General features: G+C 35.4%; 5 protein-coding genes across 5 annotated transcripts; 4 read left to right on the top strand and 1 right to left on the bottom strand.

Annotated features, from left to right (window-relative positions):
- Positions 1 to 20,406: 20,406 nt before the first annotated feature.
- On the top strand, positions 20,407 to 22,078 carry LOC142353534 (U2 small nuclear ribonucleoprotein A'-like). The gene is made up of 2 exons (XM_075405793.1): positions 20,407 to 20,661; positions 21,277 to 22,078. The coding sequence occupies exons 1-2, from the start codon at positions 20,412 to 20,414 to the stop codon at positions 21,780 to 21,782; spliced, it is 756 nt and encodes a 251-aa protein (XP_075261908.1). The 5' UTR covers positions 20,407 to 20,411; the 3' UTR covers positions 21,783 to 22,078.
- A 194-nt stretch (positions 22,079 to 22,272) lies between these two features.
- LOC142353533 (uncharacterized) lies at positions 22,273 to 62,799 on the top strand. The gene is made up of 4 exons (XM_075405792.1): positions 22,273 to 22,916; positions 44,273 to 44,754; positions 45,285 to 45,763; positions 61,722 to 62,799. The coding sequence occupies exons 1-4, from the start codon at positions 22,357 to 22,359 to the stop codon at positions 62,457 to 62,459; spliced, it is 2,259 nt and encodes a 752-aa protein (XP_075261907.1). The 5' UTR covers positions 22,273 to 22,356; the 3' UTR covers positions 62,460 to 62,799.
- Positions 62,800 to 69,042: 6,243 nt separating this feature from the next.
- Positions 69,043 to 69,785, top strand: LOC142353548 (histone H4). Its single transcript, XM_075405809.1, has one exon. The coding sequence runs from the start codon at positions 69,097 to 69,099 to the stop codon at positions 69,406 to 69,408; it is 312 nt and encodes a 103-aa protein (XP_075261924.1). The 5' UTR covers positions 69,043 to 69,096; the 3' UTR covers positions 69,409 to 69,785.
- Positions 69,786 to 86,938: 17,153 nt separating this feature from the next.
- On the top strand, positions 86,939 to 122,981 carry LOC142352864 (uncharacterized). The gene is made up of 6 exons (XM_075405019.1): positions 86,939 to 87,224; positions 103,963 to 104,158; positions 114,191 to 114,344; positions 118,593 to 118,681; positions 121,168 to 121,338; positions 122,390 to 122,981. Exons 1-6 carry the CDS (start codon positions 86,988 to 86,990, stop codon positions 122,752 to 122,754), a joined length of 1,212 nt encoding a protein of 403 aa, XP_075261134.1. The 5' UTR covers positions 86,939 to 86,987; the 3' UTR covers positions 122,755 to 122,981.
- Positions 122,982 to 128,939: 5,958 nt separating this feature from the next.
- LOC142353045 (uncharacterized) lies at positions 128,940 to 134,238 on the bottom strand. The gene is made up of 2 exons (XM_075405233.1): positions 133,095 to 134,238; positions 128,940 to 129,748 (listed from the first exon to the last, which is right to left on the bottom strand). Exons 1-2 carry the CDS (start codon positions 133,933 to 133,935, stop codon positions 129,390 to 129,392), a joined length of 1,200 nt encoding a protein of 399 aa, XP_075261348.1. The 5' UTR covers positions 133,936 to 134,238; the 3' UTR covers positions 128,940 to 129,389.
- Between the last annotated feature and the right edge of the window lie 4,106 nt (positions 134,239 to 138,344).

Genomic DNA, 138,344 nt, shown 5'->3' with positions numbered 1-138,344 from the left:
TTACGACTCGAAGAGGAGTATTGGAGAAGTCCTTTTTTTTTAATCAATTTTATTGGAGTGATTTTTAAAGCGGGAAATGAAACGCGTGAAAAAATTTGGAGTGATTTTTGTGCTGAACAAAATTGAAGAGTGGAGCGAAAAGAGAGTGGTTTTTGTTCATACCGCTGTTTTTGAGAGAGCGATAAATTGATGTGTGAAAAAATTTTCTCTAAGCGAGCGAAATTTTTTTGTTCACATGCGGCTTTTTAAAACCGTTTTTTTTTGTTATTTTTTTGGTTTAGAGGTCTGATTATGATATTGTGTGATGCTTAGGGTTGTTTTAATAGTGGTTCGCAAGTTTTTGGTCATTCATAAGATTTTTATACCATTTTGCTGGTTTTTCAGCTATTTTGCTGAATTTTAGGCGAATTTTAGCAATTTTTTGCGTTTTGTTTTGTTATAATGCTTTGTAATGGCTTTGAATAGACGCATGTTAGTAACTGAGTTTTTAGATACCAAGTGATTACATTCTCTTATGTTGGAAACGATTTTTTTGTTAAGAAAAATGACAATAAACTGAAAAATTTTGAATTATTTTTCTTAATTTTTTGCTGTTTTTCGTTTTTTTTTCTAAACTTAGAAAAAGTTTTCAGCCTATTCGACTTTCCTATTGTTTTCGAAGTCTTCCAGTACCAATTCGTTCCAATTAACGTTTTTTGGGTCTATGCGCTCCCGTGAAATTAAAAAAAAAAGCTCAATTTTTTCTATGATTTTTTCAATTTTTTTTAAATGCTCTTTGTGTTCTTCAATTTTTTATAGCATTTGGGGATGCCGATAGTCCAAATTAGTTGTCCTTGATGCGTGTTGATGATTTTGATTTCAGTTTTGAATCATTTTGTTTAAGATAATTGAGTAACTTTTATGAAGAGTTCCGCAAATTTTCGTGTTTTTTTTTGGAATTTTTGCTGAGTTCTTCTGATTGTCTGCTTTTTGCTAGTTTTTAGTGGTCTAGCTTTTGATAGGAGCTCTTTTAGAGGTTTTGTTGAAATATATTTAGTGCACTTTTCAATGACAAATATCACTAACTTTTCTTAACCCCTAACTTTTTTTCTACTTTTTTTCGTTTTTCGTTTTTACTCATATAAATAAACAATGATTTGGATTGGTGGACACTTGACCAGATGTAGTATTAAAAGTTTTTTGAAATGATGATTTGATTTCAGCATAATGGTATTTGATTCATTATTTGTGGCCCATTTTTTTGTTTTTTTTACAGAAAATATTTTTGGTTTTTTTTTTTCATTTTCTTTCTTTTACCTTCGTTTATTCTACTTGAAATTTTTGTTTGGTTTTTGTCTCAAGTAGCAGTGATTCACCAAAATTAAACTAAACCTATTTCACGGGTTTTCGCCAAAAGTTGTTTTTAAACTTGCAACTCAATGTAAATTTTTTATCACGTGCTTTATCGTCTTTTCTGGTCAGTTATTTTTTCATTGTTCTTTTTCTTTTTTTGTTTTAAAGTGACAAGTGTTATTCAGTAGGATAAGCATTATGTTAGTTATTGTGGCCAATCAGTAGAATAAGTTTTATGTATGTTAGGGGCGTTCGTTTTTTGCTTCGAGTCGTTTCCGGAATTCTTCCGGCTATGTTTTTTTTTTAAGATCTGTTCACACATTTTCATGATTTTTGAAGTCAAAATTGGAGTAGTGATTTTGGTCACGCCGAAACAGGAAATGGAGCGAAAAAGCGAGTAGTTTTGCGGCGTGAATTTTTTTCGCTCTAATTTTAAAGTAGAGTGAGAATTGGTGTTTGAACAAAAATTCGCTTTCTCGCTAGTGGTTTTTTGTTCACATGCGGCATTTTTACTTTGGTTTTTACTGTTTTTTTTTCAATTTTTTGGATCGGATTTTTTTCTAAATGGTTTTCCCAACCCATTCAAAGTTCATTCAAGGTCTAGTTTTTTGTTTAGTCAATGAAAATTTTTTGAATTGTACGTCAGGACTTGTCCTGCTATGTTTTTTTATTTCGTCGTCATGATTTTTGTTACGACCACATGACGTCACAGCCATTTTTTGTTCATTCATTCATGCAATTTCAATTGAATTGCATGTGTGACGTCATTTTTCGGTCTTAGTGGAGCGAGTTTTTTGTTCATGCGCGTGATTAAATTTTTGGTCACACTTGACTTACCTCACTCTCAAAAGTGACTTCCTCACTTTGAAATTGACTTTTATTTACTTTAATTCAAAGAGATAAGGTCAAATGGGTGTGTATCACTCTAAATGAAGGTTATTTGAGATCAGATAATAGAGGCAGCAATAACCTATACAGATTTTTAATCAAAATATAACAGATCAGCCTTCAATGAAAAGATAAATTTTTTTGGTCTGTCTTTTTTACTGTTTTTTTAGACTGCCGATCTACGAATCTATTGCGGTTATTTTCTGGCAATCTGCCAGCTATGTTATTATAGCTGTAAGCTGAGCGTAGCTATATTGCGGTGCTCTTGGTTTTAACAATTCAAAGAATTTGAATTGTATTGGGGCGCTGTCTTTTTTTTTTAAGATCTGTTCACACATTTTCATGATTTTTGAAGTCAAATTGGAGTAGTGATTTTGGTCACGCCGAAACAGGAAATGGAGCGAAAAAGCGAGTAGTTTTGCGGCGTGAATTTTTTTCGCTCTAATTTTAAAGTAGAGTGAGAATTGGTGTTTGAACAAAAATTCGCTTTCTCGCTAGTGGTTTTTTGTTCACATGCGGCATCTTTACTTTGGTTTTTACTGTTTTTTTTTTCAATTTTTTGGATCGGATTTTTTTCTAAATGGTTTTCCCATTCCATTCAAAGTTCATTCAAGGTCTAGTTTTTTGTTTAGTCAATGAAAATTCTTTGAATTGTACGTCAGGACTTGTCCTGCTATGTTTTTTTATTTCGTCGTCATGATTTTTGTTACGACCACATGACGTCACAGCCATTTTTTGTTCATTCATTCATGCAATTTCAATTGAATTGCATGTGTGACGTCATTTTTCGGTCTTAGTGGAGCGAGTTTTTTCATGCGCGTGATTAAATTTTTGGTCACACTTGACTTACCTCACTCTCAAAAGTGACTTCCTCACTTTGAAATTGACTTTTATTTACTTTAATTCAAAGAGATAAGGTCAAATGGGTGTGTATCACTCTAAATGAAGGTTATTTGAGATCAGCTAATAGAGGCAGCAATAACCTATACAGATTTTTAATCAAAATATAACAGATCAGCCTTCAATGAAAAGATAAATTTTTTTGGTCTGTCTTTTTTACTGCTTTTTTAGACTGCCGATCTACGAATCTATTGCGGCTATTTTCTGGCAATCTGCCAGCTATGTTATTATAGCTGTAAGCTGAGCGTAGCTATATTGCGGTGCTCTTGGTTTTAACAATTCAAAGAACTTGAATTGTATTGGGGCGCTGTCTTTTTTTTTTAAGATCTATTCACACATTTTCATGATTTTTGAAGTCAAATTGGAGTAGTGATTTTGGTCACGCCGAAACAGGAAGTGGAGCGAAAAAGCGAGTGGTTTTGCGGCGTGAATTTTTTTCGCTCCAAATTTAAAGTAGATTGAGAAAACGGTGTTTGAACAAAAATTCACTTTGATTTTTACTGTTTTTTCGATTTTTTGGATCGGTTTTTTTTTCTAAATGGTTTTCCCAATCCATTCATAGTCCGTTATAGGCCTGTCTTTTTTGTTTGAATTAAATTTTAATTTCTCGCTAGTGGTTTTTGTGTTCACATGCTGCATTTTGACATTGATTTTCTGCTTTTTCTTATTTTTTATCTGATTTTTTAAAAAATTATTTTCTCAATTAATTCTTAGTCCATTCTAGGTCTAGTTTTTCTGTTTGGTCAATGAAAATTCTTTGAATTGTACGTCAGGACTTGTCCTGCTATGTTTTTGTTTTGTCGTCTGACGCTCTTTTTTCGTTTTACATTTGTTCACACAGCAAAGCTGAAAAAGTCAAATTTTCTGAATGACTTCTTCCTCTCACCAACGGCATTCGCGTGGCGTCATTTCTCACTCGCTTTAGCGAAAGTTTTTAGTTTATTTGCGTGATTAGATTTTGATCATACGTGACTTACCTCACTCAATAAAATGACTTTTGCACTTTAAAACTTAAGTTTAATTTGAATTTGTTTAAGGTTAAATGAACTCATATGTGCAGTAAAGGTCCCTAATAAGAGGTTTCTGTGGAATGAATTTTAACAAGCTTTATTAATTTATCGGTGAATGTTTTTTAATCTGTATCTGTTTATCTCTATTATATGGCATGCAGGTCTATTCTTTCGCAGCTATTCCGGCAATGTGCCGGCTATTTTGATCAATTGACCTGTTTTCCTCACGTGTCTTTCATATGGCAAAGTGGTCTCCGGGGGTCTGAGTTTCAAGAAGAGCTAAATCGATGAAGTTTCGAACCCGATAAACTGCAAAATTGTCCGTTGTCCATATTTTTGCCTATTTTCTGCTTAGTGCCTATTTTCTACTTTTACCACAATTTGTTTTTAATAAAACAGCGTTGAGAAAATTTTCTGTAGTTTCAAACATTTACTCCGTAAAATCTTGGGGAACATTCTCGCAGAGGTTTTGATCTGTTTTCACAGTTTGTAGTTTTTCTGACTGGTGTATTTTTATTTTTCGCTTGTTTAAGGATCTCAATGCTATGTTTTTCTTATCAAAACATGCAAGTTTTAAATTTCAAGTTTTTAAATTAGCAATGGCAAGAAAAGGGCTAATCCAGATCCAAAATATCGTTTATTTTTGGTGCTCAAATTCAGCTCTTGGTCTATGATTTTGTTCAATTAGATTTGTTCATCTAGTTAATTAATATTTTAATGAAGTTGATGCTCAATTATTATTCGTCCTCACATTTTCCTGCATGCGATTCTCCTGCACGCGAGGTAGGCAGGGGGTTTGATAATAGGCGCAGGGGTTTGTAGAATAAAAATTCTTAAAAAGTCCTTTCACCTTGGATATTTACTTGCAGATCCTAATTACTATACAATAGAAACTATACTTCTGTAAAAGTCCAGTGTTCGAAAAATTCAAAAACAGAGGAAAAATTTCGAGAAAAAAGAAGTCAACATTCAAAACATGAATGAAGAACCTGTGCAAAACCAATAATTCTGTTTGAGTCTAAAAAACAAAATGAAAAAAGCAAGGAAATAACCTAATTGTTTAAATAATTGCCTTAACTACGTACTACCAAAAAGAGAAAGGCTTGCCTGAGTTTAAATAGACTTTTTTCTTTCTCTAACTCCTAGCTATGAGAAAAAAGTAGCGTATGTCACTCAAAATGAGGGTGTTTGGAGAGCCGCTAATGGTATCAGCAACATATTAATCGGAATTTTAATGAAGAAAATCATCTCAGCAATCAAAAGAGGAATTCTCCTTATCTACTGTTTTGTTTTTTTTGAGACTGCGGATCTACAAAGCTATTGTAGCTATTTTTGGCTGTCTGGCAGCTATGTTTGTAATGCTTGTAAAATGTCCCGACCTCACTTAAAAATCACAATAGTTTTTGGTTGTCAAAAAAGGCAAGTTTCTGTGACAAAAGTAACTTCGCTGCTACGTGGCGGCTTGGTATTTTACGTGGAAAAGGAGGTCAACATGCGCAATTGGCTTTATTTACCAATTCAGTGACAGTTCCTATGTTAACACTTTTGGCTTTAGAAGATTCAGATTTTTTGAGGTTCGATTTCAGTGGAATTCCCTTTTTTTTCGTGTTGACGTCTAACAAAATGATAACGCTCAAAATTTATTTAATATTTTTTTAAAATTATACACCAATTGAGTGCCATACTCTTTGGTTCTCATTTTGTCGTTTTGGTCTTGAACACTCTCACTGTGAAAGATATGGACTTCAACTTCAAGAATCAAGTATGATAAGGCAACTGCTTTTTGATGAAAAAATTTTCAATGGTTGTTTTCACAAAGAGTTACTTGTGCTGGACTTTTTGACATCTGTTTCTCGTATGCATTTTTAGATGGGGATTTCGATTTTCTATTTGTCCTTTAATAGCTGCCTTGGAGTTTTCAATCTCTACATGTAGACGGATCCTCCGAGTGTCAATTCAAGAACTTGATGAGTTTATCTTGCGGCTGCTCAAAAAGTTCTGCGGAACCTACTCTTCACAGCCTGGTTCTCATACTTTCTGCTGGTTTTTTACTAAATCCATTTGACCAATAATATCGCCGACACTGTTACGGCCATTTATTTGACTTCAACTCTAAGATTGTTTGAAGTTCAGAATATCCTTAGTAACAAATTTTTTTTCAGTCTCATGCGGAAGTAAGTAAGGCTTCAGTCAAACAATAAGATACATCGTGAGAAAACTCAACTAACTTAAAACATTGCCGACATTACGATATAGCAAAAATTTGAGACTGAAGACCAAAGTTGATTTAGAATCAAATTATTGTCAAACAGAGCCAACTGCCTTTTGTAAAAGTTTTCTTTGGTTCTAAATAGAATACGTTTGCACTATGTAAACAAATCGCATAAAGCAAATAGTAAGATAATTACCGTCATTAACATTATTTTTACTCGTTCTTGATTGTTTAATAGAATAAAGTACTGATTTAGATTAATATTTAAACAGTAAATATCAAGTAATTGCGCAATATACTTTTTACATAAGTAATGGAGGTAATTAAGTAGTATTGGATGCCTTTAACTTATTGCACTTAACCATAAATGAACAACTAAAAGTTCATATAATGCAATATAAAGAATTCTAGCAACAAGTGGAAGATATAAGGAAAATGCTTTTTTGCACAATATTATTTTTGATAGCCACACCACTAGGTATGATGCAATAGCGTTTGTTTGGTCCATTGATAATATGAAGGTTACCCTAATAACATGTAATAGTTTCACTCAGGGTCCCCGTTCCCAAAATTTTTGATTTCAGAAATCAAAAGAATTGACAGCAAAACTTTGTGTAACACTATTAACTCGGCAGAGTCACACAATTAAAGGGCTTTCAAAGGGCCATTGACATGAAATTTTGCCCCGTTTAGTTGTAAAAATTGATAGTTTTTTGAAAAAAGTTTGTTGAAAGAATCTGTGGCAACTGGTTGAACAATATATGAACATGCTCGCTCATTTTAATACATAATTGTTGAAGTTGGCAAAATTTATTAACTTTTTTTAAAGTCATTTAAGGTTCTGTAACATTTAAGCCTCAATTAAAACTCAAACTTGATCGATCACAAGGGTTCTCAATCGTAAAAGAATAAATAGTTCTTAAGCGTGAAGATCCTTTAAACTGATTTCAAAGCCAGAGAAATATTTTTGTTTGGACAAGTTTTTGTATTTTTGATTTAATTGATTTCAAAGAGCGTCAATCTGATTGTTCTGGCTGTTTCTCTTAATTTTCAGCAGACGCTTTTAAAACTGATGCAAATGCTCTAAAGTTGAATGTATTCAATAGTTTGAATCAATCAACGGACAACGAATGATTCTTAGAGTTTTGAATCTATATATTTTCAAAAAAAAACTGTAGTTTTACCCGTATTCGTATTTTTGGGATGGGTGGTTATTTTTCTTTCTAATTTGGATTCTTCATTGACTTTCTTGGTCGATTCTTCTATTTCAGCTGGCGAGACAAGAAATACAAAAGTGACTAAACAATAGTAGCAAGAATAGTACTAGATTGAGGAAGGGTTCACATGTTTTCACCACTTTGTTTTTCATGGAAAAGTCCATTTGTTCAAAGTACAAGGCTAATAATAAAAATCAAATATTGTTCTCCAGTTTCAAGCTTTTAACCAGGTTATCTGATTACAAAGGTAAAAGGTCTGATCCAATTGGTCATCGATTGATCTAAATCTTGAATTCAAATTTTGATAGTTGGATATGCACTCGAGCCCAGGGGGCATGAGATATTTAAAAAAGAACAAATTAAGGAGACTCGGTAATGTGCGATCGCACATAAGGCTCCGACCCCGCTCGTCCACAATTTTGGCATAATTCTCTACCAAATGAGGAACAGATAGAAAAACCAAAAAATTCAATTAATTTTCAAAGAAGATTTGTATATGAACAAAAAGATAGCCTCCAAAAGCAAATAACTCAGTGGAGTATAAGAATGATGCATTAGATTGATCATAAATGCCAATATAAAGAAAGCGGGTCAAGACGAACAGCAAAATTAAACAATAACAACAACAACAACGACAACAACAACAAACATTAATTACATCAAAAACTTCATGTCCGTTTTAAAAACAAAACTTAATATCAAAGTCAAAATAGTGTCAAATGAAACTGTAACTAAACAAAATAACTTGTAGAAGATATGGGACCAGTCAATAATAATGTTGGGTAACAATTAGACAATAAAGAACAAAAGCTGTTAAAACAGTTGAAAACAAGTTGAAAAATTCGCTCATTTTTTTAAAAAAACAATCTATTTCAAAGTAATTAAAACAATTGGAAATCAAGTAAAAGGTCGCGTAGGTTTAAAACTCCCAATGCTTCTGCATACGGAAATTAAGAACTGTCGGTATTCAGTCTCTAATGCGGTTACAAAAAAAAAACAAATACAGAACAAACAAAAAATCAGTTAAAACTTGCCAGAAAACGCTTTCGAAGCCGTAAAGCCATACTTTGGCCCTCAATAGATGTTTGATTGAAGCCTCGGCAAACACCGATAAAGTATTATGTGACCTCTAATTAAAGAGCTAGGTAACAAGTAGACAAAATGAAAAAAGTCAAAATTAAGTAAAACTAGTTTTTTTCGAAAAAAATTGTTTCCAAAAAGATTATATATTCTTCCAAGGGAAACCCTTAAGACCTGCAATTATCTAAAATATGTCTTACGTCTACAAAAAGAACGTCAAACACTTATTAGATCAAAAATCAATATAATTTTTTTTTGTGGAAAAACCGTGTCGAAGCCAGTAAAGTCAGAACGATTTTTTTTAAAACCTAAGATTTTTTGACACCAATCCCTTTTGACACCTTAACTTGACAACAAAAATGTCATATTTCGCCTGTATTTAACCAGACTACTTATCAAACAGAAAAAGAAATGAACAATAATTGTGAAGTTAAAACGTGTTTTTTTTGGAAAACAACTGTTTTCAGAGTCAAGAAAGCCATCAGTTATCTACTAAAATCCAAATATCTGCTCATCTATTCTTTCATGAATACAAATGAAACCGTGGTATTGTACAGGAAAATAACCATAACCGTATTATTGTGCGACTAAAAGACAAAATAAAAAATAGAAAAAATTTGAAATTCTTCAAGAAAGTAGTGTCGAAGCCGTTAAAACCATAATCTACATCTTCAAGGATCATAATATTATCAATTGTGTTTCATTTTAAAAGCCAGTAATGTGATTTATGAACTGTCAATAGCGTGATAGTGTCCCAAATTAAGAAAATGTGGCAAATACCTAAAAATAAAATTTTAAATCTAGTAGTATCAAAGCAAGAAAACCATAACTTAAGGCGTAAAACCGCAAAAATGATCGGATTTATATTCAGTTGGAAGGAGAAGTATTCTTTCATTGCTGACACTAATCTACAAGTTGACCAAATTAAGTGAAAAATGGAGGCAAAGTTCAATAAGCCATTATTTATTTAAAAACCAAATTTTTATAAAAGTCAAAACGTCCATAAGCTGTCAAGTAATTATTTTCAGCAGACGCTTTTAAAACTGATGCAAATGCTCTAAAGTTGAATGTATGCAATAGTTTGAATCAATCAACGGACAACGAATGATTCTTAGAGCTTTGATTTTGTATAATTTCAAAAAAAATGTAGTTTTACCCGTATTCGTGTTTTTGGGATGGGTGATTATTTTTCTTTCTTATTTGGATTTTTCATTGACTTTCTTGGTCAATTCTGCTATTTCAGCTAGCGAGAAAGGAAATATAAATCTGACTAAACAATAGTAGCAAGAATAGTACTAGATTGAAGAAGGGTTCACATGTTTTCACCACTTTGTTTTTCATGGAAAAGTCCATTTGTTCAAAGTACAAGGCTTATAAAAAAAATCAAGTATTGTTCTCCAGTTTCAAGCTTTTAACCAGGTGTATCTGATTACAAAGGTAAAAGGTCTGATCCAATTGGTCATCGCTTGATCTAAATCTTGAATTCAAATTTTGATAGTTTGATATGAACTCAGTCTGAACACTCGCGAGGAACCCAGGGGGCATGAGACATTTGAAAAAGAACAAAACAAGGAGACTCGGTAATGTGCAATCGCACATAACGTTCCGACCCCAATCATCCACAATTTTGGAATAATTCTCTACCAAATGAGGAACAGATAGAAAAACCCAAAAATTCAATTAATTTTCAAAAAAGATTTGTATATGAACGAAAAGATAGCCTTCAAAAGCAAATAAATCTGTAGAGTAAATAAATGATGCATTAGATTGATGATATATGCCAATATAGAGAAAGCGGGTCAAGACGAACAGCAAAATTAAACAATAACAACAACAACAACAACAACGACAACAACAACAACAACAACAAACATTAATTACATCAAAAATTTCATGTCCGTTTTAAAAACAAAACTTAATACCAAAGTCAAAATAGTGTCAAATGAAACTGAAACTAAACAAAATAACTTGTAGAAGATATGGGACCAGTCAGTAATAACGCTTGGTAACAATTAGACAATAAAGAACAAATGCTGTTAAAACAGTTGAAAACAAGTTGAAAAATTCGCTCGTTTTTTAAAAAACAATTAATTTCAAAGTAAGGAAAACAATTGGAAATCAAGTAAAAGGTCCCTTGGGTTTAAAATTCCCAATGCTTCTGCATAGGGGAATTAAGAACTGTCGGTATTCAGTTTCTAATGCGGTTACAAAATAACAACAAATAGAGAACATACCAAAAAATCAGTTAAAACTTGCCAGAAAACGCTTTCGAAGCCGTAAAGCCATACTTTGGCCCTCAATAGATGTTTGATTGCAGCCTCGGCAAACACCGATAAAGTTTTATGTGACCTCTAATTAATGAGCTAGGTAACAAGTAGACAAAATGAAAAAGTCAAAATTAAGTAAAACTAGTTTTTTTCGAAAAAAATTGTTTCCAAAGAGATCAAAGCCATTAATTACAAAACGGAATAATTAAATAGTTTCGTTTATTCTTCCAAGGGAAACCCTTAAGACCTGCAATTATCTAAAATATGTCTTACGTCTACAAAAAGAACGTCAAACACGAATTAGATCAAAAATTAATTTAAATTTTTTTTGTAGAAAAACCGTGTCGAAGCCAGTAAAGTCAGAACGAATTTTTATAAAACCTTAGATTTTTTGACACCAATCCCTTTTGACACCTTAACTTGACAACAAAAATATCATATTTCGCCTGTTTTTAACGAGACTACTTATCAAACAGAAAAAGAAATGAACAAAAATTGTGAAAGTTCAAACGTGTTTTTTTTTGGTAAACAACTGTTTTCAGAGTCAAGAAAGCCATCAGTTATCTACTAAAAACCAAGTATCTGCTTATCTATTTTTTCATGAATACCAATGAGACCGTGGTATTGTACAGGAAATCAACCATAACTGTGTTTTTGTACGACTAAAAGACAAAGTAAAAAAATGAAAAATAGTTGAAATTCTTCGAGAAAGTAGTGTCGAAGCCGTTAAAACCATACTCTACATCATCAAGAATCATAATGTTATCAATTCTGTTTTATTTTAAACGCCAGTAATGTGATATATGAACTGTCAATAGCGTGATAATGTGACAAATTAAGAAATTGTTGCAAATACATAAAAATAAAATAAAATTTTAAATCTAGTAGTATCAAAGCAAGAAAACCATAACTTAAGGCGTAAAACCGCAATAATGATTGAATTTATATTCAGTTGAAAGAGGAAGTATTCTTTCATTGCTGACACTAATCTTGAACTTGACGAAATTAAGTGAAAAATGGAGGCAAAGTTCAATAAGCCATTATTTATTTAAAAACCAAATTTTTATAAAAATCAAAATGACCATAAGCTGTCAAGTAATAAACTAGACAAACTACTTTGGAGCTAATTAGGAAATCAAATGGACCTATCAATAGTGAACTTGATTTAAAATTGTCTTTTATTTAAATAATATAAAAAAGATCGAAGTTTTTTTTAATAAAAAGAAAAGACCGACTGATTAACATCCGAATTAATTTTGGATTGTAACAGTCCACGATTAGTCCAAAACTAGCCCTTCTAATGCTGTTTATCAATTAAGAACACCTAATTTTTTGAGTGTTATAGATATAGATCTTTTGTTGGTTACAAAATCAAAAACAAATGCCGCGTTTTTGATAATCAACGAGTAAAGTTAGCAAAAAACGGCAAAGTTTTAATTACGGAGCACTCCCAACCGAAGTTGAAGTAGAAATGGCCCCCTTTTGAGTCTACAAAAAAAGTGTTGGTGGTGTTTGGGTGTGTACTTCCAGCAAGTTTAATCAAAGTGGACTAAAGAAACCTATTTCGTGCCTATTTCGAATTTTTGACAAAAAAAAGAAATTGACTAAAATATTTTTTTTTGTCTTTGGGAATAAAATCAATAAACGTTTTTTTAAAAAGATTTAACAAATTTTAGCAAAATTGGAGAAATTCTCCTCGAAAATTGGCGAAAAATCCGGAAAATGTTAATAAAATCAACGGAATTCACTCTATTTTCTCAAAAGTTTAAACTTCCTTAAGTCCCTGTAAAAAACGAAAATAGAAAAAACCTTTTTAATTCCATATTCTACGCTAGACAAGCTTTCTAATGATACCAGTTTCAACTCTCTACCGTGAATATATCGATCGGCCTAAATTGACTGAACAAAAAAACCCATTTCAGTATATAGTTCCTCCCCCTCAAGAGGGTCGGAACAATAAATTCATATTACAAAAGAATACAAGACAATAGCCGGTGTCAAAATTCATATATGTGAGCACATTTCGAATAACCACAGAATAGTTTGAAACCAAAATTATCAATGCTTCAATTCTATTAATCAAACGAAAACAATTTTCAAAAGTTTTCCATTTAGAGAACAACGTGCCTAGTATTCAAAACGCAAAAAATTTGTATTGTTTTCAATGAGATGTAATTAGACAATGACTATCAACAAAATTCTTGGAAAATCTATTTAGTTTGGTGACAAATTCAATTTAAAACATGAACGTAACCTGAATTTTTGGATAGAAATTTCCAAACCAAGAGGATGTGTGCGATCAAGTCAGCTCTGATCAGACCAACCAGACTAGAAATCGCCTTGGACGGCTTGAGTCTCGGAGTTCGCGTGCCAAACCAACTTCAGTCGCGCATTGGGTTGCCAGACCCACTTTGGTCGTGCACTGGGTGTACCACAAATGACACTTTTATATCTTGAAGTAGCAGTAATCATTGCATCATGTATTATTTTCGGGAAATGTTATGAAAAAATAACGTTTTTTGAGTTTTTCAGTGAAAGTTATTGTTCCCAAACAAAAAAAATTTCATTCAACGACAATTATCAAAATTTAGTCTGTACCGTGGTTATCGAAGTTAATCAGGTAATATGGGGAAGTGCTTATCAGAAAACAGTCCATTCGGGGTTTAATGATCTTTTCCTTTTTCTCGGGGGACTGGCCTCTTGTCGGGGGGACCTCTTAATTCTGGGCAGGCTTTCCAGACTGGAGAAAATTTTGATCAGACTCTCATGGCTCTCCATGTAGTGCCCCGATCAGAGCATGCAGACTCGAAGTGGGCTCCTGGCAACAATATTCAGACCGTAGGTAGTGCAGTGATCAGATCGTGCAGACTGATTGAAACCAAAAAAGCTGCCAGACACTGTGGATTGGTCGCGGTTTACCCCCGTTAAGGACCAAATCTGATCAGGGCTAGATTCACGCACGTCCTAAGAAGGCTTCAAAGTGAATTCAAACTGCATATGAATGTATGAAATCGGATAGTAATTCATAAATTTCTTTTTTAAACTAGAATAGTCTGCGTTCTGAACAGATTTATCCAAATAGTTTGTTTGTTCTTTATCAACCAACTAAAATTGCCATCTTTAAACTAAAAGTTTGATTTGGAAGATTTGGATTTTTCGAGATAGAAATCCTAGCTCGGGAGTAGGAGAATGCCGAGGAAGATATTAGAAAGCTAAGGAGTAGGGTAAAAACAGAGCAGACCTCAAAGAAGGTCATCCAGAGGAGGCTGGAGGCAATCAACGCGCAGAGCCCGTTCAGTCAACCTCCAAATTTTTATGAGTTTCTATTCCTGCCACAGGGGCCACAACCATCACTATCCAAAAACATTTGAAAGTGTTATTGCTCCTGTGTCATCCGGACAAGGGTAGTTGGGAGGACCTTTTCAAAATTATTTGTCCAGCGCAGAAAATCATGGAAGAAGAGGAGGCCCGTAATATTTATGACAAGTTTGGGTTTGAAAAAGAAGAACAATATATGAGCTCGAAAAAGGACATTTGAAACTCTTGCTTGTGAGTGACTGGAACTCTCAAATTTTCTAGGAGGGAGGCAGTGTAGTAACCCATAGAACCTACTGTGTGACATGCTGACTGAATACATAATGAACGATCTATTCGAAATTTTCACAACAAATGGGAGAACCAAAAGAGATTGTAACTAAGAGTAAACCAGGTTTTAACAATATAAAGAACGCATCATAAATAATGATGGGAGTCATCGCGGAATTTCATCTTGACGGGAGACATCATAGAATGTTTAATTCTAGACGGGATTCCTCAGGCAGGTAAACATGTTATCTGTCAGTTGAAATAACAGGGACCCGTTGCGGTAGAAAATAACCATGAGAAAATCCCAAAGAGATTAAAGAAAATGGGTAAAAATAACCTAAGGTTAATCAACCATTGATAGGATCGAAACCAAAGACCATAATTGAAAGTAAACCTCATAAAATTGAGCTGCCTTTCTCTAAATAGCTTTTAATCTTCTCATCATTTGAAACTCCTTGTATTTTTAATCAATAATTCTAACTCAGAATATTTACATATTTTCAATTAAATTAAAAGCTTAGACTTAGAAAATTTTTATCAGTAATCTCGAGGTTTAAAGGGCTAAAGAAGAACCTCAAACCAAACCGTAAACGAACACAGTGCACGGGTAATACTTTTAGTTCGGGACGAGAGTCGCCTCAACATAATGTAAACTCAAATTATTATTTTTTTGCGCTTATTTTGGAATTGTAATTGATTGGAGTTCTGAAAGTTCTTTTAATATCTGAATTTCTTTATTGAAAAGTTTAAACACTACTGATTTTTGTAAATTTTGTGGAATTTTCTTTAAAAAAATTGCAGGCTTAACAGAACCCAAATTTTGGAAGTGGAATAAACTTTTAAACTGGGAAATTCAAACAGCGCAGACAATTACAAAGTTGAAGGGAATATAACAACAGAATCTGCTCCGCCTATTCAAACTTGCCGCAACGCCTATTCGAACTTCTGGCGTTTATCGCGAACCGCCAAGCCAATCGAGATATTAAGTCAGAATTTTGAAGTGACTTCTGCAGAGTCACGTAACCATGATTAAAACCCGTCATGTGCAAGTTTTTAACAAAAGTCAATGAAAATCATTTTCTGGCTATGTATGCTGCAACTTTTGGCATTTTGACTGCTGGCACTGCTGAGTTTTTTAAAATCTGCACGCGCGCCTTTTTATACTGGATCTTTTCCGTTTGTGCCCCCCGTACGTTATGCATCTTCAGTTACAGAGCTCATATCATAGCATAGTAAATCTTTATGTCATAGTATGGCACCTGGGGGGGGGGGGGTTTGCAAATTGTATGCACCACCTAAGCTGGGGTGAGGCACAACCGGAAACGATTCCAATTTCGAAAAGATGTCGCCAAATTTTCTTGAAAATTAAAAGTGATGTGTTCATTCTGCTAATTGAATAACTATTCATAATAGCATGCGTCTACACTTGTATTGTATTTATTCGGGTGTGGATTGTTTATTGTTACAGAGTCCTTTTAAATGTGTCAAAATTGAAATGCACAAAATTATAATTGAGAATCAAATTTTCAAAACTAATATTTGATAATTATTATGAAAGATGAACCAGATAAGCTTGGGGGGGGGGGGGGTTAAAGGGCACAAGCAGAAAAGATGCAAAAGAATTTTAATCGACTTCAAAAGACTTTAATCAGCTTGTTTATCAAAGTAATTTTGCGTTTGTCCACCCGCGTCCACGGCAATACGTTATGCACGTACGTTATACATAATTTTTTTTAAAAAAAATTATAAAAAGGACCGCGTACACCATACGGCAACGATGGATGTAAGTCAAAACATAAGGGATGATGAGTAGCACTTAGCCGGATGCTGCACTCCAAGCTGTTCCCCTCCAGACAGTGTAATGGAAGACGCCCAGTCATACCAACAACTAAGAAGTGGAGAGGAAAGCACCTTTATATATATATATATATATATATATATATATATTTATATATTTACATATATATATATATATATATATATATATATATATATTATATATATATATATATATATATATATATATATAGAGAGAGAGAGAGAGAGAGAGAGAAAGAGAGAGAGAGAGCACATATAGGGAACTGTTAAGGAAGGATTGAAATAAAAATAGGATATAAAGGAATCAGCAGAGGAATAAAATTAAGCAGCCAAACACTCAGTGCAGCCTTCCCTCCTCCGCGATGGCGCTAATCGAAGTCTCACTCAGATTACGAGACTTGAGTTCGCGACATCCCCTCAACCAGAGAACACAGCTCCTCAGAAGTGCCAATCTGATTTTCGTTCGGATATAGCTTATAGTGTCGGCGTACGGCTCTCCGCGGTGTTCGCTGATCTTGGTTGCGAATTGTTTTATGACGCGCGATGTTGATAGCCCAGCACTGCCCAAGCAAGCCAAAGCCAGTGCTTTGAAATTGCTGTGTTGGGTTTCGCAGATTCACTCATCGTACTTATTTCGCTTGATGCTCTCTTGATATTTGTATGCATCTTTTATGGTCTTAGGGCAGCATTTCGCGTGAGGGTTGAAAATATTCACATCGAAGAAAATGCGACTAAAGCGGTTTGCCTTGATGTACAGACCGTTTGCCTTGATGTCCAGTCGAGCGTCATCATCAGTAGTGGTGGAATTACTCGAGAAAATTTCTCCATCGAGCGACTGAAGTTTTGGCTTTATCTGGAAATCCTGGCAAACGTCCTCCATCAGGATTGCAAACACGTCTTTATTTTCGTTGTGTTGTATGTGCGCATACACGCCTTTGACCCAATCTAGGGCATGGGTGAGGCTAAATTTTTTCCCGCATGGTCATATAGCTGGCCGAATGTAGCGCTTCCCGAATGTGTTCTTCGCTTCCCGAATGTAGCGAAGTGCTAACCCATCACGGAACTTAGTCTTCGTGAAGTCAAAACCTTGTTTTGATAACGGAAGCGCGTTAAGCCAGCTAGATGATCTTTTCGCCGAGGCCAGCTGGATGGTATACTTCACTTCTGGTAGATTGTTTTCGATTCTGGACTTTTTCGAGATGAGTTCGCGTTGCATGTCTGCTTTCTCTCTGAGACCGATCTTGGTTTGTTCTAATTTACATTGTTGAATTTCGAATGAATCATTATTGAATGACGCCAATGGACTTGAGAGTTCATTTGATTGCTCAAGATTTTTATGAAAATCATGTGGCAGGGCGGTGTTAAGTCCACCCATTCTGAAAGGGAGAGAAAAAAGTTCTCTTTCCTCTTGGATTATTTCTTTTCCGACGATGTTTGGTATGACTCGGCCAAGCCTCTCCTCCACCTTGTTCAGAACCCCGTCCATGGAAGGTGTAGTACGCGAGAGGAAGCTCAACTTCTGTAGAACCCCCTTCGTCAAACATGCATATGCATTCTGGGGAGAGGTGAGATCAAATTGACAAAGTCTGTCCAAACTTTTTGTTTATTTAATTTTGGCATCTTTCAGGAAATTTTTACTGGCCTCGGAGCTACCAATAACTGATCCCAGGACTCGAGCGCCCTGCGTGTTTCCCACGTTTGTGCCTGCAAACTCATTTGGCGCTTGGCGCTTGCCTCCTGGCTTAATTATCAAATGACACTTCGGAGGATTGACAAGATATCCGTACTTGAGACCAAGCTGAGTGAGCTTATCGAAGAGTGCCCTGATATCTTTCAACTTACCGACAACAATACCATCATCAGCAAATCATTTTTGTGTCAAGGAGTTGTTTTGAAGTCTTGAAATTAGTGGTAGGATTGCGATTCCTTACATTGATCGCCTTGTGTCGTACTTTCCTGAGACAGAATGGTCGACTTACCGATGAGACGGATGGCTATAGAGGTGAGACGGATGGCTAGAGGAATTCTGTAAGGCAACATGCAATGATGATTATAAGGCTTTCACGTTCTCTAATGCTGTTCGTCGGAATGCATTAGAGAACGTGAAAGCCAATGTATACATAGTAAATCATTGTCAAAGTAGGCCCGCGTCGGGGGGTTGCAAATAATATGCTCCCACTAAGCAGGGAGGGGTATGTACAAATGGAAATACTTTAGTAGTAATTCTCTTGCAATTAATATGAACCAGTTTACTGCTATGTAATAGTAGTAGTAGATAAGGATTTTGGGTCTTTCCCATTATAGCCCCCCCCCCCCCAGCTTAGTGGTCAGATAACCTATAGCCCCCCCAATCATGGTAATTATACCATAATGGGGGGCTATCACTTCATGGGGGGCTAAAATGGGAAAGACCCGGATTTTGAGCAATTAGCTGAAGGGTTTGCACCCATTTACAAGATGCAATTTAATTTAGTTTTAGTTTATCGAGTGCATTGCAGTGTCCACATCTGCACATGATTTTCCATGTGCACTTGTCTACGTTGAAGATTTTTTCAAAGAAACGATGGTAGATTCTTTTCAGTGTAGTTTTGTTCAGGATCGTTCCGCAGTCCCTGTGGTCCCGAACAGTATTTTGGTTCGTCGAAATTGTCATCAGTTTTACGGAGTCGGCTTTTCGGAACTTTGAATTCCCCTCTCTGTGCTTGTCGCGTCGTTTCAGCAGATTCATGTTAAGTTCTTACGTGATACTAGTTTCTGAGGAGTGCCAGTAGGAAAAGTAAGTCGTGCATTCCGATGTAAAGACAGAGGGGGAGTAAATTAAGCTCTAAGAGTCGCTTTGTATGCTGCAATTGTTGCCAAAATCCATTTGGTTGCCATTTTTTGGATATGTTCAATTTACTGAAGGTTTTTTTTTTTACTAACAGAGCAATTTACAGCAAGGTTTCTCTTAATTTGGAAGAGGGGACTCTTGGCTTTTGCTGATCTTCGATGACAGTTGGAATTCCAGGTTAGGTTGCAACTTACCATCAAAACAAGGTCTCTTTGCAAGGTTCAGTGCAATTATCGAGAAGACGGGCACTTAATTCGCTTTAGATGTTGAGCAAGTGTGTTTTCTTGATGTTAGGTTTCATTTGATTTTCATTAAGCCATTTTCCCCTTTCTGCTGTTACGAAGTTGAGTTTATTTTGACTCTAAGTTGAGAAGACTGAACCTTCAGTATAATTTCTATCGAATGGATAGCCTTTCGTTGAAAATTTAATTATAATCAAAACCTTTCTCTCATGAAGAAACTTGGGGTCTTTCCCATTATAGCCCCCCCCCCCCCCCCCAGCTTAGTGGGCATGTAACCAATAGCCCCCCCCCCCCCCCCCAATAATTTCATGGGGGGGGGGGGCTATAATGGGAAAGACCCGAAACTTGAATGTCGAATAATTCTTCAGATTTTGTGCGAATAAAAAGGCAATGGGCTCTGGTGTAAAATCGAGCCGACGTGAGAAAAGAGATCAGCTTGTACGAGTAGTGAAAAAGAGAAAAGATCGCATTGCGCGTGAATACGGAAATTTGCGAAGACCAGGAATAACGGCTTTGGACATAGCAATACAGTTGAGAATGATATCAATCAACGCTAACAACAAATTTAGAGCTTTATTTGATTCTGAAATCCATTCTTCCTATGACTGTCTCTTAAGCATGCTCGATTATCTTAGTTGCTCCCTTTCTTTGTTACTCCCTCTCATTAATAGACTGCCGGTTTTTAAGCAATTGGAAAAAGATATGCCGATAGACAAAAGTATATTGCAAGAAGGACTTGATGACATCGCTTTCATCCTACCAGATGAACCGTCTTGGAGCAACGAAAGGAGTGATGTTTGATATGTTCAATAGTCTCATAAAATTTATGTCGATCAAGCTTTCAGATGTTTTTTTGTATAGTTTTGATTAGTAATTTTGAAATTATTAAGTTAGTAACAACATTAGTGTCTTCATTTCGTTTTGAAAGTGACTATATATTTTTTAGACCGTTGTTGCAGTTTTATCAGCTCAATTATCTCTTAGATTTTAGTGAAAGGTTAGCTATTTTTGTCCAATTTTAGAATTTATCATGGTTCGTTTGTCCGTTGACTTGGTGGAATCTGCAACAGAATGCATCAATCCTTGCAAAGAGCGAGAACTGAACCTTCGTGGATACAAAATACCCCTGATAGAGAATCTTGGCGCTTCGAACGACCTGTACGATACGTTTGAAATGTCTGACAATGAAATCAGAAAGCTAGATGGTTTTCCTTTCTTAAAGCGTCTCAAATGCATTATTCTCAACAATAACAAAATTGTGAAGATCGGACTCAACTTAGGTGAGTACACAATGGGTGGTGCATCATTACTACATTGCTAAACATCAACACTCAATATAATGAGCGCTTATCATTAGACTTTACAGTGATTGTTAAATTTGTGTACGTTTTAAACTACGAATTTGCCTTCACTCAATTTTCTTGGGCTCAATCCTTTGTTTGTCTCTTCTATCAAAATCAAGGTTTTTAGTAAAATTAAGCGTTCTTTTTAAAAGGGTTGTCGGATCTATTGTTTCCCCCCAGTGTTTTTCTATGACCCACAGTTACAAATTATATGTTACATAGCACGTTACTATGTGAGAAAATAGCACATGCGCCTGGGGTCATAAAAGATTTAAGCTCACTAAACGGGGGGGGGGGGGGGGGGGGGGGCAGAATAGATCCGGGTTGTCTGTTAATGTTGAAGTCAAGCTTATTAAATAGATTGACACTGTTACGAATATGATCTTGACTATTGAACTCTCACCAAAATGTGATAGTAATAAAGCTTTAATTCAATAGCTACGATTTAGTTAAACCATACATTAGTTGCTTATTTTTTGCAAACCGACTGCTAGCTTTTAGTTGCCCAGTATTGAAAAAATCCAAATGTCTTCAGAGTTCCTTGTATTTTAGAGGCTGCTTTGCCTGCACTTGAAGACCTCATTCTCACAAATAACAACATTCAAGAACTATCAGATCTGGATCCATTATTTTCTATCAAAACCCTCCAGAGGCTATCACTGCTACGCAACCCAGTAGTATATAAGAAACACTACAGATTGTACTGTATTTTCAAATTACCCAGTCTGCGTTTCTTGGATTTCAAAAGAATTAGAGAAGCTGAAAAAGAGATGGCCAAAAAAATGTTTGCTACTGACGAAGGAAAAGCTCTTGCAGAACAAGTAAAACAAAAGGCAACTACGAGCGCTTCAAAAGAGTTTGTTCCTGGTCAGCCTTTAGGACCAAGTCCAGCAGAGTTGCAAGCAATAAAAGACAGAATAACGAAAGCTACCAGCCTGGAGGAGGTTGAAAGGTTAAAGGTTATGCTGCAATCTGGCCAAGGTGTACCTGGTTTGTCATTGATTGGATCTCAAGGGCCTTCTAAAAGTGTACCAAGGCAGGAACCAATGGAGACATGAAAATCTAGACTGTAGAACTAGTTTGGAAAAGCTGGAACTGTTCATCGTAAACTGAATAAAACCTGTTTTTTGTTCTTGATGTTTCGGCACCATTTCAATGTTCTAAATGTATTCAAAAATGGTGCTGGTGAATTTTCAAAAACTTCCGGTTAGTTTTTGAGTTTGTTAGTAGACGCAGAAAAATTGCTAGGCTAAATGAAAAAATGTAATTTGTTGGTTTACTGAAAAATGCAATGTATTTGATTTTGATTTGTTCTCTTGTCCTTTTCTGTTAAATAAATATTTTGAAAATTCTATTTTTTTTAAAGGAGATAGCGATCATTTTCCATAATAACCACCACTATTATGATGCTAGATTAAACTTCAAGTTGCTGTAATATGCGATCCATAAACACAGATAGCATTTATTCTAGTAATTGTCACCAGTCTAGTGAACATAGCTTCAATTAGCTTTCAAATAGCAACCTATTTTCTTATCTTTTTCAGGCTGAGCCAATGTGTGGTAGTGTGTGTGATTGCAAAAATATCAGAAACTAATTGAATTAATATAATTTGACTGGCGGATTGATCTGACATGTACTACGTGCACGATCTTCTATCATACCGAACTGGGACTTTCGGTAAGCTGTGGTTTGTGGCCCACAACCCGAGTAAAATGAAGAATCGAAGAGACTTTGCAGCTGTAGTTGTTTCGGAGAAATGTAAAGAATTGCTGCAGCATTTCCCATTCTCAACTGCTTGCTTACCAGTGACTGGAAGTTACCCTCTAAACGGAGTGCCACTGTCCATTAGAACCTGTTCACATATAATGTTTGGAATTGTCTTCGTTTTCCATAAGCAATGTGACTTTCTCTACCAGGACTCGCAACGTTTGTTAGCTAATCTGAAACCAATGCGACTGAACGTGAGGGATCCAAAAAAGACCAAGGATCTGCCCCCGAGTGAGTTCATCATGAATGTGCCACCGTTACCAGATAACTGGGAATGGGATCTTATTTCGCCCACGGAGCAGGCAAGGTTTTTGGAGAACATGAATTTGGAGGCACAGGAACAGATTCTGATTGTGAATACAGACCACAGGGTGGAGAATATGAACGATATTACGCTTCGCGAAGATGACACTGATCCAAGGCTGTAAGTAGTATTATTAATTGCTTTCGAAAGAAGTTTGAAGCAATGATTGTAAGCGTGTCTTTTCAAATGAAAAATCCTCGCTTGACCGTTTTTGCGCGCTTGTTATGAAACATTATTCGCCTTCAAGTAACTTTTTCATGCTTGACTTCTCATTTTTTTCGTGATTAATTGCTCTCAAACGAAGTTTGGCAATTATATTAGTCCCAATTACGATTTTTCATCTGACCCAATTGACTTTTGGTCCTCAGAGACGGGATAAACAGGTAGCGCTCGGAGGGCATTAAGTGGCTGAGTAGCTCTCTTAGAGCCAAACGCATTACTAGTCTCTTATATGCGATTCACCGATTCTTGCACAACCCTACCCGCCGTCGATCCCCCCCCCCCCCCCCCCCAACCACTCTGCTCACCCACCCCACAATGCTAGCATCCCTAAGCCTAAGCCTGAAATAAAGTTTGCTGCTAAAGTAAAAGCGATTGTAAGTGATGCAGTCGCAAAGCCGGAATATCTTAGTGGTTAAGATGGGAGACTGCCATCCTGGAGGTATGTGGTTTGAACACGTCTGGGGTTGGTTTTTTGCACCCATAATAAATTTTTTAGGCTACACCCCCTCTAAATTAAATTGCCCACCGTCTGTTGTTCGAGAGCAGTTTATACGACGTTAGTGGGTCTATGTTCTCTAATGTCACTTCCAGTTGCAACGCAAGTGGATGTTAGAACAGCTGAATACGGAAAAATTGTTGCGTATCTAATTTGAATAGTCAACCCCATAGTGTTTGAGTTAATGGATAGTGTTTGAGAGAAATGGATAGTGGCATCTAATAAGATGAATTCCATTCTTATTTCCCACCAGCTTGTTAACCATGAGTCGACTAGTTAACGGAGATCTGCTCGCAATTACTATACTCCGACTAACTGCTGCAGATTGACAATATTTTTCACATTTTCAAAAATGTATGAGAATTTTATGTCAGCCCTTTTTTCATTCAGAGAAGTTTGACGGTTTTAGTGCATCCCAGGCTAACCTATGATATGAAATTGCAGCTTTCTGCGTCTAGAAACTCACATCTGAACAAAAATTCTTTTTTGGAAAAGGTTTTGAAATAATTTTGCGGCGTTTCAAGTCAATAATTCGTCAATTTTGGCTAAATTTGTCGAAGTTTTTTTTTCGATGATTAAAGACCAGGTATTGCTTTTTTGATGGTGTGTCCGAGCAAGCACTACACTGCTTCCCAAAATGTTTTGTATCTAGATGTTCGGATAAATCAAAAAGCTGCAAAAGTGAATTTTGTCTGCATTTCATGTCAGTTTAGCAGAAATTTTGACCAAATTTGAAAAATTTCTTTTTCCAATCATTTCAGTGAAGTAGCGACCCTTTAGTACTTACCTTTAGTACCACTGTTGAATTTTTAAACTGTCACTATGTACAGTTTTTAAAATATTAATAAGATTAGTTTTTAGTCCATTCGATCAACTTTTACCATTGATTTTACCTTTTTTCTCTGTTCATATTTTTTATCTTAAGAAACCGGGCGAAGAAAAATATGATGAGATCTGTCCAAATTTGTTAATTGTTCATGAGTTTTTCAGAAATTTATGAACATAACACGAAATTAAAACAAATATAAGAACAGTTATATGTTTTAGACGTAACTTGCTCAGAGTTATTATAAATTGGACAGAGAGAAAGTTAACTGGAATAAAAAATAAAACTTTAAGTACTGAGTTTCTTGACCTTGAGATTTATGAAATTTGTGATGCCAAAACTTTTTTGACAATTTTAAGCTTGATTTTATTTCCAACATGGGACTTGTTTTTCACTTTTTTAAAATTTTCATGCGGACAAAAATTTTGCGTTTAGAAGCATTATATGAAAACCAGTTATTTAGCCTGCTACTATTCAGCTCCGAAATTTCAAATTCATAGATATTGGATCTTGGTAGTTCTTTTTCTTATTTTGGTAGTAATTTAGAGCTCATGTTACGGGATTTTTGTCGGGCAGAATGAACAGCTTTCAAAAACGAGCAGATTTAAGGTGTGAAGTGCTCCTTGAGATGTGAAAGTTGAAAGTTTTGTACAAGAAACTCAGTACAACGGGGGTATTAGGCTACTGTTTTTACTATGTCTGCTTCACCGGTTGATTTTTGGCAGATCTTCTATTTTTGCCGATTCTGATTGAGCTAATCAGTGGATAACATATTTTTTTTTACCTTGGTGACATTTATTTTTAGGATATGTTGTTATTCACTTTTTCATTTCTGCCGCTGTTTCAGATGATTTTAGCTATTTATCCGAAAAGCAATAATTGCAGGTCTTGTATGCATTGAAATAAAGTGAAGCTTCATCTATTTATAGCTTTGATTTTAGTTCATTCCTTCAAATAGACAAAGCTTTTTTGAAAAACCAAATTTTGTCCGTAACAGTTGTTCTTTTTTCTACTGTTCCTTGGTCGGAATGTTCAAAGCTGCGTGTCTTGTTTACTGTTATTATTAAACTCAAATCAAATATCTTTGTGCCTCTTTTTGAATTGCTGTTTTTGTGTGTGTGCGTGCGTGCGTGCGTGTGTGTGTGTGTGTGTGTGTGTGTGTGTGTGCGTGTGTTGTGCGTGTCTCCCGATGCAGATGTTCCAGAGCTTAAGCGCTATATTTGGTTTTTTCTAGGTATCGTTCCAGTCTGATTGTTTTTGTCTGACGTCGTCTAGGACAGGGCAGTTTAGCAGGATATGTTCAAAGGTTTCTGGCCCTTCTCGCATCCTCTGCTCTGTCATGTCTCGCATTTTCCTGTCTTGTGTCTCCAGTATCGTAGCTCCGGATGGTGGCTAGAACGGAGCCTACTGGTTTCCACTTGTTCCGTTCGGCTGAGATTGTCGTCCATGCCTCTTCTTTTGGTTTGCCTCATCCTTCAGGTGCCTGTTAATGGTTTTCTTTGCGGTGTCATGGGGGTGTTCAGCCTTTTCGTTTTCGTGTACCCCCACATGACTTGGGAACCAGATCAGGAGCGGAGTTATCCTTCTATCGTTGTATTTCTTGAGTAACTTTGTTTGCTCTTGCAGGTAGCTCTTAGGAGAATTTGAGTCGCAGAGTTGTTCCATTCGGTTTACTACGGAGAGCGTGTCATTGATGACTATTTCTCTAGGCAGATCTTTAGAGCTGTGTCGAGAGCCCTTAACTCGGCCTGAAATGACGAAGTAAAGACCCCGGCTGGTCTTGCAACTTCAAGTCTGTCGTCACCAGCTGCGATGAAGGCTCCTGCACCACCGTTTCTGTTGCTTTCAACTGCTGATCCATCTGTGTATGCTTTTACTTCAGTTGACTCTTGAGTTTAAGATCTTGGCGAGGGCTTGGCGTCTCTGGGACATCCGGTGGATCGCTCTTCTTCGTGTCCGTTCGTTCTGTCTTGCACGTTGCTCTGTCCCAGGGTTTCCTAGGTCCAGGAGAAGGTGCTGTCTCAATCTTTGCTGTTATTGTCCGCCTTTATTCACAGACTAAACTGTTTTTTCAGGTTTTTAAGGTTCTTAGCTGTTATTTTTTGTATTTGTCTTGAAGCTAAATTATTAAAAGAACCCATGTGTGCTCTGTTGGAATGTATCTTCTTCTCGTATTTGTCATTCTGTCTCAAGTTAGTTTCAACATGTAATTTTTTAATTCTTTGTGGTTTGTCATGCTTGTTCTGTTGAACGAGTGAAATCTTGTGTTCGATAAACTTCGATGCCCTTTGTTTACAGACGCTTAGTTTGATATTCTTCCTCAATTATTGTGTTACGCACTGATTTTTAATGGTGTTCCTCGTGGTGTTATTGAGGTTTATATTGGATGTAATTGACTTGAATAATTGGCATTTTACAAGGACTTATTTTGGTGTTTCACAGTGCGATTTTTAGCGGATATAATTTAAATAAAATTAGCTAGTAATAGCCTTTTATTGAGCGGTTCAGATGCGTGATATATCCACTAGTTTGCCTTGCATTTCAGTGTTAAGTTAGTCGCTATTTCTTCTGTAACTTAGTTTATCAAACTTGGAGGTTTTCAAGAGAATTTCCAGTTCAATCTTTAATTATTTTAGCAAGAATTGTTTAATAATTTTAACAAGAAGTTTCTCAAGTTTTATCAAGTTTTATGAGATGATAGGCAACTGATTTTCAGGCTGGTTCTCCGGTGTTCTGCTGATAGTGGGTTCCGCAGGACTGTGCCTTGAGTTGTATTGGTCCTTCGTAAATATTTACTGATCTACAAGTTGGGCAATTTCCGGCTTTTGTACGTCTCTTGGTGTTTGTTCAGTACATATACAATTCCGTATTAGCACCTACTTTATCAGAATAATTACTTCACCAAGTACATAATCTCTCATGAAGTTATTTACTGATTATGTGAATTTATCATCAAGAAACTCAAAAAAGTAAATATTGAGGCTTTTAGGCACTTGATATGTTTGCTGATAAACTGTTACTCTGCGGTTGTTTTTTGTAAACATTAACAAATTAGAGGTTACAGGCCTAGATGGAAATGTTAGCTATAAATGGCCTTGAAACTAAATGAATATTGATTAATTTATATCACTTATTTATGGATATTTTAAGGAATATCATCACGTAACTATGAGGGACGAAATAGGGGCGTGACACTACCCGACTTTATGAAAATTTTCCATGAAAATTTTAGTGAAAGAACTGGGGTTTTACAATTTTTCTATAAAACATATAATCTGCACAAGTATGAGGGTATACATATGTTTTTGTTGGAGCCACCCAATTTATGTTTTCTTAGAAAAGAGTTTTGGAACGAAAGCATTTAAGTTAAAGACAATTAAAGAAGTTAAAAGAAATAAAGTTTAAGCTAAGACAAATGGAGATAAAGGTTAAAGTGAGGAAAGTTAAGACAAGATTAAGAGCTTTGAAGGAACATTAAAGGTGTGAAGGTGCGCTAATTTCAAAGTAAAGAGGGGGAACATAAATTAAAGTTAAGGTTAAGAGAAGACATTGAATTAGCACTGAAAATAATCACGATTATTTCGTTAAATAATGGCTCTAAACTTTGAGAAGGAGTAGGAGAAGGATACTGGTTGAATGATTAATTTAAAGCACTGGCTAATTTCTGGAAGTGAACAGTTATTTCGAGTATATAAAGCACTGATTAATTTGACTTAGTGAGTGAATGGGTACTTAATTTGTTATAAGAATAATACTTGTCGAACTTATATAAGACTTTCAAGAGCTTAAAGCATACTCTCCTCTCGGGTTAAAGCGTTGTTGTCTTTTTCGTCTTCTGTGGTAGTTTGTTCGTCTTCTATATCAAGTTTGTCTGTTTCAAATGGAAGATGCGCTTTTTGTTGGACAGTTAGACAGTTAAAGGAAAACTTGAAGATTGCTCTTCCTATGAACAAAACTCATGTTTCTTGCGGAGAAGTCTAAAGTTTTTCTCTTCTGGTCGTCAATTGCTTTGTCCAGGTGGTTGTCAATCGTAATGCTGTCGTCGGGAGTAGGAACTACAGTGATGCATGTTACTCGTGCAATACTTTTCCGCCTTTTGGCTTTCCTTTAAGCCTTTATGGATTAGTGCATTGTATCGATGCATGGTAGTTACTTCACTCTATTTTTGCTGGATGATATGTTTTATGTCAGGCTGCTCACTCTGAGCAAGATCAAGAGCTTTTTTCCTTTATTATCCTTCACTTGGACTCGTGAGGTCCTGTTCGGGGAGAAAGGAAAAATATCTAAGAAAACAATTTTCATCACTTTGTGCACGAGCTCTTCAGTTTCCCTTTTCATTGTGTTTCACTAGCTTTGGCAATTTGTCTGCCTTTCGAGCATAAAATGAACGGAAAGCTGTGGTGCTGTATGTGCAGTTCATTGACAGCAATATGTTCATTCTCTGAAAGTTTGACTAAAAGTCAACTTTTCTCTCAGTGGTTAGATACTCAAATGGAACTCGACATTGTGAAACTTTTGCAATATTTTTGGTTTTGTGACCAGCTATTGCCGTTATCACATGTTATGGTGGTTCCTTTTGTTGGTTTGTCTGCTGGATTCAGGCTTCTAGGTCTGTGATATTTATTTGTTTCAGGTGTACTTTACTTTTGGATCATGTGTGTTGATGTGTGTGTTTATTAATATTACTACTAAATATGGTGTTTAAACATGTTGAAGTCTGGTTATTTGGTTTAATGATGGGTGTGTGGTGATGGGGATAGTGGTTGGGGGGGGGGTCGAATTATGCAGTCTTTACATGTTTTTTCGAGTTTTTCAGATTATTTGATATCAATATGTGTTTCAATATTACTGCCGGGCCGAATAATATCACTCTGGGGTGCTGCGGCAACGGGACCAGGTTTGTGTCAAGGAACCGGGTTCACTGGTCTCGTTTGCGGCACCCAGGGTGTAATATCAATAATAGTTCAACTGTAGATATTAGCTTAGAAGACAGAGGAAGTAGTTGGAATTGGGACTCAATATTATTAATAGTATTCATATTATTATTCATATTATTCGGGATTGTTGGGATGTGGAGAAGGAGAAGGAGAGGAAGATGTGTGGGAAGAAGGGGGGAGAGGGAAGAGAGTGAAGATCAGGAAGATGAGGGAGGAGTTGAGATGGAGGAGACGGCAGTATAACTAGTTATTTATATTTATTTATTTAACTTATTAACTGACTTTTAGCTGTATATGTTTAGTTGTAGTTTGGTGTAATATAGCCTAATATACTGACTAATATACTTGGTGCTACTAATATTTAATAAGGTGCTTATTAATATCATAGTAATTAATATATCAAGACTTGTTTTGTGGGGGGGTTGAGGATATAAGTAGGGGACAAAAGGAAGAATTAGAGAGGCGTAGTAAATAAGTGAATGCTAGTGAAGGGTGTAATTGTATTTTCAGAGCGTTGTTGTGTGTTTTACGGCATGTGTTATTTAACTAGTAGCGGTCGTTATAGCATGGCATTTAAACTGTTGTTGTGCCGAATTAATCGAATTTTAGTGCTACTTTGAGGCAGTTTCTTTATTTTGATAACATTTATTCAGTTTGGATGATGCTGAGCGGTACTTGACTCGTTCTACTAGGACAAGGGGTCAGTCCGGTCAGTGTACTAGTGGTGGTGGTACCGTAGCTGAGGATAGCGCCGATGAGAATTGACTAGTGTCGGTGCAATTATATTCATCATGTAGTTTAGTTTCATCTATAGGTGAGTTTTTACTTATTGTTTGTCAATTGTAGCTTTGATAGTTGGATTTGACTGTTGGGACTAGCAGCTGTGAAGTGTGTGAACGTGTGGTAACATTTTAATTGCAGTGTGTGACTTTATAATGACATATTTGTGAAAGTGAAATTTTGGTGACATAACGACTTTTTTGATTTTTGGGCATTAACTTTAATTTACTTGTCAATTATTAATCATAGACCGGTTCTAATGGTTCTAGATACTTAATCTGGTTGTTAGCAGCACTTGTGTGTAATTTGAACTGGTTTGGAAGAGTATTTGGTACTAATTTTCACATGTAATTTTTTCGTAATTTTGGTGATTTTTCCGCATCAGGGCTGGTGTGGTAAATATGTGAATTTTTCAATTTTTATTGAACTTTGGGCAACTTTTTTGGCTTGGCCCACTCAGTAGACATTGGTGGGGAATAACTATGCAATAAATTCAGGTTTTTGGACACTTTTTGGTCAACTTTTTTTACTGATGTCTGAAAAAACGAAAAATGCGAAAAATTGAGGGCTCCAGCGTCACTCAGTTTTTAAATTGCTCCAATCGGGCTCAAAATTGACAGATCGCTTCAGTGGCTTAAGAAACCCTGCAGCGCAAAAATTTGGCGCAATTTAAGCATTTTTCGCAAAGTTATGACTATTTTCGTGATCTGAACCTGGCTATTTTTGAATCATGAAATTTCGGTCTGAATAAGTCTTCACTGTTCATACATTTTCAGTATTGAATGGTTAAAATGGTACTGTCTGTGCTTGGTACTAATGTATGTTACTGAATTATAGGGTTTGAAGCTATTTATCGGGTCTTAACGTTGATTTTTGGGTCCAAAATGCAAATTTTCAAGCATGATTTTTCCACTAATTGAGCTTCTTCGACACATGTGTCAGTCTGGTGATTCTCTAGTGGCCTAAATCAGGTGCTAACTGTTGTTAGTGATATCTGTGGCTATCAGAGGTAGCATTTTGGTAGGTTTGGAGTTGAGTAACTTAGGTTTTATACCAGTTTTTCTGTGAAATGTACTGAATTTTTACTTGTGAAGCGTCATGTTTGGTGCATAAGTTGACATAGATTGAAGATAATAGATTTTTGACAGTAATTGTGGGTCATACTAGTGAGTACTATGTTGGTAGCAGCTATTGGTGTGGTTTAATGCATTATTTGACTATAATATATTGAGTTTTTCACTTTAGAATTTCGGACCAAATTTTGTGAAATATCTGCAATTTTCGATTTTTTCACTTTTTTCAACATTTATAAATTTCTGTGCGATTGTATGGGTTTATTGGGCTTGGGTAACTACTAGGGAGACTGAATATTGGATATGGGCTCATAATTCGGCTATTTGATACTACTTTTATGTTCTAAATTTGGCTCTGTTTTGACGAATTTGAGAAGAGTTTGGTAGGCTTCAGTTTTTTGCTATTATTTCAACATTTTACTTAACAATTGTCAATATTTTTAATATGGGCGTGTAGAGCTTGAGCATGCGGATGTTTTAAGCTGATAATATCAGGTTTTCGATCAGTATTTTGGATTTTATGAACATGTTCGTGAATTTTCAAAAAGTCTCCAAAATTGAGGGGCCCAGCGTCACTCAATTTTTAAAATGCTTCGATTGAGCTCAAAATTGGTGAATCGCTTTATCGGCTCAAAAAACCCCGCAGCGCAAAAATTTGGGCGGTTTCAACTATTTTTTTAGGAGTTATAACGTTTTTGCTGCAGTGAACCTGGGTTTTTTGGAAAGGCTCAGATAGGGGATAGGTTATTGGCTATGAGGCTATGAAAAACTTGTTCAAAATGATTGATATTTTTATGGTTGGACTGCTCATGAGTAGGGCTAACTGAATTAACAATAAAAGTGGGCATATTCGGGTATTAAGATGCATGTTTGATCACTTTTTTCGGAAATTTCACTCGATTTTTTGTGACTTTCGTTACTTTGGCAGTCTTTTCTCAGCTTGTATTGGCGCTAGGGGGATGGGAGTGCATATTCTGAGAGCTATAGATGTGGGAGTGCTGATGGTGTGGTTAATTTTTGTCAGAAGTTAATATTTTTGACTCTAGTGGGAAATAACTGAATTTCCTGACAAAATTGTGGCGATTTCAGAGCTTATTTGGGTTTAAGTCTTCACGGTTGATACTGGGACGAGCTGGGACTGGTTTTTATGGTACTACAAAGCTAGTGGGGGGTTGCACTAGGGTTGTAGGGGGTATAGGTGGCTTTTATCGGGTCAGGTGGAGAATAAAATGACAAAATTTTTGAAGCGGAGGATTGAAGCAGAAGCGCAATTTTCGTTTTTTCGTCATTTTTCAACATATACTTGGAAATATTGGGTTTTAACGGTTGTTTGAGGTTGTACCATGTGGGTGGCAGCTGGGAGTAGCTGCTGGAGGCATTTGGGACAGTTTTTGGCATGTTTTTGGGGTATAATTTACACTACATTTTAATCAATTTTAGCACACTTTGGTAGGGTTCGGTGTTTTTGTCATAACTCAACTTTTATTGATTTTTGACGGGATTTTTGGGTACTGGGGTGTCAAGCGTGAGCAGTAGGATGATCTAGGGCTATAAAATGGATCAATTGGGTTTTTTTGTGGGAGTTATCATTGAATTCGAGCGGATTCGAAAAGTGTCAAAAATTGAGGGCTCCAGCGTCACTCAATTTTTAAAGTTCTCCAAATCGATTCAAAATTTGCATGTCGGTTCCTCAGCTTGAAAAATGCTGCAGCGCAAAAGTTTGGGGTGATCGGGGCATTTTTCACAATTTTATGACTGTTTTTCTGAGTTGAACCTAGGATTTTCGGAAGGGTCAATTTTAGACTAAGTTTTTGGTACTTAGAACGGGTCTAATGGGGTCAATAATGGCTGGAATCGCTTCTACTGGATGAGGGCTTTTCAGAACAATAGATTAATCCAGGTTCGGACAAGTAGTTTTGGAGATATATCAAAATAACTGGATTTTGAGGTCAAAAATTTTCGGTTTTTTGGCGATTTTTGGGCTTTAGGGCTAAGTTGCTCAGGCTTGTTGGGTTTTTGGGGCGGATGAAGGGTACTGCTGGACTGTACTGGGTCTGTACATACTAATGGATATAGATGGTTATGGGTAGAGGGTCGAAGACTTGACATATAAGCTCAAAAATGATGTTAAAATCTAATTTATCATAGCCACTGGCGAGTTTTGGAAGACTTAAGTGTGTAATTCCTGCATCTATTACTATTTCTCTCAGTTCATAGAGACTTGCTAATACTGATTCGTAAGTGGGTTTGTGGTAGTATCTGAATTTGGTAACTAAACTGAAGATATAACGTTCAGAAATGGGGTCGAAGTAGATTAAAACTGAGCCAATATCAGGTGGATATCTAAGTCTAATTGCACTTGGGGCTGCTGGGTACCAGCTTTTGACTTGTCGGGCTAATCCCTTTGCCATTGCAAGGTCTGCTGATATACAGTGTGCAAAAGAGTGTGGTGAATATAAGATATCTGTTGGAGAACTTAGATATGTTGCATTTATTTCTTGACTAAAATGGTTTAAATTTTGATTAGATGAGCCTGGTGAAGATTTTTTCGATTGAGATCTAGTAACTGGTTTATTTGCTGAACTGCTGGGCGTTCTCCCTGAATATTTTGCTATACTTGCTCGAACTTGATCTAGTTTTGTCTCTCTGCTTGGTGTATTTGACTGTTGTGCTGCTTGTGCTGATGCTTTTATTGCTTCACGTTTTTCTTCTTGTTCCAGTCTGGCACGTGCATTTTTTGGTCTAGGACTGCCTGATCTTCTAACTCGGTTGGTTAGGTAAGGGTTTGTTCTATCTTCTTTATGCAACATTATTTCTCTATCAAATTTAAATCCGCGTACATTTTTTCGCCGTTGGTAGTCTAGTGGTTTGAATGCACTTTTCTCTGGTTTTCGTTTAGGATTATAAGGTCGCGCTCTTATTTTTCTATCAGTTAGAGCATATTGTTCTTCGTGTGTTTCTGGAGGCGATTCAATATCAAGTGGTACTATTGACGGCTGTGGCTGTTGAGCTGGTAAAAACATTTCATCGTCTGATGAGGATGATACAAGAGGAACGCGAACTTCTGGTTCTTGAGGTCTAATTTCGTCAGCAATTAACGGATTAACTGGTATTCGGGCAATTTGTTCTGCGTCCAGGTTTAGGTCAGCTAAATTTTCATCTGAACTGCTATTTTCATCAAATAATTTTGGGATTGCTTCGTCTGAACTTGAGGAATCAAATACTGGAAGATGGACTGGGGCAGTTCGTGGTCTAACTGCTGGTGCTACTACCCTTGGTGGGGCCGGTGGGGCTGCTGGAGGTGCTGCTACTGCTGGTCCTGCTAATGGTCCACCTAGGGGAACATTTATGGTCACTCTGACTGGATCTTGTTTCACTTTTGTAGCTTGTTGTATCTCTGTTTCTTGCTCATTGATTAATTCTGGGATATGTTTATCAAATAGGTCAGGTTCCATGTGTTGTCTTCTCGACGGATCAGGTTGAAAGTTTACAGGATTGATGACTTTGAGATCTTCAGGAGTTTCACTTGGTTTAATTGGCTTCAATCTGATGCGATGAACACATTGGGTGTAGTTCGTATTTACTTTTCGAATGATGTAATTAGAATCAGTAAGGACTTTTTCTACTTTATATAGCGGTAGCCATTTCTGAACTTGGGAAGCTATTACTGTTGATTGTTCTAGTAGCTTAGGATTCAAAAGTAAACAGAATGATTTCTCCAGAATCGGTTTAGCTGATGCTTTTTGATCATAATACTTTTTGTACTTCAGGTAAGCAGTCGTTAATTTTTCTTTGTTTTCTCCATACTTTTGCATCATGGCGTCTTGCAGTTCATTAACGAAATCAGAATTTACTGCTACTGCATCCATTACTTTTCTGGAGAACCGTATGTCAAGGGGTTTTATGGGTTCTCTGCCATGGAATAAAGTTGAAGGACAACAATTTGTCGCTGAATGATATGAAGTATTATGAATAAAGGTTGCAAGAGGAACATATTTATGCCAGTCTTTCCATTGTTCTTCTGTATTAAGTTTCAGAATTCGCTTCAGTGGTCCGTGAGATCGTTCTACTGCTCCAATAGTTTGAGGGTGCTTTAGTGAGGCATGTTTTAACTTTACTTCTAGTAAACTTGCTAATTCTGACATTAATTCGGAAGTAAAGTTGGTTCCTAAGTCACTAAGTATTGTTTGAGGAATGTAGCTGTGTTGGAAGAACACCTTTACTAGTTCTCGGGCTACTGTGTCTGCATATCCATTTGTTAATGGAACTGCGAATAGGTACTTTGTGAAGACATCTATTGCACTCAAAACATACTTATACTGCGATGACTTTAGGGGGCCTACTAAATCAATTTGGCGCATATCTCCTGGATATGATTGTAGTGAACTGACTGGTTGTAACTTGGGTGTGATGTGGCTTTTTGGTACTCTGTTAAGTTGAAGACAAGAGGCAGTTTTTGATGAAGCTAATGAAATGTTCGGTGAAGCCTGGATAATAAAATCGCTTTCTAAATTCCTGAATTGTTGCTTTGATGCCTAAGTGACCTGCTGTTTGTGAATTATGGAGCCTATATATAGTCTCTTTCCACAAATGCTTAGGTACACAGAATTGTTTATGAAGTACTTTTCCAGTATCATCATAAAAATTCCGGTATAAGACATTCTCTTCAAGAATTAATCTGTTTAGGTGCTTGTGATACTTCTTTAAGTTTGTTGTAGCATACTTTAAGTCAGGTTGTTGAATATTTGGTTGAATCCAGCTTATTACTGTTCTAATATCTGCATCTTTTTGCTGCTCATCTGCTAAGTTAAGGCTAATTAAATTGTCTGTAAGATCTGGGAACTCATCTAATGGATTTGGGTACTCAATTGAATTTATTTCGTGTTTTCGTTTAAGTTTTAATAGCCCTTGTAATTCTGTGATTGGTGAGTTACTTTGACGTTTTTTGTAGTCTTCATAATATCCCAATTTTTTGAGAAAGTTAACTTCTTCACTATTTATTTCGTCACAGATTTTCAGTGTCAAATAACACGTTCAGTTCAACATCGGGGTTTTGTGCTTCAGTATCTATTTCTATTTCTCTGACTGGAATTCTATCTGTTAACTTTAAAGACATTGTTGCTGTTTTGTCATTCTCCATTCTAGAGAGAAAATCTGCGGCGTAATTAGCACGTCCAGGAATGTGAGCAATTACTATATTAAATGCAAGTATTCTGTCTAAACAATTCCAAAGAGATGGCGGTATTACTTTTGATTGAAAGAATTGTGTGAGGCTTTTGGTGTCAGTGAGTATAATTACTTGTTTACTTGATCCCCAAATGTAGTGTGAAAAGTAGTCCAGCGCATAGTACAAAGCTAGGAACTCTTTGTAATAGATTGAGAACTTTAATTGCGTAGCATTAAACAAATGCGATCCAAACGAAACGGGAGCGTATGTTTTCTTTTCTTTCTTTCCTGTTTCATTTACGTAGTCTTCCACCATTAGTACAAAACCTGCACCGTGGTAACTAGCGTCGCAAAGAATTACATACTGTAGCCCTGGTTTTGGCAATCGCAATGTTACATTTGTTGCTTCCATTAAATCTTTCTTTATTACTTCTAATGCCTTTACATGTTCTTCTGTGGTTTCTATTACTGCCTCCTTCTTCAGGAGCTTGTAAAATGACATTAGTTTTTCACCTAGGTTAGGGATGTAATTTCGGAAGAATTGCGTGAAGCCGATTAATCGTTTTACTTGTTTTGTTGTTTTCGGCATTTTAAATTTATCAAGAAATTTCGTTATTTTTGATTTTTCTGGTGATATTCCTTCTGCACTGATGTTATTTCCAAGGAATTTCATTGTGTCAGTTGCTATTTCACACTTTTCGGGTGACAATTTTAATCCAGATTGACGTATACACGTAAAAATTTCTCTTAAAGAGGGTACCAATTGTTCAAAATTTGTTACTGCATTTCCAATATCATCCATAAACTGGGTACAATTTCCTGAAGCTAAGCATGGGTCCAAGTAATGTCTAATAAAGGAACTAAATCCTGTTACTGACTTAATCAATCCTTGTGCAAGACATTTATAAGCATAAGCTCTCGAAGCAAAGTTAAATGCTAGCATTTGCACTGATACATCGTCTGCCATTTGCACGCAATGATATGCTTGAGAACAGTCAAGTTTTGTGAACAATTTTTTTCCGGCAAAGTAATTTATTGCGTCACTCATGTTGGAAATCGGGAAATTGGTATTCACGTAGTCATTTTTCAACAAGTGGTTTACTTTTCTCAAGTCAATTAATAGTCTGAGTCTTCCTGAATTCTTTCTTTGAGCGAAAAGTGGACTACTATATCTTGATTGAGACAAAGTTGTTATCAGTCCGTAATAATGCATTAGTGCGAGCTCTACTTGTAACTCATTTCTCAAATGGACGGGCGTTGGAGGGCCTTGTTCGTAAATTGGTATGCTTCTTTCTGGAGTTAACTTTATTTTTAAATCTGTATTATATCCAACGTCAAATCTGTGTTTCGCGAAAATATCACTGAATTCGACTAGTAGTTCACCTACTACTGCTTTTTGCTCATCATTGAGGGCTGATTTTTCCCACGGAAACTTGCTTAAAAATGTTATTTTATCCTGATGATTACCCTTTGGATCTAGTTTCTCCATTTCTTGCAGTTTTAGCAGTTGCTCATAGATATCTCTCTGCAAGGGCGACAAGTTTGTCGGATCTGGGCACGTTTCAGGCGTTGGGAACCATAGTTTTTCATATTCCGGTGCTGGTTTCGCTGGTTGAGCCTTTCTTTTTGGGGTGTCTGTAACTTGAATTAGTTGATTTATTTCTGTTAAATAATTTTCGCTCATTTTTGCAACATTTATTAATTGAGGATCTACTTCTAACAACTTTTCAGCTTGTTCTGATGTTAAGAATGAGAATTTGGCTATTTTTTCGCCTTTATTTATGTTAATTGGGTGGTCAGTAATGTTCAGGACATAGATGTAGATAATGTTATTTTCAGCAACTTTACTTAGAGATGATGTTAATATTATTTCGCTGTCTTTTTCAAAGATTTCATTTGGAATTATTACCCCACAAAGGTCAGTGAAAGATTCTAGTTTATCGTAAAGCTTGCAGTCTAATACTGCTTGTTGATTTGGCTGCAAGACTTGCTTTTTCTGTGTATAAACTCCGAATTTTTTACGTTTTACAACTCTTCTGGGTTGCTTTTCTGGCTTTATTTCATTTATTTGCAGAGTTTGATCAGGGAATTTAATGTAACTTTGTCCTGGGCAAATGCTAACTTTATGTTTAACAAAGAATGGGTTGCCTAGGATTACAGGAGTTGTGACAATTAATACAAGGAAATCTTCTGTAAATGTTTGTGTGCCCAATTTAAATGTAATTTTAATTGCTTTATCAATTTTAACTATATTGCCGTTTGCCATTTTAACTTTATCTAGATCAGGTTTTTCTATTTCTGTTATTGAGTTAATATTTGTGTTAATTAGTTCCTTGTAGAATTCACGACTTATCACATTTGCAAATGCTCCTGTATCGACTAGTGCGCGTCTTTCTAATTCTCCATTAAATTTAACTTTAACATAGGATAATGTTCTGCCTAAAAGTGGGACAATGCTAAATAGTTGCTGAACATGTGGTGTTGGCTTTGGTGCGGGTTGAGGTACTTGCATTGGGAGTTGCACAGAATTATTAACTTTACTTTTATTATTATTACTTTTGCGTTTTCTACGCTTTTTATTATTTTTGTTATAAACTGGCTCTATTACTTTATCTAAACTAGGACTAGACGTGCTTTCGTTATAATGGTTAACTGAGTTTTTATAATTTTTATTTTGTTTTTTAAAGTTGGGTGGCTTTATTAGTTTTTTGTTGATTAAATGGGAAATTCATACCTCTCATATTTCTATTTTGAGGGTTACTTGCATGATTAAACTGATTTGATTGTTGAGTGCTATATCGGTTGTGTACTGGACTATCGTAAACTATACCCTGTCTAAGAAGGTTTTGAGGGGTATTTTTTGATGGGAACCGATAAACAGGTCTATTAACATAAGCTGGGTGAACAAATGGGGGACTATCTGAAGGTTCGGTCCAATAATTACGAGTTTGTGGCTGTTCGTTATAATAAAACGGTCTAGGGGCATTAAATTGTGGTCTAAACTCTCGATAATTATTAGCACGGGGGGCATACTGTTGCTGGGGCCAATAATTTGGCTGGAATTGGCGATAATTAGACTGATATTGGGGGTAATTTGGCCGATAATTTTGATATTGAGGGCGGAAATTTTGCCTATGACTTTGTCTATAGACTTGTTGAGGGTAATGTGGTGTAAAAATGTTTGCTGGGCCTTGTTCTGATGGCTCATTTTTAGGTGCTATTCTCTGCTCAAGTTTCTGCTCAAGTTCTTTTTGATTATTGGAGATAACAGTTATTGCTTTCAGCATTTTATCTGTGTTTGATTCAGTTATTTCATTAAATCCGTCGTCAAAGTACTCTTCTCTGTTACACATCTCCCTTATTGCAATTTGTTGGCTAGCTAAGGTGCATAACTGATCTATTGTATCTGTGTCTGGCCTTTCTAGGAGCTTAGGCTTGAGCCAGTTTGGCATAGACTTAATGAAAAAACGCTTTATTTGTTCGTTTTTTCGATTTTCTGACATTTCAATGGCAGATTCTCTTGCTGCTGTCTCTCTTTCGAATCTACGGGCTTCAGCATCACCTCCTCCTGCTGCCGCTACTACTATTTCAGGTGCTGGATATGCTTTATTGGCCTCTGTTCTTAACTTTACTAAGAAATTCTTAACTGTGTCTGTTTTTGGATTGAACTTTTGGTTTTCTAACTTTATGATTCTAATTTCTCTCAAGTCATCCTGCGTGAATCTGTTCCTTAGAGCTGTTATACTGTCTTCAAAGACTAGTCGGGTAGCCTCTGGTAAGGTCAAGAAGTATCGCAAGGCATCTCCTTTTAAATGTAATTGCAAAAAGTTTGCTTGTTGCGCGTTTGCGATTGCTGCAACTCCGATTGCTCCTGTTATTAGTTGTTCAAACTCGTTAAAATTGTCCGTTTCGGATCCAGAAAAAGGCGTGATGTTGATCTGCGCGTGTGCCATTTTGCTTTTTACCCGATTAGATTATATACTTTCCGTTCAATCAGTCTTACTTTCGTTCTAAAGTATTAGATAGCACACTTAACTTAACTTAATGTAGAGATTAAGGGGTTTTAAGAGATGAAAACAGTTAAATGAATAGCACAAGAATATCAGAAAAGAAACTACTGAAACCATTCGTTCTATAAATAATAAAGAAGGGCTGCTTATAGACCTATTCCTAAAGCTCCGGTCGAATCGTCAGACTTATATCGTTGAAGCCGTATGGGCCGCCGAAGTCTCACCTCTAAAGAGTGCCCCTTAGTTTAGGAAAATTCGTGGGGACCACGACCGCACAGGCCTTGTGGAAGCTGCACTCAGATAGGCAACAGCATAATTGACCGAAGTCACTGTTTGATTCATTAACCTCCGGAGCTGGGTGGGGAAATAAAATATAATTGTTTTTTATTTTTGTTTAAACTTTTGTTTTGCCCTCTTTTTTAGTTAATAATTAAGTTATGGTTTCAGTAATTTATTATTCTGATGTTATCTGATAATCAGTGATGATGTTATCAAGGTTAATTTATTTATCAGATTGAAGTTTGTGACGGATAAGTCCAAATTTGCGAGATTTCTGATTTAAACTTTTTGCTGTCCAATAAATTGCTACACGTTTATCGTCTTTATCTAGCACATAAATAACGATGGATTTATAAGCTGAGGAGGAAAAAGCGCTTACTATCTGAGCTTGTGTTTTATTGCTGTTATGGGTGTAATTGATGTTATTTCCTTCAATATGTTCAACAAAATTGGGGGAAGCTCGGCAATTATTAATAGCGGGGAGAATTTGTTCTTTATAAATTGACATAAATAAAGCACCAAAGTTAATTTTACAAATTCATTTACTCACAATATCATCGCTTGCAAATACCCTGTGTTGTTTTTGTCCGTTGTGGCGGCTGTGGTTGAGTTTGTTCCAGTTATTGTCCACTCAAACGCTTTTGAATTATTGTTACACTTAGTCCACAAAGACACAAACACAGTTTCCACCCATTCTTTCCTTTGTTACTGCTTTCTGCATTATTGTCTTGCTCGGGAAGGATGTGCTGGATGCTGATCAGGATGATTGGAGGCTCTTAAGGTAATGAAGGAAAAGCGAAAGAAGAAAATGTCGAAGAGAAGAAAGAAAATGTCGAATTTATCAAAGAATTATTTGGAATTTCGGTCCGTTAAACTGGGAAACAGTTAATAACTCCTGTCACCATGTTACGCACTGATTTTTAATGGTGTTCCTTGTGGTGTTATTGAGGTTTATATTAGATGTAATTGACTTGAATAATTGGCATTTTACAAGGACTTATTTTGGTGTTTCACAGTGCGATTTTTAGCGGATATAATTTAAATAAAATTAGCTAGTAATAGCCTTTTATTGAGCGGTTCAGATGCGTGATATATTCACTAGTTTGCCTTGCATTTCAGTGTTAAGTTAGTCGCTATTTCTTCTGTAACTTAGTTTATCAAACTTGGAGGTTTTCAAGAGAATTTCCAGTTCAATCTTTAATTATTTTAGCAAGAATTGTTTAATAATTTTAACAAGAAGTTTCTCAAGTTTTATCAAGTTTTATGAGATGATAGGCAACTGATTTTCAGGCTGGTTCTCCGGTGTTCTGCTGATAGTGGGTTCCGCAGGACTGTGCCTTGAGTTGTATTGGTCCTTCGTAAATATTTACTGATCTACAAGTTGGGCAATTTCCGGCTTTTGTACGTCTCTTGGTGTTTGTTCAGTACATATACAATTCCGTATTAGCACCTACTTTATCAGAATAATTACTTCACCAAGTACATAATCTCTCATGAAGTTATTTACTGATCATGTGAATTTATCATCAAGAAACTCAAAAAAGTAAATATTGAGGCTTTTAGGCACTTGATATGTTTGCTGATAAACTGTCACTCTGCGGTTGTTTTTTGTAAACATAAACAAATTAGAGGTTACAGGCCTAGATGGAAATGTTAGCTATAAATGGCCTTGAAACTAAATGAATATTGATTAATTTATATCACTTATTTATGGATATTTTAAGGAATATCATCACGTAACTATGAGGGACGAAATAGGGGCGTGACATATTGTCATTATAGATGTCTGGCGCTACTTAATCTAACAGTTTGTACTGTTCAATTTCCTAGACCGCTTAGGTTTAACGTCTCAACTTGTAAAATTCCAATTAATTTGTCTCCGCCGCGACTCTATGATAAAAGAAATTTTAGTCTTTGGTTTTAATGAGTTTACATCTGCTGTAAATTTTTCCTTGTGTTAGCAAAGGAGCCTAAAAACCTGGTATCTGGTTATTTGAGATAGACTACCTCTAAGTAAGGATGTTATACTATGTTTTTATTACGTCCAAGAGATTCTGGTTTCGTTTAAAACCTTTTGGCGCTGCTTCAACATTTTAGATGAAATCATTTTCATTTCTACAGTCTTTCATTTCTACAGAAATCATTTTCATTTCTATTTTCAGTCTTTCATTTTTATTAATATGCTTTTAAAGAAACGTTCTGCAAACAGGTGGGAGACAAGTGATAAACTTGGCTGTCACGCGGCCAAGTTTAAAACACAATGGAAATAAACGCGGCAAATAATACGAAATTAATTGCTTCAGCGTACAATAATACTGAAAGTTTGTAAAAAATTCAGAATTTTTAATAAAGTGTCGTGTGAACGCTGTATTGAAAGGAGGACACGGAGAAAATGGATTTTACGCTGTCTCATTGTCCAAGATAATTGGAGGTGATTTTATGGTTATTAAGAAAATCATGCAAAATGTTGGTTTTGCTAAAGTTATATAAAATATAACTCCGAATTTGGTATGATTTTCTTACCAAATTGTACTGCCTATGCATAGTACGGAGTTTAAAAGACATTTCACTTTGAATCGGAATTCAATCTAAGTTTGGCGACTTCGATATCGTTTTAAGAATTCCATGTGTATTTTATGTTGGCTGAAGTCTAATTCTAGTTCAATTGTTGTTTAAGTCTAAAAGTAGACAACTACAGACAAAATTTGGAAGGTTGATCCGGCATTTTGGGTTCCTCAGGAAACGGAAGTACTTTTTTCCTCGCTTTTTCTAGCTTAACTTATAAAGTATCACCTTTTTTTGCAGAAGCTTGTTAAAACAAACAAAATATGTTGCCGAGACCTAATTTTCTGTGAGGTTGTAAATTGCGCATCTTAATCGTTCGACTGTTGATCTTCATTCAATTCACCTGGTTTTTAACTATATTCAGTCCCATCTTGTTGGAATTGATTTCCGGTATAGAATTGAACATCGGAAAGCTCCGGGACAAAGTACTTTTAGACCTCTTCTTTAGAGAGGTACTAATATCACCGAGAAATCGTTTTATCTAGGTTTTAATTTCGCTAGGTGACCCTATAAAGACTGAATAAATTTTTCCAGTCGAGAGATCTTCATCCCATTTTTTGATAAATCTGCACACACACATGAGTTAACTTTGAGATATTAGGTCGAATATTCTAAAAGGCACCTAATTGCAGAAATTCAGTGATTGTTTTTTGGTAGCCGTTTTTACCTTTTCGACGAATCAGGACATTGGGTTGTTTTACAAAATTTGAACTGATAGGGAATTGCAAGTATCTTAAAACAATCAGACTGCGTTGTTTATTTAGGAGCCAATAAAGATTTTAATCTGAAACTCCGTCAATAATTGCAACGGTTTGCAGCAAATTCTTTTTTAATGACCCGTTGAATCAAACTATCTATCTATACTACTTGGAACCGGGTTTATATTGTTTTAATGAAATTAGTCTCCAATCCTTTTGACAGTCCTCATCTTAACGTTCTATAGTCCTAATTCATGTAATGAGTAGAAGTTTGTGGATATCATTTGAAAAGTGGTTAATCTGGGCCCTACATTTTTTCGAAGAACTTGATGATACCTGGATTTTAGGGAGTTCGTCTTATTGCCAATTGCATTCTTATGAGGTAAAACGTTTAAGGGGTTAGTTACTCCTTTGTATGTTGCAGGAAATCATCTGGTATCTACTGTTGGCCAAAAGAGGGCCAAGGTCTACATCCTGATGACCGACCCCTCACAGAACAGGAGATACAACAGCAGTGGGTCCTCATGAACAAATCCACTGACGTCATTGCCGAGTTCCTGAATCCCTCCACGTCAGGATTAATTCCGGATCCCAACAGGGTATCGGATGTTCCTCCTGAGATGCAGCAATCGTTGGACCTCTTGGGACTTATTGAGCTCCAGGACCAACACATGGTGACCGGTGATGGTATAGCCGAAGGTGCCGCGAGAGATAGTCTGAAGAGATTGCCAGGGAAAAGAGCACCGTTGAGTACGTTGAGCGATAGTGGCAGCGAGAGTAGTGGTTCAGGTCGATTCTCGGAAACTGAGGTGTTTGCTAAATTTAAGTCCAAACCTCCTGTTGTTGATGAAATGATAACTGGCAAGGAGAATCTGGAAAGACAGAATGTGGTGATCTCTGATACGTGTTAGTTAAAAAAATTTGTTCATCTTATAATTTTAGACTGTTCGTTTTCAAGGAGAAAGTATATGGAAACTTGTCGGAGACAAAGATATGAAATAGTTGACGCTACTTAGACGCTATGAAACTAGCTGGTTATGTCTCAAACCAGTGTCCCATAAAACGGAGTCAAAATTTAATTGAATAAGTTGCTGTTAATATGGAGCTGAAGTCCATAAATTTAGTGACGAGATGCCAGCAAGTTTTTTTATAATGGACAATGAAGCCTAATATGCTCCTTTCCTCCATTACTATAAATCAATGCAAGATTCTTTCAGGGGACGTTTAGGATATTTTTGACGGAGATCGTTCCCTTTTCCTGCGGGAGAAAGGAACTGGAACTATCAGAGATGAAGATGAGAGAAAATTGTGCATTGTTTATGAAATCACGGAAATGAGATAGGAAATATAATTAAAACTCATTTAATCAACAAGCGATTGTACAGTATGAGATGGACGAAAGCAAGTATGGCTAATTTTCGTCTTATATGTTACAGGTGAAGTTGCGACCTCGAGACCGAAGGAATCTAATTTACAAGAACCTCTGCAAGACTCAAATCTTCAGGATACTGCGTTATCTAACAACATCAACATTTTCAATGCTGGACTGTCGGTCACGCTTAGTATTGAAACACCTGTTGTACGAGCCAGTCAGAGTGCAGAAGTACTAGAAGTCAAAAATCGACGGAAGATCACACCAGCTGTCACAGTTGTGGAACCGGTGGAGGCTCCGCCACGTGGCTCCAAACGCGATTCAATTCCTGGAACCCGGTTCAGTGAGGCTTCAGTCCGGCGTTTCCCCGATTTATCAGTGCTGGAGACCCAACCGGTTGACGGTAACAGGAGGAAAAGAAGGTACCGATATTTGGATGTTGGGCCTATTGAAATCAGTAACAAGGCTATAAAGAGCTGTCTACAAGACTGTAGTGATATCCTGAGACCATTTGTACCCGCTGCTTTGGAGGAACATATGAAGGTTAGATATTAACTGATTGGAAGAATAATATAATTTAAGCTCCGTCTGGCTATTTTACGTTAAGGTTGGGACCGGATGACTGGGTGCTATTGCGAGGAATGCTACCTGCTTGATGTTTGTTGTTGTTGAATCATTGATTGATGTTCTAGGATAGAGGTGATGAATAATTTTTTAAATGGCCCTCCTCATATTCATAAAGCTAGATGCTCTCAAACGAAGTTTGAAGCCTTTGCCTTAATTGTAGTCGCGTCTTTTTCAATGCAAGTTACTTTTTAAGTGACGTTTTTTAATTGTGCTTGTTATAAATTGCTCTCTCATTCACATTTTCAGGCAGCTCAACTTATTTGAGGGCAGTTTACTTTCAAAACTAAAATGAAAAGTGAGCCGAATTTGAATTCATTTTTCACTTCAAATATGAGAAGTGAGCACTGTGCTTAATGTTTGTCCTAGTCTTATGACTATTTGGACTTCATTTGTTCATTGGTTTTCAACGCTCGGATGTTTATTTGCCTGACCATATTTTGTACTCTCGTCTGATTTATGAGCAATACCATTTGAAGTTCGGCAGTAGTTTTTAATAGCCGCCAAACGATAGCTGAGGCTATTATTGGCCTTCCCTTTGTTTTTACAATTCAAACAATCTGAATTGCATTGAATTGTATTGTCTTTTTACGACTCGAAGAGAAGTATTGGACAAGTCCTTTTTAATCACTTTTATTGGAGTGAATTTTGAAGCAGGAAATGAAACGCTCTCAAACGAGTGGTTTTTTAGCTGAACAAAATTGAACAGTAGAGCGAAAAAAGTAGTTTTTTGTTCATACTGCTGTTTTCCAGAGAGCGAGAAATGAGGTGTCATAAAATTTCTGTAAGCGAGCGAAATTTATTGTTCACGTGCGGCTTTTGATAGTGCTTTGAAGGTTTCTGGTAATTAATTTGATTTTCATACCAATTTGCAAGTTTTTCAGCCGTTTTGCTGAATTTTAGGCGCTTTTTGTTTTGTTCAACTACTTTGTGTGGGATTTGAATAGACAGTTATTACTTGAGTAATTTTTCGATACCGAGTGATTACAGTATTATTGGTATTAAATGGTTTTTGTGGAGAAAAATGACAATAAACAGTAATCTTCAATAATTTTTCTTAAGTTTTGCAGGTTTTTGTTTTTCTAATCTTAGATAAATTTTTTTAGCCTATTATGACTTGACTATTGTTTTGCAAGCATTTCAATACTCTACTTTATCCAATGGACTTTTTTTGGCTCTATCTGCTCTCGTAATATCGAAAATTTCCGAGTTTTTCTAAATTCTTATTTCAAGTTGTTTTTAGATGCTTCTTCTATTCTTAAAATTTTTTCAGCTATTGAGGATCTCAAGTGTTTAAAGTAGTTGTTTTTGCTGCTTTTTGATGGTTTTGATTTTTGTTTTGAGTGGATTTGGTGAAGATGATTGAGTAATTTTAATGCAGATTTTTGTGGATTTTCGTCTGTTTTCTTTGCTTATTTTTGCTAATTTATTCTGATTTTGTGCTTTTCCCTAATTTTTACTGTTTAATATTTTATTCACAATTTTTCTAGAGGTGGTGCAGTGCGTTACTGGAGTACTGCACTTTTCAATAAAAGATAACACAAATTTCAACATTTTCTGTATATTTCGCAGCTTTTTATTGTATAACTCGGCAAGGTATTGGATTGGTGTATGCTTGATCAGAAATTATAATAAACTCTGTTTTATATAATGTTTTGGAAGTAGCATGTTGGAAAATTAACAATAAATTTGTAGCTAAATTTTGAATTTTTTCTGAATTCTTTTCCCTTATGCCAGTTTTTCTGTCAATTTTTAGTCGTTATGTAAGTTATTTTTAATCGTGTTGCGTGGTCTTCTGCCAAATGTTGTTTTGGAGTTGCAACTTGTAAAGAAATTTTTATCAAATGCTTTTATCATTTTCTGTGATCAGATACTTTTTCACTGTTCTTTTTTCAGGTCATTGTTTCAATTGATTAGTGATTAGTAGGACAATCAGTTTTCTTCGAGTCGTTTCCGGAATTCTTCCGAATATGGTTTTTTAAGATCTGTTCAAATTTTTATGATTTCTGAAGTCAAATTGGATTAATGATTTTGATAACGCCGAAACAGGAGGTGGAGCGAAAAAGCGAGTTTTTTCGAGGCGTGCAATTTTTCGCTCTAAGTTTTAAGTAGAGTAAGAAAACGGTGTTTGAACAAAAACTAGTTTTCCTCTATTGTGATTTTTTCACGTGCGACAATTTGTCTTGTTTTCACTGTTGTTTGGATTTTTTGACTGATTTTTTTCTCTTTTTTTTTCAATCCACTCATAGTCCATTCTAGGTCTAGTTTTTTTTGTAGAAGATAAGAATTCTTCGAATAGTTGGTCAGGACTTGTCCTATGATTTTTTCTTCATCATTTTTGTTACAACCATATGGTGTCACAATCACTTTTTCGCGTGATTGTGCACAAACTCTGCTTCTTGTTCGCGATCTGCCAAAAAATTGTTTTGACGATCTGCCAAAAATTGAAAGTATTGAAAGTATAATGTTAATTGTTTAAAGTATGGAAAAATATACGTACCTCATCCACGTGCTGATTTACATCTTGGTTATTTATGAAATGAGTGAATGCAACAAGGAGCTAACACGTGCTATTTATACTAGATTTGTCCCCAACTTTTTATATTGTAATAGGTGATATGATGACCCTTGATCTTTTAGAGAAGTAAATTATCAGAGTAAATAGCTAGTTAAGATCGGATGTCATAAGAAGTCAAGGAAGTTATAAATTAAAGGTGATCACCATGAATGTAAAAGTACGGTAATTTGGGGCAATAAATATGGACTGAATTTCGTGTTAATCGCCACAGTTGTCAACCATTATTTCTACATAAGAGGATCGCTGAAATCACTGGGGGAGGAAGACAGAGAAGACAAGGAGAGACAAGCCTTGTAGTCAAGAAGTGGCCAAGTGAGACCAGAAGAAGCAAGAGTAAGAAGCTTGTGTAACTGGTTGGGGGACTTCAATTGTGGAGTTGGAAGCTTTTGTAAGTGGTTGGGGGACTTCACTTGTGAAGTGAGCAGTTTGTGAAGCTGGTTGGGGGACTTCATCTGTTGAGTCGAGAGCTTGTGTACCTGGTCGGGGGACTTCAATCGTGGAGTGCTAAGTGTGTGTAGCTAAGCAGTGGATTCTGCTTGTGAAGTCAAGAGTGAGTGGAGCTGTTGTGGGGGATCAAAAAGGAGCGCGGAGGATCAATTGTATAACAGAGCTGTCGGGGAACCAGGATTGCTTAGTATAGTTGAGAACAGCTCAGCTTAAACAACTGTTTCTTTTTCAATTGTGTGTGCTGTGCTTCTGTAAGATACAAGTTTGGTCGAAAGACACAAAAAATGGTGGTAAAACATTTCTTAATTAGGACTAGGATTAGGTTTCGAGTACATTATCCTCGGAGGGCGTTGGTATTCTCATCGTGCTTAATCGCGGCAGAAAAACCTTGGCTCAATGTCAATGTCCTGCTTTCGATTTTGTCAAGGATATTACAGAACTCGAACAGAACACCAACTTCTAGATTAATTTAGTCGACCAAACTCTTTTTGCTTAGTGTTTTTTTTCTAACAAGTGCTACCATATTACAACAAGTGCTAACCTGTTGCTAAAAAGCAATTTTTGGATACACGAACATAACGACGCACCGCTTCGTCGCCCTATAACACAGCCACCAACACCAACAAGAAACAGATTCAAACACGCGTAGAAAGGAAAGGAGTTTTGATCTAAGTCCGAACAAGATTTTTTTCACAGCTCGACCCTTTTTACAAAAGAAAATTTACCTAGAGCAGTACTAGCTTAGAAAAACAAAGGAGGGGCATCATAAGTCTTTGGTTCAGTAGGGAACAATTAAAGCTAAAGAGTTAATTTGAGGCGAACGGAAATAAAACGAAAGTAAGACAGGCCTAACAATGAGCTCAAAATTAGAAAGATTGGTATTCAGCGGGCGTGAGGATGATTTCTTGTATTTTGCTGAAGTTTGAGGCTCGTATGCACTCTTTAAAACTTGGTAAAGTTCCTAGTGGAGAAGCCAACTATCTAGATTGTGTGGCAGCTGTTAGAAATAATTCTTCGGAGGAGCAACGTAGGCAAGCTATAGAAAAAGGGAGGGAAGAACTAGAAGAGAAAAAGAAGACATTGTAGTACGAGTTAGTTCAGGCTTTAGACAAAACATCAGTTCTTTTTCTTAGACCACATAAGGGTGATGGTACTAGAGCTTGGGATGTACTGTGTAAACGCTTCAAAAGTTTTGAGAGACCCCAGCTACACAAACTGATAGCGCAATTAACTAGCCTTAGGAAGACTTCAAGTGAGAGTATAGTAGATTATCTCAACAGAGCAGATGATATGCAATACAACTTAACACTAGTAAATGAAGGAATTAGTGAAAAAATGTTTGTGTCAATAATTCTAAAAGGGCTACCGAAGGAATATGAAAATTTCGCAACACTCGTGAAATACAGCAAAGACGAGAAAACTTTAGAGGAAATAAAACGAGACCTGATAAACTTCGATAATGAAAATGTAAAAACCGAAACAGAGAGCGTATTCTTTAATAAGGAACGGAAATGTTTCAAATGCGAGAAAATGGGACATATCGCAAAAGAATGTAGGTTTAAGAAAACGATTCCTGAACAAACCAAAGCTTCTCAAATGAAATGTTTTAAGTGTGGTGAGCACGGACATATAGCTAAATTTTGTAGAAAACAACAGAAACATGAGAAAAAGTTTGTAAGTCAAAGCAGGAAAACCAACCAGAGGGGCACGCAAAATTTAGTTGAGGAGCAGAATTTAGAAGAAGAAGAAGAAGAGATCTTTTCCTTCTTTCAAACGTCGGAAAACAACCTTGCAAATGAGCTAGTTTTAGACTCAGGTGCTACCAGTCATATGATTAAAGATGAAAGTTTATTCATAGATATAGACAAGGAGTATTCTGGTACCATCACTAATGCAAACAGCAGTAAAAGTTTAATTAGTGGGAAAGGAACAGTTGAAATTAGGGTTTTGGATTCCAATGGTTTAGCGCGAAAAATAAGATTAAATAATGCGCTGCTTGTTCCCAACAACACAAGGAATCTGATATCAGTGTCAAAACTTAGAGCAACAGGCAATGAGGTCGTCTTTGGTGGGACTTTAGAAATACGAACTAAGAACGGAACAGTTTTCCCTTTCGAGGAAAGAGATAGTTTATTTATCTGGCACAACATTGATTACGGCGAGCAGTGCAACTTAGCAAATGGAGATCCCCTTAGTTTGTGGCATAAGCGTTTGGGTCATAACAATGTTGAGGACATATACAAATTAAAAGATCACGCAGTGGGGCTAAAAGTAAACGAGCATGATTTAGCAAACTGTGAAATATGTCAGCTAAATAAATCAAAGAAACTTCCAGTACCAAGAGACTCAGGAACAAGAGCAAGTGAAGTCTTAGAAATTGTTCATACCGACATATTAGGGCCCATCCAACCGGAAACGGTTGATGGTCATAGGTATGCAATAGGGTTCGTGGATAGTTTTAGCAGATATCAGAAACTATATTTTTTTGAGGACAAGGGACGAGGCCTTTGAAAAAGTTGAACAGTTCTTTGCAGACATAGGACAACCAGGAACCTTAGTTTGTGACGGTGCAGGGGAATATGTGTCAAATGACATAAAACATTTATGTAGACGAAAAGGCGTTAGGCTTGAGTTCTCGGCACCGTATACACCACAAGAAAACGGAAAGGTTGAGAGGAATTGGGGGACAATCACCCCAATGGCTAGATGTCTTTTAGAGCAGTCAGGTTTAGAAAAAGAGTATTGGCCATATGCACTTAACATGGCAAGTGAGATTAAAAGTTTTTCTTTCCATTCAGGTATTCAGAAGACACCTTTTGAGGCAATGTACAAGAAGAAACTTATCTTAGAATCAATTAAAGTGTTTGATTGTTCAGCTTTCGTTCATGTTGAAAAAAATTTTCGTGGTAAGATTGATAGAACTTCTCAAAAAGGAATATTCTTAGGGTCTTCAGACAATAGTAAGACTTATCTGGTAGGTATTCCAATTGACAAAGGGGTCTTTAAGGTTAGAAAATCTCGCAATGTAACTTTCAACGAAAACGAAATATTTATTGAAGTCAAAGAAAAGAAGAACAAGCATCATTCAGATGGTGATAGAGATTTAAACCCGGTAGCTTTCCTTGGTGAAATTGTTAACAACGAATTGCTACCTAAGTCTATTGATGAAGCAATTAGGGATAAAAACTGGTACGAGGCAATGAAGTTGGAATACAACTCATTAGTGGAAAATAAAGTTTGGGAATTGGTAGAGAACAAAGGAAATAAACCCATTGGTAGCCGCTGGCACTGCTCTTAAGTTTGGTCCTAGTGGGGAGATAACAAGGTATAAGGTAAGTTTCGTAGCAAAAGGACTTAGCCAAGTTCCAGGTCGGGATTACAACGAAACCTACTCACCAACAACACGCCTCTCAGTAATTCGAGTACTGATAAGCTACGCAGTATATAAAAACACCGAGTTAAATTAAATGGATATCAAAACAGCATACTTAAACGCTGACAGCGAAGAAGAAATCTTTATGCAACAGCCCGAAGGGTTTGAAAAGTTTGACAAGCAAGGAAATCCATTAATTTGTAAGCTAAGAAAAAGTTTATATGGATTGAAACAGTCCGGTAGAAATTGGTACTTAACAATCAAAACTTTTCTCAACCAATTAGGTTTCACACCGGCTATTCAAGATGAGTGTCTTTTTATAAAGAAAGGCGGAAATGGTATAGAGGGATTAGTGTGTCTTTGGGTAGATGATATGGTGATATTAGGATTGCAGGAAGACTTTTGTGAAAACTTTAAAAATAAAGTTTCAAGTTAGCAATTTCAAATTAGCAGTTATGGAGATCTTAGCTGGTTCTTAAATATAAAAATTGAGCGAACACAAAACGAAATTATGCTAAGCCAAGAAGCATATGTAGAAAAATTACTAGAGAAGTTTAACATGAGCGAATCAAAGACACTGGAAACACCTTTAGATGTTAGCCTGAAACTATCAAAATTAGATTCACCAGAAATAGGCAGCAATGAGCATAGAGAAATGCAATCATGTGATTATAGGGGTATAGTGGGATGTTTGAACTATTTGGCATTAACAAGTAGACCAGATATTGAGCACGCAGCCAATTTTTTGAGTTCGTTTGTTGAAAATCCTGGAAGGCGACATTGGAATGCGGCAAAAGGGTGTTTACGTTACCTAAAAGGTACAAAATCAGAGAAGATGTGATGGTTTTTAGAAAAAGTGAGAAACTGGAGTTAACAGGATTTTCAGTCTCAGATTGGGCAGGCAACATAGACAATAGAAAAAGTACAAGTGGTTTTTGTTTTAAACTTAATAATAGTTCAGGTGCAATCAGTTGGGCTAGCAAGTTACAAAAGTGTGTATCTACTTCAACAGCTGAGGCTGAGCTTAACGCCGTAGTAGAGGCCAGTAAAGAAGCAGTACATTCAGTTAACCTATAACGAGAATTAGATTTAGAAATCCAGCAGCCAGTAAACGTCTTTGTAGACCACCAAGCTTGTATTGCTCTAAGTAAAAATTCGATGAATCACGGAAAGACAAAGCACTTTTCATTAAAAGTGCACTTCGTTCGGAATTTAGTCCAAAGTCGACTATTAGAGCTAAACTACTTACCTACCGATCGCATGCCGGCAGACACACTTTTCAAAAGCATTGGGGAGGACCAAAGTATCACTTTTTCGTGATGTCCTTCTCGGAACAAACACTTAACATGATAGGAGGAGTGTTGAAAGTATAATGTTAATTGTTTAAAGTATGGAAAAATATACGTACCTCATCCACGTGCTGATTTACATCTTGGTTATTTATGAAATGAGTGAATGCAACAAGGAGCTAACACGTGCTATTTATACTAGATTTGTCCCCAACTTTTCATGTTGTTATAGGTGATATGATGACCCTTGATCTTTTAGAGAAGTAAATTATCAGAGTAACTAGCTAGTTAAAATCGGATGTCATTGAAGTCAAGGAAGTTATAAATTAAAGGTGATCACCATGAATGTAAAAGTGCGGTAGTTTCGGGTAATAAATATGGACTGAATTTCGTGTTAATCGCCAGTTGTCAACCATTATTTCTAATTTAACTATTCGTTTACAAGATTTGTCTCTGCGTTCCCATTAACCGACAACAATCACTTTTTCGCGTGATTTTGCACAAACTCTGCTTATTGTTCGCGATCTGCCAAGAAATTGTTTTGACGATCTGCCAAAAAATTGTTTTGACGATCTGCCAAAAATTCAAAGGACACTGACATACATAAAATTGATCAATGATTTTTTCTTTTACGATACTGTTCCGGGTATATTGTCAGTCGAATGTTAAAAATCATTAAATGCCGCTTAAAAGTCAGCTTTTTATGAACACGTCTTTTTCTTTTTATTGTGGATTTTTTTGGGTCTGCGATAGCTGATCCGAGATATTATTGGTCTTCTTCTTTTGTTAATTCTAAATTTTTGTCGCAAACTATGACATTACGTCAACCTCAAAATTGTGCTTGTTCATTCTTTCATGCAATTCTTTGACCGACTTGCGTGCGTCATTTAATTTTTCACATTGTAACAAAGTGTTCCGTTTTTTCTCGTGAATGTTTTGGTCACGCTTTCCTCTCTCTAATTGAATTTTGCTAGCTTAGGAGGATTGCAGGTCAAATAAATATTTATCACTATTTGAAGCTTTTGAGGTAAATTTTAAAGTCATTTAGTCTCAATCAATTAAAGGGTAGACAACAAAATCAGATTTTTCTAGTTTTTCATTGGCTTCAATGTTTTCATGTATAGTTTGAGACATATTTACAAAGCTATGACAGCTTTTTTTTGCATTTTGCTAGTTGTGTTGATGCTTTAAAACGTTTTGAGACAAATGTTCCGATGGAAGATGAGACTGGAGTTTAAATATGCAGTGGCAGGATCGTGCGATTTTTTTTTCAGAAAAGGAGAAATATATCTTGAAAAGGAACAAAAAATTCCCCAGGCAATCCATCTTTGGTTTTTTTTGGTGTTCTGTATTATCAAGGAGACGTAAGTTGTTTCCTATGCGCCAAAATAAGATAACCGCCTTAGGTTATTTTATAAAGCTATAACAGCTTTTTTTTGCATTTTGATAGTTGTGTTGATGCTTTAAAACGTTTTGAGACAAATGTTCCGATGGAAGATGAGACAGAGCTCAAGTGGCACTACCAAATGAAAAAAGCGCCAATATTGGTGTAATTTTTAAATTGCTCTAGAACGAAGTTCATAACAATTGTTGTAAACGTGTGTGTGTGTCTTTTTTATGCAAAATTTTTGCCTGATAATTTTGACTTTTCGAGTGACTTTTACGCCCTTGACTTTTTGTGTTTCGCATGATTTAAAATTCTCTCTCAATCAATTTCAAGCAGCTAAACTCAATTGGCGGCAATTTAATACTAAAAGTCAAATGAAAAATGCGTCGAAACTGTTGCCATTTTTTGAAATCTTTGTGGTATATGTTAATCTCGAATGTGGTTATTTGAAGCCCACTATTGAACTTCTTGGTCCCATTTAGGCTCCCTGTCCCCTATCCCCCAACTGAGGCAGGCTGCAATTCATTAGAGCTCCCACTAGTTGTTCGACAGCAATTCTTCGTTTAGTCTGTTATGTTTTCATTTTAAATTTTATTGGTAGTTATTGCTGTATAATTTAGTCAAAAAGACTTTCATACAAAACTTTAATGAAATCCTTATTGTGATCGATTTGAAAAATTGCGTCCCTTTAATTTGACAGAAGTTGAGACTTGTTTTGAATTCCAATTTCTCACTGTTTAAATGAAACACTGACTCTCAGGAAAGAAAGTTGAGTTATAAGAAATAGTATGAAACTGCAACGACCAGTCGTACATACGTATTCTTATTGTAGTGAACGCTGATTGGTTTTATCGTAGGCTTCCAGAACCCGATATATAGAATTCGATTCAGACTTGTCGTCATCGATCCAAAGCTGCATTTAAAGTTCGACTACTTTTCGATATCTTCCTGAATTTTTTTCCATTCAATTCCATTGATGTTCAACAGTTCCTTACCATCCTGCGGAGTCGTTTAGGCACCTCTTCTAAAACTCAGAATTTTGAATCTGAATTGCGACTCTTTAACATCATTTGTAATAGTGCTGTTGGAACAGATGGGTTTTCATTTTTTCATGAAAGCCTTGAAAACCATGAGGCTGTCTGCTGATCTCAGTTCTGCGGGTAGTTGATTCCGCATTTTTGCTCCATAGTGGTCAAAGGCCTTATAACCTATAGCAGTCTGTTTTTAAGGGCATAGAAGATTTCTGAATGTTAAAAATCATTAAATGCCGCTTAAAAGTCAGCTTTTTATGAACACGTGTTTTTGTTTTTATTGTGGATTTTTTTGGGTCTGGGATAGCTGAACCGAGATATTATTGGTCTTCTTCTTTTGTTAATTCAAAATTTTTGTTGCAAATTACGACATTACATCAACCTAAAAATTGTGCTTGTTCATTCTTTCATGCAATTCTTTGACCGACTTGCGTGCGTCATTTAATTTTTCACATTGTAACAAAGTGTTCTGTTTTTTCTCGTGAATGTTTTGGTCACGCGTTCCTCTCTCTCTAAGTGAAATTTGCTAGCTTAGGAGGATTCCAGGTCAAATAAATATTTCTCGCTATTTGAGGGTTTTGAGGTAAATTTTAAAGTCATTTAGTCTCAATCAATTAAAGGGGTGACAACAAAATCAGATTTTTCTAGTTTTTCATAGGCTTCAATGTTTTCATTTATAGTTTGAGACATATTTACAAAGCTTTTTATTTACAGCTTTTTTGCATTTCGCTAGTTGTGTTGGTGCTTTAAAACGTTTTGAGATAAATGTTCCGATGGAAGATGAGACTGGAGTTTAAATATGCAGTGGCAGGATCGTGCGATTTTTTTTCAGAAAAGGAGAAATATATCTTGAAAAGGAACAAAAAATCCCCCAGGCAATCCATCTTTGGTGTTTTGGCGTTCTGTAATATCACGGAGACGTATGTTGTTTCCTATACGCCAAAATAAGATAACCGCCTTAGGTTATTTTATAAAGCTATAGCAGCTTTTTTTGCATTTCGCTAGTTGTGTTGATGCTTTAAAACTTTGAGACAATTGTTCCGATGGAAGATGAGACAGAACCCAAGTGGCACTACCAAATGAAAGAAAGCGCCCAAATTGGTGTAATTTTTTAATTGCTCTTGAGCGAAGTTCATAGCAATTATTGTAAACGTGTGTGTCTTTTTTATGCAAAATTTTTGCCTGACAATTTTGACTTTTCGAGTGACTTTTACTCACTTGACTTTTTGTGTTTTGCGTGATCTAAAATTCTCTCTCAATCACAATTTCAAGCAGCTAAACGCAATTGGAGGCAATTTAATACTAAAAGTCAAATGAAAAGTGCGCCGAAACTGTTGCCATTTTTTGAAGTCTTAATAGTGTTATATGTTAACCTCTCATTTGGTTATTTGAAGCCCACTTTTGTCTCATTTAGGCTCCCTGTCCCCCTCCCCCGACTGAGGCAGGCTGCAATTCATTAGAGCTCCTACTAGTTGTTCGACAGCAATTCTTCGTTTAGTCTGTTATGTTTTCATTTTAACTTTTTTTGGTAGTGATTGCGGTATAATTTAGTCAAAAAGACTTTCATACAAAACTTTCATGAAATCCTTATTGTGATCGATTTGAAAAATAAAATGAAACTGCAACGACCAGTCGTTTATACGTATTCTTATTGTAGTGAACGCTGATTTTGTTTTATCGGAGGCTTCCAGAACCGATATATAGAATTCGATTCAGAATTGTCATCGATCCAAAGCTGCATTTAAAGTTCGACTATTTTTCGATAATTTCCTGAATTTTTTTTCCATTCAATTCCATTGGTGTTCAACAGTTCCTTACCATCTTGCGGAGTTGTTTATGCACTCCTTCTAAAACTCAGAATTTCGAATCTGAATTGCGACTCTTTAACTCATTTGTTAGTGCTGTTGGAACAGATGGGTTTTCCTTTTCATGAAAATCATGAGGCTGTCTGCTGATCTCAGTTCTGCGGGTAGTTGATTCCACATTTTTGCTCCATAGTGGTCAAAGGCCTTACAACCAATAGCGGTCCGTTTTTAAGGGCCTGGAAGATTTCTGAAGTCGGAGGATCTCTTTCCAATTTCAAATTAGAAAACTCTGAAGTAAGGAGGTAGAAGTTATCCGTTGAGGAGAGCTTTGTAAACGAAACGCAACACCTTGATTTTCACTCTCTGCTGTATTGTTCGCCAGTGAAGGTCGTACATGTGAAGCACTAGGGCAGAGACCATAAATAAAGCGGCAACTATAATTTTGTACTTTCTGAAGTTTATATAAGTTTTTTTTGCGCACACTCCAGCAAGCAAACAGTTGCAATAGTCCGGTCTACTTAGTACACAAAATCTTTTAAGCATATGTCGACTTTCAAGATCCAAAAACTTCATATTATTCAGTTTTTGCAGTTGATTATAGAAGGAAGAAGTAACTGCTGTTATATTTTTCCAGTAGTTTAAGCTATCGTCAAGAAAAACCCCCATAGATTTCAACTCCGATTTTATGTCAACTGTTTCGTTTAGCACTTTGACGCGTTTCCAAGAAAATGTTGATCTGACTGTTTTCATTAGGACTAGTTCGGTTTTGTCTGGATGGTATTTCAGCCCTGCTGAGGCAAACCAATTGGAGAGAATATCAAGTAGCCGTTCCAAATTGTCTTGAATAGCTTGATTGTCAAATTTGCATTCGAAACATAGAAGGGTGTCGTCGGCATACATCTGGTACATTAATTCATTTACAGCATGTAAGTCACAAAAAGGTGTTAGAAACACGTTAAAAGGAACAGGGCCCAATATTGAACCTTGGGGAACACCACTGGTCAGATACTTAGGCTTTGAAAGAGGAGATTCAATAAGCACACTTAGTGGTCTCTGATACAGGTAATATTCCAACCATGTTAATACTGTTCCAGTATTTCCAAAGCGATTGTAACAGACATTTCAAAGAAGCTGGTGGTTAATGGTATCGAAGGTGGTTCACAGCCTTATACTCAATAATTCGTTTTCCTCCAAGTGAGACGTAAATTGTGTATGTACCACTTTTTAAAAAACTTTCAAAAAAGTAGGTTCTGAGAAGTCTATAGTTACTAAGTATTTCCACATCCAATGACTCCTGAGTTTTGGCTTGACAACCGCATGTTTAAACCGACTTGAAAAAACCCCAGTGGTAAGCGACAACACATGTAACCAAAGGTTGCACAATTGTTTAAGAGCACATGTAGGGAGAGGATCATTGAAAGATGATGCAATTGAAAGACTAAGTACAACCTCTCGCTAAAATTTTAGATCAATTGAAGTAAAATTCGTTAACTGAAACTGACACTTTGACGGGAAGATTCACGTCCACATTTAAACTGATTTGTATTTTTGCCACTTTGTCACTAAACTAATCGTTAAATGATTCTGCTAAACAATCATCTGAGGTAAAAGAAGTAGAAATCTAGTATTTCCAGAAATAAGTTTGTTGACTAGTCGAAATCGTTCTTTCCTTGTCGTTTTATTCAAATAACTGATTTTATTGCAGTAAACGATTGTTTTTTCTTTTATGAGTTTTCTGTACAAAGTCATAATAGTTTTGTACTCTGTCAAAAATATGGGGGAGCTGTCCTTACGTTTCTGTCTTTCATATTTACGTTTCTTGCATTTCAATTTTGGTTGCATTTCAAAAGTGGTTGTCAAAAAATAAGCATTTTCTAACTTCGGCTCTTTTAATCTGAAAAGTAGCATAGTAATCACAGATATTTTCAATTTAGTTCATTTTTATAGAGCAAAAGTTGTCATGACTTTCAGGTGGATAAACAAGAGAAAAGTCCAGAGAGGTTGAGAGATCATGTTCAAGACTAATGAAATTGACATTATTCCAATTACGATTTTAAAATTTGGATTTTTTGTTTGGTAATGTAGTTTTCAAAAAGAACGTTATTTGACGGTGGTCTGAGAACTTGATAGCCAATTTATGAGAACGTCATGGCCAAATTATCTCGATTTTAATGTCACGGTTTTAAGCAATTTAAAAAAAGTTTTAGTTTCTTTGAAATTGGTCATTTTTTATTGGTTTCTCCAGCCTCAAGAGCCAATGAACCTCCTCTAGGTTTTGATAATAGGTTATCGAATGGTGTCTAAATGTAATATAATGTTTTTCAAGATTTTAATTTCGCGAATTTGGCAATTTTTAAGAAAATGTTTGCAATTTTTTCAAGTTTTTTTCAATATTTTCGAATTTTTTTGAATTGTGTATTTGGTACCGCGGGCCAGGGATCTCCTCCAAAGTTGATAAGAAGCTGCTGCACAGTTTCTAGAGTGAATGGAATGGTTATCAAGTGTATAATGTCTCGAGTCTTGGCAATTTTTTCGAAAAATTTTAATTATCGAATTTTCGAAAAATTTATATGTTCCAAGTTTATGGATCTTTATGAGCCAGTGAAACTTTTTAAGGCTTGAAAAGGGATACTGAATAGTCTCTCGAGGCAATGAAATGGTTCTGAAGATGTTAATTTTACGAATTGTAGCAACATCTTGTTAAAATTTGTAATTGTTTTTTTGAGTTTTTTTGTCCTTTTTTGAGTTCAACGATCATTACTGGCCAACAAAACTTTTTAGGTCTTGCTGATGGGTTACATGACAGCACTCCAGAGACGAAAATTGGTTTCAAACATGTTTTTACTGAGAAATCTGGAAAGTTTTTTCAATTTGTACTTTCAGTTTTTCTATATTTAATTACTAACGATGCTAGAAAACTAGAAGTTGGAGTCGAATATTATCATGCAAAATATTCCTAGCTCTCTCTCTCTCTCTCTCTCTCTCTCTCTCGCTGTTGGTTGGGGTTTCTTTCCTTCTCTTTCTCGTTCACGTTTTATCTCTCGCAAACTCCATCTCTCTCGCTCTCTCTCTTTTCTTAACTCTTTTGTTGATGCCGCATTTCAGCTGCTGTTATGTGGCGTGATGTCATCATCTATTACCCTCACCTCACTCCTCTTCATTAAAGCTAAAGCTAGCCTCACCAAACCGTAGCTAGCTACTGACGAAGCCAACCGCTCGCCGGTCGTTTGAGAGCTATTCGCCCGACGTTAGTCGGTTATGTTTAATAGACGCCCTCATCTTCTCAGCTGGCTATTATAGCGCTCCTATTTTTTTTACTTCGTCGCTTTACTTTTTTTCGTTACTTTTTTTCGCTTTACCCATTTTTCCGCTTTTTCGACATTTTGCGTGAAATCTTTTTGACTTCTCTAGGCTAGTTTCTCTCTTCTCTCATTCTGCTAAAAGTGATTTTGAACATCAGTTGCTCAGCAAAGCAGTTCAAAATGAAAAGAGTCAGTATGAAGAAATCAAAGCCAGAAATAGAAACGGTATAAAGCCCCTTTTAAGATGCCCGGTACTTGAACTTTGCTCTCATAAGTTTTAGTTACTCTCTATAATGCTTATTGGTATTGATACTAGACCCTGTAGCTTCTCACTGAGAGACAGGAGTATGTTCAATTACAAAATGACATCAAAATAAATCGCACTTAAAAATGTTTTTTTATACAAAAATCATTTTTTGTTGATATTTCCTTTTCTTTCAATCCCAATAGAGTTATGGGAATCAACGGCGGCTGTTTTCCGGCAATCTGCCGGGTATGTTTGTTTGTTTTAACTAAGGGTCGCTACTTTGCACGATTAGTGCACTGGTAATTATCATGAACTGCAGTTTTCTAGTAACTATGTTTGCTTTAGTTTCGGCTAAAATGTGTTGGCTGATTTATATGTCGGCAAATTTACCGCCCTCGATCTCATTGAATGATTTTAGGCTGATGAGCTGCTCGGCGCTGCTGGAAGAGGAAAATATCTCGGTGGTACCTTGTCCAAGCTGTGGGAGGAAGCTCTCGAACTACAAAATGAAGTGCCATCAGAACAGCCGGTTCCGGACGCATCTCTCGCGGGAATGAGCATTGAAGCCATGAGAGAGCAAGCGTCGGCTAATGCTTCACGAAATGTAACCAATCCTTTGAGCAATTCTTCACGTCAAATTGCAGAACAGACACCAAACGATCCTGTTGATCCCATGCAATTAGGCGATCCTAAGATGCTTGATTTTAATAATACCACGGATATGTCAAAATCGATTGTTGAAAACGAAACGTTGCGGACTATTCCAGAGGTTCGAGAAACTTCGGGAATTATTGACCCTGTTATTCCAGTTGACATCTCTATGCCGCCGCCAGCACCAGTTAATACCACGAAAACATTTGACATCAGCCTGGATCTCGATAGCAGTCTGTCAATGAACAACAATGACGAAAAAGTAATGGAAGCAATTGGCAAAGGTATCCAAAAGATAAGAGAGGAAAACGATAATGAAAATATCAATGTCGATTCGGTTCTCTTCAGCCAAATTTGTGCACCTGGAACGTGCAAGAAACGCTTAGCGTGTCGTACGTTCTACTCACTGCTAAATCTGGCCAAAATGGAGAAAATTTGTGTGAAACAACCCAAAATGTCGGAAGCTAGAAGGATCCGAGATCCAATTTATGTTCAAGTTCTTTGAAAAACGTTATCGAAGTTAAAAACTTCGACAAAGGCAAAATTTGAGTGTCTGATTCACAAGACCACAATATGTTCGAGTCGTTTATTTTCATTGTTTTGGTTTATTGTTGTGTTTGATGTTTGTTAAAGTTGATTTTGCTCCATTGTTTAAATTATTTGTTTAAGTTCAAGATGTTCTACAAGTTGATGTTACTTATTTCAAGTTGGATTTTGATGTTGTTGCATTTTTAGCGCTTTTGAAAAGTGATTGGAAAGCTTTCAGCAATTATGTCGAGCCAATTTTGTATTACTGTAACCAAGTTATAAATATACTCTTTTGAATTGAAATTGCGTTAACTCTTTTTGAACTTTTAGTTAACATTTTTAATGGCTGTTCCAATGGCATAATCCGAAAAGAATTTAATTTGGGTTATTATTTGTTGAGCATGTTATTTTCTTGTATTCTCTTTAGTTTTGTTTGTTGCCTGGTGAAAAAATATATATAATTCCGAAATACGCTGATATTGCTAAACATTTTGGGTGAAGGCTGTGTTGAGATTGCTGTTTTCAATTTGATATTTAGATGTGTTTTCTAAAAGATAATACGTAAGCTTGGTATTATCGTTTTATGGCGTCATCAATCAAGCTGCATGTTATTTGGTGTTGTGTGTCATCAAATTTTCCCGCAAACTTTAAAATTGCATTCAATTTTTGTACGACCGTCGCAGAAAGATTAATCGCACTTATTTTGTTTCAACCATCTATGATTGTTCTCAACCAAAGTTTGCAGCAATTTTTCGGTGTAATTGGACTTTTTCAGACGCATTTTTTTGTGAAATAAGTCGGCTATAGGGGTTTTATTCTAAAATACTCACATTTTAAAGGACTATATAAATAATTGATTGGATTATTTTCGTCCAATCACTTTTCACGTACATTTTCTTTGTGAAATATTGACAAATGTCACGCCAACTCAAACTATCGACAAAGAGCCACATGAATAATTACTCTCTGACAAAGTTTGGAGCAATTATTGTACAAGTGTTGGTCTTTTTATGGGAAGTTTTGATTCACCGTTTGCGAGCTTTTCATTTTTTGAGTGGTCTTCGTTGCTCTAGTTCTGAAAGATAGTTAGTTTGTAAAAGCGATTGTCATTGAAGTAAAGCAAAGGCATTGTGGCTGAGGGGTTAAGTTGTCAGTGCCAGACGAGGTCAATGTTCGTTTTTTTGTGCCCATAACACATTTGTAAGTTACACCCTTTCTGAGGTAAATTGATCCCGCCTGTCGTTTGAAAGCAATTCATCCGACGTTGGTCGGTTTATATTTTATCTTTATTAAGAGCCACGATCGGATAGTGAGGCTATTTATTAGTCTCATCCTGGTTTTTTACAAACTTCAAAGAATGTGAATTGCTTGCACATTTTGATGATTAATTGCTCTTGAACGAAGTTCATAGCAATTATTGTAAACGTGTGTCTTTTTTATGCAAAATTTTCGCTTGACAATTCTGACTTTTCGAGTGACTTTTGCGCCCCTGACTTTTTGCGTTTCGCGTGATCTTAAGTTCTCTCTCAATCACAATTTCAAGCAGCTGATTTCAATTGGCGGCAATTCAATACTAAGTCAAATGAAAAGTGCGCCGAAACTGGTGCCATTTTTTACTTTAAATCTTAATAGTGGTATTTGTTAACCTCTAATGTGGTTATTTGAAGCCCACTTTTGAACTTCTTACTCCCATTTAGTTACCCCTTCCTCCTTCCTCACCCCACCCGACTGAAGCAGGCTGCAATTGATTAGAGCTCCCACTAGTTGTTCGAGAGCAATTCTTCCGACGTTTAGTCGGTTATCTTAAGTAATTATATTAGTCCTGCGGTCTTCTTTGTGCAGTTTTTTGGCTTGACCGATTTTTTTGTCTGACGTTTTTTTTTTTGGTCCTCAGAAACGGGGTATACATGGAAAAGCGCGGAGGGTATCAAGTGGCTGAGCAGCTCTCTTAGAGCCTTCCGCCTTACTGGTGTCTAATGAGATTCACCAAGTTCAACTTTTTCGTGATATGAAGGGCGGCTCATTATCTTTAAAGTTTGGCCCATTCCATAGAGCATTATGTGCATCTTTATAAGAAAAGGCTGCTTATACAAACAAATGAATCCGTAGGAAGCCACTAACCCCATTGGCAAGACTACACATGTAACGGATATCTTGTGCACTTTAAAAGTGCTAGAAAACGTTTCAAAATTTGTAAAACCATATTATTTTTGCTCATTGGTTTAGATATGTTCAGTTGGGTTTCTCTCCAACGTCAAAGGGACATGTCATTATTGTGACAATATGGCAAGACGTCGAAAAGAGGCACGTAAATGAACAAAATTTTTTTTTGTATAAATTCAGTAACAAATAAATTCATTAAAAAGCCGCTCAACAGCTCAGTTTTGATTTTACTAGAAAGAAAAAAGCCCTTCCAAGAGACCGAGCTAGTAGTTGACAGAAAAATAATTAAATAAGGAGGAAGTTAAAAATTTTGTTTTTGAAGTCACCAGCCAATAAGTACCAACTGAAAGCATTAGATGTTTCACTTAAGGCAGCTAATTAGACTTTATAAAATCAGACTATTATGTTCTAAGAATACATACTTGACTAAAGTCCAGGTAAAACTAAAGTCACGAAAAATTTTACGAAAACTTAGTTTCGCAGCTATGAAAACAGCTTTTTCTGAAAATAAAATGTATGTTCATTGGGCCCCATTTGAGCGTACACGTACACGAGATCTGTAATTTGTTTATCCTTGGTATGAAAATTAATTTTTCTGTATTTTAGAAGAAAAAAAAATAACCAAATGGATTTACATAAAGCAGCGCCCAATGCAATTGGAGTCCTTTTGTTTGTGTAATTCAACGATGAGTCCAAAGCTGGCCTTTCTGTCGCTGCGCGTCTATTAAAAACACGTAATTGGTCCGAATCTTTGCGCAATACATAATTTCAACAATCTTAAGTGGCAATATCATGGCAATTGACATCAATGTTCACAAAATTATAAGCCTCAATAACTCTTTGTGGAAGAAACTGAAATTAAACGAAATTATTTACTCAAAATTCTACGCTTAAAGGGCTTTCTACTGATACCATTCTCAAGTCTCTACAAAGAATTTATCGGTCGGCGAAAATTGGCTGAACAAAAGAAACAGTTAAGCATAAAGTTACCACCCCCCTAAGGTTTGGGTCGGAACAAATAGGTAAAATGAATTCACTCTTTGAGTTCACTGTATTATGTGTTTATGTTCATGGTTTTCCCCAGACAAATTTTGTGCAAAAATTGATCGGATAAAAATAGTACAGAAAACGTTTTGGTCTTAACAATTCGATTGTTATCACCGTCCCCCCCCCAAGGTGCGGTCGGAACAAATATGTAAAATGAATTCACTCTTTGAGTTCACGGTATTATATGTTTATGTTCATGGTTTTCCCCAGACAAATTTTGTGCAAAAATTGAATGGATAAAAATAGTACAGAGAACGTTTTGGTCTTAGCAATTCGATTATTAGATCTTCTTAATTGCAACCTACAATGAAAATGATAAATTAAATTTCCAAATTTTCCAGATAAAACAAACTGCAAAAGTTTTATTTCATGTTCAGTTACTATATTTTTTTTATACAGTAATTTCATGATAATAACTTATTGAAGTCACGAAATACAAATAGTTTTTTGCTCTTTTCCTTCAGTTTTTAATTTAGAATCTTTCTCTGACCGAAAAATAATTAAATAAGGAGGAAGTTAAAAATTTTGTTTTTGAAGTCTTGAAGTCAGCAGCCAATAAGTACCAACTGAAAGCATTAGATGTTTCACTTAAGGCAGCTAATTAGACTTTATAAAATTAGACTATTATGTTCTAAGAATACATACTTGACTAAAGTCCAGGTAAAACTAAAGTCACGAAAAATTTTACGAAAACTTAGTTTCGCAGCTATGAAAACAGCTGTTTTCTGAAAATAAAATGTATGTTCATTGGGCCCCATTTGAGCGTACACGTACACGAGATCTGTAATTTGTTTATCCTTGGTATGAAAATTAATTTTTCTGTATTTTAGAAGAAAAGAAAAATAAAAAATAACCAAATGGATTTACATAAAGCAGCGCCCAATGCAATTCGAGTCCTTTTGTTTGTGTAATTCAACGATGAGTCCAAAGCTGGCCTTTCTGTCGCTGCGCGTCTATTAAAAACATGTAATTGGTCCGAATCTTTGCGCAATACATAATTTCAACAATCTTAAGTGGCAATATCATGTCAATTGACATCAATGTTCACAAAATTATAAGCCTCAATAACTCTTTGTGGAAGAAACTGAAATTAAACGAAATTATTTACTCAAAATTCTACGCTTAAAGGGCTTTCTACTGATACCATTCTCAAGTCTCTACAAAGAATTTATCGGTCGGCGAAAATTGGCTGAACAAAAGAAACAGTTAAGCATAAAGTTACCACCCCCCTAAGGTTTGGGTCGGAACAAATAGGTAAAATGAATTCACTCTTTGAGTTCACTGTATTATGTGTTTATGTTCATGGTTTTCCCCAGACAAATTTTGTGCAAAAATTGATCGGATAAAAATAGTACAGAAAACGTTTTGGTCTTAACAATTCGATTGTTATCACCGTCCCCCCCCCCAAGGTGCGGTCGGAACAAATATGTAAAATGAATTCACTCTTTGAGTTCACGGTATTATATGTTTATGTTCATGGTTTTCCCCAGACAAATTTTGTGCAAAAATTGAATGGATAAAAATAGTACAGAGAACGTTTTGGTCTTAGCAATTCGATTATTAGATCTTCTTAATTGCAACCTACAATGAAAATGATAAATTAAATTTCCAAATTTTCCAGATAAAACAAACTGCAAAAGTTTTATTTCATGTTCAGTTACTATATTTTTTTTATACAGTAATTTCATGATAATAACTTATTGAAGTCACGAAATACAAATAGTTTTTTGCTCTTTTCCTTCAGTTTTTAATTTAGAATCTTTCTCTGACCGTTGCGACTCCGTAGTGTGTCTTTTCTCCTACTGTCGTCCAAAACCTTTGCGCTCTCCTTTTCAAGTCTTTTTGGTTAATTTTCTGCGCAATTTTTGGCGGAGTCAATTTTTTGTTTTCCTTTGATGGTTTGATTTTGTTCTTCTTCAAAGTCTGAGTCTTTGACGTTTCTTTGGGAAGCGTGTCGATTGCTTTTGAAGTTGAACTGGTTGGGCCTGCGAAGCTGGTTTGCAAAGGTAGTGTAAATTCCTCAAAGTCAAAAAGTTTCTGAAACATTTCCATCTTGTCTAGAGCGGATCCCCAACGTAGCATTTTCTGGACAAACATTTTTGATTCCAGATCCTCTTTCTCCTCGTGGTCCTTCATTTCGGCAAGTTTTTGGGAAGTTGTCTCAGATTTGACTGAGAGGTCTGATATTTTGTCCTCGACGGTGTTGGCATTTTTGTCGATATCCCGAAATTGGGTCCCAATGTAGTTCTGTATGTATCGGGTCTGAAGCTGGACTTGTCGGAGCTTTTCAATTTTGGCGTTCAAAACATCCAGCTGTGTTTGAAAAATTCCTGCTGATGAAGTCTGCATTTTGTTTCTGTAAAGCGGCGTGTTTGATTTGAACGTGTGTTATGCTTAAAATAAAATTTGATTGTTTAATGCGTAGAATTAAACAAATTTTCTTTTTCAACTCAATACAACGAAAATGAATTCAAACAGCGAATTTGAATGTATTTGCTAAAACTTTTAATACAACAAAATTGAATTCAAACAGCGAGTTAATTGTATTGGTCAATTTTTAAAATCAAAGAAATGAACATTCGCGTGATAATTAATTGAATAAGTATTTTAAAGCTTTTTTTGAAAGTTGAGAAAATCGTGATCTAAATTTATCGTTACGCGATTGGCAAATATTCATGTTGGCCAGTCTTTTTTATCTCAATTGTCTGAAAATAAAGAGGTAAGTGTATGTTAAAATTCATGTAGTCAATTTTTTTGTAATCGTGTTCAGAAAACGTCACTTTACGATCTTTTGATCTTGAAAATATAAAAAAATTATTGTGACCTCTAGTTGTTAGCTTTATTTAGCATGAGATATATATTGCAAGTTATACCAGAGTACAAGATACGCTAGTTATTTTTGTTGATATTCTTCGAATAAACTGACTAGACATTCAAAGTACGGTATGTTAGTGGTGTGTACAAAAGAGGCGTTTACGGTTGTGACAAGAAAAGGTTGTTGTGTCAGCCGTGTAAAAGAATGTGTTCGAGTGGGGTGGGGGGGGGGGTTTAATCTGATTGCGGAATTTATGTTTGTTGGTCTGTCGTTTTCAACCGGTCTTCGAGTCATTTTTATTACAAGCAGTATTAATGATATTAATAATTGATAACCTTTCAGACGGGTAAAGTGCGTGTTTTGCTGTTTTGACCCCTCCTGAGGTGCCGTTGTTAGTTTTCCACATTACATAGTATTTAAAATAAAGAACTACAAACTTTGTATGATGGCAATGAGCCAGGGGGGCTGAGATTTTAACTAGAAATCTCTCTAGATTTGGATTCGATTTAATCTTAAGTATACATGATTATTTACAGATATAACTGTCGAGTACATTGTTGATTTTACTCATACGACTGCATACTCAAAAATGTCTGGACGCGGAAAAGGTGGAAAGGGTCTTGGAAAAGGAGGTGCCAAACGTCACCGAAAAATCCTGAGAGATAACATCCAAGGAATCACCAAACCCGCCATTCGTCGTTTGGCGAGAAGAGGAGGTGTGAAAAGAATCAGTGGTCTGATATACGAAGAAACGCGGGGTGTATTGAAGAACTTTCTAGAAGGTGTGATTCGTGATGCAGTGACGTATACTGAGCACGCAAAACGAAAGACGGTCACAGCTATGGACATTGTATATGCTTTGAAGAGACAGGGGCGAACATTGTACGGTTTCGGAGGATAAACGATGCGTCAAAGTTAAAGCAATAGGCTTTCGAACTTCTCAACGAGTGTCCAATAGACTCTAACTTGATTTTTTTGAGTTCAAACAACAATCTACATATGTTTCTTCTATATAACCTCAACAAATTTTTAATAGTATGAGTGAAGACCTGTTTGTTTAAAGACCATTCAGAACTAAACACAATCAATTTTAGTAATTGGTTTCCTTCATTGAAGCTGGTTATTTATATTGTGCAATGCATTAAAAGTATGTCCTGTTATGTCAAAATGCAATGTCGATGCCTCAAATGGTATGGTTGACACTTTGCACATTGATGTTTAGTATAGTGTTAGATGTTTTATAAATGACAACAAAGTCAAATTGATCTATCAAATTTGGTCTTTTATCTGATGAATAAGAGTTGGACCACGGATAGACCTTTGATTATGTTTCTCACAACCATGTCTCATTTTTCACAAAGTTATTTTACTTTTGGCTCCACGGGGTGCTTCATTAGCATTTTTCAGAAAATTTGGTTTTGTCTCAACGGGGTCTTTCACTAGAAATTTTCACAAAATTTACTTTCGGCTCTACGGGGTCCTTCTCTAGTATTTTTCAGAAAATTTAGTTTCGACTCTACGGGGTCCTTCTTTAGCATTTTTCACAAAACTTACTTTCAGCTCTACGGGGTCCTTCACTAGCATTTTTCACAAAATTTACTTGGCTCTACGGTGTCCTTCACAAGCATTTTTCACAAAATTTTTTTTCGTTTCTTCGGGGTCCTTCAATAGCATTCTTCACAAAATTTACTTTTGACTCTACGGTGTCCTTCACTAGCATTTTTCACAAAACTTACTTTCGGCTCTACGGGGTCATTCACTAGCATTTTTCACAAAATTGACTTGGCTCTACGGGGTCCTTCACAAGCATTTTCCATAAAATTTACTTTTGTCTCTTCGGGGTCCTCCACTAGCATTTTAAAGAACGTTTACTTTTGGCTTTACGGGGTCCTTCACTAGCATTTTCCCAAAAATTTAGTTTTGGGTCTGCTGGGTCGTTCACTACAATTTTTCACAAAATTTACTTTCATCTCTTCGGGGTCCTTCATTAGCCTTTTTCACAATTTATTTTCGGCTCTATGGGGTCCTTCATTAGCATTTTCCGGAAAATTTAGTTTCGACTCTACGGGGTCTTTCACTTGAATTTTTCACAAAATTTACTTTCGGCTCTACGGGGTCCTTCACTAGCTTTTTCCAGAAAATTTAGTTTCCACTCTACGGGGTCCTTCACTAGCATTTTTCACAAAACTTGCTTTCAGCTCTACGGGGTCCTTCACTAGCATTTTTCACAAAATTGACTTGGCTCTACGGGGTCCTTCACAAGCATTTTCCATAAAATTTACTTTCGTCTCTTCGGGGTCCTTCACTAGCAATTTAAAGAACGTTTACTTTTGGCTTTACGGGGTCCTTCACTAGCATTTTCCCAAAAATTTAGTTTTGGGTCTGCTGGGTCGTTCACTACAATTTTTTACAAAATTTACTTTTATCTCTTCGGGGTCCTTCATTAGCCTTTTTCACAAAATTTATTTTCGGCTCTACGTGGTCCTTCATTAGCAGTTTCCAGAAAATTTAGTTTTGACTGTACGGGATCTTTCACTAGAATTTTTCACAAAATTTACTTTCGACTCTACGGGGCCCTTCACTAGCATTTTTTTTCAAAACTTACCTTCAGCTCTACGGGGTCCTTCACTAGTATTTTTCACAAAATTTACTTGGTTTTACGCGGTCCTTCACAAGCATTTTTCACAAAATTTATTTTCGTTTCTTCGGGGTCCTTCAAAAGCATTCTTCGCAAAATTTACTTTTGACTCTACGGTGTCCTTCACTAGCATTTTTCGCAAAATTGACTTGGCTCTACGGGGTCCTTCACAAGAATTTTCCACAAAATTCACTTTCGTCTCTTCGGGTCCTTCACTAGCATTTTAAAGAACGTTTACTTTTGGCTTTACGGGGTCCTTCACTATCATTTTCCCAAAAATTTAGTTTCGGGTCTGCTGGGTCGTTCACTACAATTTTTCACAAAATTTACTTCATCTCTTCGGGGTCCTTCATTAGCCTTTTCCGCAAAATTTATTTTCGGCTCTATGGGGTCCTTCATTAGCATTTTCCAGAAAATTTAGTTTCGACTCTACGGGGTCTTTCACTAGAATTTTTCACAAAATTTACTTTCGGCTCTACGGGGTCCTTCACTAGCATTTTTCACAAAATTTACTTGGCTCTACGGGGTCCTTCACAAGCATTTTTCACAAAATTTACTTTCGTTTCTTCGGGGTCCTTCAATAGCATTCTTCACAAAATTTACTTTTGACTCTACGGTGTCCTTCACTAGCATTTTTCACAAAACTTACTTTCGGCTCTACGGGGTCCTTCACAAGCATTTTCCATAAAATTTACTTTCATCTCTTCGGGGTCCTTCATTAGCCTTTTTCACAATTTATTTTCGGCTCTATGGGGTCCTTAATTAGCATTTTCCAGAAAATTTAGTTTCGACTCTACGGGGTCTTTCACTAGAATTTTTCACAAAATTTACTTTTGGCTCTACGGGGTCCTTCACTAGCATTTTTTTTCAAAAGTTACCTTCAGCTCTACGGGGTCCTTCACAAGTGTTTTTCACAAAATTTACTGGGCTTTACGCGGTCCTTCACAAGCATTTTTCACAAAATTTACTTTGGTTTCTTCGGGGTCCTTCAAAAGCATTCTTCGCAAAATTTACTTTTGACTCTACGGTGTCCTTCACTAGCATTTTTCACAAAATTGACTTGGCTCTACGGGGTCCTTCACAAGAATTTTCCACAAAATTTACTTTCGCCTCTTCGGGGTCCTTCACTAGCATTTTAAAGAACGTTTACTTTTGGCTTTACGGGGTCCTTCACTAGCATTTTCCCAAAAATTTAGTTTTGGGTCTGCTGGGTCGTTCACTACAATTTTTCCCAAAATTTACTTCATCTCTTCGGGGTCCTTCATTAGCCTTTTCCGCAAAATTTATTTTCGGCTCTATGGGGTCCTTCATTAGCATTTTCCAGAAAATTTAGTTTCGACTCTACGGGGTCTTTCACAAGAATTTTTCACAAAATTTACTTTCGGCTCTACGGGGTCCTTCACTAGCATTTTTCGCAAAGTTGACTTGGCTCTACGGGGTCCTTCACAAGCATTTTCCATAAAATTTACTTTTGTCTCTTCGGGGTCCTTCACTAGCATTTTAAAGAACGTTAATTTTTGGCTTTACGGGGTCCTTCACTAGCATTTTCCCAAAAATTTAGTTTTGGGTCTGCTGGGTCGTTCACTACAATTTTTCACAAAATTTACTTTCATCTCTTCGGGGTCCTTCATTAGCCTTTTTCACAAAATTTATTTTCGGCTCTACGGGGTACTTCATTAGCATTTTCCAGAAAATTTAGTTTTGACTCTACGGGGTCTTTCACTAGAATTTTTCACAAAATTTGCTTTCGGCTCTACGGGGTCCTTCACTAGCATTTTCCCAAAAGTTTAGTTTTGGGTCTGCTGGGTCGTTCACTACAATTTTTCACAAAATTTACTTTCATCTCTTCGGGGTCCTTCATTAGCCTTTTTCACAAAATTTATTTTCGGCTCTACGGGGTACTTCATTAGCATTTTCCAGAAAATTTAGTTTTGACTCTACGGGGTCTTTCACTAGAATTTTTCACAAAATTTGCTTTCGGCTCTACGGGGTCCTTCACTAGCATTTTCCATAAATTTTACTTTCGTCTCTTCGGGGTCCTTCACTAGCATTTTAAAGAACGTTAATTTTTGGCTTCACGGGGTCCTTCACTAGCATTTTCCCAAAAATTTAGTTTTGGGTCTGCTGGGTCGTTCACTACAATTTTTCACAAAATTTACTTTCATCTCTTCGGGGTCCTTCATTAGCCTTTTTCACAAAATTTATTTTCGGCTCTACGGGGTACTTCATTAGCATTTTCCAGAAAATTTAGTTTTGACTCTACGGGGTCTTTCACTAGAATTTTTCACAAAATTTGCTTTCGGCTCTACGGGGTCCTTCACTAGCATTTTTCACAAAACTTACTTTCAGCTCTACGGGGTCCTTCACTATCATTTTTCACAAAATTTACTTGGCTCTACGGGGTCCTTCAGAAGCATTTTTCACAAAATTTACTTTCGTTTCTTCGGGTTCCTTCAATAGCATTCTTCACAAAATTTACTTTTGACTCTACGGTGTCCTTCACTAGCATTTTTCACAAAACTTACTTTCGGCTCTACGGGGTCCTTCACTAGCATTTTTCACAAAATTGACTTGGCTCTACGGGGTCCTTCACAAGCTTTTTCCATAAAATTTACTTTCGTCTCTTCGGAGTCCTTCACTGGCGTTTTTCACAAAATTTATTTTCGGCTCTACGGGGTCCTTCATTAGCATTTTCCAGAAAATTTAGTTTTGACTCTACGGGGTCTTTCACTAGAATTTTCACAAAATTTGCTTTCGGCTCTACGAGGTCCTTCACTAGCTTTTTTCACAAAACTTACTTTCAGCTCTACGGGGTCCTTCACTTTCATTTTTCACAAAATTTACTTGGCTCTACGGGGTCCTTCAGAAGCATTTTTCACAAAATTTACTTTCGTTTCTTCGGGGTCCTTCAATAGCATTCTTCACAAAATTTACTTTTGGCTCTACGGTGTCCTTCACTAGCATTTTTAACAAAACTTACGTTCGGCTCTACGGGGTCCTTCACTAGCATTTTTCACAAAATTGACTTGGCTCTACGGGGTCCTTCACAAGCATTTTCCCTAAAATTTACTTTCGTCTCTTCGGGGTCCTTCACTAGCATTTTAAAGAACGTTCACTTTTGGTTTTACGGGGTCCTTCACTAGCATTTTCCCAAAAATTTAGTTTTGGGTCTGCTGGGTCGTTCACTACAATTTTTCACAAAATTTACTTCATCTCTTCGGGGTCCTTCATTAGCCTTTTTCACAAAATTTATTTTGGGCTCTACGGGGTACTTCATTAGCATTTTCCAGAAAATTTAGTTTTGACTCTACGGGGTCTTTCACTAGAATTTTTCACAAAATTTGCTTTCGGCTCTACGGGGTCCTTCACTAGCATTTTCCCAAAAGTTTAGTTTTGGGTCTGCTGGGTCGTTCACTACAATTTTTCACAAAATTTACTTTCATCTCTTCGGGGTCCTTCATTAGCCTTTTTCACAAAATTTACTTTCGGCTCTACGGGGTCCTTCACTAGCATTTTTCACAAAGTTGACTTGGCTCTACGGGGTCCTTCACAAGCATTTTCCATAAAATTTACTTTTGTCTCTTCGGGGTCCTTCACTAGCATTTTAAAGAACGTTAATTTTTGGCTTTACGGGGTCCTTCACTAGCATTTTCCCAAAAATTTAGTTTTGGGTCTGCTGGGTCGTTCACTACAATTTTTCACAAAATTTACTTTCATCTCTTCGGGGTCCTTCATTAGCCTTTTTCACAAAATTTATTTTCGGCTCTACGGGGTACTTCATTAGCATTTTCCAGAAAACTTAGTTTTGACTCTACGGGGTCTTTCACTAGAATTTTTCACAAAATTTGCTTTCGGCTCTACGGGGTCCTTCACTAGCATTTTTCACAAAACCTACTTTCAGCTCTACGGGGTCCTTCACTATCATTTTTCACAAAATTTACTTGGCTCTACGGGGTCCTTCAGAAGCATTTTTCACAAAATTTACTTTCGTTTCTTCGGGTTCCTTCAATAGCATTCTTCACAAAATTTACTTTTGACTCTACGGTGTCCTTCACTAGCATTTTTCACAAAACTTACTTTCGGCTCTACGGGGTCCTTCACTAGCATTTTTCACAAAATTGACTTGGCTCTACGGGGTCCTTCACAAGCTTTTTCCATAAAATTTACTTTCGTCTCTTCGGAGTCCTTCACTAGCGTTTTTCACAAAATTTATTTTCGGCTCTACGGGGTCCTTCATTAGCATTTTCCAGAAAATTTAGTTTTGACTCTACGGGGTCTTTCACTAGAATTTTTCACAAAATTTGCTTTCGGCTCGACGAGGTCCTTCACTAGCTTTTTTCACAAAACTTACTTTCAGCTCTACGGGGTCCTTCACTATCATTTTTCACAAAATTTACTTGGCTCTACGGGGTCCTTCAGAAGCATTTTTCACAAAATTTACTTTCGTTTCTTCGGGGTCCTTCAATAGCATTCTTCACAAAATTTACTTTTGACTCTACGGTGTCCTTCACTAGCATTTTTAATAAAACTTACGTTCGGCTCTACGGGGTCCTTCACTAGCATTTTTCACAAAATTGACTTGGCTCTACTGGGTCCTTCACAAGCATTTTCCCTAAAGTTTACTTTCGTCTCTTCGGGGTCCTTCACTAGCATTTTAAAGAACGTTCACTTTTGGCTTTACGGGGTCCTTCACTAGCATTTTCCCAAAAAATTAGTTTTGGGTCTGCTGGGTCGTTCACTACAATTTTTTACAAAATTTACTTTCATCTCTTCGGGGTCCTTCATTAGCCTTTTCCACAAAATTTATTTTCGGCTCTACGGGGTCCTTCATTAGCATTTTCCTGAAAATTTAGTTTCGACTCTACGGGGTCTTTCACTAGAATTTTTCACAAAATTAACTTTCGTCTCTATGGGGTCATTCACTAGCATTTTCCAGAAAATTTAGTTTGACTCTACGGGATCTTTCACTAGAATTTTTCACAAAATTTGCTTTCGGCTCTACGGGGTCCTTCACTAGCTTTTTTCACAAAACTTACTTTCAGCTCTACGGGGTCCTTCAGTATCATTTTTCACAAAATTTACTTGGCTCTACGGGGTCCTTCAGAAGCATTTTTCACAAAATTTACTTTCGTTTCTTCGGGGTCCTTCAATAGCATTCTTCACAAAATTTACTTTTGACTCTACGGTGTCCTTCACTAGCATTTTTAACAAAACTTACGTTCGGCTCTACGGGGTCCTTCACTAGCATTTTTCACAAAATTGACTTGGCTCTACGGGGTCCTTCACAAGCATTTTCCCTAAAATTTACTTTCGTCTCTTCGGGGTCCTTCACTAGCATTTTAAAGAACGTTCACTTTTGGTTTTACGGGGTCCTTCATTAGCATTTTCCTGAAAATTTAGTTTCGACTCTACGGGGTCTTTCACTAGAATTTTTCACAAAATTAACTTTCGTCTCTATGGGGTCATTCACTAGCATTTTCCAGAAAATTTAGTTTGACTCTACGGGATCTTTCACTAGAATTTTTCGCAAAATTTGCTTTCGGCTCTACGGGGTCCTTCACTAGCTTTTTTCACAAAACTTACTTTCAGCTCTACGGGGTCCTTCACTATCATTTTTCACAAAATTTACTTGGCTCTACGGGGTCCTTCAGAAGCATTTTTCACAAAATTTACTTTCGTTTCTTCGGGGTCCTTCAATAGCATTCTTCACAAAATTTACTTTTGACTCTACGGTGTCCTTCACTAGCATTTTTAACAAAACTTACGTTCGGCTCTACGGGGTCCTTCACTAGCATTTTTCACAAAATTGACTTGGCTCTACGGGGTCCTTCACAAGCATTTTCCCTAAAATTCACTTTCGTCTCTTCGGGGTCCTTCACTAGCATTTTAAAGAACGTTCACTTTTGGCTTTACGGGGTCCTTCACTAGCATTTTCCCAAAAAATTAGTTTTGGGTCTGCTGGGTCGTTCACTACAATTTTTTACAAAATTTATTTTCATCTCTTCGGGGTCCTTCATTAGCCTTTTTCACAAAATTTATTTTCGGCTCTACGGGGTCCTTCATTAGCATTTTCCTGAAAATTTAGTTTCGACTCTACGGGGTCTTTCACTAGAATTTTTCACAAAATTAACTTTCGTCTCTATGGGGTCATTCACTAGCATTTTCCAGAAAATTTAGTTTGACTCTACGGGATCTTTCACTAGAATTTTTCACAAAATTTACTTTCGACTATACGGGGTCCTTCACTAGCATTTTTCACAAAATTGACTTGGCTCTACGGGGTCCTTCACAAGCATTTTCCACAATTTACTTTCGTCTCTTCGGGGTCCTTCACTAGCATTTTAAAGAACGTTTACTTTTGGCTTTACGGGGTCCTTCATTAGCATTTTCTCAAAAATTTAGTTTCGGGTCTGCTGGGTCGTTCACTACAGTTTTCACAAAATTTACTTCATCTCTTCGGGGTCCTTCATTAGCCTTTTTCACAAAATTTATTTTGGGCTCTGCGGGGTCCTTACCTAGCATTTTCCAATAAATTTAGTTTCGACTCTACGGGGTCTTTCACTAGAATTTTTTACAAAATTTACTTTCAGCTCTACGGGGTTCTTCACTAGTTTTTTCCAGAAAATTTGGTTTTGACTCTTCGGGATCTTTCACTAGAATTTTTCACAAAATTTACTTTCGGCTCTACGGGATCCTTCACTAGCTTTTTCCAGAAATTTAGTTTTGAGTCTACGGGATCTTTCACTAGAATTTTTCACAAAATTTACTTTCGACTCTACGGGGTCCTTCACTAGCATTTTCTTTTTACTAAACTTACCTTCAGCTCTACGGGGTCCTTCACTAGCATTTTTCACAAAATTTACTTGGCTTTACGCGGTCCTTCACAAGCATTTTTCACAAAATTTACTTTCGTTTCTTCGGGGTCCTTCAAAAGCATTCTTCGCAAAATTTACTTTTGACTCTACGGTGTCCTTCACTAGCGTTTTTCACAAAACTTTCTTTCGGCTCTGCGGTACCTTCACTAGCATTTTTCACTAATTCTCGTTGGCTCTGCGGGGTCCTTCACAAGCATTTTCACAAAATTTACTTTCGTCTCTTCGGGGTCCTTCACTAGCATTTAAAAGAAAGTTTACTTTTGGCTTTACGGGGTCCTTCACTAGCATTTTCCCAAAAGTTTAGTTTTGGGTCTGCTGGGTCGTTCACTACAATTTTTCACAAAATTTACATTCATCTCTTCGGGGTCCTTCATTAGCCTTTTTCACAAAATTTTTGGCTCTACTGTGTCCTTCCCTGGCTTTTTCGATTTACTTGGCCCTACGGGGTCCTTCACTAGCATTTTAAAGAAAATTTACTTTCGGCTCTACGGGGTCCTTCACTAGCGTTTTTCACAAATTTTACTTTTGACTCTACGGTGTCCTTCTTTAGCATTTCTCACAAAACTTACATTCGGCTCTACGGGGTCCTTCACTAGCATTTTAAAGAACGTTTACTTTTGGCTTTACGGGGTCCTTCACTAGCATTTTCTCAAAAATTTAGGTTCGGGTCTGCTGGGTCGTTCACTACAGTTTTCACAAAATTTACTTCATCTCTTCGGGGTCCTTCATTAGCCTTTTTCACAAAATTTATTTTGGGCTCTACGGGGTCCTTACCTAGCATTTTCCAATAAATTTTGTTTCGACTCTACGGGGTCTTTCACTAGAATTTTTCACAAAATTTACTTTCGGCTCTATGGGGTCATTCACTAGCATTTTCAAGAAAATTTAGTTTGACTCTACGGGATCTTTCACTAGAATTTTTCACAAAATTTACTTTCGACTATACGGGGTCCTTCACTAGCATTTTTCACAAAATTGACTTGGCTCTACGGGGTCCTTCACAAGCATTTTCCACAATTTACTTTCGTCTCTTCGGGGTCCCTCACTAGCGTTTTAAAGAACGTTTACTTTTGACTTTACGGGGTCCTTCATTAGCATTTTCTCAAAAATTTAGTTTCGGGTCTGCTGGGTCGTTCACTACAGTTTTCACAAAATTTACTTCATCTCTTCGGGGTCCTTCATTAGCCTTTTTCACAATATTTATTTTGGGCTCTACGGGGTCCTTACCTAGCATTTTCCAATAAATTTAGTTTCGACTCTACGGGGTCTTTCACTAGAATTTTTTACAAAATTTACTTTCAGCTCTACGGGGTTCTTCACTAGCTTTTTCCAGAAAATTTGGTTTTGACTCTTCGGGATCTTTCACTAGAATTTTTCACAAAATTTACTTTCGGCTCTACGGGATCCTTCACTAGCTTTTTCCAGAAAATTTAGTTTTGACTCTACGGGATCTTTCACTAGAATTTTTCACAAAATTTACTTTCGACTCTACGGGGTCCTTCACTAGCATTTTCTTTTTACAAAACTTACCTTCAGCTCTACGGGGTCCTTCACTAGCATTTTTCACAAAATTTACTTGGCTTTACGCGGTCCTTCAAAGCATTTTTCACAAAATTTACTTTCGTTTCTTCGGGGTCCTTCAAAAGCATTCTTCGCAAAATTTACTTTTGACTCTACGGTGTCCTTCACTAGCGTTTTTCACAAAACTTTCTTTCGGCTCTGCGGTACCTTCACTAGCATTTTTCACTAATTCTCGTTGGCTCTGCGGGGTCCTTCACAAGCATTTTCACAAAATTTACTTTCGTCTCTTCGGGGTCCTTCACTAGCATTTAAAAGAAAGTTTACTTTTGGCTTTACGGGGTCCTTCACTAGCATTTTCCCAAAAGTTTAGTTTTGGGTCTGCTGGGTCGTTCACTACAATTTTTCACAAAATTTACATTCATCTCTTCGGGGTCCTTCATTAGCCTTTTTCACAAAATTTTTGGCTCTACTGTGTCCTTCCCTGGCTTTTTCGATTTACTTGGCCCTACGGGGTCCTTCACTAGCATTTTTAAGAAAATTTACTTTCGGCTCTACGGGGTCCTTCACTAGCGTTTTTCACAAATTTTACTTTTGACTCTACGTTGTCCTTCTTTAGCATTTCTCACAAAACTTACTTTCGGCTCTACGGGGTCCTTCACTAGCATTTTAAAGAACGTTTACTTTTGGCTTTAAGGGGTCCTTCACTAGCATTTTCTCAAAAATTTAGTTTCGGGTCTGCTGGGTCTTTCACTACAGTTTTCACAAAATTTACTTCATCTCTTCGGGGTCCTTCATTAGCCTTTTTCACAAAATTTATTTTGGGCTCTACGGGGTCCTTACCTAGCATTTTCCAATAAATTTAGTTTCGACTCTACGAGGTCTTTCACTAGAATTTTTCACAAAATTTACTTTCGGCTCTACGGGGTCCTTCACTAGCATTTTCCAGAAAATTTAGTTTTGACTCTACGGGATCTTTCACTAGAATTTTTCACAAAATTTACTTTCGGCTCTACGGGGTCCTTCACTAGCTTTTTCCAGAAAATTTTGTTTTGAATCTACGGGATCTTTCACTAAAATTTTTCACAAAATTTACTTTCGACTCTACGGGGTCCTTCACTAGCATTTTTCACAAAATTTACTTGGCTTTACGCGGTCCTTCACAAGCATTTTTCACAAAATTTTTTTTCGTTTCTTCGGGGTCCTTCAATAGCATTCTTCACAAAATTTACTTTTGACTCTACGGTGTCCTTCACTAGCATTTTTCACAAAACTTACTTTCGGCTCTACGGGGTCCTTCACAAGCATTTTTCACAAAATTTTTTTTCGTTTCTTCGGGGTCCTTCAATAGCATTCTTCACAAAATTTACTTTTGACTCTACGGTGTCCTTCACTAGCGTTTTTCACAAAGCTTTCTTTCGGCTCTGCGGTACCTTCACTAGCATTTTTCACTAATTCTCGTTGGCTCTGCGGGGTCCTTCACAAGCATTTTCACAAAATTTACTTTCGTCTCTTCGGGGTCCTTCACTAGCATTTAAAAGAAAGTTTACTTTTGGCTTTACGGGGTCCTTCACTAGCATTTTCCCAAAAATTTAGTTTTGGGTCTGCTGGGTCGTTCACTACAATTTTTCAAAAAATTTACATTCATCTCTTCGGGGTCCTTCATTAGCCTTTTTCACAAAATTTTTGGCTCTACTGTGTCCTTCCCTGGCTTTTTTGATTTACTTGGCCCTACGGGGTCCTTCACTAGCATTTTTAAGAAAATTTGCTTTCGGCTCTACGGAATCCTTCACTAGCTTTTTTCACAAAATTTATTTGGCTCAACGGGGTCCTTCACAAGGCTTTTTCACAAAATTTACTTTCATCTCTTTGGGGCACTTCACTATTTTTTCACAAAGTTTATTTGTCTCTTCGGGGTCCTTCACTAGCATTTTAGAACAAATGGTTTTTACTCGACGGGGTCTTTCACTAGCATTTTCCAGCAAATTTAGTATCGGCTGTACGGGGTCCTTCACTAGCGTTTTCTCAAAGTTTATTTTCGGCTCTTTGGGGTCCTTCACTAGCAGTTTAGCAAAATTTACCTGCCGCTCTTCGAGGTTCTTTCACAAAATTTACTTATGACTCTACAGGGTCCTCCACTAGCATTTTTTAAAAATTTACGTTGTCTCTTCGGGGTCCTTCACTAGCATTTTTCACACAAAATTTACATTTGGCTCTACGGGGTCCTTCACTGCCGTTTTTCACAAAGTTTACTTTCGTTTCTTCGGGTTCCTTCGCCTCCTAGGGGTCCTTCGCTAGCATTTTTCAGAAAAATTACTTTTCGCTCTACGGGGTCCTTTTCAGCATTTTTTGGAAAGTTTACTTTTGGCTCTACGTTTTCCAATAAAAGGCATGGGGAGCAGTACAAACCAGAAAGAACATAAATGGAAAGGATGCTGATTTTTTTCTAAGGGTTTTGTTTTTTCTGAAGTTGGGGAAAACAAAGAGCCTCTGGTGTAATGTGTTGAAAATTTTTCCAATTAATCGAAACCGCATATTTTTTGACCGAATAGTTAGCGAATAGTGCTCGAAAAGAAAATTTCTGAATTTTTCTGAGACGAAATCCAGATTGTCTGACTTTCTGGGACTTTCAGAACCACAATAAGACTGTGTCTCGATAGCTTTTCCATCGGCTGCACGAAGAAAACAATTTAAAAATAATGAAATAAAAATTCTTAACTGAAAAGTTCTCTACAAGGAGAAACTGTTTTTGATGTTCTCAAAGCAGATCGACAGGCTAAAACGGGGATACCGTTTTTTGTCAAACTTACGGATTGGATATTCGTGTTGAATATGCTAAACAGACGTAATCGCATAAAGGGAATTTTCGTTTAATGGAAATGAAATATATTTTCGATAAAGTATTTTTTTGTGCTTAATTGGTTTGGACATTTCCTTCTAGGAGCAAAGCAATAAAAATTTAAACCTGCCCTACCCAACTAAATTTTCAGCAGCATTGATTCGCAAAAAATATTGAAAGGTTTTTCTTGGGTCAAACATTGAACAATATTTAAGAAAAGGAATAGGAGAATTGTATTCTCAGCAAAGTCTTGACATTCAATTATTTCTTCACTGAGAGCCTATAATCAAAAGATCGCAAAATGTCGAAAAAAATTAGCGCAAAGTATTTGTTGTAAGGATTAGTGTTGATCGAAATTGGTTACAAAGTTTCAAAAGCCCTAAAGAACTATAAACTTTTTTGAATTAATGTTGGAATTCATTTTTTCAAAATCAAATTTTTAAATCTGTAATGTGATCATAAGAAATGATAGAATTTTTCGAGAAAATCATGCTCTTGTAGTGAATTTTTTTTTAAAAAAATGGCTCTACAAAGTTTGTAGCAAAAGATCCCATTTTTTGACACTTAAGTTCCCAAAATTTATTCAAGCCGCGTTTTATTGAAGGGTCATTCAATGAATACCTCCGATACCTTTTGTTCTCTCGTTTTATTTTGTAAATGATTCTTAATTAGGTATACAAATAGTAGGTTTGGAAATTTAATTTAACCAGGGCTAAAGTAATTTTTTAAACAATCAAAATCTGATAGAGATAACTGTTATATGCTTAAAGTGAAATGATAAAATTGGTCCTAAGATATGGGATTTTCAATCGTATTCATTTTTCGGAGAAATTTTCCTTAAATTTTTGGTAAAACCTACAGCTTTTCTAAACCACATATGGAATAATCGAAATACGAACGACACGTGAGTAATTATTCTACGCTGCTAGGAAGGGCTTTCACATATTTTTTGCTTAAAGTTGTTGAGTCGATCCAGCAATTGAGAATTGAACTGCATTTCAGGCTTTCGTTTATCTTTTTATCTAATTTTTTAGGGAAAGACTTAAAACCCGAGGAACTCCTTTTGCTTATATTCTATTCTACTGTGCAATGGCTCTTGAAACTCATGAATGACAGTCATATCTTTCTGGGATGAATATTTTGGGGGTCAGATGACAAAGCCAGGCCAACAGAGAATTCTTTCCTCCAGTACATGAGATCGGAACAAAAAATTAGCTAAGACACAGTTAGAAAGAGAACTAAAATCATTGCAAAGAGAAATCAAATTACAATAGGTCCGTGTTAGCCTTGTTCTTTTCTCTTGCTTTAGCATACATTCTTTGAGTCGAAACTCATTTGACTCATTCATTTTCAATTTTGTAGCTATTTAAACGAAGACTTAATAGTTTTTTTAACAAACAAAATCTGATAAAGATATCTGTTAGTTACTTTTTTTTTGAAGTGATAAGTTTGGTCCTAAGACATGAGATTTTCAATCTTACTATTTTTTGGAGAACTTTTCCGAAAGTTTTTTGGTAAAACCTACAGCTTCTCGAAACCACATGTCTGCAAGATGGAAATTCGAATCATCCTGAGTAAATATTCCAGGCTGTTATGAAGGGTTTTCACACAGTTTTTTGCTTCAAAATGTAGAGTCGATTTCGGAATGGGGAATTTAACTGCGTTTAAGCCTTTCGTTCAACCTCTTTAAATTATTTTGTAAAAACTTTTTTAAGAAAAAAACAAGGAGCCCTTTTTGATTATATTCTACTCTGGAAGGACTCTATTGAAACTCATGAACGAAACTCACGTCTTTTTTGGACAAATATTCTGGGGTCAAGTTGACAATTTAAAAGCGGGTTTAGCAGAGTTCTTTCCTGCAGTACCTTATGTCGGAACATTAAGATAGAATGTGAGATAGAACGGTATTTTAGCCGTATGAAAGGCTCAATTAGAATAATTAGACTCGTTAACGCGCGTTTGCACATAATGATTCGACCACGCTCATCCACATTTTCGGCTTAATTGTCTACCAAATGATGAAGGGATAGAATACTTTTAAATATTCAAGTAGTTCTTGAAAATAACTGGTGTATGAATAAAAAATTGTCTAACTCAAATCACTCGGTGGACTAAGAAACTGCCGCTTTAGAAAGCCGTGGAGATTCGCCATTATTAAGAATACGATACAAGAATGAACAACAAAATCAAATAACCACAAACATTAACATCCAAAACTCGATGTCTACTTGTAGAAAAACTTAATAACAAAGTGTAAATAGCCGCAGATAAAACTTCAACTAAACAAAATAACTAGTTAATTGTTCTTCACTAGAAAAGATATGGAACCAGTGCTTAATGAGACCCGGTAACAAGTAGACAAAAAACAAAAGCGGGTAACATAAAAGTTATGCTCATATTTTTTGAAAGCAGTTAGTTCCAAAGTAATGAAAAAACTTAATGAACTAAATTTTTTAAATACGTTTGCAATACGATCATACAAAACTCCATAAGAATAGACATTGGGAGCTGTCATTATGGAGTTCATTAAAAAAACTCTAATCAATTTAGCGAGAAAACGGTGTCGGAGCCGTTAGAACCATAATCTATTCCCCAAGCATAATTGTTTGATTGTATGTTTTTTGAACGCCAATAAAGTGATATGTGACTACTCATTATTGAGAATAAGTAACAAGTATACAGGAAAAGGGCAAAGTTAAAAATAACGTTTTATGTTATTCGAAAACAATTTATTTAAAGTCATGAAAATGATTTGCTATAAATTGAAGTAAAGTTTGTTTATTCCCCTACAGGAAACCATTGACCCTTTCTGATCAGAATATGTCCCACGTTTACAAAAAGAACGTCAAATACAGACAAAAACAAAGAAAATCAAAGCAATTTCGAAGCCATTAAGATCATAATTAATTAACTTAAATACTTAGATATGTTAAATTTTGCCTTCCTTTATGCCAGCCACGTGATATGTGAACTATAATTGATGTTTCTAGTTAACAAATAGGCAAAAAAGAACAGAAGATGCAGAGTTAAAAAACACTTTTTTCTTCAATCAGCAATAATTTGAATTTATTAAACAGTTTTAATCAATCCACCGAAGGAAGCCCTTGAGATCTTTCATATATCACAGAATGTCACACGTTAACAAAAATGACGTCAAATACAGACAAATGTCAAAGAAAAAATTTCGAAAAGCCGTTGTCAAACACGTTATAATTATAACCATAATCAATTTGCTGAAAACTTTAGATATGTTCAACTGCGCCTATTTTCGACGCCAATGTGATGTGTTACCTGTACTTAACTAGAATAGGTAATTAACGAAAAAAGAAAAAAGAACAGAAGACTCAAAGTTAAGAAATAATTGAAAATTGAAAACACTGTTTTTGCAAGTCATGAAAACCATCAGCAATCGGGACAAGTCATTATACAGGTTCCTTCATTCCTCCAACGGAAGCCCTCTAGACCTGTCATTAATCAAAATGTGTTATACATTTACGAAAAAACTCAATTTTTTTGAAAGAACCTGTGTCGAAGCCAATTAAAATCATAAATTTAGTTTAAAAAAGACTAGCTTTTTACAAATGTGCCTTCCTTCGATGACAAAAAGGTGATATGTGACTTGGTTTTTTAAGACGGGTCAAAATCATGAAAATCTATCAGCTGTAAATTGAAGTATCTAAACATGTTTGTTTATTCCCCCAAGGAAGCCACTGATAACTGCCACAAAGCAGAATTTTCCATACGTTTAAAACTTCAAATATAGACAAAAATCAAAAACAGTTTCATTTTTTTGCGAAAAACCCTTGTCGAAGCTATTAAAACACTAATCATTTCACTAAAAAATAGTTATCTCCTATTGCGTCTCCTTGCGACGCAAAATTGTGATATGTGACCTGTGATTGATGAAACCAGGTAACAAATCAGCACAAAGAACAGAAGATGAAAAATTTTAAAATTCTTCTTGAAAATTTCTTGAAAAACATTTTCTTGAAAAACATTTGAACATTCTTGAACATTTCTTGTAAAAGTTCTTTCGAATCTTGAAAACATCAGCTAACAACTAACATCAGTAAATAGGCTCTTTTTTTCCGCCATAATAAGAGTCCGTACCCCTGAGACCTCTTTATTTTAAGAAATTTTCAAACGACAAGAAGAAAAACAATTGAAGAAAAAAATAAAATAGTTTTTATTAATTTCTTCTAGAAAACGGTGTCGAAGCCGTTAAAACCATAATGTATTCCTTAAAAAATATTAGTTCAATTTTTTCCTATTTGATTACCAATAAAGTGATAAGTGCAATAATTTGCACTTTCAATAAATTGATAATTTGACAAAACCAGAAAAAAAGAACCTGAAAAATGGGCAAATGACCAAAAATCATTTTTTTAATTAGTAATTTCGAAGCCAATAAACATTTTCTTGAAGCGTAAAGCCGCCATAGAGATTAAAATTTAATTAAGCACATGTTTTCTGTCTTTGCTGAAGTTAGGCTGCAAGTTGACCAAAAAGATAAAAAAAACAACGGAAATCCGTCTATTTTTCAGAAAACTGTAACAGACTTCCTTTGAGTCACCTTTTTTTACTATCTTAGTTTCAGTTTTTTAAATGAAATGCCGGCTTCATCAGTGTCCAGCAGTAGCAGCCAGGATGAAGCATCCGAAGTGTCCTCTTCTCAGGCAACCAGTCCCCTCTCTCTTATCAACAGTCAGGGGTCCAGGAGTGGAAAGAGAAGGAACAAAGAGAGACTGAAAAAGAGATATGTAGATCTGATTGATGAACTGAACACTAAACAGCACGAACTTACCAATCATGATTCTGTAGAGCAAATTAAGCAATACATCAAACAGGTTTGCGTGCAAAAATAAATAGGGGATTTTATTGATAGTTTTGAAGTCTGGTGTTAAATAAAATAAGTGATTATAGTCGGCTAGTCTCAACTTTTTGCTTGCTGTACAAGTTAGGGTTGATCTTTAAACTCTAGGTGTTAATGGTGATAAGTAGTGGATAAAACAAGGGATTCAACCACCAGTAAAATTTGTCCCTTTCTCCTAACGCTAATCGCGCATGTCGAATCGGGCCAAAGTTGTTTGTTGAATCCTTGTTTGTTGGAATCCTTGTTTTATCCACTACTATATATTAGCTCTAAATTCACTTCTTTTATATTTTAAATCTATCATTTCTTGTCTCACTTAGTGCAAACCACTAGTACAGAGTTAAGCTGGTAATTAACCATTATCAGACGGATAGTTCGGGTTCCTTCCTCACTGACTCCATTGAACGTATCCCAGTACTAGTATAACTGGGAGAGACCGTGATAATAGCACGTAAAACCAACTTGCGAAAAAACTTGAACAAAAAAGAAAACTTGAACAAAAATTGAAAGAAATATTAAAATAATAAAAATTTTCATATATCCCCTAATCAATATTTAATCAATTTAAAAATAAAACTTTCTGTCTCACTTGGTGTAGTGGTTAAATCATCGAGTCTAGTTAAGTTGTTTTAGCAAACGGAAGGTTTGGGGTTCCTTCCTCACTGACTCCAGTGAACGTCCCCCGACTCTGATGAAATACTATAAAACTAAGCGAGATAAAAAAAAACCAAATTCACAGTTCTTAAAAAGGATGATCAGTGAAACTGCTTCGCAGATCCCTGCTGTGAGACTGTATATGGGACACACTGTGATGGGTATACAGTCAAAAACACTGAGATCGGTGGAAACACAGTGATTAGTTTTTTCTATGTCTTCTTGAATATTATACTTATAAACATGCTCTCTGAATTGATTTCTAGTGTGACCATATCTATATCTATGAAGATAAATACATAGTCTACATTTCCTATTTCTAAATCTATATAATGATATATGTTTATAAACATTACAGATACTACACGTTAGATATTGATCAGGATCAGAATAATGATATCCCAAATGTTCTATATAATCTTTAACCTTAACCATATTTTTACATACATAACAAGAATATTCTAATTCTTTACAATTATTACAACATTCTTTCCACGGTTTATTTATACACTTTTTGCATTTCATTTTCATTTTTCGAAATATTATTTTTTGATTATTTCCCTAAAAAAATACATCATGTCTCAATCAACTAATACTAGTGTCATAAACTTCTGCGATGTCTGTAATCTATCCTTTGAATCAAAGAAGGCTTTATACAGGCATCAATCATACGATCTCAATCATAAGGAACTATTGGAGAAAATGTTTGAGTCTGAAGAAGAGGAAATCTCGGAGAGGGTGTATAATTTGGATGAAGATGATTATATTATTAAAACTAAACCAGCCACCAAACCTAAAACTAAAACTGAAGAGGATATTACACCAGAATTAAGTATGAATGTAAAGAATGTCATGAAGAATTTAGAAGTAAAGTAGCTCTAACTACTCATTCATATAGTCACAATCGCATCTATCTAGAACACACAGAAGACTTCGATATAAACTCAAGTCAGAACATGAGAGAATTTTATATTACTGATAAAGGTGGGAATTACATTGAAGATATAGATGAAGCAAATAATTACTCTTTAGAAGAAATTAAAAACTGTTACCAGTTTCGTAAAGTTAAGAATTTTAAATATAAGATCACGGCTGAATGTGATTATAAGAAGAGAACCAAAGAAGAAGTTAAAACTACTAAAATATTTTTCAATACTGATTATATTAATAATAATGCAATATATGAATATGGTGACTTCAATCGGTGGCTAGATTTCGAAAAGGAAATATATGAAGGTTATGGTTATGATTTTGAGTTTCTTGGAATAAGAAGTATTCAGTTAAACATTGAACCAACTAAAGCATCTATTGGTAGTTATATAGATTTACCTCCAGATCTCAAAAACTCTAAATCGATATTAATTATACGTAGTTATAAATACAATTGCTTACAACTAACTATAACTGCTTGGCTACATCCCGCCCCACACCATGCAACTCGAGAAAGTAAATATGTAGATAAACTAATTGAAGCAAGACAACAACATGAAGATGATTTTGCTTATATAAGAAAACAGAAATTGTATAATATTAATATTTGAGTATATACACCTTGTGGTAATGGTAAAATAGAATTGTTTAAACAAGTGGATGATTTTAAAAAAGATAGAAAAGATGTAAGAATACTAGTTTGGAGTAATGGTCAAATAGAACACTGTGCCCTAATAAAAAATATAGAAACCCTGTTAGAACGACCATATAAAAATAACATAAAATATTATTATTGTGATAGGTGTACCTATTGGTTTAACTCACAAATTAAATATGATAAACACGAATGCAACAACTCATTCAAACCAGAGATTGTTTGTCCTAAGAAAAAACATATTACTTTTGTAAATGAACACAAACGTCAGAATATAAAAAATATAACTGCTGATATAGAATGTTGCATTGTTGATCCACGAAGCGGTTTCATCGATGTCTCAACTAATGATTAAAAATATGTAATAGCTGAACATATTCCAATAGCTGTGGGTTACACCTGGCAAGGTAACTTCAAACACTACTTCGGTCTAGGCTGCATCAAAAGATTTGCTAGAGATCTGTTAGAAATGGAAACTGAGAATAATTTCAAACATAATGAAAAGATGATATTCACAGAAGAAGATAAATTATATCATGAAACCAATAACACCTGTCATATCTGCAGCAAAACATGAATTAATAAAGTAAGAAATCATTGTCATGAAACTGGTAAATATAGAGGACCTGCATGTAAAATATGTAATCTAAGATACAAACAACAAATCTTCATTCCAGTAATATTCCATAATGGCTCTGGCTATGACTTCAACCTACTATACAGTGAACTCTTTAAACAGAATAATGATAAAAGAAAAGTAGATAACATACCACTAGCTGCTGGTAAGTCTAAGATGTTTAGCATTGGTTGTCTCAAATTCTTAGATAGTTATAACTTCCTAGCTATGCCTCTATATCAAATGGCAAAGATATACGGATGTAAAACTAAAACATTATATCCATATGAATACTTTGGTTTAGACTCCTATAATAATCTTATAGGTAATCTAAAAATAGAAGACTTCAAATCCTCACTACATAATAAATTACCAACACAAGAAGAAGTAGATAACTTTAATAATGAAAACAGTCATAAAACTGGAAAATATCTAACTATAGAGTATTTACAGAATGTGGAAATATTAGACTATTGCATGAATGAATATTTTAAATTAAGTATAAAAGAATTCAAGCTCAACCCACTACATTACGTTAGTCTCCCGGGTTATAGTTTTGATTGTTGGTTAATGTCAAGTGGTGTAACATTAGGTACATTACAAGATAAACAAATGCTAGATGTTTTTGTTGGAGCAAAGAGAGGTGGTATATGTGGAATAATGGGAGATAGATATATAAATAATCAGGGAACCTGCTTCGCAGATAGTAATACTAATACTAATGCTAATATTAATGATAATACTAATACTAATGCTAATACTAAAACTAGTACTAATACTAATACTAATCAGGGAACCTGCTTCGCAGATACTAATGATAAAGTTATTAATAGACATATATGGTACATAGACGCAAACAACCTATATGGTTATGCAATGATGCAAAAGTTACCTTATAAGGATTTTGAGTTTATTACTACTACTACTCTATGTGTAATATTGAATACTCCAGATGATAGTGATCATGGTTACTATATAGTTTGTGATATTGATTATACTAATGAATGTAAAGAGAGAACAGAACAGTTAGCACTAATGCCTAATAAAAGAAAGATAATTGATAATGAATTGGGATGCAGAGAAAGAGAAAAAAGTAAAGCAAGATCAGGGAAACTGCTTCACAGATCAGAGAAATTAATCTTAGACCAAAACAACAAAACAGAATATATGGTTCATTATAGGATGTTAAAGTTCTATGTTAAGATGGGGGTAAAAGTAACAAAAATGCATGAGTAATTAAATTTAAACAAGATTATATATGTAGCGATTATATACAAAACAATACAAATAAAAGAGCAACAGCTAAAACTGAAGCAGAGAAGGATGTAAGGAAACTAATGAATAACTCATTATATGGAAGAATGTGCATGAATCCTCTACACTTCTTTCAAAGCAAGTTTTTGCATGATGAAGAAAAGATAATGAAAAGTGTAAGAAAACCAACATTTAAGAATGTAACTAGATGTAGAGATTATAGCCAAATAGAATATATAAAGAAAAAAATAGAATATGATTCTCCAGTATATGTAGGTGTTACTATCTTAGAATTAAGTAAATTACACATGTATGATGTATTCTATAATATTCTACAACCATCCCTCAAAGATCTAACACTTCACTATATGGATACAGACAGTTTCGTATTAAGTTATAGTGAAGGTAAAGTTAGTGATGAGCATATGGACTTAAGTAATCTAGACATACCTATAAAAACTAATAATAAAGTCCCCGGCAGGTTTAAGCACGAGCTGGGAAGTAGGATTATTGAGGAATTTATAGCATTGTCCCCCAAAACATATGGCTTCAAAAATTATCCTAAAAACACTAAAGAAAAAGGAATAAAGAAGCATAATAATGCTAGGCACATAGATTATTATGATGCATTAATGAATAATACACAGAGAACAGTAGATGAGTGTAGAATACAAAAAGTTGGTGATAACATAACAACAAAAACAAGTAAGATAAGTCTAAACACATTTGATGATAAAAGATTTTATGTAAATAATATTAAAAGCTATCCTCATGATGAGAATCTATATCTATTCAAAAGAGATTTAATAAAAATGATCCACCAAGCATCATTAGATGGAGACAAAGACCTACTGGTTAATAACATTCTAGAACTAACCATTAATGATGATAGAAAGTTAATTGAAGTTGCTATTATATTATATAACGAGCTTTGCTAATTTTTATAACAAATAATTATAGACCTAATTCATTCTTTACATCCATATGGTTGGTAGTTAGTATATTATAAATCATTATCTGAGCCATATATTTTTCCATAATGTCTCCCATGATTGTTTTCTTATATAGTGTAGCTCCAGCTATTATATTTTTATTATTTTCTAGAAATTTTATTAGCTTCCCAGCCCCATCTACATATTTAGATCAAGTTGAAATTATTAAATCATCATGATTTGGTTCCTTAATATGATCAATAAACTCATCTATAGTATTACAACGTCTTTTACAAGCTAAACATCGTTATAGATTAAGTAGATTAAGGGAGAAGCTGTTTTCATTATCCATTTTTTTACTCTTATTATAATTTTTCAATACATATAAAATGACTAAACTAGAAACACTTATAAATTTAAACCATCTAGAAAAACAAAACAGAAAGAATAGATTAGAAGATAAATTAAAACAACAAGAATATTATGGAGAAATAGAAGAGTTATTTGATCCTTTAACTAAAACTATCAGTGAAACTGCTTCGCAGATAAACGCAAACAATGAACAGAATCTAGCATTAAGTGAACAAACATTAAGAGCAATAGATTGGCAAAATCAAGAGTTAGATAAACAAACTAAGATCATTGGTGAAACTGCTTCGCAGATCGAGCAAGCTGGTTCCCAGTTTAATGAAACTGCTTCCAAGATGGGTGAAACTGCTTCGCAGATTGGTGAAACGTTAAAGGGGACCATAAAGCAAACTCAAGATATAGCACCAGTTTATGTTGATACAAAAACAGCCAAACTTCTTCATGACATCGGGGCTCAAACTAATCCTCAATTAAAATTAGAACTCGTAGATTTACCTAGTAGGAGATATAAAATGAATGGTGTTGATATAACTCTAGAGCAGGGTGCATTTTTAGTTAGGGATAATGTATATGAGTTTTCAGAAGGATTTACTGATTTTCTTACTAAATCAAATGTAACATATGATGATAAGGTTGAGGAAGATGAAAACAAAATTCAAAGGTTTTTAAAGGATATTAGATATGATTTAGGAAAAGGGGATAAGAAAAGAGCTAGATATAGAACAATAAAACGTATAATGGAGGTAAGAGATGATATATTTGGCAGGGGATTAAATGGCAACCCAAATAATTTAGTAGAAAGACTAGAATTATTAATACTAGAAACAAAAGCTGGTCATGGTGGGTTATATGATGAAATGCTAGATATATCTAAGCAACTATTATCTATGAATTTTATTAATCAAAACCAACTAGATAATTTTGTTTTTAATTATGGTAAATGAGCGAAGCTATCACGGAACCTGCTTCGCAGATGACTATGTCCATAAATAAAACGTTAGAAAAACAACAACAACTAGCTAAAGAAGTATTCAGTCCTCAAATAACAAAGTTTGAAAGACAAGGAATAATACCACTATATAAAGATGAAACATGGTCAGTTGATTTAATTGATAAGTCATCTCTAAGTAAATACAATAATATTTATAAGTTTATATTAACAGTTATAGATATATTCACAAAATATGCATGGGCTATTCCATTAAAGAATAAATCTGGTTTATCTATAACTAATGGTTTTAAAACAATCCTATCAGAAGGACGAAAACCAGAAAAGTTATGGGTAGATAGAGGTAGTGAGTTTTACAATAAAACATTTAAATCTTTACTTAAAGAATATGAAACCGGCAAAGCCGCTTCAGGGATAGAGCTATATTCTACTTATAGTGATTTAAAGGCTGTGTTTATAGAGAGATTCAATAGAACAATATTACACATAATAAATAGACCAATGTTCATCAACGGAGATGGTAATTGGGTAAATATATTAAATGATGCTGTTGTAACATATAACAATAACATTCACTCAACAATTAATATGACACCAGTTGGCGCTTCTAATAATCCTGATAAAGTTAAATACTATATCAGTGAAACTGCTTCGCAGATTAAATCTACCAAAACAACACTGGAATTTGAAGTTGGTGATTATGTTAGAAATGCAGATAAACGTAATATCTTCTCTAAAGGTTACACTTCTAATTGGAATAGAGAATTGTTTAAAGTGAATGAAGTTCTAAAAACACATCCACCAACATATAAAATAGAAGATATTAATGGAGAGATAATAGAAGGTAAATATTATGAACAGGAACTATTGAAATCCGAGTTTGATTTTGAATCTAATAATAAGGTTTTGGAATCATTAAATATATTTGTTAATATAAATAATGACAAGAAATAGATTTAACCAAGCGAAACGTCATATAGGGAATGGAAACAACTTAACACTAAGTAAGGCTCGTGGGTTATTCCTAGAAGATAATGATGACATTGATATGAAGGATACCTATAAAATTACAAATGTTCATCCTCCTAGAGATGAAAAAGATGTTGTTAATAAAGAGTATTGTGACAATAACTTATTATCCTCTTCTAATAAAATAGACATTTTAAGTAGAAACATAACTGAACTAAGAAAGGGTGACTTTGATAAAGTTACAACTAAAACATTACAACTAAATGAAACACAAGTTAATGAAGAACTAATTAATGAGTTTATTGAATCAACAAATGAAGTCAGAAATACTGTTAAGTTTTGTAATAAAGTTGCTGCATATACTATCTCTAAATATAATCAATTAAAGCAAGAATTTGATAATAATAAGTTTAATCAGAATATAACTAACATACACTTAAATGAAATGTTTACTAACGGTCTGAGAGAAATGAAAGAATACAATAAATCTGTTAGAGGTGTTATAGCACAATATATAATTAATATACTTTTACAAAGTAAGTTACTTGATAATAGAGAGAAGGACAGACTTGAGATGCATTATAGTTTTAATCAAGAAGATATAATGAAAGAAAGAATTTTTACTAATGAAAATAAGCAAAGCAATGACCAATCCAACAGCACCGAGTGAGAGATTACTATATCCCAACTTGTCAACCGTTAATGAACAATACATAAACGAAAAGATTCAAGCTAATAATAAATTTAACAACAATATTTACATTATAAGATATTAGAAATCATCATGAAACTGAAACTAATAACTATAATAAGAAGTTAAGTAGATATAAGAATTATATTAACATAGCTGAGATAACAGAAACAGTATTATCATCAATAGCAACAACTGCAACAACAACATCAGTTTCATTAACAGGTATAGGATTAGCTTATTCTCTACCAACAGCTTTTGCTACAGCAACTGTTTGTGGTTCATTATCAAAAACAATTAATACTAAAATTAGAAATAAAATTATAAAGTATTCACAAATGTATATTTTAAGTAAACAGTTTAGTGATAAGTTTAATAAACTATATACTAAATCAATGAATGATAATAAAATAGATAATGATGAGTACAATGAATTTGTTAAGTTATATGAGGATTATAAGAAGAACAAGAAAAACAAGCTGAGTATTTTTTTAGATTAAAGATATTAGTGCTTAGTAATAACAATGTTTTTAGTAATAATAATATTAGTATTAATATTTATCGATAAATATATAATCATAATCATAGCTATAATCATAATCATAAACATAATATAATCATGGATATAATCATGGATATAATTATAATCATAATCATAATTATAATCAAATAATTATCTTTTCTTTGTACCTAAGTATAACCCTCTTCCTTTTTGTACTACTTTTATACCTTCACCAGTAGTTGCAAATTTAATTAAATCGGGTGTAGCCGCTAGAGCTGCTTTAGGGTTTCTAGATGCAGCTGCACTTCCTATTTTACTTGCTATTTCTAATTCCCTTACTGGATTATTAGCAACTTTCTTTCCAAAATTAACCGTAGCTTTACCAACACTTTTAAAGAAATCTTAAGTCCTTCTGCTTCTATTGTTGCATCAGATACTGTCGTTGATTTATTCCTTCTACATAAAACACAATTACCTTTTAACATTTTAGTACCTTTTGAAGTAATAGCTCCTCTTATATTAACGGTACCACTATAATGTCTACCTCCAACACAATATGAATTAGTTTTGAACTTATTTAAAAGACTCATTTCTATATATAAAAAATAATGGAAGTTAAAAAGTATAATCCTTTTGTTGTTATTAAACCCAAGCCTAAGGTTAGGCCCAAGGCTAAGATTAAGATTGAAGCTAGAGGCTTGGCTCTAGAGAATAAAAAGAAATTAGACATTATTTATGCTAAAGGTTTTGTTAATACTAATAAGAAATAGTTAGGTATTAGCAAGAGTAATAATTAGAGCTGACTAGCTATAAGTATAAGTATAAGTATATGGTTATGTATATAATTATAACAATAACTATATTATACCATAATTATAAATTATCGCTAGAGTTATATCTAAAATTATAATTATCGCTAGAGTTATAACTCTAGCGATAATTATAATTTTAGATATAACTCTAGCGATAATTATAATTTTAGATATATCTAAATTAATAATTATCGCTAGAGTTATATCTATGACTTAAATTATATCTATGACTTAAATTATATCTATGACTTAAATTATATCTATGATATTATATCAACCATCTTATTACCATCACTATTAACACTAATAACCTTTCTAGTTAATACTAATGCATGACATATAACATCTGCAACTGCAGCACTAAATTTAAAATTAAGTTGTGTTGGTTGTGGACCTATATGATCCCTTTGATACCTAGTATCGAATACATATATTCTATAATTACTTTCGAATGTTCTATGATTTGTATATGGTTTTATATTATGTGGTAGCCCATTATAATCTTTATTAAAGCTAACAATCTCTTTAAAAGCCTCATTATAATTATTGGTTCCATAATTAATATTCATTCTATCCTCGGGGTAAAACTCACTACCAATCTTAAAATAACATTCAGTAACATTCATTACATCAAATGTACTTGCATCATGAGTTTGTTCATTAACATTATTATTTTTCAAAACCAACTATTATATATTGCGGTCTTTCCATACCACTTTCCATACCAAGATCAAACAAGAAGTTAGTAGCATTGGGCACATTCTTATAAAATGTCTTTCATAATAACTAAATTCTACATTATTCTTTTTACTTAAACCCGTTTGTACAATAATTCTATTATCATTACTAGGATCAATACTAGGTACACACCATGATATATCTCTAATTTCTATATTACCATCGTTGGCAACTGCACCAGGATTAGCATTAATTCTATATAGAGCTCTATCATTATTATTTCTTTTTAATAATAGTTTAAATCCTAAACCATATATAATCTTTTCTAAATCATTTACGAAACCAAATAGATCACTCATCTTAACCATCATATACATATGTCCTCGTTGTGCAGCAATATGGTCACCTTTAAGTTGACTATCTCTATTGCCCTGATTTCTAACAAAACCACTCTCATATTCATCACCAGTACTAGTTAATAACTTATACATCAATAGATTAGGATGACAATGATCTATATATTCAATAGTCCTACCACCACTAGTTTCAAGCTTAATTGAACTAAACAATGCCATCATACCATAATTAACTAATCTAATATTAGCATCATTAGCAGATACACCACCAGCATCATCTGATACAACAAACTCTATCTCTAGATATGAATCACGCAAATTTAAGTGATTCTCTTCTCTATTGAGTATGATATTAATGTTAGTATTAACCGTATTCATTGTTGCCAGATTATTAGGTTTATATTTTATAATCTTACTTTTGTGTATATCATTATTATAACTATAAGTTGTATCCAAATTAAAATCCATTTTTATTAGATAAAAATTGACAGACAACTTGATATTATATGAACTACAAAAGATACATGAAGCTTTAACTAAAACTAAAGAAGAGCATACACTTAACTTTAGAATGATAAAACCAACAGAAAAGTTTAACTTTAGTGAACCCATACTTAATACAACAAAATTAGGTTTATTTTGATTATCTGTTTATAATTCGGTTTTTAATGTGAATAGAAGGAACAATCAATTATATGCTAGTACTGTTATAGAAGATGATAAAGCTTTACCTCGGGCTCTTAGCTCTGACCCTAACTTTAACCCTATCTCTACCTCAAGCGCAAACATTACATCTATACTTAATCATAATTTTAAAGGAATCCCATTGCTATATTCAACTATTACACCGGGAGCATATGAGTTAACTGATATAGCAGAATTAATAAAAGAAGAAACTGATGGTAATGTTATAATAGAACCCGATAAGAATACGATGAAATGTCTAATGGAAATAAAACAAGGAGCACTCAGCTTTGATATAGAAAACTCACTAGCCTCATTACTAGGATTTAGAAAAATAATTTATAAAAAAGGTAGATATAAATCTCAGAAAATTATTGATATTATGGGTTTTAGTACTATTAACATTCATTGTAATGTGATATCTGGAGCTAAAGATAATGGTAAAGATACAGATTTATTATATACTTTTAATCTAACTGAACCACCAGGTTACTTGATAAATATTATACCAACTAATATCTTATATCAAAATGTAACTAAAGATAGAATAGAATATATTGAATTTCATATTAAAGATGAGCATGGAAGACCTATGGACTTTAATGGCTCTGTATTAAGTTTTACTTTACATTTGGTTTAGACTTATTTTTATACTTAGACTTAGACTTATCTGCGAAGCAGGTTCCCTGATACTCAAACTAAACTACAAAACTCTCCGATCCCAATTAATTCTTAGTTTACCATTAATATTTTTATTTTTAGTTGTATCAATGACAATATAATTATAAGGCTCTTTCCATACCTTATTACATATATTAGCAAAATCATTAAAACCAAGTTCAACATTATTAAAGAAATCTTGATATATTGATATGAGGACTTTACCTCTCTGTTCAAATAAAATAAATAGATTACAGTTCTCTCTAACACTCTGCCTATCCAGAGAGAACAGGTTTTGATTAAGATATATCATATTACAGTTATTATGTCTACCTCTACAAAAGTATTCATTAATAACTGGTTCTTTGGCTCTAACATCATCAAATATCATTAGTTTCTTTAAGTCTTTGGGTAGTTTATCAGGAGATGGTAAATCTTTTATATCTTTAATAAATTCAACATCTGCTTTTGGGTTTATTCTTTCTTTACCATGGTACTGATCACCAGTAGGTCCGATGATGTATAGCTTATCAAAGTATATACTAGCTAGAATTAGTTTTTTCAATAAGAATGTCTTACCAAATTCACTAGGACCAGATATTTTACATCTAAAGTTATCTGGGAATGCGGCTTCAGTAATTATATCATCATCATTTAACCATGAATGTAGAGCATCATTTATGTTTACAGATATCGGTGAATTTGCAAAACAACTCTGTTGAACCGCTTCACGGATATTATTAGTAGGACTATTACTAATGCTATTACTATTGCTATTCCTATTAGATTTACTCCTTTGATATTTTTCATCAAATAGATCTGCGAAGCAGGTTCCCTGATATATAAAATTATCATTATCATTATCATTATCAATGACATTATCCTTATCATTAACATTATCCTTATCAATATTAGCAAAGCTACTTCGTAGATCATAATCATTATCATCATCATTATTAGCAAAGCTACTTCGTAGATCTTTATGAATGACATTATCACTAACATTATCCTTATCTTTATCACCACCTCTACTACAACTTAAACAAAAACACTCATTATAAATTCCTGGATATTTACATTGATTAACTAGAATATTCAAAGCACTTTTATTTCTAAATCCTCTATCAATAAGATAGATCATATATAAACAATAAGCCCCACAATAAGATTCATCCTATTGTTGTATTCTTTCATTAGAGCCTAGATCAACATATTCTTCTAGGAATAATGGTGGAGTTTCTACACGAAAACTATCAAAGTAATATGTTGGACCACCTTCTCTTCTTATAACTAAAACCCAATGTGTACCTTCAGTTGGTTGTAGATTTACAATAATGTTGAAGTTAGGATCCCTGATACTATCTGGAGTTTGATCTCTCATTACAATTTCAATTGGTGTTAGACTTATATCTTTACCTATATCTTTTATTCTGATATCACTCATAGCATTATTATCAATATTAAATTTATTATTGAATTCCTCAAAAGTTGGGATGAGCATTTTTATATAATAAATTTATTAAATCTAAGTCTAAGTCTAAATCTAAATCTAAATCAAATCTATATTTATTATATAAAAATGGAAACAGGTAGTGCAGTTTTTATTTTTATTATTATAATTGGAATTTGTTATTTAATATATGATTCAAGACCAAGTAAATATACAAAACTAGAAGAAAGCTTTGGTGGATTTATTAATAGGAGTCTAGTTAGATTTGAATATGAAAAGTCACCACTACATACTATTGTTTATGGTGGAACTGGAACGGGTAAAACATATTTTATTAGACAATACTTAAAGTTATACTTAGACCATGATCAAGTTCAAGATCAAGTTCAACATCAAGTTCAAGATCAAGTTCAAGATCAATACCAAAGGTCCATAGTTATAATTTGTAAAGATGACAGAGACTGGATAGACCCTGAGTCTAATAAGTTTTATACTGGGTTTAATAAATGTGATGTAAATATGATCACAAAAAATAATATGCATAAATTTCAGAGTTGTGTAATAGTACTTGATGATATGGGTGATAGGTTAAATAAGGATATAGGTTGTTATTTTACTGAAGGTAGACATTATAATATTCAAATGATTGTAATGTGTCATAAACCAGCTCAAATAATTAATACAGCAAGAATGAGTTGTGATACTATTTATTTAACAACTTATAATGGACCTGACCTATTTAAAAACTTTAATGAGATACATAAATGTGAACATGACTTCAATAAAATAATTAGTGAATTAAATAGTAACTATTATAATTATACAGATGGAATGTCAGATGAACTTGGTTATGGTATAATTAAATATAATAAAAAGAAAATACTTTTATTATTATTAGTAGTAATAGAACAATGCTATATGATTCAAGAGTTGATTTCCTTGATTTAAAAGCTCTTAGTTTAAAAGATGATTTAGAGAAGATATAAATAAACTTATAGCATATATGAAACCACTAATGATTAATGCAACAGATAGAAATGTTATTAATCATGATAATTATCAGTTTTATTTTAATAAACTTCTTACTTTAAATAATATTAAAATTCAGAATGATGTTCTGACTAAAGAAATGATTATGGGAAAGGTGGGAAAGGGTATGAAAATTTTATCAAATATTAGTGGAATTATAGGCGCAGGTTTATTTATATTTAATTGTTTTTATCCTAATTCAATATCAAGAAATGCTGGAACTGTAGCAATGGGAGCAAGTACAATGTTGAGTAGAGTAAATACATTAGTTAACGTTGGATATGGAGAAGAGTTGGAAGGTGAAACACGAAGCAGTTATACTGATCAGGGAAGCAGTTTGGTAAACCACGAACAAAGTTCGTATACTGATCAGTGAAACAATGACTTCGTCAATGAAGAGATGGGAATTTTGAATAGAAAGGGAGGAAGGTTTTTAAACAGACTGTATATAAATAATGAAGAATTTAGAGAAGAGATTATAAATTTTGTTAAAGATAAAAAAGAATTGGACCTTGATTTGATTTTAGATAAGAGATGTAAAACTAATACACTCAATACTTTAGGAAATAAATATTTAGCAGAGTGTATCACATCTAAAGATAATACTAAAGATTTAATTGAAATCATGGCTAAATATTACCCTGTGAAGGATTAGGTAAATATTATAGTTTACCCTATTATAAATGCTTTTACAATGTTTAGAGTGTAACTATAAATGTGTTGTTTTAAAATATCATTATGAATCATTTCATAAAGATAAAACTGATAAATGTATGTGTGGTAATATAATATTAAGTGGTATTTGTGCTAATAATTTTTCTCCGTGGGGATATTCTTTAAAAAATGAATCTAGTTCTAGTTCTAGCTCTAATTCTAGTTCTAACCGTAGTTCTAATTCTAGTTCTAACCCTAGTTCTAGTTCTAACCCTAATTCTAACTCTAGTTCTAACCCTAGTTCTAGCTCTAGTTCTATTTCTGGTTCTGGTTCTAACCCCAGTTCTAGCTCTAGTTCTGGTTCTGGTTCTATCTATGACTATAACTCTAACTCAGATCCTAACCCCAACCCTAACCCTAACCTTATCCCCAACCCTAACCCTAACCTTAACCCCAGCTCAGAAGTATCAACTAGATGTTGTAATAAGTGTAATTATATAAAACCACTAAATAATTTTGATGATGGTAAGTATACATGTAGAAGTTGTACTTCAGCTAAAGTTAATTGTCCATATTGTACTTCTGTTGTGAGATATGATGGAATACGGGCTCATGTAAAGAAACCACATCCAGATATAGAATTGACTAGAGGATTTAGTGGAAATCTGCAAAGCAGGTTCCCTGATATAACTGATCGGTGTAACCGCTTCGCGGATAAAACGATTAATCCTAGTTGGCAAAGTCCTAGAGCTGTAAGTCCTTTAGTTATTAACCAAACAGAAGAAAGTTGTTCATGTAAATACTATAATTTTGTATCATTTCTTATTAATAATGGAATAAATATAGAAAAAATAAAAGAAAATATAAATTTATTGAAAAGTATAGATAATTTGAAATAAAAAGTATAAAAAGATAAAAATATATCAAAAAAGAGGGATTCACTCTTTAAGAGCGAAAAAGAGCGACCTTTTCTACTGGGGATCACTCCGAATAAGAGTGAATCACTCTTAAAGAGTGAAATATAAATTTTGCTTTGATTTTTTGATTTTTTTTTTGATTTTTGATTTTAATTTTAATTTTTATCAAATTTAGAGCTGATATATAGTAGTGGATAAAACAAGGCTTCCAGAAATCAGTAAAATTTGGCCAGATTCGACATGCGTGATTAGCGCTTGGAGAAAGGGTCAAATTTTTGCTGGTGGCTGGAAGCCTTGTTTTATCCACTACTGTGATACTGCTCTATGAGTTCTCGCGTATAGCATTATCGGTCGAAGGTTTGTCCTGACGAGAATGAAGCTCATTGCTTGAATGGAATTGGTCGGGACTTATTGTTATACTGAGGTACATTTAGATCAAGACGAACTACCCTACGATTTGTATCGAGACCTGAAAAGTATTGAAGAGTGGAACAAAAAATTTGACTTTTTCACAGTATAAACTAATCTGCATGAGCGCCCAAATTATGATATAATTGAGGCTCTGTGTTTTAAGCACAAATTGTTACGCAGAATAGGCATTTAGTTGCAAAGGTGTAAATCATGAAGCATAATATGAAATCTACGCGACAGGGAATCTATAGGTCTCAGGGGTCCCAGTCAAGTGATGGCAGTATCAGTACTATGATGAGTGGTGTAAAATAAGTGGCTCATCATAACATGGGAAAATAGGGGAAAACCTCAAAACGTAGTTTTGTGTTTTATGGAATCTATAATTTGCTAATAAAACAGCATTAAGTTTTATGTTGGATCAAAAAATCAAAAATTTAGTGAATTTTGGCCTTCATTTCTAAGCTACAGAAATCTTTTTTCGATCTTTTGTTAACCATTCACAAAAATGAATCTCGACTGAAGATGAACTTTGCCTTTTAGTCAACTACGATGGCTGGCTACTTGACAGATACGAAAGAAGCGTGCTATGACTTCAAATACATGCGACAGATAAGCGAGATCTCGACTGACTTGATGGCCAAGAACTCTTTCGAGACCAAGTTTGACCCTGTCCTTTTTATGAACAGGGTTATGTCAGAAGCACCTTCTTCTTCGTCTTCAACGCAGCCAGATCCATGTGAGATCTTGTTCATGTCGTTTTAGCCTCGTTTCCACTGCTATCTATAATTGACACTTAAACACCCTAATGATAACTATTATTTTATGACTAGAATCTTTTATCCTCCGCTTTTATTGTCTCAATTTTTATCGAATTTTACTTTTGAATTTGGGGTAGGACTTCTGTTAATTCGCCCCACTTACTGAGGATCTTAGTTCCGGGCAGTTTTAGTTAACTAAGTTAACTTAGTTCACAAAGATCTTAGGTTACTAAGGTTTTTGAAAATCTGAACAACGAGATTGATGAATGCCGAATTAACAATCTTAAAAAATGATTTTCTTTCCATCGATATTTGCTCTCTGTTCTGTTTTTAATTGCTCTTGAACTAAGCTCATAGCAATTATTGTAAACGTGTGTGTCTTTTTTATGCAAAATTTTTGCTTGACAATATTGACTTTTTGAGTGACTTTTACGCCCTTGACTTTTTGCGTTTCACTTGATCTAAAATTCTCTCTCAATCACAATTTCAAGCAGCTAAACTCAGATGGCGGCAATTTATTACTAAAAGTCAAATGAAAAGTGCGCCGAAACTGGTGTCATTTTTTACTTTAAATCTTAACAGTGGTATATGTTAACCTCTAATGCTTATATCTTAGAATCTCAAAACCTAGAATCTCGAACATGTAATTTTTTGTGCTATTTTGTTTTAATACTTGATCAAATTTAACTTTTTTCTCTGATTTTTCAGCTGGTTTCAGACCCGTTTGTTAGTTATATCTTATTTTCTGAATTTGTGGATTTATTGTTGTTATCAATATTACCTCTCGACATTTCGATTTGTTAAAAATTGTGTTGATATTTTTGTTAAATTTTTGCCCAAATTTGATATGTTTGATGAAAACGTTGCTTGGAAGCCTTTACTTCACTTTCAGGGTGTTTTTGTGTAGTTGATTTGAGTGATTGCTTTTTAATTGCTCTTGAACGAAGTTAATAGCAATTATAGCAGTTATTGTAAACGTGTGTCTTTTTTATGAAATTTTCGCTTGGCAAATTTGACTTTTCGAGTGACTTTTACGCCCTTGACTTTTTGAGTTTCACGTGATCTAAAATTTTCTCTCAATCAGAATTTCAAGCAGCTGAACTCAATTGGCGGCAATTTAATACTAAAAGTCAAATGAAAAGTGCGCCGAAACCGGTGTCATTTTTTACTTTAAATCTTAACAGTGGTATATGTTAACCTCTAATGTGGTTATTTGAAGCCCACTATTGAACTTCTTAGTACCATTTAGCCCCCCCCCCCCCACCCCCGACTGAAGGAGGCTGCAATTGATTAGAGCTCCCACTAGTCGTTCGAGAGCAATTCTTCCGACGTTTAGTCTGTTATGTTTCTGGGGCATTTTTTGATCTAGTTTTGCCATTGCTAGCATAAGTATAGAAAAGTATTCTTATCTCTGACCGTTATGAATTCTCGTACGCGGAATGACACAAATGACTAGCTACAGAGGTGTCAATTTTACTGTATCATGCTCTCCTGAAAATGTATTGTGCAAACAAAAGTATCAATACCAGCTGGTTTCGACGAAAAAACTGTTTGGTCGTAGTCTTTTTGCAGCCGATTTCCAAAAGGAACAGTCAAGATCTCACCAATCTGCAGTTAAGCTCACATTGAATAATAAAGACAACCCGGGCAGCACTACTCTTGCAGACTCTGAAAATACAGTGTTATCAAAGGAACACAGCCTTCCACGGCGGCCGGCCCACGATTAAACTCTCGTGCTAAGCAAAGCTTGATCAGAATGTTAAAGTTTACTGGGAATCAGAATAAAGTTCTAATCAAAGGAATTGGAAGAAACTGAAAGTACATGACATCGATTGTTTCTTCTTAAATACAGAGGCAATATGAAAATAAATTCCTCAAAACCCTTGAAAATTGCACAATGATAAGCACTTAGATCTTGTTTATTCTAACATCGTTCATTATTGATTCTAACCTAGCAACAAATGAACGAACGATCAATATCACTTAACGTGATCAAAGACGTAAATTGGAAAGTTTTAACCAGAATGTGTCTTCTTAATTGCTGCCGAGTTTATGAGGACAACTGACAATCTATTATCAATACCCATCTTTGGTGCTACTGCTTCTACTAAGTTTTCAAAGTAACTGAATGTATTTCAATTCCCTATGTGCTGGACAGGTGCCCTATTGTTCTCACCGAAAATGACTGAACGAATCAATTCTTGATATCTTTCCGAATTTTGTTCTGGTACTTCGTACACTATTTTTGTGCAATCATATCGGCCCTTGTCCAGCAGACCAGGCTATTATTTGCCTTACATAATGACTCGCAATTTCAGTAGGTGTCGTAGACCAGTCCTATTCATCTTCTTGTTGCTCTTTTCTAATGGTGGAAGCTTCATATATAAAACGAACAGACTTCGAGGACGCGGGACTTGGGTTTGAAAAGTGCCGCGATTTTAAACATGAAGCCATTTTTCTTTAATAAGCAGTTGATTAGTTCTGAAAACAATTCCACTGGTTTCTCTTCCAGTTCGTTGAGTGCTTTGACTTTCTTTTATCAAATTGATACCCGTATTCATTTTTTGAATATACTAAAGCATTTTCTGGGTAAATCACAGTTTTTAAAGTGAGCTATCGGGAAAAGGAGCTTAGTTTTGATCGGAATCGGCCAGCAGATTCTTTTTCCTAAAGGTGGTAACTCGTCGCGAGACAAGATGTCTGCTCTGAACTTTTTTTGGCAGATGAGGCGTATCAGACATTGCTGAAAAACGAGGCAGTTTAAGAGAACGTCGATAAGGCTAATCTTTTTGACAATTTTATCAACGCTATTGTCAATCTGGTTTAGAAGTGGAGTTGAACACGCTGCTTTTGGAGGCATCAGTGTACTTATCAGTGTGCTTCTCCTTGGAATTTTTTCATTGACCACTTCTAACTTTATAGTTTGTCAGCGAGTACATTTGATGGTATGCCTCCACCAAATATTACCGCCCGAGCAGCCAATTGTATTGCCCCTGTTATCGGGTGCTCTCATGTTAAAATATTTTAGTTAAATATTTAAAAAATGTAAGCATGTACTTGCTCGCAACCAAAAGGGCGTCCGAATATTGTTGGCTCATTTTTTCAACCTTGGTCTCCCTATATTTTTGAAAGGGTTTTTATCGTTATCTTCAATAGCCGTGTCAGCAACTCCAGGCGGCTATTATTGCGCTCCTAATTTTTTTTCTTTGTCTACCAGATTTTGTTTCGTGTTACCCTGACTTCTTGGAAATGACTTTTTCAATGACTTCTGTGACTTCTACTGCTTTGCAGTTAAAATTTGTGTTCGTGACGTCATTTCTGCTTTTAGGTCAATTGAGTGACTTACCTCACGCAAAAAAATGACTTTTGAACTCTCTTATGGAACTTTAAATTTTATGAACATTTACTAATTAAAGGTCAATAGTGTGCATCTAAGTAGTGCCAAACTCCTGAGTAATAGTCTTAAGTCTTAATATATAATATTAATTTTGAAAAAGCTCCATTAGGGCTTTTTCCTTGTAGAGCAAATGTGTCTCATAAAAATGACAGTCCGAATCTAAGAATCTAACCTGAAAAGTCTAGTGGTCTATTAAAAAGCTGGTGGTCGATCTGTTAATCTTATTTCTTTAGTTGTTTCATTTCATGGTAGGCCACAAGCGTCTATTGCGGCTATTTGCCGACAATCTGCCGGCCATGTTTTTAAAATAGGAATAGATGTGGATCCTTTATAAATTAGAGAAGGAGGTCTACTTGCGAGCTGGTATCAAATGAGAGTGACTGATTACGAGGTGCAGACAAATAATAATGCGGAAGTTTTTCTTCAGTCAAATAGTGAATCTCGCTGCATATAGGTTAGGTTGAAATCTTTCCCGTCTTTATCAAAGTGACGTGCAATTTTTCATTAGGAAACGTTTTTCGAACTGAGCAACCGGCTATTATATTACAGGGATTTAATTCATACAATATGCGCTGTAAAAGTAGTAACTTGTTAGCATCGCTTTTTCACTTTTTAAATTCTGTACCTAATTGATTTGTTTGTACACCTTCAATTGATTCATTCGTTTTTGTATCCCGAAGTTAGTCTTTTTTCTTAGAAGTTATTCTTTAATTTCTACTATAGTTGTAGTAACACAAATAATTATAATGGATTAATACAAATCTTTGCTATCAAACTTTGATTCGGAATCAAAAGTTTCTGCTCCTTAAACGTTCAAATAAGGAAGTGTTTGTTTTGTTGAAGAATTCTTCATTCTTCTCAATCGCTCTCTATAACATCAGTATTGTTCTCCTTAAATTTCTGATTTCTCTTTTCAATCTTCTTTGAACTCTTGATAATTATTTACGTTCTCCCCGCTCGTTGGGTGAGACAATACTTACAAAAACGAAGGTCCCCTCTCATTGGGTGACGCCTCTAAAATGACTCCACTCTTCTTGGAATGCACAATGGTTGCCCAAAATAGGGTTTGCCCAAAAAAAATTGCAAAAGTCGAGGTTACGGGACTCGTGCAAGCAACATTGTAGCCGATCCTCGTACAATCACAGCGGAAACCGACTGAGACAATCTATCAAAAGCTTTAGCATGTCCTTGCGACTGATAATTCCTGCTGTCAGCCAACAGAGCTATGCGCTTTAACGTTTTCTTGAGAGTAACTGAGAGACCGACCAATGACTCAACAGCAAGAGGAACAAAAAATTCCTTGCTCAGAGCAACTTTTTTTCTTGTGCATACTTTCGCTCTTCGGCTGCTGCAATCGCGTAACTTCTCTGCCTCATAATTTATAATGTTTTGTTGCAGTGGAGAAGTTACGGTGACGTCTAGAGCAGCTGGACGACCTGATTTCCATGAAGGCTTGAATATGTTGCCAGGGCGAGAACTGTTTCCAGCAATAAAGCTCCGTTTTTCGATGACTTGGGACAAGTTAGCTACTGAGCAAGCTGATGCAATACGGTCACGAATTCTGTCGTGCCGTGAAATTGGATCCCCTCCTCCGTGACAAATGACAGCGTGGTCACGGATGCCAGACCTGCAGTAAGGGCATTTTCTTTCATCTTCATAAACTGCAATCCCTAATATGTACTTGACTAATTTGAAATTCACTGGGACTGAGATGGAGACCTAAGGCAGGAACTGGAGATGCCGCAAGCCATGCGCCGGATTGAGGCGAACAGAGTGATTACAGTCTTGCTTTCTCCTTGTTTGGCGACTTATTTCTTAGCAGCTCACAAAACTTCAGTATCTACAGCTTCTTGAATTTTCTTCTGTGTGTAGGAAGTCAAGTTGAAAGGTTCAAGGCTTGTATAGAGTTCTTTAAAAACTCAGCTCTCTGAAGCGCGCTGGTTCTTAATTTTCTGAACCAAGTCATCAGAAGCTAACACTGTGCCCACATATGCGGCCCTGTTTTGCTCTTGCTATTATTGCACTCCGAGGCCAGAAATGTTTATCGGCAAGGTTGACTGCTTCCATGCATTGTTACAGGCAATAGTACCTATTATTTGATCTAACGCATCCCGTTGGCTCTAATCGAAGACTTTTAAAACATCGATCAGATCTCTTGTCGGCGTGTTAGTGCGTAGAGAGCAGACTTTGGTGTCCTTAAGCAATAACGAAGTATGCCGAGAGCACATTGAGGATCATCCAGATAACTCAAATACTCCAAAAGCGACACAACTTTTAGAACTCGTTTCTGCAAGCAAGAAGAAACAAATTCTGGTGATCCGACAGCGGCACCCAGTACTTCAAAACCATTGCCAGATTTCTTGTAACTTCTCGATCAACTGAGGGTAGATCTAGAATTGACCAGAGTTGGCACTTGTCTATCTTCAAATACAGACCCCTTTTGGACCTCAATTAGCTAAGATATTGAGCGTTGTTCGGATTTGATCTTCGGAGCCTGCAACGAAACCATCGTCCAAATACCAAGTGTGCTGGGTAAAATTTGGAACCGCGTCTCTTATTTTTTCAATAGCAGGGCATAACGTCAACGAAAAGAGAAGTTGAGCCAGGGGATCTCCTGGTTGAACACCCAATTCACTTTGAAGACTGGCGTTATTATACAGTATTGGAACATGCTGAGAGTAGCAAAAATTTGTGAAGGCTGCAATAACTGGTATGAAATTGCATGCTGCTCGCAGTAAGTGTGAACGCTTAACCGAATTTAAGGCATTTCGGAAATCAATCTGAAGCACTCCATTCTTAAAGTCAGCGTTTAGGATCTTTTAGTAAGTGATTTTCGCAGAGTGGATGGTTGCTTCCGCACCTCCGCTGACCCCTACCCCTAGCTGAATGGAATCCAACAACTCAATTGCTTCTGATTTTGCTTCTGTCACTAAACATTTAGCAATAAGGCGCCTCAGGATTTCACTGACAGGTATTGTGCGTACTCCTCCTTTCTTTTTGGATAGAGCGGTGAGAGATGCGGTGCAGTGGGCTTTTGAAACCAATGAAGGGAATTTACCCTGCTTCCTGTATTTACAAACCTTGTTATTGCTCTAAGGGCGGTATCAGAGTGGTCGGGAGCAGTTCACTCTACTGCGTGCAATAGATGCTCTAGATACATCTTGGAAAGACCAGCTGAAGTGTACTTGCTGAAAGTTTTCAATTGTTCAAAAACTGTTATCGTTAAATTGGTACGCACTTGATGCAACATTATCATGTTAGAGCAAGGTTGGAGGCGCTTCTTTGGGATGTAGCTTTTCTAGTGCTTTGAGAGTAGCTCTGCTATTAGGTGCAAGTCCCTCAGATGACAGGATTTTTGCGGCTCGACCAAATTGACCTTGCAAACAGACTCTTAGCTCTGCTGGCTAATTCTTCTATTCCGTTTGTGAAATTTTTCTTCGCTTGTTTCATTGACAATGCTTCTGTCGAAAGGTTTGCATGTTCACCCGCATTTCATCGATCGAGGCGATCGGAGAGCCGTTAGTCCTGATTTCGTTTATGCTTCTTACCTCCTCGATTGCTCGCACGCTGGATTCACTTCGAGACTGAATACAATTTCTGCAAATTTAGTTTATCTGGTGTTTTGGCATAATCATCCAGGATGCTGGTCAGCAGTTGTGACCACTTAGCTCTAAAGTTGACCGGAACGAAACGACATGTTGGAATATGTGAACTTACTATTGTCTGTAAACAGGGCAGTTTTTGTTCTCTTTTTGTATAGTTTCCTCAACGTTTTCAAAGAAATTATCATCAAGCTGGTTTTGCTCACAGGACGCAAGGTGTAGATCAATTATATCCGATTTTTTTGTTATTTTTTTGCGATTGCTCCAATTGTGTTTTTGCTTCGAATAGGACTGAATTGATTTCTCATTGAAGCACTAGTCGTGCTCGGAGCTCCAACCTTTTTTTTATCTAATTTATGTTTTATACCCCGAGTTTTCTAACACTTGCACCTTATAAGAGTTTATTGAAAGTGTCGGGGATGAAAAGTATGATTCCCGGTGTTGTGTGGAATTGGTCATTTACACTCAGGTCTTGGAAGTTTGGCGTCAAACCATTATGTGCATCACTAATGGGCTCAGAGTCGTCAATGATGTCTCGTGAGCTTGCATTATCTTGAGACTGGAATTGCAGACCAACACTACCCTTCACAACAGTTTTTCTTAAATTGTAATTCAGTTTTCGCATGTTCTAAACTGTATTTATATCATCCGGAGGGATTGCAAATCGTAAAAACGAAGTGTTTTCCCGAACCGGAGGTTCTTTTTTCGATAGCTAGACTTTTGACCGTGATGTCGTCGACCACTACTTTTTTTGGATGTTTTGCCTAGAAATTTTTAGGAAAAATTTTTCTCTGATGTGTCCTCACCGTTGTGGCAATTTCTGTTGCAGTACGCGACTGCTTTTTTGATTTGTCACAGAATCCGCTGGCGCCTAATAGCATCTATCTGTAGGGGCTACCGGCGTTGGGGGGGGGGGTGATCAAGAATAAATTGTTTCGTTTCTAGATCTTGAAATTTGCAGATAGGTCTCTAATCCTCCCTCGGTAAAAAGCTCCCAATTATTCATGAAATTGATCTTGCGCAGGAGAAATGAACTGCTGTTTTGCAGCTAAGCTCTATGAATTAGTTTTTTTGAAAAATCTGCTTTGGTCGCTTCAGAGATAATGAATAGTTTTTTTTGTGTTGTTTTTCGACTTTATCGTTATTTTGCGCTCATTACTTAAAATCTCAAAACCTAGAATCTCAAAAATGTAATTTTTGTGCTATTTTTGTTTTAATACTCGATCAAATTTAACTTTTTTCTAATTTTTCAGCTAGTTTCTGAAAAATGTTCAGCGCTAGCAGATACCCGTTTGTTAGTTTTATCCTATTTTCTGAATTTGTGGCTTTATTTTTGTTGCTGAGTTAAAACCAAGTTGTCTCGAAGTAATAGTTTAGCCTGTAATAATTGACTGGGTCTAAAGTTATCTGTCGTCTAAAGATGTTTTGAGTTATTTATTAAACTACAAATTTTAAAGGAGCTTTTGCCGCTCTTTAAAGTAATTGAGAGGTCTTTTTTGTTCAATTCTGCACGTTTGGATAATCTTTTTCTTATATCTTTGACTTCAAGAGGACAATTTTGTTCTGCTGTTCTTCAACTCATTCAATCAAATTTCCACTTGCATACAAGAAAATGCATAAAAGAAATTAGGACAAAAAACCGTATAAACGAACGAAGTCTGTTCGTTAATGACCATAACTTAATCCCCATAATGATTATATATTTAAGAAGTCTAATTCTAATTAGCTAATCAAATGAAGCAGAAAGTTAAGTAATGAGTAACGGTCTCTTTTGATACGTTGGAATTTTTTTTCTTGTTTTGTCTTATGTTCTTATTTGAACTTCTGTGAAGGACAGAAAGCTCTTTTGATTATGCAATTAAGCTACAATTTTAACGGCGGTTAGCAACCGCGTATTGAAATTTGATTTCAAAAATGAATTGAAGAAATTTAATTTTAAAAAGATTATTTTGCATGGGTAGCAAAGTAGAAAAGGCCAAACTGCTTTGAATTCTTTTCTATTTTTTTGTTGTAAAAGGAACTATATAGGAAGTTTTTGTGATTGATAGAGGAAAAAAGTATTGTAGGAGGCTCTGATTTCGTGTTCCACTTGCTTTTTTTTAATAACATTATAGGGCTGCGAAACAAAATTGAATGAAGCCCTTGTTGGCCGAGTGGGAGTTTTTTCCCGTTATTGCAATGATATGTGATTTTTGTTCTGTTCAGGAGCTAGGATGGATAAGCAATAGCATAGCGTGATCAGGCAGTTGGATAGTGAATTATTTGTGCAAGTATCTCCAAGATCCTGTTCTTTTAAATATGTATCCACCTCAGCACAGATGTAAATTCGTATTTATTCGAGTTCCAAGAAAGCCAGTTTTCTTCTTTCCCATAAATTTTAATCAGTTTCATATTTGCTAAATCAGAACAATCTAAAAGCTGAAATGAACACGCTTTTCGTGTGTTGAAAGAAATGAGGTAGTAAAATAGAAAGAAAATGGAGGCTTAACGTCCTTCGATTGCATTTTCCTCAAATTAAAGCCAAATTCCTCGGAAAATTAGAGCCAAATCGCTTACATTTCAAAACGACAAATGGTCTTGGTGTCCAAATTTTTCTTTCCTACCACAGGGGCATTTTGCGAATACATTCTCTGAGCATTAGCACCTTTCCTTGGCCCATTTAGCCAGGTTTTGAAAGTTGTTTTCAGTTTTCTAAAAAAATTATAACGGTTTTCTCTGAGATTTCAAACAGCTTTTTTATGAAGTAACTTCCAATTTTGCTGGACTTTTGGTTAGATTACCAGATCTATCTTAATTATCTTCAGCGTTGTCAAAAGAAGTAATTCAGCGTTGCCATTTTGCTGACTAATTTATCAGTAGATACAGGAAATGTCTATTTTCACTGGTATTAACTGATAATCGATTGTTAAAAGATGACGGAAATTGAACCGTAGAGCAGCCAAAAGAACTAAATTTGATTGTGATTGATCATTTGTGATAAAAACAAATAGATTTCAGTAGCTGCATTTCAGTGACCTTCTTGAGTGACTTGGGCAACCACTTAGCTGGCTTTAGCCTTCAAATTCCAGACTCGTTTCGCCATGTAGACATGAGTGAAGAGATTCCTCAGGGAGAGTCACAAAATCAATTGAAAGAACGGAAACTCCCTGCTCAGCGTGCTCCCAGGTAAATTAAAAATACTATTGTTGCAGTTTTCTGAAACTAATTCAGCATTTTTCATTCCCAGTGTACTTAGCTATAGAAGTTGATATTCGCACTGTTTAAATAATAGTTATCACTATTCCCGAAGCAAGGAAAAATACAACAAACTGCATTTTTTTACACTAATCGTTTTTGTTTCAATTTTGTTAACCATTCCTTGTTGTGAGTTACAGAAATAGTCATAGCTTGGCAGTTATCATGTTATTTAGTTTTCACTTAATCATTTTTGGTCAAGAATTGAATTTCGTAAATAATTATAACAACCTTTTACTAAATCTTGTGAAGAAAAATTGAAATTTAAGTTCGGATTGGCCGAGATTCCATTGCCAATATTCTCAGCCGAACTTTGCGGATCCCTCATGTGGTTAATTTTTCTCGAATGCAGTTAAGGTAGTCATTTTAGCCATGTGTGTTCTAATGACTAGTTATGGTGATTAATTGCTCTCAAACAAAATTGTTAGCAATTTCGTTGATTTGTAGCAATTTCGTTCGATGCTGTATGGCGCCTAGGACCCGTTCACAAATTAAATTCGATTGGGCTAAATATTTCAGTCATAAGGTGGATAAATTCATTTTTATCGCAAAGAACGTTTTCGTGAAGATATTTTCCACTGTCAGTAATAGTTTCAGCCCGACGGCTGGAGTACATCAAGGGAGCGTAATTGGTCATATCCTTGTTCTCATATACGTCAGTCGTTTACCTCAAATAAAAGCCCAGATCTCACAGTTCGCTGACGATTTTGCACTCTACTATAGGTCACGATCCCCCAAAATAATTTTAAAAAAACATCTCCAATCATCACTGAACAGTCTAATTGATTGGTGTGATTCACTGAAAATTAAAATTAACTCAATTAAAACTCGTTACCTGAAATTTAAAAACCCCTCAAACAAAGAATCCTCTCTTGAACTCAACATAGAAGGAGTATCAATTAAAAAGACACAACCGATAAAATTTTTGAGTAACACTTTCACTCCACACCTCAAGTGGACTGAACATTGTAAAGATTTAGTACGTAGAGCGAACAGCAGGCTCTTTCAACTCTGGAAGCTTATTAATCTAAACGTTAACGAAGAAAGTCTAATTTTGGTTTACAAATCTTGGATCCGACCCCTATATATGTCCTCAAATTCCTGCTGGCTGGATCATTCGCATGCCTTTGTCAATAAAATACAAAACTTGCAAAACCGAGCTCTACAAATTTGCCTCCGAAAACCAAATGGTACCAGGTTCAAAAATTGCACGAAGAAGCAAACATGAAGTCAGTCAGGGAACTGCAAATCAAATTGGTAAACGGGTATATTCAAAAGGCAATAAAACACATTATACAATCTGTATCAGAGCTGATAAGTAAGCAATGACAATGCCCGCTCAACTCTTGCAAAAGCATTAATGACCATCTCCAATACCAAATCTCGGAGCCTCATACACCATAGACTAGTGGCTAAAATGACTGCTTAAAATAGTGATCAACTAAACAAAATGAGGATCAATCCCAGTTCAATTCCGGAAATTCAATATCATTGATCATATTCTTTCAAACAACAGAAATGGGTTCAACGACAGGAAAAGAGAGAACAGAGCACAAAAAGAAAAACTAAGGAAGCAGAGAAAAAAACCAAGCAGAACATCAAAGTGAAAAACAGAGAGACAGACAGTGCAAATGAAACACAGTCCGTCGGATAAGCAAAAATCGTTATCGAATGGCACAGTTGCGAAGAGCAAAAAAATGGTTGAATAAAGTACACACAACTACGGTTCGAGTCAAACTCCAGTAACTTTATATATATTTCTTTGAGGCGTTTCTTCCATTCATTAAAATTGCAACAAATTTGGAACGTCTTTAAGAGGAGGAATGTGGCGCAGTGGTCAACAAAGCGTAGAAAAATTAACGGAGGAACGAACTTTTTTTTCTCCCTACTGTTGTTCGAGTCCAGCTCAGTTGCTTCAACTTTCCTTAGTATTTTTTAAGCTATATTAAAAGAAACCTAACATGAAAAGCAACAGAATAATCAGACGTGATAAGAGTGTCCGGCCAGCCGCTCGCCTAGTCAATTCGGGGCCAAATACAACTAAGTCTTTGTTATTCTCTGTACATCTCATTCTTTTCTTCTTATCTGTTCAGCCAGCCACTCGCCGAGTCAATTCGGGGCCGAACACATCACAGCTGTCATTAATGTCTATGCTTAATTCAAGACCAACTGCTGTTGCGCCTTCTGTTAATGCCTTTCATTTCTACTTTCTTATTTTTTAATAGTTTCCTCAACATTCCACTGATTTAAAAAGGAAACGTCTGTCAGATCAAAAACAAACAAATACATTTGCTATTGTGCTGCGCATGGTTTGGTTTCAGTGGTTTTATGGTTTAGGTTAGCGTAGCACTTTTATATAACGGTTTTTTAATTTCGTCAGTTTTTGAGGCTTCTTCAAGTCAGAAACGACGCTTTTATTTGTTATATATCTCCCTCTCTTTATCAATTTTAATCGTTTCTGTCATCTCCTCAATCTTTTTCAACATCGAGGCAGGATTGTCCGAGAACATGGCCAGCAATCTAAGCCCCAGCTATAATTGCATCAAGTGGAGAGTTAATATATATGAAAAAGCTGAAGTTTTGTAGCATTGTACATGACACTTAGCGTGGTCCGCTAATACAACATCAAAAATGGGAGCTTCGGTTCAAAACCGTTCAAATCAGTTTGCCGACCTCCATTTTAAATTTGCGACGACTTTAACAATGAAAGATTAAAGCTTCGAAACGAAAAACTTACACCTATCTAATTCAACTTAGTGCAGTGAACTATCACCTAGAAGGAACAGAACATCAACACGAGTGGGTTCGAGTCCCACTCACGCCCATTGAACTTTAAATATTTCCCCACTGGATTTTATTTTATTTTTATGTTATCATACACACCTGAAGAACTTGTCACACGCCTTTAACACATTTTCCGCGAGGCTAGCCAAGGAAACGATACATTATCTTTTTTAAACGTCAAGTTCAGCCAGCAGAAGTCCTCCTCGGTACTTGAATTGGCTGAGTGCATCTGAGGCAGAGAAAGTCTTTTAATACAGTTAGATAGGACATTCTGTTTTAACAAGAACTCAAACTCAATTTTATAAACTCAAACTCTTCGTACTGTGTATGCAACTTTTTTCACCTCTTGTTGTACATAATTTGTATTGTATATAAGGAACAAAATTTTTAGCAATTATTTTAGTCCTGTGGTCTTTTTATTCAATTTGTCGCTTGACCGATTTTTCTTCTGACCCATTTAAATTTTGGTCCTCAAAAAGATGATAAAGGGGTAAAACACGGCGGGCTTTAACTAGCTGAGCAGCGCTCTTAGAGCCTTTCGGTTTTCTGTTGGATGAGTATCTGATTCACCAAAACTTTTGAGGAGACATTTTTATGGTGTGAAGGAAGGACGCCCTTCTCGCCCCCTCCCCTCCCTAATGCGAGCATCTCCAAGCACCAGCTGGCTAATACCCGAAGCTAACCGCTCTCCGGTCGTTTGAGAGCTATTCGCCCGAAATTGCTCGATAATTGAGTAAAATTATCCTCCTCTTCACCTCTTCACAGTCCGCCCTTCACCCTCCTCGCACATCAGCCCCCTCACCCTTTTCAATCCCGTCAATCATCACCACTGCACATCGTTCCTACCGTAATGCAGCGGGCTCTAAAATCTGTAAGCTAAGCAAATATATATTGCGATGGGATGGTCTGGGCTTTGGTTTGATCATCTAACGCTCTTGTTAGTTCTATTTTTCCCGCCGCAGCGTTTAAAAGAGCTGTTCTGGTTACATGTTTATACCGCTCCTCTGCTGCTTTTTCATGCATGATGTCATTCATTATACTAATTCCCATTGAATTTGCACTGATATAAACTCACGGCTAATATATATCTACTATCGAAGTCTGCTTTTACTTCTAGATGATTTTCGTGCAAACGGTATTTCGTCTGACCAAGGATTTTTCCTGACTTTTGGTTTTTAGAAACGGGATGAAATTGGGAAAGTTCTTGTTCCTTCTCTCGTTCATTAAGATAGGCTCTCTGGCCTCAAGCTAGCGACTAAGTCGCCCGTCGTTTGAAACCAATTCGTCTGACGTTAGTCCGTTATGTTTTTTAGCTGTCTATGCCTATAAGTTCGAGCTCTACTTGACATATCTAGCAGTGGGTTCAAAAGGCTATATAGTTTGTCCACTGTTTAGAAATGTGACTGACGCTGTGAAGGTTGTAGTTGGCACTGTGGACGATGAGGATCTTTTTGGGGATGCAGGATCTGGAGTCGCTACTAAAGGTGAGGCTGCAGAAATCAGAGTCTTAGTGATCAGTCAAATTTGTTGCAACTACATGGCATAGTTCGACGCCAAGTTGAGCGAGAACTTTTGATTAGTTTGCTTTTGAAACTCGGAGTGCTTGCTTTTACTTTGTTTCCATACGTGTATTCTTGAAAAGAAATTACACTGATGCTTTAATCGGAAATCTGACAATTTGAATCTCTCTTTGCATATCGGTGCCATGATTTTTTTCTTTTTTGATAAATCTATGTCTAGTGGTGTGAGAAAACTTAACCAGAGAATCAAATAGTCCTAATCATCTGCTGTATTTGATACTTTTTTGAAAAGGTAAGTTAAATGTATAAACTGGGTTAAATTTTACTCTCCAAACTAGATTTAAATTTACAAATACCATTTGAATTTTTTAAAAACCAAATAGTCATTCTCTCTTGAAGCGACTTGAGCGGCATTTCATATTTTTGATCGTAGACCTCGGCCGTTTTTTCTCCAATATTTTTAAATGGGGCCGAACACATCACAGCTGTCATTAATGTCTATGCTTAATTCAAGACCAACTGCTGTTGCGCCTTCTGTTAATGCCTTTCATTTCTACTTTCTTATTTTTTAATAGTTTCCTCAACATTCCACTGATTTAAAGAGGAAACGTCTGTCAGATCAAAAACAAACAAATACATTTGCTATTGTGCTGCGCATGGTTTGTTTTCAGTGGTTTTATGGTTTAGGTTAGCGTAGCACTTTTATATAACGGTTTTTTAATTTCGTCAGTTTTTGAGGCTTCTTCAAGTCAGAAACGACGCTTTTATTTGTTATATATCTCCCTCTCTTTATCAATTTTAATCGTTTCTGTCATCTCCTCAATCTTTTTCAACATCGAGGCAGGGTTGTCCGAGAACATGGCCAGCAATCTAAGCCCCAGCTATAATTGCATCAAGTGGAGAGTTAATATATATGAAAAAGCTGAAGTTTTGTAGCATTGTACATGACACTTAGCGTGGTCCGCTAATACAACATCAAAAATGGGAGCTTCGGTTCAAAACCGTTCAAATCAGTTGGCCGACCTCCATTTTAAATTTGCGGCGACTTTAACAATGAAAGAACAAAGCTTTGAAACGAAAAACTTACACCTATCTAATTCAACTTAGTGCAGTGAACTATCACCTAGAAGGAACAGAACATCAACACGAGTGGGTTCGAGTCCCACTCACGCCCATTGAACTTTAAATATTTCCCCACTGGATTTTATTTTATTTTTATGTTATCATACACACCTGAAGAACTTGTCACACGCCTTTAACACATTTTCCGCGAGGCTAGCCAAGGAAACGATACATTATCTTTTTTAAACGTCAATTTCAGCCAGCAGAAGTCCTCCTCGGTACTTGAATTGGCTGAGTGCATCTGAGGCAGAGGAAGTCTTTTAATACAGTTAGATAGGACATTCTGTTTTAACAAGAACTTCTCAAACTCAATTTTATAAACTCAAACTCTCCGTACTGTGTATGCAACTTTTTTCACCTCTTGTTGTACATAATTTGTATTGTATATAAGGAACAAAATTTTTAGCAATTATTTTAGTCCTGTGGTCTTTTTATTCAATTTGTCGCTTGACCGATTTTTCTTCTGACCCATTTAAATTTTGGTCCTCAAAAAGATGATAAAGGGGTAAAACACGGCGGGCTTTAACTAGCTGAGCAGCGCTCTTAGAGCCTTTCGGTTTTCTGTTGGATGAGTATCTGATTCACCAAAACTTTTGAGGAGACATTTTTATGGTGTGAAGGAAGGACGCCCTTCTCGCCCCCTCCCCTCCCTAATGCGAGCATCTCCAAGCACCAGCTGGCTAATACCCGAAGCTAACCGCTCTCCGGTCGTTTGAGAGCTATTCGCCCGAAATTGCTCGATAATTGAGTAAAATTATCCTCCTCTTCACCTCTTCACAGTCCGCCCTTCACCCTCCTCGCACATCAGCCCCCTCACCCTTTTCAATCCCGTCAATCATCACCACTGCACATCGTTCCTACCGTAATGCAGCGGGCTCTAAAATCTGTAAGCTAAGCAAATATATATTGCGATGGGATGGTCTGGGCTTTGGTTTGATCATCTAACGCTCTTGTTAGTTCTATTTTTCCCGCCGCAGCGTTTAAAAGAGCTGTTCTGGTTACATGTTTATACCGCTCCTCTGCTGCTTTTTCATGCATGATGTCATTCATTATACTAATTCCCATTGAATTTGCACTGATATAAACTCACGGCTAATATATATCTACTATCGAAGTCTGCTTTTACTTCTAGATGATTTTCGTGCAAACGGTATTTCGTCTGACCAAGGATTTTTCCTGACTTTTGGTTTTTAGAAACGGGATGAAATTGGGAAAGTTCTTGTTCCTTCTCTCGTTCATTAAGATAGGCTCTCTGGCCTCAAGCTAGCGACTAAGTCGCCCGTCGTTTGAAACCAATTCGTCTGACGTTAGTCCGTTATGTTTTTTAGCTGTCTATGCCTATAAGTTCGAGCTCTACTTGACATATCTAGCAGTGGGTTCAAAAGGCTATATAGTTTGTCCACTGTTTAGAAATGTGACTGACGCTGTGAAGGTTGTAGTTGGCACTGTGGACGATGAGGATCTTTTTGGGGATGCAGGATCTGGAGTCGCTACTAAAGGTGAGGCTGCAGAAATCAGAGTCTTAGTGATCAGTCAAATTTGTTGCAACTACATGGCATAGTTCGACGCCAAGTTGAGCGAGAACTTTTGATTAGTTTGCTTTTGAAACTCGGAGTGCTTGCTTTTACTTTGTTTCCATACGTGTATTCTTGAAAAGAAATTACACTGATGCTTTAATCGGAAATCTGACAATTTGAATCTCTCTTTGCATATCGGTGCCATGATTTTTTTCTTTTTTGATAAATCTATGTCTAGTGGTGTGAGAAAACTTAACCAGAGAATCAAATAGTCCTAATCATCTGCTGTATTTGATACTTTTTTGAAAAGGTAAGTTAAATGTATAAACTGGGTTAAATTTTACTCTCCAAACTAGATTTAAATTTACAAATACCATTTGAATTTTTTAAAAACCAAATAGTCATTCTCTCTTGAAGCGACTTGAGCGGCATTTCATATTTTTGATCGTAGACCTCGGCCGTTTTTTCTCCAATATTTTTAAATGGTTCATAACATAGAAGTGGAATAGGTGAGAAATTTCGTGCTTATTAATTGCGCTCGAACGAATTTCGTAGCAATTATTGTAAACGTATTGGTCTTTTTTAATGCGAGTTTTTCGCTGGACAGGTTTTTTCTTCTAGAACATTTTTTGACTTCTCAAGTGACTTTTTGACGCTTTCGTTCTTCATTTTTGAGTGATCTCTATTTCTTTTGCTGTCACTCGGAAGTAAAGCTTGTTGCTAAAATAAAATCGAGTGTAACATAGCAACAAGAAGGGCCTGATAGCCGAGTGGGAAGTCCTTTTCGTGAGGGCGCGGGAGGTTCATGGCTCGAATCCCGGCGTGGGTAACTATTTTTGCACCAGTAAATAAAAATTTATTTAGACTACAGCCCCTGAATTAAATTGCCTCGCCTGTCGTTCGAGAGCGATTCTTTCGACATTTGTCGGTTTATGTTTGTCATCGACATTTGTGTAATGGGTTATAATGGGTGTCTTTTTGATATGCAAGCAAATTCAAATTTAAACCGAAGTTTTGATCCCTTGTTATTTAGACGGCGAAAAGACAGCAGAAACTGTGGAACGCTTTTATCGCGCTCTAAAACGAGAAGCAGCAAAGTACGAAAATGGCGATGTTGACTTTTTCGAAATGGTGCTTGATCCGACATCTTTTGGGCGAACGACAGAAAACATTTTCTACCTGTCGTTTCTAATCAGAGATGGCCACGTTAGTCTCTTTCTGGACGAGGATAAACTCCCAATGTTGAGACCTATGAGGCAGAAAAGTAACGCTCCTTCTACGTCACAAGGGGGACAGGGTAGCGAGAAAGGAAAACAGTTGGTCATTGGGTTGTCAATGGGCGAATGGGAGGAATTATGCAAGGAATGGGACGTTAACGAACCCGTGTTTAAGAGATAGCTCTTTCTCGATTATCAAAGGATGTTTTGACTGTCATGTTGATTTTGACAGTTCATGTTTGGGGAATTTCTTGAGCTGTTTTGCTGCTAAAGTTTGATGCCGAATATTGCGTTGTCTGTGGCATTCTAATTTTATATTTTGTGATTATGAATTTGTGTTATTATGAAATTTTGTTTCTTGATTAGATTATACATAGATATTACAGTTTACATTTCTTCAATTTCTTATTTTGTGTTCTGCCCCTACTTTTAGTGAACTATGTATTCAAACAAGTTCTTCTGATGGCAGCGAATTCATGACGAGGCTGATTGTCAACTGACAGCAAGCTCAGCTTTTTTGACCTAAGTTTTTTCACCCCTATTTTAATATATTCCGAGCAATTTTTTTAGTCTTTCCAATTATAGCGCCCCCCCCCCATGAAAATGTAGCCCCCATTATGGTATAAGTATCATGATGGGGGCTTTATGTTATTTAACGCCTAAGCATAGGCTATAATTAAAAAGACCCATTTTCTCAGATTTTATATGGTAACCTGCTTTGACATCTGCAGGCAGATATAAAATTACAATCACAAAGTTGGGAGCTTCAACATTGTTTATAGGCCGAGCTAAGTTTAATTGTTGACCAAGAAGTCCTGTAAAATCCTTCTTAGCGTAATTTCTCCTTCCTGCAAGTTTTTACGGCAATTTAGTGGCTAGTTTCAAAATTTTATCCTTGAATGAGCTTTTAGTTTTATGACAAAACATGGTCAAAATAAAAGAAATTCGAACGTTTCTACTGAAGAATTGTTTTCCATTATATCATGTTTTTCAAACTTGAAATGATTTTAATCAGTAATGGCAATCTGATGTTAGTCACGCAACGCACAGACATGTTGCGTTGTGTTGCGCTTAGCAAAAGAATAATGTTTTATACTTATTGCAGAAAAATTTGTCCTAAATTAGACCAAAAAATAAGCTTATAATTTTAAGCGAAATTTTATTCCAGACCCAAATTCTTACTTGCTGAAAATAATACAGTAGTGATCAGTACTTCTAATTTTTATTGTCTAATCAGCAGCTTTGGAAAACCTAAAAAGATTTAATCCGGAAATTATATATGTTTGCGAACGAATTAGCGTCGCTGTCTGTCATTCTGACCAAACTCGCTATCGCCAGGAATCAATTGAAGGCGGTAATGCCAACTGAGTATATGTCACTACAATGAAAGGTCATTTGAGGACAGGAAGTGATTTTTTTCCAACGTATTTTTCATTGCTTTTTAAAAACTGCTGGTCTAAAAAGAAATCAAAGCTATCTTCTAGCAATCCGGCAGTTTTTAATTGCTCTTGAACGAAGTTCATAGCAATTATTTTAAACGTGCGTCTTTTTTATGCAAAATTTTCCCTTGAAAATTTTGACTTTTCGAGTGAGTTTCGAGTGAATTTTCGCGTTTCGAGTGATCTAAAACTCTCTCAATCAGAATTCCAAGCAGCTGAACTCAATTGGCGGCAATTTAATACTAAAAGTCATGAAAAGTGCGCCGCAAATGGTGCCATTTTAGGTGTATGTTAACCTCTAATGTGGGTATTTGAAGCACACTATTGAACTTCTTAGTCCCATTTAGGCTCCCCCGTGACTGAAGCAGGCTGCAATTGATTAGAGCTCCCACTGGTCATTCGAGAGCTATTTTCCCGACGTTTAGTCGGTTATGTTTTTTATATGGATTCAATTGACACTGGGTTATGCTTCCAAGTAATGTTTTTGAGTGGGTGGACAAATGAGCTTTTCTGGCCAATCATCCTATTGATATTTTCTGCTCCCATCTGAACTGTAGGAAAGAGAAAGAAAACAGTCCCATTGTAAATATATTTTTTTCGATCCTCTTTAGTGCGGCAAGGAGCATTATACTGAAATGGGTTTTCATAAGTCATTTTTTGCCGACCGATATAATCATCGTAGAGAGTTGTGGCTGTTATCATTAGAAAGCCCATCCAGCGTATTTTCGCCAATTTTGCTGGAAAAATGTTAAAATTGGAAATGCTGGAAAAATGTTTCGCCAATTTTCTGGCCGATTATGCTATTGATATTTTCTGCTCCCATCTGAACTGTAGGAAAGAGTAAGAAAACAGTACCTTCGGAAATATATTTTTTCCGATCCTCTTTATTGCGGCGAGGAGCTTATGGTGAAATGGGTTCTCTTAAGTCATTTTTTGCCAACCGATATAACATCGTAGAGAGTTGTGGCTGTTATCATTAGAAAGCCCATCCAGCGTATTTTCGCCAATTTTGCGGGAAAAATGTTAAAATTGTTTACGGTATTCATATTAATTTTGTCTTTAAAGATCAAGGAGGGTTGCTAAATTGTTCGATCCGAGTTTGTTGGCTAGAATTTATGATAAATTTTTTAAAATTTTTTGTCAAAAATGGGACCAAATATGCTTTTTTAGCCGACTTTCTTTAAGTTTGCTGGAAGTAGACACCTAAAACTGCAAGTGTAATCTTTTTAAGCTCAAAAAGAGGGCTTACTGTACTTCCGCTGGCTTTAGGATTCTTCTGAATAACAATTTTGACATTCTTTGCAAATTTAAACTCGATAATAATACAAAACGCATTATTTATTTTTGATATACTAAAAAACTTCTTTAAAATTGACCTGTTTCGCAACCATATGAACAATTTAGTGTTTTTGGCCACGCAGCAATATCAGGGTTGATCTTGCTCTCACTATAGATCCTTACATCGAGATTTCTATACCGTTCAATTTTTGGGTTTCTTTTGTTGTCATTTTTACGTAGTCCTTTTTATGAAGAAGACCCGTTGATGTTATGAGAAGCAAGTGATGATTTACAATTCTTACAGATAATTGTGGTAGTGGTAATTGTGATAATTTTGGTAATTGTCTTACAGATAATTCTTCAGATAGTGCCCTGAACACTGTGGTGTCGTAAAACTGAGTGTGAAGTTTTGGCTTCTGCCCTATGTTTTTTTATAGTCTCGTGATTTGGTCTTATTAACAACAGGCTCACTTGGCGTCCTCAGGTGTTGCAACTTAAGGGTTGAATTGTGATGTCTGTTATGACTTTTGGAATTATTTGTTTTCAAACACTTATTTGGAATTTTGAGCTTAGTCATTTTAAAATCGTTTTTCGGTCGAGTTGTAGCTTATTCTCTGTAAAGGGAGGTCAAAGCCGTTTCCGAGCTATAAATTAGTTTTTGTAACGGTTTTAGTTCCAACCATTATTTTCTCGGCTTTGTTACTACTGTTACTACGGGATTGCATAAAATGGAGATTTTTATAAATTGGTACATTTTAAAGGATTTGTGTTTTCTTTTTGAATTGACATTAATGGTATGTGCCATTGACTTTGAAATTTTGCGCAATTGAACACTTTTAATGCTCTTAAGGACAAGTTAATGGTTTAACCGGTTATCATTTTCGCGCAAAGTTTAATATAACTTTTTATTTTTGCGGGTAATTGTCCTTTTTGTAGTCGTATGACGTCCAATAGATAGTGACAAGTCTCAATTGCTTATGGATATGAAAATGAACATGTTATCTATTTCACTTAATATCTAATGATATTATTTACTTTGAATTTATTTGTTTTCCGAAACTAACCTATTTTTGCACGTTTTCCTCTTTTTTGTCGACCTGTTACCGAGTTCCATTGAGGACAGTTCCCATAGCTTTTCTATTGAAGTATAGGTTAATTTGTTTTGTTTTGGTTTTATCTGATGCGAGTTTGGTTTTTAAATGAGTTTTCTAAATATATAAATGCCGTAATTAATGTTTGTTTTTTTGATTTTTTATTGTATTTTCCAGTAGTTTAATTAACAACAAGTTTCATCGTTCCTCTAAAATTATTTCGTTCCATTATTGGTTTGTTGAACGATATGTATGATTTTCAAAGTTTTCTCTCTTCATCATTTGGTAGGCAATTAAGTTAAGAGTGCGGATGAGCGGGGTCGGAACATTATGTGCGTACGCCTATTACCGATCCTCCTTGTTTATTTAAAAATCAATATATTTGAATTGTAATTGCATTGTCTTTAAATTATTTTTATACATTTTGTGGTGTATTGTTTATGTATAATTTGAATGGTCATTTTAGTCGCACCTAAAGGGGAGCTGATAAACGAATTGTTTTGCTCGTGAAAATTTTAAAATGTGGTTAAAAAAGGCAGGGAAGCATCTGTTGGAACAAAAATTTGCTTTCTTTGTTTTGTTCTATAGCTTTATTGACGTGCGGCAATCTGACTCCGGTTTTGTCCTTTTGTCCTAATTTTTTAAGTTTTTAAGTTGTTTTCCAAATTCATTCCTCGTAATGTATATGTCAAGTATTTGTCTTTTCATTGAAAATTCTCTGAATTGTACTGCAGGACTTTGACTTGTCCTGCTTGGGTTTTTAATTGGTCGTCCCCATCAAATATTCTTGCGACCATTTGATTTTTTTGTATTTGATGCCTTCTAGCGCTCAGCAAGTTAATTCTTTTGCTTGACGTCATTTGTTGCTCTCTTCATCCTCAGCTTCGTTCATTTGTGTAAAAGTTTTTGACTTTATTCACTTGACAAAGTGACTTCAGCATTAATTTATTGAAATTTAGGTTGAAGTATAATATTTAATTGAAAGTCAATAGAATGCACATAAAATGAGCCTCAAACTAGTAGTGCTCTAGTACGTGAGTATGTGGAATTTCAAAATTGTTATCCAGATTTGGATTTTTAACTGAACTCTGCTCTTGAGTTTTTGATAGCTGTAAGCTGAGCCGAGATATATTGCGGTGATCTTGGTTTTTTACAATTCAAAGATTTTTACTTTTTTACTGTTTTTTAAATTTTTTGGATCGGATTTTTTTCCGAATGGTTTTCGCAATCCATTCGTAGTTCATTCTAAGCCTACTTTTTATGTTTGAACAAATTTCCCTTTCTCGCTAGTGGTTTTTTTGCTCTCATGCGGGATTTAAACTGGTAGTCCGTTCTAGGTCGTCTTTTGTTTAGTCAACGAAAATTCTATGGATTGTTCATCAGGACTTGTCTTGATATGTTTTTTGTTTTGTCGTCTGACGCTCTTTCGTTTTACACTTCACACCGCAAAGCTGAAAAAGTCATTTTTTTTCGAATGACTTCTTCTCACTAACTGCTTTTTCACGCGTGACGTCATTGCTCACTCTTCTATCAAAAGTTTTTAGGTCATTTGAATGACTAGATTTTGATCATAAGTGACTTACCTCACTCAATTAAGTTCAATTTTTAAAATAGTTTAAGGTTAAAGGGTCTCATATGTGTAATAACGGTCCCTAATGGAAAGGCTTCTGAGTTCTCAAGCAGTGAATTTTAACAAGCGTTATTAATTTATTGCTGAATGTTTTTTACATAATTTTTTGAGCGGCTTCGATAACTTTACAACATATATCTGTATCTGATTCTATCTCTATAACACGGCACGCAATTCTATTCTTTCGCAGCTATTCCGGCAATCTGCCGGCTTTGTTCTGCTATCTGTCATATAAATGGTACACTCCGAATCTAACCCTTAGATTTCTTGAGTGTAGCTGGTTTCAATTTCCTTGAGATTTCTTGAGTATAGCTGGTGGTCTTTTTGTCTTTTCACTTCTCTGCTTGTTTCAATTTCCCTGAATGTCTTGGCGATCTATCGTGGCTATTTTGTGGCAATGTTCTCTCTGTTTCTGCAAGGGTGCTCAATAGGTAATTACAAGTTGGCAGTGACAAGAGAATTAATTGTGTCCAGTTCATATCATATCGATAGCATGTCAAGTTTTTAAATTTTTTATTCTGGATTTACATCCTGGTCGAAGATAAAGGGGCTCAAAAGTACGGCTAATTGTTACCATCGTTTGCATTTTATCATATTCGAATTCAAGACGTTTAATGTTTATCAAAGATTTTTAAGAGAAGACCAGTAGAAAAGCATATCAAACTAGAACTCAAATTGTTCTTTTTTGATTCCAAAGTGTGCGGATTAGAGGGGTCGTGGAGCGCCATCACGCATCATCTATCATTCTTGTCAAGTATCTTCTAGAAGCCGCTAGATTATTGTTTATCAATGAATTACAAGACATAAAATTATCTGCTGTCGTGTTGCGAATGGTTCTGAATCATTGTCTGGTACAGCTTTTTACCTCAAAGGGTGTTATAATGACTGCGGAATAAGTTTCAACTGCCGATCATAATTTTTGGCCCTGTAAAAATTCTGCAAAATATATATTACAGTATATTTCTAATTCAACGAGTCATTACTTAACATTTATTTAGTTTGTATAAGAAATCGATTACTGGATATGTTCCCCTGTCATAGATCGTAGCCATCTATAATTCATTGTATGTAAACCTGAAGTTATTTGGGTATATGTTAATAGCAGCAGCTGAAACTGTGCCAATATACAGAACATTATTGACCCAAAAATTGATTAAAAATGAATTGACAGCAGATGAAAGCGGAGTTTTTCAGAAAGGGGGAACCCTAAGTTCGTGGAACTCATAATCAATTTCGGAGTCAGAATTTCAAACATGGAACCATTCTAACCTTCAATTTGCTACTACTCAAGCCTTTCTCGCATAAGATTGATAAAGAGACCTAGGGGAACACACCCAATTTATACATCTGTCATTTAAATTCAGTGAAAGTTGCTCTGTTATTTTGGCCCAGAAGATCTGCGACTAAAAAGACCACTGCCTCTCTTTTCTCCAGTAGACTTCTTAGGCACTTTCAGAGCTTTCTTCAGCTCAACTTTGACGCTTCCTGGAAAGCAAATTCCGTGTTGGATATAATAGTCACACAAAGTGACAACTTTATCAAATCGAAGCTCATCGGGTCGTTCTTCCTTCCCAAGACGCCATTGGTTGGTTTGGTGAATAAAACAAATATTCACGTGTCTCACGTGACCCTCAACTTTTGCTGAGAAGAATGAAAGAGAAAAATTCATTGCATCTCGTTGGCTGCTATGACGAAAAATAAACTCTCCTTCTTTTTTGTTGCTTCGCAATAATTGCTCTGAAACAAAGATACTAAGAAAAATTATTTGGATAGTATTGAGTTTTTAAGCGTATGGAAACTTTACACAGCAAGAATCTGTTCGATAAATTTCTCCAGTCTGTATTGAAGCTAAGTTCGTCATGTTCAGATCTGGTGAATAGAAATATTGGCTATTGAATGATATCTGCTGGGTTTTTTTTGTGCTCGCGTAGAAATTTAAGTTGAACAGATATTTTTGACCAAATATGACTGCTCGATTGAGTGAAAAAGCGTTTGATCTCTATGACTGCTCTCTGTGACTGAAGTGACTGATATTTACTTTCTGAGAAAATTGTTGGAGCTAGGTTTTCGTAACAATTTGTTTTTTGCCTTGAGTTTTTGTTTCCTTGTTCCTGATAAATTTAAATTTTACAAAAAAGATTTTATTTTTTAAAGATATTAAAGATTTACAACTGCAGAGAACTATTTGTTAATTTCTTAAGTCTGCTAAAACCGAAAATGTATTGTTTTCTTTGGACCTAAAATTTAGTCACAAAGCTCAGTTCAGTTTCGAATATTGATACCTGTTTTACACCTGTCTTTTCACGCTTATTCGAGCGAGTTTTGTTGTTCATTTGTGTGATTAATTTTTCGCACGTGAATTACCGCTCTCAAAAGTGACTTTAATCCAAAAGAGAGTGTTGCTGAATTTAATTGAAGGCGGTAATGCCAACTGAGTACATGTCACTATAATGAAAGGTCATTTGAGGACAGAAAGTGAATTTTCTTTTTCAAAGGTATTTTTACATTGCTTTTTAAAAACTGCTGGTCTAAAAAGAAATTGAAGCTATCTTCTGGCAATCCGGTAGTTGTCTTTATCTGAATTCAATTGAAACTGGGCGATACTTCTCCAGTAATTTTTTGCGGGGTGGACATATGAGCTTTTCTGGCCAATTTTCCTATTGATATTTTCTGCTCCCATCTGAACTTTAGGGAGAAAGAAATGTAGAATATGGATTCAAATTTTTTTTTGATTTTCGCTTTTTAAAGGGAGTTATTGAGGTTTAAGTTTTGAAAAGTAGACGATATTCCGTTGTTTTTTTTTACATTTTCGTTTTTTGACAAAATTTGTGTCAATTTTGCTAAAATACGTCAAAAATTCTTAATGGTAGTGCTATTGATTTTCTCCTTAAAGATAGAGGAGTGTTGCTGAATTATTTGATCTGAGTTTTTGGTAAATTTTTTTATTATTCAGACTTTCGTTAAAAATGGGGCCAAATATGCCTTTTTAGCCCACGTTCTTTAATTTCGCTGGAAGCAAACACTTAAAACTGCCGCCATATTCTTCGTCAGCTCAAGAAGACAGCTACTTGTACTCGCGCTGGCTTTATGAATCTTCTGGTATTATAGTTTATTGCAAATTTAAACTCGATAATTATACAAATAGCATTATTTATTTTAGATATACTGAAACTTTTCGTTTAATAATTGATATATTTCGTAACCATTTGAACATTTGAGTGTTTCATTAGCCGCACAGCAATATTAGAGCTGATCTTGATCTCACCATGGATCCCTAGGGTAAAGAAAGATTTAATGAGGCGCGGCCTTAAAATATTTTCGCATTCAGTTTTGTAAAATACTGACCAGAGTTTCTAATCGAGGCTCAATTATTGACAAGTACTACTTATTAAAATAAGGCTCAAAGACCATATATAGTTTAAGAGTTACGCTCGTGGTTTTTATGGCTCTGATCAATTGTTTTCGTAAAATTTTATGGACTTCTTACGTTTTGCTTTTATTTGTATTATATTTGTTATCATTTGTAGTCCAATGACAAAGTACTCTTGCGTAATCAATGACAAAGTATTTTTGCGAAGTCTCATTAAAACAGGCAAAAACCCATCTACTGTGGTTGACGGTTTTATGTTTAACTAATGGTTGCTTGGTTTTGACTCAACGGGTTTTCAATTTTCTTTTGATTTTTGAGTATAATTGCATGTTTTATAAGTTCATTTCGTTTGTTTTTCCAATTGTCTCAATATTGATAGATCCAATCGAAGGGAAGCATATTTGAGAAATGCACAGGGTTATAAAAGGCGTATCTGAGTATGTTAATTTTTTTGTTGAATAGTTTATGCTTTCTGGCTGAGACACAGTTCTCTAGCAAAATTTAGTGTATTTTAATTTTTGCCTGTTTGTTTTTCTTTTTGTTGTTGCACGACATATACTTGATAATAATTGGTCTCAATTATTTCACCAAGTGGTATAATTGACTCCATTTAAAGATTTCAATTTATAGCTACTTGTTTTAATGATTTTCAAATTAATTTTAAAGATTTTTTCAACTGTCTCCTTATGCTTTCATTTTTGTCACTATGTGACTCTATCTCAATAATAAGAAGACTCAACTTTTTCTGTTGATTCAATTTTATTTTTCCGGTTGAGTATATGTTTTGTTTCTTGGCTTCAACCTATAGTTTTCTTTAAAAAAGTTTCATTTGGAAATGTTTGAGATTTGAATATATTTGTACATTTTAAAGGATTTTTGTTGTCTTTTTAAAATATATTAGTAGTAGTAGGGGCCATTGGTTTGAAAACACTGTGCAATTGGACATTTTAACTTTTAGTGGCAAGGTTATGGTTTTAAAGGCTTCCATTTTCGCGCAAAGTTTAATTGAACTTTAATTTTGCCGGTATTTGTTCTTTTTGTAGTCGTATACTGGATAGTGACAGGTCTAAATTGCTTCCTTTGGCGATAAAAAAACATTTTAGTGATTTCATTTAATATCTAATGATATTAAGCACTTTGAAATTAAGTGTTTTGAAAAATAGAAACCTATTTTTGAACCTCGCACCTTTTTGCTCTTTTTTGTCGACCTTTTACCCAGTCGCATTGACAACAGGTCCAATATCATTTCTCATGAAGTATACTGTAATTTGTTTGACTTAGTTTTTATCTGATGCAAGTTTGATTTTGTTACGATTTTTTAGACATCGAGTTTTGGTCGTTATTAATTTTTGTTATCGGATTAATTATTGTCTTTTCTAGTAGTCCTATTAACAACAAGTTTCATCGTCCCTCTAGCATGGCCTTAATGTATTCCACTAGTGGTGTATTGAGGGATATTTATGTTTTGGCAAGTTTAATCAAGAAGTTAACAACAAGTTTAATCGGCCGTGTAGCGTGGCATTATTGTATTCCATTGGTTGGTTACTGAACTATATGTAGTTTTCTATCTCTTCATCAGTTGCTAGACTATCATTTGCTGGTAAAAAATGTGGATTAGCGGGGTCGGAACATTATGTGCGTACACACCTTACCGAGCCTCCTTATTTGTCTTTGGCATTTGGAGTCTAAAATCAATACATCTAACCAACTGACCTGAAATTTCTTTTGTTACATCATTGTCAAAATATGGTTTGCCGCTGAGGTCTGGCAGAGGGAAATATGTGATAGGTTTTCCCAGTGGCATGGGCACATCCGAAACCCTTCTCTGCTTGTTGTTCGCTGCTCTCTGAAACTCTTGTTCTTTGGGTGAGGTGTTACAGTTATCAACACTGTTTTGCTTTGGTAAGTTTCGTGGCCTATTGCTTTGGTTCTGATGTTTCCTGTTCTGCTCTTCGCGTTCTTTAATGGGATCCACTATTGTCCACTGTGCGGGTTTATTTGGTAATGGATTTGACATTGTTGATCCTGGTGTAAAATGTGGAGTAAGTGTTCCACTCTGAGCCGGGGAGTAATAGTTGTTCGGGACTGAAGTTTCTGGAAATTTGAACGCGTTTGCGCCCATGTTTGGGGAGTTCCCGTGTCCATTGTCCATAGGTTGGTAAACATTAGGCAAAGAAGGCTGGGGTTGGAAACAAGCTGGGTTGATTTTGGGTTTGGAAGGAGCTTTCCTTAGAACGACATCGTCATCGTTACATTCGTCCGACGAGCTCTCGCCTGAACCGTAACCGTATTGACCTTCAGTGTTTCCTTTACCGTAGATCCCACCGTATTGATTACCGTTTCCAGATTCGACGTACACAGCGTTACGGTTATCTCGATCGTAGTTGACAGCGTTCGGATGACCGGTTTTATTGTTGTTTGATTGTGGTTGTTGTGGTAACTGGCGGTAAGTTTCCCTGTAAACATCATCGTCGTCATTGTTCTGGCCGGTCATCCCGTATCCATAATGGTTCACAGTCTCATCCTGGCTGTGAACACTTAGTTGCACCGACATGCTCAATTTTAATTATAAACCTCTTTGAAATAATCTTTTGAAGAAAGCGCTCAAAAACTGCTGTTACAGCACTCTTTAAATTTTAGGTAATCAATGGTACAGATTCAAAGTATAATTACATTCTAAAATAAGAAAGTTCTATCTCAATCTCGCTCTAGCGATGAACGTTGAAGGCAAAGTTATCTTATGTTCATATTTTTGTCGTGCTTGCTTACTTTGTCTGCTAACATATGATCGCTGTTTCTTATTGTGTTGTAATTTTTCAAGAAAATGTGCTTCTAAACTCGATTAATTTTTAATGCGATTGTTATTATGGTCAACTTTTCAAGTTTTCGTTGTTTTGTATTCGTGGCTTTTTTTAATCAAATCAATTGAACCTTCGGTCATAATTATGCAATAGTATCAACAATGGTTTGTATGAACAACTATGCTAACGAAGTCGAGAAATTGAAAGCGGGCCATGATGAATGAATGTACGGTCATACCGTTTTTCTTCGTTACTTTGGACAATTTAGTACAACTTGCAAGGATCGGAGAACCCCGGAGTAATTTGTGAATTACTAAAATTTTGTGCTATTTTGATGAAGTATTTCGGACCTTAAATTATTTTTTCGGACCTTAAAAACATCAGTTCGGAATACCAAAATTTTCTGATTTGAAAATCAATAGTGTTATCGAGTTGGACATGCATGAAGCGTGTTTTGATATCTTGTCATACGTGAAAATAATAAAGATATGGTTTGGAAGTCTGGGTGCAGCGCAGAATTTTTCTGATACCTCGTGCGAAAAGTTTCAGAGACATTTTTTGATACTTCATCTATCATCATTAAGTAGCAAAACTAAATTGTTCTTAAACATATTTCGTAACCTTTTTGCATCCTTTCGTATAACCATCTAACAAAATATCATAAGATACGCGCAAACGAGTGGGTTTTTCTCTGAATTCAAATCTTAGCGCTCAATTTTAAGTTGATTTAAAAATTTGCCCGTTGAGTGGTTACGAAATGGTGTCTCAAAGTTTGCAAGAGAGCAATAATTTTTGAAGAAATACCGGGAGATTAAAAAATTTCCGATTCAGCTTTTGTTTCTTAGTTGTTGACAGTTTGTCGTTTTTCATCCAATTCTGGAGTCAGTCTTTGTCGCTTAAACGAATTTAATTAGTTTGAAATTTTTTGGTCTGTTTTCTCATTTTTTTGGTCTGCTGAAACTGTTAATACTTTTTGATTGGTTTTGTTCTAATGAAGTTTTACCAATTCTTAAGAACATTTATCCGACGCGAGCGCCAACGGGCATTTTTTAAAATCGATTTTTAATGCACACTAATTTTGATATAATTTTTTTGAGCTTTTATGCTGAGAGAAAATGTGCATGGCAGTGTTAAGATGTAAAGTCTGCGATTGCTCTCTAACCAAAATTATCTAGGCTACAGCCACTCTAAATTAACCTGCCCCGCCTGTCGTTCGAGAGCACTTTGTCCGACGTTAGTCGGATTGCTATTCGTATCGTTGTTACAACCACAGCATTCATTAAAAGTGCTGAACCAAAAAAATGCGCGGCCCAGATGTAAATCCCTAAATTCATTGCTACTTTTGAATTGTGATTTCTGCACGGTTTGACTTCACATTTTCTACTGTTTATGAGAAAATGCAGTGGTTTTCTTAATAGTGTATGGTCTAATTTGGATCGTTCAAGATTAAGTCTTTTGTCGGTTTTCAAGTTTTTTTGCCAGACACTGGCGAAAAACGTTTTTGAAGTTATGCTAACTCCTGTTCTCAATATGATTTGATGCCTTTTACACAAAGAATCATACAAGCCTTCTAGCTTTCTGTCCCCGTATTATCAGAGAAGCACCCAGTCGTCTTATTATTTGATCTGGAATGAAATTTGAAGCAACTATTGTAAATTTAGGTCTTTATGTAACAATTTTTCTCGGCCGTTTTTGCACTTTTGTTCTGGGAAATTCTTTGACTTCTGATGATAGTTTCCCGAGCTTGTCTTCTTCATTTTTGAGTGATCATCTCAATCTGATATACAGTTTGTTGCTAAAATAAAAGCAATTATAGAATAGAAGAACGCAAGGGATTGATAGCAAAGCTGTTAATGATTCGGAATTTCGTGAGGTCGCGAACTGGAAACCGCCCTGAGTAGGATTTTTGGTCCATAAACAAAAGTTCATCTAGGCAACTGTCTCCGAATTAAATTGCCCCGTCTGTCCGCCGAGAGCAACTTGTCCGACGTTAGTCGGTTTGTTTATTTACACATTTAAATTTTTGGTTTCAAACTAGTTCATTTTGTTCATTCCCTAACTGAAGATATCATACGCCAGTGATTCTGAAATGTTGATTGCGCAAGATTGAAAAATTGCCGATGACGTTTTTCAGCATTTTTTCAAAGTAATGCTCTGTCTGGCTGAAGCTTTGCTTCACTTTTTTCCATGTCTAACCATCATTTTTTTCAGCTCTCACGCAATGACAATTCCAAGTTATCAGATCGTGATTGAGAAAATTTTCTCGAGATCTTGCATCATAAAGGTTCTGCCATACAAATATCCATAAAGATTTGATATAATCTAATTTAGGAAAACAAGTCATCTCGATAATGTGCATTGGACCACATTGTTCCGACCCCGCGTATCCAACTTCGTGATTAAATGTCTATCAAATCAAGCAGAGATAGGACTACCTTCAAAATATAAAGTAAATTTTAATTGACATTTTGACAGATTTTAAAAACGGACAGACGTGCATACGAAAAACGTTTAACATCAGATAAGTGGAATCAAACTTCCTTATTTCACTGTAATGAACATTTGTACAATCAAAACGATAGACGTGAAATCAACTCTAATGCAGGAGGTTTGTCATTTAGACAAAAAAAACTATTATTGTCCAGTGTTAAATAACTGTACCAGACAACAAATTAGCTCCAAAAATCAACCTCAATCTCCTTCAAATTGGTTTTCGAATATTTTCTTTGAAGTAACAAGTTTTCCAAGCTTACGTGGCTTCTTTTTAATTTGGATTAGATTTGTAATTCTTTATTTAGGTTTATAAGAGAAGATTTTTATAAGAGCAGTCAATAAAAAAGAATAGAATAACGTGATTCTTGATTGAGTCAATAGCAATAATGAGAAAAAGAACTAGCTTTTGATAAAATGAACTTGAAAACTTTTAATAAATAAACTTATTGAAATTCGTTTATTAACTTCGTTAGAAAGCCGCGAGAAACAGTTGTTAACCAGACTAGCTGACTACACAGCAAAGGTACCTAGAAGGGGGCGAAAATCAAATGTCACTTATTCTTTGAAAGGAAGGCTATAAATCGTTAAGTTGTTCGATATTATCTGTAGTCAGTAATTAACTCAGATAATGCCACTTATGAGAGCCTAATGAGGCCTGCTTTTAATGAGACTAAAGGACAGGTCAACAAAGATAACTAAAACATCTTAGCAGGGTTAAACCTGCACTTAAATTTTTGAAAACCACTTGTGACAAAGTATTTAAAGCAGTTAGATTACAACTGAACTCTTTAAATAGCTTCGTTAACCCTCTAGTCATATAAGCCTTTTACTTCTCTGACAAATTTAAAAAATACAACTATGCATTATAAGAACACGTTTAACAATTTGAAAACATTGATTGGGATATTCAGGAGAAGAATAAATCAAGTTCTGGTACTTCAAAAAAAGTTGCGAAAATCTGTTCTTAAACCAATTTCTCATATTTCACTTCTTAAGCAGCTTGAAGAAACGTGGCGACTTAAAGTACTTGCTTGTTTGCTTGTTTTACTACTACATCTGGAATATAATCGATCCTCTTATTTTAAACTCACTCTAACAACAAAAAAGAAGGGATCAAAAAAGATGTCGAATTGAACTCTTTGAATCGTGAAAAATAACAGGACAAAACATGGAATACATTTCAAGAAATCGAACAAAAAATTAATTACTCTTTGACCTGGCGAGCGGACCTTAATGGGATATAATAATAAGGAACACGCTTACGTAATGGCTAACAGACAAATTGTCAAATTTTGACCAAAAACAAAACCACCTACTTCTTTGCAATTGGGATAAAAAATGCAGTACGATCTTAAAAGGACAGATTCAAAGTGCATTCAGAATCCTTTTTCATTGCAATGATCAGCGATTAGACCAGAACTGGCCTTTATATTGCTGCGTAGCAGCTAAAAAATTTAATTAGTCGGATTATTTGCGTAATTTATAATTTGGCAAAAAAATTGTAATATACAAAAAATAAATAATGCGTTTTTGATAAATAGATTTAAATTTAGTATTCGAATTAAATCAGCGCAAGGCCACCAAATTGTTAGTTCCAGAACAGTTTTTTAGAAACTGGAGGTAAAAATAACCCTCATCTGAGTAAACGAGGATTGTCTCAACAGTTTTT

This window comes from Convolutriloba macropyga, chromosome 14 (assembly GCF_964194025.1).
Source record: "Convolutriloba macropyga chromosome 14, txConMacr16.3, whole genome shotgun sequence".
Taxonomy (NCBI): Eukaryota; Metazoa; Xenacoelomorpha; order Acoela; family Convolutidae; genus Convolutriloba; species Convolutriloba macropyga.
This window is presented reverse-complemented; position numbering and strand designations above follow the sequence as displayed.

Bases quoted from the DNA above. Each gene is read 5' to 3' on its own strand.
- LOC142353045 (XM_075405233.1), bottom strand. From the start codon at position 133,935: ATGTCGGTGCAACTAAGTGTTCACAGCCAGGATGAGACTGTGAACCAT. The intron at 129,749-133,094 runs GTCAGTTGGTTA...TCTTTGTTTCAG, and splicing joins TGTAACAAAAGAAATTTCAG to AGCAATTATTGCGAAGCAAC.
- LOC142353548 (XM_075405809.1), top strand. From the start codon at position 69,097: ATGTCTGGACGCGGAAAAGGTGGAAAGGGTCTTGGAAAAGGAGGTGCC.
- LOC142352864 (XM_075405019.1), top strand. From the start codon at position 86,988: ATGCCGGCTTCATCAGTGTCCAGCAGTAGCAGCCAGGATGAAGCATCC. The intron at 87,225-103,962 runs GTTTGCGTGCAA...TTTGCCTTTTAG, and splicing joins TTAAGCAATACATCAAACAG to TCAACTACGATGGCTGGCTA. The intron at 114,345-118,592 runs GTAAATTAAAAA...TCCACTGTTTAG, and splicing joins CCTGCTCAGCGTGCTCCCAG to AAATGTGACTGACGCTGTGA.
- LOC142353534 (XM_075405793.1), top strand. From the start codon at position 20,412: ATGGTTCGTTTGTCCGTTGACTTGGTGGAATCTGCAACAGAATGCATC. The intron at 20,662-21,276 runs GTGAGTACACAA...CTTGTATTTTAG, and splicing joins GAAGATCGGACTCAACTTAG to AGGCTGCTTTGCCTGCACTT.
- LOC142353533 (XM_075405792.1), top strand. From the start codon at position 22,357: ATGTACTACGTGCACGATCTTCTATCATACCGAACTGGGACTTTCGGT. The intron at 22,917-44,272 runs GTAAGTAGTATT...TGTATGTTGCAG, and splicing joins GATGACACTGATCCAAGGCT to GAAATCATCTGGTATCTACT. The intron at 44,755-45,284 runs GTTAGTTAAAAA...TATATGTTACAG, and splicing joins TGTGGTGATCTCTGATACGT to GTGAAGTTGCGACCTCGAGA.